General features: G+C 48.4%; 7 protein-coding genes across 22 annotated transcripts; 1 reads left to right on the top strand and 6 right to left on the bottom strand.

The window, feature by feature from the left end:
* Positions 1,649-9,028, bottom strand: MRPL9 (mitochondrial ribosomal protein L9). 2 transcript variants are annotated; one of them, XM_013962411.2, is made up of 7 exons: positions 8,651-9,028; positions 8,301-8,457; positions 7,436-7,560; positions 7,170-7,220; positions 5,413-5,514; positions 2,524-2,584; positions 1,649-2,388 (listed from the first exon to the last, which is right to left on the bottom strand). In XM_013962411.2, the coding sequence occupies exons 1-7, from the start codon at positions 9,011-9,013 to the stop codon at positions 2,375-2,377; spliced, it is 873 nt and encodes a 290-aa protein (XP_013817865.2). In that variant the 5' UTR covers positions 9,014-9,028; the 3' UTR covers positions 1,649-2,374. The 2 variants fall into 2 exon arrangements, with proteins under 2 accessions (XP_013817865.2, XP_013817864.2); XM_013962410.2 differs by having other exon boundaries at positions 2,501-2,584.
* On the top strand, positions 8,283-15,002 carry OAZ3 (ornithine decarboxylase antizyme 3). 2 transcript variants are annotated; one of them, NM_001290529.1, is given in 5 exon segments: positions 8,283-8,478; positions 12,422-12,561; positions 13,329-13,504; positions 13,994-14,079; positions 14,749-15,002. In NM_001290529.1, coding segments are annotated over 5 exon segments (576 nt in total). In that variant the 5' UTR covers positions 8,283-8,446; the 3' UTR covers positions 14,892-15,002.
* On the bottom strand, positions 16,473-39,082 carry TDRKH (tudor and KH domain containing). 3 transcript variants are annotated; one of them, XM_013962406.2, is made up of 14 exons: positions 38,999-39,082; positions 23,659-23,795; positions 22,920-23,026; positions 22,122-22,311; positions 21,091-21,230; positions 20,663-20,984; positions 19,412-19,572; positions 19,076-19,248; positions 18,775-18,839; positions 18,339-18,490; positions 18,013-18,114; positions 17,667-17,760; positions 17,374-17,461; positions 16,473-17,197 (listed from the first exon to the last, which is right to left on the bottom strand). In XM_013962406.2, the coding sequence occupies exons 2-13, from the start codon at positions 23,780-23,782 to the stop codon at positions 17,409-17,411; spliced, it is 1,683 nt and encodes a 560-aa protein (XP_013817860.1). In that variant the 5' UTR covers positions 23,783-23,795; positions 38,999-39,082; the 3' UTR covers positions 16,473-17,197; positions 17,374-17,408. The 3 variants fall into 3 exon arrangements, with proteins under 3 accessions (XP_013817860.1, XP_005677644.1, XP_013817861.1); XM_005677587.3 differs by having other exon boundaries at positions 38,961-39,062; XM_013962407.2 differs by having other exon boundaries at positions 38,936-39,060.
* On the bottom strand, positions 46,323-51,572 carry LINGO4 (leucine rich repeat and Ig domain containing 4). The gene is made up of 2 exons (XM_018046105.1): positions 51,154-51,572; positions 46,323-48,754 (listed from the first exon to the last, which is right to left on the bottom strand). Exon 2 carries the CDS (start codon positions 48,739-48,741, stop codon positions 46,957-46,959), a length of 1,785 nt encoding a protein of 594 aa, XP_017901594.1. The 5' UTR covers positions 48,742-48,754; positions 51,154-51,572; the 3' UTR covers positions 46,323-46,956.
* RORC (RAR related orphan receptor C) lies at positions 51,949-77,307 on the bottom strand. 12 transcript variants are annotated; one of them, XM_018046095.1, is made up of 12 exons: positions 77,012-77,307; positions 76,527-76,564; positions 74,319-74,348; positions 62,210-62,295; positions 61,771-61,912; positions 60,026-60,538; positions 59,564-59,685; positions 58,581-58,713; positions 58,346-58,417; positions 58,017-58,127; positions 56,442-56,551; positions 51,949-53,470 (listed from the first exon to the last, which is right to left on the bottom strand). In XM_018046095.1, exons 1-12 carry the CDS (start codon positions 77,290-77,292, stop codon positions 53,309-53,311), a joined length of 1,800 nt encoding a protein of 599 aa, XP_017901584.1. In that variant the 5' UTR covers positions 77,293-77,307; the 3' UTR covers positions 51,949-53,308. The 12 variants fall into 12 exon arrangements, with proteins under 12 accessions (XP_017901584.1, XP_017901583.1, XP_017901589.1 ...); XM_018046094.1 differs by having other exon boundaries at positions 58,310-58,417; XM_018046093.1 differs by lacking the exon at positions 51,949-53,470 and adding an exon at positions 54,701-55,206.
* Positions 85,967-88,011, bottom strand: C2CD4D (C2 calcium dependent domain containing 4D). The gene is made up of 2 exons (XM_018046581.1): positions 87,919-88,011; positions 85,967-87,181 (listed from the first exon to the last, which is right to left on the bottom strand). Exon 2 carries the CDS (start codon positions 87,102-87,104, stop codon positions 86,064-86,066), a length of 1,041 nt encoding a protein of 346 aa, XP_017902070.1. The 5' UTR covers positions 87,105-87,181; positions 87,919-88,011; the 3' UTR covers positions 85,967-86,063.
* THEM5 (thioesterase superfamily member 5) lies at positions 98,954-107,609 on the bottom strand. The gene is made up of 6 exons (XM_005677586.2): positions 107,357-107,609; positions 105,218-105,419; positions 103,996-104,134; positions 100,035-100,145; positions 99,472-99,596; positions 98,954-99,148 (listed from the first exon to the last, which is right to left on the bottom strand). The coding sequence occupies exons 1-6, from the start codon at positions 107,477-107,479 to the stop codon at positions 99,102-99,104; spliced, it is 747 nt and encodes a 248-aa protein (XP_005677643.1). The 5' UTR covers positions 107,480-107,609; the 3' UTR covers positions 98,954-99,101.

Here is a 133,004-nt window from a genome sequence, read left to right on the forward strand (position 1 = left end):
GACAAGGGAGTGTGTATTTGGCACCTAAATCATCCACTCTTGCTCCTCTCTTGCCTAATTTTTATTATAAATGGAAGAGTGTAGTCATGGCCTGAGAAGGTAACCCATTTAGGCCAACAGAAGTATAAACTGAGGGGATGTGGGGGAGAATCTAGAATGGGTAGTCCAAGAGGAAATAGCTATCAGTTGTAGACTTAAGCTACAGCAGCAGGGGCTATAGTCTGTCCCAGGTCTTCCTCTTATTTCCCCAGAACCTGAAGGATCATTTTGGGACTTGAAGCAAATGGGTCTGAAGAGCTCAATAAGTGGACTTTAGTGGACACTATGCCATGCTGCCCAGACTCCTGGCTTCAGCACTGAGGCGCTCACTTCCCAGGCTGCTGAGAATGCATACAGCTCTCATCTATGTTCCCCTGGGAACTGCCTGTGCCCGAAATCAGTCACCACACCCAAGACCCTCTCCTGGTCAGTGTTGGGTTCTATAGGTCTCTGTAGAGCCATCCCTAGCTTCAGCCTCCTGTGGGACTAAGGCCTTTGCTGAAACTGCATCAGCTCAACTTCTGTCTCTACCTAATCTTGTTTCCTTCATTTCCCAACAGGTGTTAATCTAGAGGACTCCCCTCCCAGTAAACCTCACCACATCACGGTTTTGCCAAGAACTCACCTTATGACAAGTATTTAAACACTTTTTGAGATTAGCTGTGTGGAATGTTGTCTGTTGCCCAATTTCAGAGAGCTTCAATGTGGTGATGGTGGTAGTGTGGAATGATGCGGTGTTAAATGACCTTTCCATTTCAGGGACAGCAGGGATTGATGGCAAATTTGACAGTGGAACAGCAAATTTCAAAGAATACTAGTGCTCAACCTGAGTTATGGAATTCTGGAAAGTGTGATGTTGGATACAGATAAAAGTGCTGCAACCACTGATGAAAGAACTCTCATTTTCAAGGATGGCTACATGTGGATGAAAGTAGTTAACTGGCTTGGCAAGGCAGGTGAGCTGCTGCTGCTACAAAGTCGCTTCAGTTGTGTCCGACTCTGTGCGACCCCACAGACGGCAGCCCACCAGGCTCCCCTGTCCCTGGGATTCTCCAGGCAAGAACATTGGAGTGGGTTGCCATTTCCTCTCCAGTGCATGAAAGTGAAAAGTGAAAGTGAAGTTGCTCAGTCGTGTCCAACTCTTAGCGACCTCATGGACTGCAGCCTACCAGGCTACTCCGTCCATGGGATTTGCCAGGCAAGAGTACTGGAGTGGGGTGCCATTGCTTTCTCCAGGCAGGTGAGCTCAAACAGGATAAATCAATTTTTCTGAGCTACTGGTAAGGGTAGCAAAGAGTCAATGGTCTCATCTTTATCCTTCCTAAAAATCTCCCATTTGAGTGACTCTGGCACAATCCACTTAACAAGAGTTGGTCTTTCTTCCAGGAATGAACCTTGAACTTATGCAGAACTGTCTACTTGCCTCATCTCCCAATCCACAATTACCTATGAACTAGCCCCACATCTTAACCTTTGTCTGGAAACCAGACAAATTCTTTTTCAAAATTTCAAGAGTTCCCCTTTTAAACTTCTTTCATCCCAGCTTTATTTTCTCCAACAACTGTCCTTAGACCTTATTCAGATCTCAGAAAAGTAGAATCCATTGTGCTTATTTGTACTGAGGACTTTATTAGTATACTTAATAAGTTTTAAGACCATAAGGCATATCAGCTTGTTGAGTAATTTGTCCATAGCAACTGTGGGCTGTAGCCCAAAAAATGTTTTCTCTTTTTCCCCCTTTAGCAGCAAACTCCAGGGGCTTTCCAAGAGGACATTCCACTTGGAAGTCCTGTCCCCAGTCTACTCAAGTCAGTAAACAACACCTAAAAAGAACACAACCTTTTTATTTTTTCTGAGATACAATGTTCAGTTTGGATGATGAGAATAAGCTAGCTAGCTCTACCATTTATTCCAGTGAATTCCAATTAAGGAAGAGGCTAAATAGGATCTAGACTGTTTTGGTCTATTAATATTTAGCTTATCAAATCCACAGCCTGTACTTCTGGAGCAGGCCTCCCCAATAAGGCCAAACGTGATAACTGTTAAGATGGCAAATATGGACGATTCAACACATACGTGCAGTCCGGTCTGCTGTTGCTGCCTCCACACGCTAAGATTCCGTGCTTGGTTAGAGCTAGGAGCGGTATCACAGTGCTGCTCCATCTCTGCTCCACCGTTCCTCTGATTCTGCTTCGCTGCTTTCGAGGGAGAACAGGTTCAGATCTGGAAGCTGGTGGAGGCCACTCCCTTGGCAGCTTGCTGGGCTAACCAATACTTATATCTTTTGGTTTTGGGCCTCTCAAAGTTCACCACGGACATAGGTACCCTCACAGTGTCAAGTCCATTTACCTGCCCACAGAACAATAAGAATGCTTAGGTCAGGTGGGCAAATAAGGCTAACACCACCCAGTCCCAGCTTTCTACCCAGTCAGAAAAAGGAGAGCGCATGTGAGACACTCACCGTCACCTCGCACCAGTACTCACCCCTCTGGGTGATGGGCTCTTCAGGCAACTTTAATGCATGTGGGGCAACCACAACGCCAAGCTGCAGAAAAAGCACAGCCAAAAGGAGCTCTGTTTACATGGTTGCCACTCTGGGCAATCTCAAGAGGATTCTAGACTTCCTTGTACAGGGATGAGTAAAACTGGGGAGTTTACCCTGGCTGATCCCACGGAAAGGCACAAACCTCCCTAAAGAGTGGCAGAGAAACTCAGTCCTGATTTCTCAGGGAGGTGGTTTCACAAGGGAAACAGGGTTTGAGATCAAAATCACTTCATCCACATAAGTAAAAATTCTCCAGTGTCATAATTCCCCAGCTTTTCCTATCTAGAGAAAATCAATGTTCCCATCTTCTCCTGTCAGTTTTCAATTTCTTTGTGACCATCCTTAGTCACTTCCCTTCTACACTTCTGCAAACCAATCAAGAACACTTTGGCCAAGATGGACAGCCACATGTAAATTACTGAAGCTAGAACACACCCTCACACCATACACAAAATTAAACTCAAAATGGCGTAAAGACTTAAACACAAGACGTAACACCACAAAACTAGAAGAGAACACAGCAAAACATTCTGACATACACTGTACCAATGATTTCCTAGGTTAGTCTTCCAAGGCAACAGAAATATAAGCAAAAGTAAACAATGAGACCTAACCAAGCTTACAAGCTTTTGCACAGGACATAAAATAAAAAGACAACCTGCAGACTGGGAGAAAGTATTTGCAAATGATGCCACTGACAAGGGCTTAAAATTCCAAAATATACTAACAACTCATATACAACTCAACAACAAAAAAATCAACCCAACTGGACTTCCCTGGTGGTCCAGTGGTTAACAATCCTGTCTGCCAATGCAGGGGGCATGGGGTGAGTCCCTGAAGATTTCACGTGCTGTGGGGCAACCCAGCCCAGGCACCCTGGAGCCCCTGCTCTGAGATGAGTGGCCAGCAGTGAGAAGCCTGTGCGCTGCAGCTAGAGAGCAGCTCCTGTGCATAGCGGTGAAGGCCAAGTGCAGCCAGAAAAAAAGAAGACCTGAAAGAAAAGAAGCCACCCCCATCAAAAAATGGGCAGGTGACCTAAACAGACATTTCTCCAAAGAAGATATACAGTGGCCAGCAGACACGGAAAAGATGCAGGAAATGCAAATCCAAAGTAAATGAGGTACCGGTCAGAACAGCCATCAATAAAAAGTCTACACGGACCTCCCAAGTGGTCCAGTGGTAAAGAATTCACCTGCCAACGCAGGGAACATGGGTTCAATGCCCTGGTCTGAGAAGATCTCACATGCCGAGGGGCAACTGAGCTTGCAACCTGCACCCACAGAGGCCACACACCACAACCACTGAAGCCCACGCTCCGCAGTAAGAGAAGTCACTGCAGTGAGAAGCCCACGTACTGCAAGTATAGAGTAGCCCCAACTCACCACAACTGAAAAAGCCCACATGAAGCAAGGAAGGCCAGTGCACCCAAAAGTGAAACAGAAGTCTACAGATAATGCTGAAGCGGGGTGGATAAAAGGGGATCCTCTCACACTACTGGTGAGAAGGTAAACTGGTGCAGTCAGTACGGAAAACAATATGGAGCTTCCTCAAAAAAATAAAACTAGAGTTGCCGTATGTTCCAGCAATACCATTCCTAGGTATGCATCTAGTCGTTCAGTTGTGCTGGACTCTGCAACCCCAGGAACTGCAGCCCACCAGGCTCCTCTGTCCACGGGGATTCTCCAGGCAAGAATACTGGAGTGGGTTGCCATGCCCTCCTCCAGGAGATCTTCCCAACCCAGGGGTCGAACCCAGGTCTCCTGCATTGCAGGTGAATTCTTTACCGTCTGAGACACCAGGGAAGCCCATTCCTGGGTTTATATCTGGACAAAACTATAATTCAAAAAGATACACGTGGGACCTCCCTGGTGGTCCAGTGGTTAAGAATCCGCCTGCCAATGCAGGGGCATGGGTTTGATCCCTGGTCCGGGAAGCTCCCACATGTTGCAGAGCATCTAAGCCCCTGTGCCACAGCTACTGAAGCCCCCACACCTAGAGCCCACGCTATGCAATGAGAAGCCACCCCAATGAGAAGCCTGCACACCACAACAGACAGTAGCCCATGCTCGCAGCAACTAGAGAAAGCCTGTGTGAAGCAGCAAAGACCCGTCGCAGTCAAGACATGGAAACAGCCTAAATGTCCATCAGCACATGAATGGGTGAAGAAACTGCGGTCCATATATACAACGGAACACTACTCAGCCATAAAAAAAGAATGAAACCATGCCATCTGCAACAACAGGGATGGATCCAGAGATGACCATACTAAGTGAACTAAGAAAGACAAAGGCCATATGCTGTCACTTATATGTGGAATCTAAAACATGACCCAAATGATCTATGAAACAGAAACAGATTCACAAACGTAGAGAACAGACTTCTGACTGTCGAGGAGGAGGGTGCATTGATTTACATATGGCTGTCCAACTTAGGGAAAGCATTCCTGACTGGCTTGCACAGCTGTGGGAGGGAAATGACTTGTGGTTGCCAGACTCGGGAGCGACGGATTCAGAGTCTGGGATTAGCAGACTATATAGGATGGATAAACAGCAAGGTCCTACTGTATACAACAGGGAACTATATTCAATATCATGTGACAAACCATAATAGAATATGAAAAAGGATACATAGATATAAAACAATCATTTTGCTGCATAGTAGAAATTAATATGTTTTAAATCAACTATAATTAAAAAAAAAAAAAGCTTTCCCTAACTTTAACTGGATGATCACACCCTTTCCTAACAGAGGGATCAATCCTGGAGTAGCTGCTTCTTCCCAGGGGTAGCTTCCATCTTAGGGCTGTAGTGGTGTTTGGGAGTACTCACATTTCTGAGAAAGTGGCGGGCAACTATTTCAGGGTTTAGCTTCCATTTGACATTGTTCTTCATTCCTACCTCCAGGCGGCAACTCTTCAGAAATTTCACTGTCTGAGAGGAATTATAAACAGAGGATAGGTTAGAGTTGGAATCAAGGAGAGGAAACATGTTAGCAAGAGGCCAAGAGGCATAAAGTCCGAGAGTTCAGGCAAAGCACAATTCCTGCCTCGTAGCCAAGAGAGGTGAGATGATGAATAGGAAAGATAAAAATTCCTATTGTCTCAAGACTGACATTATGGAAAGATGTTTTAGCAATGCTCGGGAGGGGAATGCTGCCTATACTTGGCTATCCCTAAGCAAGGAGACACAGGCCATGTCAAAGTTGGGCTCATCGACTGTTCATCTCAGGAAAGACTTTCATAGACTGTTTTAACCCAGTATTCTGGCCCTTCAATCCTACCACTACACCATTAATGATTCCTCCTTGCTTACAGAATGAAGTATAAATTCATTAGCTGAGGGTTAAAGATGTTTTATAAATCATGCCCACCCCACTTTCCAGTCATATATTTCCTAATATACTATTCAAGTCTTCTGCTTTAACTAGACTGGTCTACTTTCTATTTTAAAACATGCTTTAACTGAGCTATCACTTCACACTTGACATAATGGCAATCACCAAAAGAATACAAGTAACAAATGCTAGCAAGGATGTGGAGAAAAGGGAATCCTTGTACACTGTTGGTAGGAAGTTAAATTTGTGCAGCCACTGTGGAAAACAGTATAGCAGTTTCTCAAAAAACTAAAAATATTAGAACTACCATATTATCCAGAAATTCCACTCCTGGGTATACATATCCAACTCCCCCAAAACACTAATTCAAAAAGATATATGCACCCCAATGTTCATAGCCATGTTATGGACGCAACCTAAGTGTCTATTATGAATGGATAAAGATATGGTATACGCAAATGCAAACACACACACACACACACACAATGGAATACTATGCAGCCATTTAAAAGAATGAAATTTTGCCATTTGCGGCAACAAGGATGGACCTGGAGGGCATTATGCTAGGTGAAATAAGTCAGAGAAAGAAAAATACTGTATGACATCACTTATATATGTGGAATCTAAAAAATACAAATCAGTGAATATGAGACAAAAACTGATGCACAGATATAGAGTGTAAGATAGGTTACAAGGATGTACTGTACAGCCTGGGGAATATAGCCAACATTTTGTAATAACTATAAATGAAGTGTAACCTTACTTAAAATATGCCTTAATTATCTACTGAGACTTTGTCTCCCTTAATACCTTTCCTACCTTCCTGGTCTATCCAAAGCCTATTAATCCCACAAGGCCTACTTCAATCCTCCTCAATCACCCTAATCCATTCTAGTCCATGTCACTCATAATTTATGGTCTTGAGTTTATGTATCACTTTTTCTTGTGTCTGTGTTCTCTCCACCTTGTCTGTCAACACCCCTGAAGCCAGAGTCCTCATCTCATTCTTCCATGGGTCCCCTGGTGCCCAGGATGGGGCCTCCCTCAATAAGCCAGAGCACTTAACCCAACATGTCAGGATCTCCTAGGAGGTCTTAATATTAGTATCAGTTACAGTAGCCACAATACTTCCCCTTGCCCCTTCCTTGTGCTGGAAATCAAGAGACTTCAAGGAAATCAAGAAGCCTTTTAGGGAGAGGTTGGGATTTCTGTAGGTGACCAATAAATAAAGATTTTCTATGTTTCTACTTACCGCCTCACCTGCCTTGGTCTGGATCTTGTCTAGTTTTCCTTCTTGTCTCAGCTAGAAAAGAAAGTTACAGATTGAAAAAAAAAAGAGAATCCATTGTAACTAACAACAAATTCTTACTATGCTGGGCATAGTCTGGGCTTCTGAATTCCTGTTCTTCTAGTCCCTACCTCATTTTCAAATTAAATATCAAAGGGAAAGAAGTTGTTAGAAGTAATGTTCAGGTTTTAATATCTCTTGAGTCCCTCTGCTTTCTTTTTTGGGCTCACCAATTTCTCCTCTTCAAACAGCTTCTTGTTTTCAGGAGATGCATACACAGCCAGTCCTTCAGGAAGTAGTCGATTACGGCCCACAGATTTTTTCACTGAGACCAGGTCACCTCGGACTCCAAGTTCTGCCAACAGAGAACAGAGGCAGAGGATCAGAGTTATCTAGCAGTCCCTAAAGAGGAGATGACCAAAGAAAAAGAGACCTCTTATTCTCTCAGTGCTTATTCCTCCCAGAAGAAATATTAGTATTCACTAGGAACAACACGATTTGGAATTCATTTCTTTAGGGCCTGATTGAGAAACTCAATATTCCATGTACAAAGTGAGGCATTGTCCCATCACGGAAATTTCAGTATGCGGTGCCTACTGTCAGGCCTGTCTCCCCACACACTGTTAAAGATGCTGTGCTAAGTGGCTTCAGCCCTGTCCAACTCTTTGCGACCATGTGGACTGTAGCCCGCCAGCTCCTCTCTCCATGGGGAGGATACTGGAGTATTCTCAGGCAAGAATACTGGAGTGGGTTGCAAAGATCCCAGGGGATCTTCCTGATCCAGGGATCAAACCAGTGTCTCTTAAGTCTCCTGCATTGGCAGGAGGGTTCCTTACCACTAGCGCCACCTGGGAAGCCCATGCAAAGGGAAACAGTCAAAATGAGGCCTTCCAAGACTCTGGAACATAAATTAGATGATGCTGCATTCATATTCTAATTTTCTAAGTAGGAAACCAATGTCACAATCACAGTACTTTTTACCGCTGCTTCTTCTCAAACAGACAGCTGATCATTCACCCAAAGTAGTGAAAGGGCAGAAAAAAGTTGATGCCGAACAGAACCAGCCTGAGAGAATTACCTCTCCCCGGGCCTTACCGTCCACCGACTGGGTGAGGATGAGCTCCAGGTTTTCTTTGGGCCGGTGTTTCGTGTCTTCCACGAGCTTGTAGACGCGGTGTCGCCGGTGCAGGCGCGGTTTCCGGCCTTCTCCCGCTAGCGGCACCTTCCACCAGCGCTCTACAATGACCGTGCCCTGGCGGCCGGGGGAGCGAGAGTGAGCGAGTATTCAAGGAGAAGCCTCCTCCACTGGCCGCCGGCACCTCAGGGAGAGCCCACCACCCTCGATTTGGGGCCCACCCGGTCTCAGCGCGCTTCTCAAAACAAGCCTCGGCCATAACTAGCTCCACCAGAGGCAAGGAGCCCCAGCACTCAGACCCGGCCCTCACCCGACTGTGAGACAGGCTGAAGTCGCGCTCCGAGCCGGGGGTGCTCCCTGAAAGTCGCGGCCGGAGGAGCTCCCGGACCCCTCCTCGCAGCAGCCGCTCAGTGAACACTCGCAGCTGAATTGCCCGCGGGGCCGCGAAACCGGCTGCCGCCATGTTCTCGGGCGCAGAGAAGGTCCGCAAGGCGCAGGCGGCGGGAAAGGCCCCGGCGGCGGGAAAGGCCCCCACGGGCTGCCCGCGGCGCGCCTGAGCCGGCGCGGCTCTGTGCGCGCTGAGCTTCCAGGAAAGCCTGGCGCGGATTGAGCTGCGACGTGGGTGTCTGGAGACCAGAGATCTGGCTGGGATGGGTGCTCCACGATTCAGCATTTCCGCCACTCCCTTTCCCCAATTTCTTCTCGGGGGAGGGACACCCTTAGCCACTGACTGGTAGTGGAATGACTGTTAGCTGCACTGACACCGGGAGGCACCCGCTCCCTCCCTTGGCTTCACTTGTCTTTATTAGTCTTTATTACTGGGGCTTTTTACTTAGCTCCAGTCGCTGAGGTCGCTTCCAGTTCTGACGTTCTGTGATAGCTGGATGCTTTTCCTTACTTCAAATCTAAAAGTGGTGGAAGGATGGAATCCTCTGGAAAACTGCCAACCTCAGGATCGTCTCTTAATCGTTACACTACAGTGTTTAGTCCTCCTATCCTGGAATAAGATACTGTCTTCCTTCAGGATTACTGCACTGCTGCTGCTGCTGCTAAGTCGCTTCAGTCGTGTCCGACTCTGTGCGACCCCATAGACGGCAGCCCACTAAGCTCCTCTCTCTGGGGTTCTCCAGGCAAGAGTGCGTTGCCATTTCCTTCTCCAATTACTGCACTAGTCTCCTAACAAATATTTAAGTAAACGTAAATCACGAGACAGACAGTTCCCTCTCTGGAGGGTCTCAGTACTGGGGAGTAAACCGTATAAAATGGAATGAATAGGCCTGTTTGGCATGAGGTTTATGGAAAGATGCTCTGAGCATCATGTTATTCGACCTATAAACAGCCTTTGGCCAGTAGTCCCTCGTAATTACACTTTCTTTAGGTAGCTTCCAGGACACCGATTTACTTTTCTCCTTCTGGTCTCAACATGCTCCCAGAAACAAGCAGGGAGCATTTCAGTCTCCTTGGCTGATTTCTCCTTTATTCTTCATCTCTTAGAGTGCCCCCAGGCCTCAGTCTTTGGGTCTTTACTCTTCTCAATGCCAGTCTTGACTCATATGCCAGTGACTTCAAATTTCTGTCTTCACCCTAGACTTCTAAACTCCACACATGACTATCCAGCTGCTTACTTCATCTTCCCATTACACAACTGTGGACAATTCAAAGTTAACATGCTCCAAACTAAACCCATCTCTATCCTCTGCCCCATTCTGCCTCACTTGCAGCCTTTCTTCTCTGTCAATGGTAACCCCCTTCTTTCAGTTCTTGGACTCACGTCTCCTACTTCAGGAAATCCAAAAGCCAACCATATCCCATCACTCCAGTTCTCCACCATGGTATAAGATACTTTCTCCAAGATAACTGCAATAGTCTCCTAACAAATAATCCTTTAGAGCTCTACAGTTTATTTGCGATACACCAGTCAGAATCTTTTGAAAAACATGTCAGATCATGTCTCATCTGTCCAAAACTTGCAAAGACTTCCCCCTTTAGTCAAAGAAAAAGGCCATACGATGGTCTACAAGGCCCTGTATGACCCGGTCCCATTAGCTCTCTTCTTCTACTCCCCCTATAGCTTACAGGGCTTACCAGGCAGCAGTAGTGGTGAAGAGCCTGTCTGCCAGTGCAGGAGACATGAGATGCGGGTTCAATCCCTGGGTTGGGAAAATCCCCTGGAAGAGGAAATGGCAACCCCCAGTATTCTTGCCTTGGGAATCCCATGGACAGGAGGCTGTCAGGCTAAGGGTCAGACATGACCGGAGCAACTTAGCATGTAGCTTGTAGTCAACCCACAGTGGACTCCTGTTTCTTGAAAAAATTTGACCCATTCTCCTTAGGGATTTGCGCTAGCTGTTGCTTTCACACAGAAGCTGTTTCCCTCAGACGCTGGCTTGGCATAACTCCCTCAACCCCTTTGAGTAGACCTCTTTGCTGCTAAGTCACTTCAGTCGTGTCCGACTCTGTGCGACCCCATGGACTGCAGCCTACCAGGCTCCTTTGTCCATGGGATTTTCCAGGCAAGAGTACTGGAGTGGGTTGCCATTGCCTTCTCCTAGACCCCCTTAGATCACCCTATTTATCACTGCCACTGTCCCACCCCCTTCACACTCCTGATCCTTCTTTCTACTCTATCATCTTCTAACACGTGAAATAGTTCTCTTGTGTTTAGGTTTGTTCTTTCAGTGTTAGACGCTCCATGGGGCAGGGATATTTGGTTTGTTTACTGGTGTATCCCAAGCTCACAGTAGGCCCCCAATAAGTATTTGTAAATGGATGAATGAAGAACGTACAGAGGTCTCAGACTGGTGGCGCCAGCTCCAAATTTTGCACACAATGTTGATTTTTTTAATCAATAATTTTTATTTTTTGTTAGTAGTAAAATTTCTGAAGATTAAAAAATTTCTTTTTGAGAAACTTACCACAAAAATCTCTTTCCAGTTTCTGTTGAAAACTGTATGATCTGGTCTGCATTCCTGCACGGAAATTTGGAGCTGAGCTGCGTCTCCCCCCACCCCGACCCTTTTTTTAAGAGTGTGTGAGCTTTTCATTTTGCTACAGTCCCACCCAGCAGCTCCACTAATTTCCCCTAGCTGTCCAGGTCCCTGGAGGCATTGAGTTTGCAGTTCCTACCCCATAAGGCACTGAGAAAGTTCAACAACATGTAGAATCATTGGGTTATTAAAGGTAGGGATAATAAAAATATTGAACTGATAGGAACAGGGAACCAACCAATCAAGTCAGATACTGGATCAGGGCCTTAGAAGCCTCCTGCAGTATCAGACCCCAATCTGTTACTGAAGTGTGTGTTTGCCACATGCACACGCCAGAGGGGAGCCCATGTTCCGTGAGCACAAGTGGTCAGCCAGGGCTGTTTACCAACCATACAGAAACAAAAAGTATTTTAATTTCTGGTACAGCCGTGAAGTCCATCCTAGTTGAACAAGCACTTTGGGGGCTACCTAAGTGGGTAGGGTCGGGTAGGGAGCACAGAGAGAACACTGAAGTGACTGAAGGGCTGGCCCTTTGCCATGTCACAGTGCTCACTGTGTCACAATGGCACCAGAGGCCTGAACCCCTGCCACCAGCCCCTGAACCTCACTTTGCCGCAGGGAGGCACTGAACTAAGAAACTGCCTTGTTACAGGTCACGCCCCTCTTTCTACTCCCTTTCTTATATCAAGAGGGGAAAAACACGGAACTACCTCTACCCGTTCTGGTCACCATACGCCTATTACCTTTACTGCTACAAGTACCGGATCACCCTCCGGGAGAAGATGCTGCCTTGCTGTAAAAGGTACTTATTTTAATCTCTACCTGTAGTTGTTTATATAAACTGTAAAGAAAAATAAAAGAATTTGAAAGGACTCCCTAAGTGGCAAAAGAGAATGGCAAAATAGGGTGGAAGGCTGGCATGGAACTTTGTAAACCTTTCTATCTGGCTGGCCTGGGGAAATGGAAATAGATAGGCTGGTTCACATAAGATACAGAAGACAGTGCCAGAGCCTGGCCCAGTGTACCTGGAAGGTAAGTCTCTTCTCATCTCAGACTCAGAGATCAACTAATTGGGGCCTCTTTTTCCTCATCAGCATCACCACTTATAAGGAAGTGGAGGACTTGACACTCCGGCCCCGTTGCTGCCTTCAGTGCTCCTGAGTCCCTAGTAGGTCTTCAGGGGGGCAGACGCACCGAGCAGGGTGATCAAGACCAGCTTAAAGAATTATATTCGGTAAGTGGACTGGGAGCTGGTGCTGGGACATGGCAGCCCACTGCTTGCTGTAATATGATAACTTACAAAGGGACATGGACTAGTTGGAAAATAAATCATAGAAAGCTAGCTCATGTGAGCTCCTGTGTAAAACGGACTTGCTTTATGGACAAGGATTCTGGTCCAGAGAACTTAAGGCAGGGTCCTAGGGCTGGTGTTGAAAAGCAGGATGGGAAAGGAGGAATTGAAAACAAAGACAGACTATATTAAGACACAAAGCTGTATTCTGGGACATAAAGCTGTTTAGATGCTAAGTTTTGGGTCTAGAATCCCGAACTCCTGCACTTGCCTTTGTATCATCATGCCTACATATGAGCTATGCATTTTTAGATAAGAAGTGGCAAAATTTAGGGAAAACATATATGATGGGAAAAAGTACAAGAGTGTTATTAGTGAGACAGTAAACAGATGATACAGCTTTGTTTAAAGAATAAGCTGTTTGATGATGTAAATACAAGTTTCTGAACCGTTAGTGCACCCCTCAGTGGAGTCAGCAGGTAGTATTGACTCGATTCCAAATTTTTATCAAGGAAAACGCCATGATAGGGACAGAGTTAGGTCTTAGGACTAGGAGATATTGAGTACGGCCTGGCTCCACTTCACCTAGGCTCTCTATCAGCCCCCTCCTTGCTTCCACAGACACACCTAAACAGGTCTGAGATCTGATTTGAGGGTTAGGTGAGCACAGAAACAGGAGACTGTTACTCTCATTTTTACTCCTTTTCTAGGCTGGGAACCTGACGGTGCTGTCTACTGACCCCCTGCTTCACAAGGGCCCGGTGCAGTTAGACTTCCACTTCCGCCTCACCCCCCAGACCTCCGCCCACTGGCACGGCCTTCTGTGTGACCATAGGCTCTTCCTGGACATCCCGTATCGGGCCTTGGATCAAGGCAACCGGGAAAGGTGACTGAGTCTGGATGGGGGGAGAGGGAGGTGAAGGGAAGAGGTAGGGGTTTCACTCTGATGTCACACTCAAGTAACGGGCATGCTAGCCAGTGAGGGCTTATTCAGGAGCTGGATACATTCAAATCACTGAACCAGCCAGTGAGTTGAGCCAGGATCTGGATTCAAGAGATAACAGTCCATAGGAGGTTGCTAAACTGATTCAGAATCACAAGGTGGAATCCATAAATAGTTGAAAGGAAGTGATCTCCAGCGGTTTGTCTTTATAGAGTGGCCCTTTTTCCCCAAGCCCCTTCCATGGCAGGGGTATCAGGCCATAGTGTATAAACCCTTAGCTTCAGAGAAAAATCCATCAAAACCAGTTTGGAACTTTCACTTCCTTGGGTCAGGAAACACTGAGCAATAAAATACCTTCTGTTGCAAATAGGCACCTTTGTCGATTTTGAGTTTGTGAAACATGCCATTAACCATTTTCCTTCTGGTCCCTAGTTTGACTGCAGCACTGGAGTATGTGGAGGAGAAGACCAATGTGGATTCCGTGTTTGTAAACTTCCAAAACAACCGGAATGACAGAGGTGGGGAATCTGCTCTATCCTTCCTGGCCCTTTGTGCTGAAGCAGCTGACAGTGATTTCCCCTTTATAGGAGATCTTCCTCCCTTCACTCTAAAGGGCATGTTCAGGCAGTTCAGGGATTCAACACTCATCCCCTTCTCCCCACCAAGGAAATTAAGGCACCTAGTATTCTGTTCATTGAAGTCATAACTGAACTGTCAGGAAGGCCCTGCACACAAATTTCAGAAGCTAGACTGAAGAAGCACTGGTGAAATTACACAGAAGCCATTCAAGGGATGTGGCTGGTAGGACAGAGTCTCAAATGTATTAAGCACCTATAGTGTGAGAGGGTCAGGTGTAAGGCCAGATGCGAGGTGCACATTACAGAAACCCTTGCTCCCTCGGGGAGCTTACACTCTGCTGGAGATGAGAGACAAGTAAGAGTTTATTATACCATCATTGTGTTAGGCACTTTGTAAACATCTCATTTAAATTGTGTGATCCTCATTTTACAAACATGTAGAGCACTGAAGCCAGGTTAGGGTCCAGCTCTGTTTGACTCCAAAGCACATCATCCCTGTGCCTGCACCACACTGCTCCCTGCCCAGTCATTCCCCAGTGGAAGAAGCCAAATCTAGGGGAATGGCTGCATGCAGTCTCAGAGTATTCTAATTTTGTTCTCTTTTCACAGGTGCTTTGCTACGCGCCTTCAGCTACATGGGCTTTGAGGTGGTCAGACCAGACCACCCAGCCCTTCCTCCCTGGGACAATGTCATCTTTATGGTGTATCCCCTTGAAAGGGATGTTGGCCACCTGCCCAGTGAACCTCCCTGAACATGCTATTCCTACTCTGCGAGGGGCTGGGAGCCGTGTTAAGTGAGAACCAAGCTTCCAGGATGTGACAAAACACCTTCCATCTAGGAGTAAAGGGTAGTGCAATCCTCACACGTTTCCCTTTTCTTTGCAGGGGGAGTGGGGGAGAGGGTTGGCTGGAGCGAAAAATGAGCCTTACAGAGCTGAATTCACTGTAGGATAGACAGACATTTGATGACTGAAAAGCTCAAAGGGGTCTGAGCAAGATAGGGAAAGGACCCAAGGATTTTAAGCTTTTGCCTTGCCCCTGTCCCAAAACTCTTCCCTTATTTATTTTAACTATCTGAGCACCTGCTAGGAGCAGGAACCAAGCACCAGGGAATATATTTTATCCATATACTTAGGTTCAAACTGGAGACAAGTGAAGGAAATCAGAGAAGGTACATGGTTCCTGTGGCACTAGTTTAAGGGCAGGAACATTCCAGGAGGCTGCAAAAGTAGTGTTGTTAAGAATAGGGAACCCATCAGAATGGGTTAAAAGGTCTTAAAAGCCATGTTAAAGGAAAAGGCTTTCATACACAGTAACAAACTGTAGCTAAGAATGAGATACCACTCATCTTTCAGAGAAGTCCTGTGAACAATTTATATCAGGAGACTTCTTTTTAGAGTAAAGGCTGATAAACAACAAGGTCCTACTGTACGCACAGGGAATTATCCTCAATATCCTGGGATAAACCATAATGAAAAAGAACACAAAAATAAAAATGCCTGTATGTGTATGACTGAGTCCCTTTGCTGTTCTTTGCAGTGTTGGCTGTCACAACACTGTCAATCAACTATACTTCGATTAAATAAAATTTTTAAAAAAGAGTAAAGGCCGACGAAACTGAGGACTAACTGGCCCCATGAACCTGTCGTAGAGTAGCTTCAATTCCAGGGCCGAGCCTGCTCAGTGAGCAAGTGCAGCCAAGGTCTGAAATATCAAATCAACGGCACGCTTTCATTGATTCCTGTGGGACCACCCAAGCTACCTAGAGATGCTCCTTTACTGAAGTCTTTCTGCTAATTGGTACTGAGGTTTTTCTAAGACAATAAAATTTGAAAATTGTGTTTCTGGGGAAATATAGTTGCTATGTAGTATATGGGTAGATTTCATTAACTCCTAGATTAAAAAGTCCTGCATAGCAGAGTCTTATATACGAGTTTTAAGTCTTCTACTTTACCTTGCTGATCTTTAAAAAAAAAAAAAAAAGGTTAATTTACCGTTATTCTCCCACCCACTTTCAAACACCTTCACAGTTCTCACTGGATCCTCACAATACTGTCAGAAATGGAGAGATGCTACGTAAGGAAACAGGCTCCATAAGTTTACAGCAAAGATCTATTCCTAGAACCCAGGTTTCTGTAATTCTAATCTACCTCGTTTAGGTGAGGTTTTAGTGAATGATTAATTCTTAAGTCCCTTTAAGGAAAGAATACGATCTGCACATTAGAGGGATAGCTGTTTCATAGGTGGTGTGAGGTGTTAGGCAATCTTACCAGATTTCAGTACAGAAGATACCCATAGGCTTGTTTCCACCTTGTGATTCAACCAGCATTTAGTTTTAGATAACTTTCTTAAGAACTTTATTCAGCAAAGAACACCCCAAATGATCTAAACAGCTCTACAAGTTCTCTGTGGCCCTGTGTGTATACATATATTGATATAGATACTATACCAGCAATATAGCAATATTTCCTGAGTTACCTTTCTCCTTGTCTACTTGTATTTTAACCAAAGTTTACTGGGAAATAGCTGGAGCACTGTTAAAAATCTTGTCTCCAATAACACATCAGCAGTTGAGGCTGGGAGGCAGTATTCTCTTCTCACTTCCTGAGGCTTTTAATTATGCTGATTTTTGCCTTTGCTGCCTGACTTAACTGCAATCTTTGAGTTTACCACTCAAAAGATTTCCCCTTAACCAGAGTCACCTGATGCGGTGAGTCAGTCTGCAGAATCATCATTTCCAATAACCAAACCCTGGCTGTTTCCCAGCCTCAAAGAGGACACTGCCTAGCAGTACTGTGCGTTAAGACTGGCAGAGGGGAACAAGCTGGATACTAAGCAGCCTGAAAGTCGTGTGGCAGTACTCACACGGCACAGGGGGTGGTGGTGGAGTTAGGGGCATGTGTCTGCCCCCCTCCAACACACATACTCTTGGGTAGTCCAGTGGAAGAAGAAAATGCATTTGGTTCACAGCAAGCCAGGTCATGTACATAACGAAGGAAGAACTGCATAGATCTCTATTATAGGCTCTTCTCTCCAGGCACCAAGTCTTATGCCAAACCTGCCAAAGACACACACAGAGACACAAAAAGCTTGAAAGGGCTCAAACAGAAAGTAAAGTTGCAGGAAGGCAGCTGCAGAGAAGTAGTAATAAGATGGGCTACAGGGAAAAGGCAAGGCCCTGTGGTCACCCTCACTACTCTCTGGCTGCTACAGAGAGAGGACAGTTCTACTCACAGCAAAGCAGATGGCCGAGGCAACTGGAGGGGACTTCAGAGTAAGTAGTCGTCTTCAAGATTATCATCGCCAGACAGAGAGGCAGCTTCTATTCAGACACGAGGGTAAAGTTAGATGCTGCCCTACTGTAGCAGGCACTGCCACTCAGGGTCAGAGAAAAAAAATAGGCTTTTTGGTGTTCAGTGACCACTCTGGTTAGGAGATAAATCTTGACACAACTTCCCTAGTTTGGAGAGGCTGACTAAGAATTGGTAACTTCCAGAGATGCTCGAGGGAACAAATGCTGTTGGTACCTGATAAACTGAGGCAGGACAGGGTGTTTGCTATCTCTCCAGGGCTCTTCTTGGTCTCAGTGAGCATGCTCAGTGAGACATCTATTTCTGCGGCCTGAGGGCACAAACAGGAGAAAAAGGAAGAACGTGTTTGGCTGGTGGGAAAGGAGAAGCGACCCCATCATTTTGCTCACAGAGTCCGGTGTGGCTGCTGAGGGACACAGTGCTTCCTTTGATCAACTAGTGGAGCAACTCAGAGTACTTAAGGGTGTTCTACAGATTGCATGAGTGACTAGAAGCCCTCCTGTCTTGAGGCACAAGGTTTGTCCCAAAGCAGCACCCCAAATGACGATAATGGCTCACTTACTAGGTCATCCAACATTAGTGGGACAGCTCTGTTTTTTTCCGTGTCTTCTGCAAGCTCAATTGCGTATCCTTTACGAACTAATTCTAGCCCAATATCAAGTTTCTGAGAAAAGAAATGAAAAGGCTTCTTGGATTCAAAGAAGGGCAAATCAGAGGAAGGGCAGAAGAGCTGGGATTGATACTTTAAAAAATTCCTTTGGTGGTTCAGTTAAACAGGAGCTTATGAAGCAGGACTATCATCAAATAAGGATTTCTGGGAAAGGAAAAGATGATGAGCCTGTAAATATACTGAAGAGACAGTGAGCAACAAGTGAACCTCAGTCTTACCTTCCCGTCGCTAGTATCATATAAATAGATCTTGGGCCAAGTTGAGAGCCCAGACTGGACGTAGCTAGAGATCTTGGCCACCAGGGGCTTCCAGTCAGCACAGTGAGTGAGTCTGTCAAACTCATCCAAAGCTTCCTCTTCCCATTGTTCACCTGGTTAAAAAAAATTGTAGACAGAGCCTAAGAAGAAGGGGTCAGTGCTGACAGGGGTGGGATTATGCCCTGGAGGGAAGCTGGAACTACCTCTGTCTACTTCAGAAGGTACCTATGTCTGACTGCCAGGCAGGTTTCTGGCTGTTGCTGTCTGGCACTGGTGATGAAAATGCGCCTGAGCCCCCAGAACTCAAAAAGCCTGGGAATGTGAGAATCCCCACCACATGCCCTATGAAAGTTATTCTATTTGGACGCACAGTCAATAGGTAATAGGACCAATTTACCTGAGGGGGCAATCCGTGCCAGACTACACTCTATTGCTTGAAATGGAAGGCTTAGGAAGTCACTCCTAAAGTGAAAGAAACTGAAATTAGAATCCTAGCGCTAGGAGGGCCTTCTTATATTCGTTGCTTCTAGATAGCACCAGTTAACCCAGCAGCGGAAGATAATTAACTGATCTCTGTAAAGAGGTTCTCTTCCAACCCTCCCCGCCGGCCTCCTCCCCAGTGAGAAGTGCCAACAGCTCACCATCTTATGGCCAGGACTGAGTCAACAGATGGGACTCCAGCCTGACTCCACACTGACCTGAGCACCCTGAGATCCCTCAGTGGGCAATCTCCATTATCTCCAAAGTCAACAAAGTAAAGGTCCAGGTTCCCATTCTCCAAGGTGCCAAGGACCCGGGCTCGATACCAGGAACCATTTGTAGGTAAAGGTGCTGCGACAATGTCTCCTACATGTACAGTCAAGTCTTCAGGCTACACAAGAAATGAGGAGCCAGGAGAGGGCAGAGTTAGGAAGGGATGGGCTAAAAAATTGAATACCAGGAGGAAGAAAGAACAAGCCATTGCTCCACAGGAAAGGGAAGAGAATACATCACGACTTTCATCAAACCCCAGCCCTGTCCCTATAGCAACTCACCAGACTATTTTCGTAGTGCTGGGTCATCTCATTGACAAGCTTATCCAGTTGCAGGCTGCGGGAGCCAATGATTTGGATCCAGAAGTGGTTGGGATGTTCAGAGGCAGAGACATACACTTCTAGGAATTCATCAGCATGGAAACTGAAGTCCGGACTGGGAACTAACCACAGGCATAAGCAAGTTAAGCTACAGAATTATTATCTAATATGATGACCATTATCAGAATCATCTCTGGTTGAAATGGGAAGACTGCATCGGTGGGGTGAGAGGTACAAATACCAAGTGGCTAATAACACTTAAAAATGGCTGGAGGGACAAGTGGATGAATCATACAAGAACATCCTGAAGGAAAGGTACTATAAGCTATGTTCTGTTCTTTCTATGTAATTGAGTACTTAGAGTTCATTCACATTCTTTGTCATCTGCCATGTATTCAAATCAGCACCAATTATAATGAAGGGAAATCCCCATATGCTAGCTGCAGCAGGACCAGGGAGAAGATATGCGGACAGATGTGGGCCTGCTCCAGACTGTATTCCACCACCGACTCATTACAGACCTGGACACGCCTATGACCCTCTTAAGGACTCTGGTCTGCCCTGCCCATCCCAGTACCTATGCATAGAGGAAAAAGCCCACAGCCTTTTCATTCTTCTTGAATGGTGAAGATTTTTAAGAACAGTAATGAGACAGGAAAAAATATTGGACTCAAAAGTATTTTACTTATTTGTATATGTTTTTAGAAAGAATACCATGTAATTCAATTATTTGATGTATTACTCGCAGACCAGTTTCCTGTGAACGAGCATATTTCTATATTGTTCTCTAATTATTAGCTGGTTTGTATTCAGAAAAAATTTGTGTTCAGTATTAACCCAAGGAAAATATTACCAGAAAGTCCCATCTGTAATTAAAGAACTGTAAATGTAGTCAAGAAAATAGAAATTATTTTTTTATTGTTTCCTTATTCTGGGTTATCTAAGCCAGTATTTCTGGCTTTCCAGGTAGCAGTAGTAAAGAACCCACCTGCCAATGCAGGATTGGCAGAGGGCTCGATCCCTCGGTTGGGAAGATACCCTGGAGAAGGAAATGGCAACTTGCTAGAGTATTCTTCCTGGGAAATCTCATGAACAGAGGAGACTGGCAGGCAACAGTCCATGGGGTTGCAAACCGGCACACACAACTGAGCACACACACATAGCCAGTATGTCTGTCTCCATATGGCTAAGGGGGTCCCCTTTGTTACATACTTTCAAACATGGACATCTCTGGACTGGTCTGGACACCAGACCTCTGAAAGCTGTCATCAGTGGGTTTCTCCCAGGAACCCTCTTCTGGTCCTACAACAGCCACGTCACCATCTCCTTTGTGGGGAGGAACTGCCAGAGGTGCAGCCTGTTTTAAGCTAGTGCCAGTGTTTCTCCATAAAGCTGGCTCTCTGGCTCCACCTGGCTCTGTCACTTCCTCTCTTCTTACGCTGATTGGCTGCTTCCGTGGAACTCTGGTTTCTGCAGAATGAGCAATTCTCTTCCTAAGTTCTTCATCTTCTGAAACTTTCTCCAGTATCAAATGCTGTGGAAAATAAGAGCAGGGATGATATCTACATGGTCAGATACTGACCCAGGATGGAGTAAAGGGTTCTTCTTACTCTCAGATACAATTCAGGTTAGCTACTTGCCTTAGCTGCTGCCACTTCCTTCTGCGTTCCTGAGATTTTTATAAGTCTTGATAGTAGCAATGTTCCTTCTGATTCTTTATCACAGGTTATTTTGGCTCCTGAGGCCTTACAGATAGAACGAATTGTCTCGCCGCCTCTCCCTGTATTGAATAATACATAAAACCCTGTCCTTTCCTCTACTACAACACGTGATGCCACTATCTTGTATACACTATGAGGTGAGAGTCAGGGCTCATTTTCAAACTAAACAATGTAGGATAGCGAATGGAAAACAGGAGCTACTGAGATCCTTACTATAATAAGGGGGGTACTACATTATTTGCTCTATCCATTTTATTTAAATTCTACACACTGGCTAAGTTAATGTGGTCATGTCACTTTCACCTTCTGGCCACTGAGCAGACTTCACAGGCTCACTTCATTAGAAGATACCCTACATGAAACCACTGGACCAAGGACAGGACATTTCTCTGCCTCTCACAGCAGCATGAGGGATGCTCTAGGAGAAGGCATAAAAAGTGCTTTCTAGAGCACGGTCTTGAGAGATTTAGGATAAAATGAGCATCCTTAGCTGCCCTTTAAAAGTCTTAATATGAGGTAAATACATTTACCTGAACCCGTGTGGAACCTATTTGTAAGGTTCAGGTCATACTTTAAAATTTTTTTATTATTTATTTTTGTCTGTGTTGGGTCTTAGCTGTAGCATGCAGGCATCTCTCCAGTGTGGCACACAGGCTTAGCTTCCCTGAGGCTTGTGGGATCTTAGTTCCCCAACCAGGGATCGAACCCATGTTCCCTGCATTGGAAGGCAAATTCTTAACCACCGAACCACCAGGGAAGTTCTCTTACAACTTCTTGAGGTAATGAGTTTTGCTTTACCACTGGCTCTATAAAAAAGTAAAGCTCTGCTCTCAATTTCCCTCAGCAAGGTGAAGGGGAAGCAGGCCAGGAAAAGCCCTCCAGAAGGTGTGAAAGAAAGGAAGGCAAAGAGAACGAAAAAGGAAACAGCAGAGAAAGTTGTCCGGTGGTACCTATGATTCTGCCCACGGATCTCTGGGGGACTGAGAGCTGCTCAGACACTGGCGTATTCTCTGTCAGGATCTGATGAATCGCTGCTTTGGCCTTGCACACCTGAACAGGAAAACCACTGATAAGCAGCACCCGCTCATCTCCTATATCCTCCGTGTCCACATCGATCCGAGCACCTGTCTTCTTTCTCAGCTGCAGAGAAAATGATACGTGGCAGCGTGTTCTGGAAGAGCTCTCACCTGGGTCAGCTGAGGATACTCTAAACCTAACCCTGGAGGTGGATGGAACTGGACACAGTAATCAGTGAAATAGGGTTTTATAAGCAGTCCTCAATTACATGTACTTATGGAAGGAGAGACAAAGGCAACCCTAAACGGCAGTTAACCCAAAACAGTTTTTCTGTGTTTAGACTGGTCTTTCCCCAGATTTGGATTATAGAATCAATTATTTCGTTTTCTTGACATTCCAACTGAATAATGGAAGATGGTAAAAAGAATTAGAGAGCAATTAATTTATTGCTGCCAATTAATAAGAGTTCGTAATTCCATAGCAGAAAGGAATGATTCAAACTATACCAAGATGAGAACCATCCAATTAAAAATCCCCATTTCAAGCTAAGTCACCCATTCTATCAGGAGTAGAAGTACTCATCTCCGACAGGAAAATAGCAGCTAGAAACTTCCTATTTTTGTTTTGTTTGTTTAAAATATACATGGTGTAAGTGGGTTTTACAGAATAGGGGCAGAGGATGGACAGCAGAAATCAATACCGGGAAAGCTGCCGCCTGCTCACACACTTACTTGTTTAATATTGGCTCCTTGCCGGCCAATGATGAGCTTTACAGCCTCCTGGGGAACTCGCATCTCTATCTCGATGTCATCTTCCCCAACAAATGTCAGCCGTTCTTCTGCACAGATCATCAGATCAGATTTAGACAATACCCAAAGCTATTACTTCCCCTCCCCTGAATCAAAGCTGTCAAAGAGACATTGGTGTAAAAGATAAACTGAGGATTTCAATCATAAAGAGAAGGAGAAGTACCATCTGAGGGGGAACTAAAGGGTCCTGAAAGACCAGAAGATGGGCATTCTCTCTGGGATACCGTTTTCAAATGTTAAAATGGGAAAAGCCATTGGCTTCTGGGCAAACTACTTCTCCCAAGACATGACTCCTGGAGAATGAAGGCCAGAAGTTGCCTGAGGAGTCCATTAGGCTCAGAACTTCCCTTGTTTATACACAGATCATTTTTCCAAGTCCTACTCTCTAGGTCCAGCTTGTGGGGAAACTGGACCCAGCAGTTAGCAGAATCCCTTACAGTGCTGGTGTTGCTGAAGGGAACAAATCAACAGAATTATAAAATGAGCTCTTTATTTCACAGACTAGCTTCACATTAACATAGAAAAGAAAAACTCTGTTTCAAAGGTCCCTCACAGAGAGCCAATTACATCCCAACAAATGATAACTTGAAAGAAGTTTCAAGTGAACAGTGCCAGAACATAGTCTAACCATTTCAGTATGTACAGCCATGGTTTCACATACCTCTGCTTTCCCTATATCTGCGGTATAGGATATAGGCAACTGTCGCACTGGCAGGGATCCCAAGGCCCAGTGCTATTTTTTGAATAGTGGACAAGCTTGTCCAAGAAGTCCGTTCAGTGGACATTTTCGGCCGCCTCCTGAAATAAGCAAATGAAGAGAAAGGAGCTTTCATACAACTTTTACGCCAGAGAGAATGGAACACATTACAATATTACAAAGAATACTACAGCCTAATTTCCCATTTCAAGAGCTTGAGCAGTCTCAAGGTGTGTTTCATGTGAAAGGTCACAGGGTATTTTTTCTGAAAGTTAGCTGAGGGACACACACACATATGACTAAATAGAGGAGTACCACTCCCTGCTCAGCCCCTGCAAAGAGGGCTGTATATTGATCAGCTTTAAAAGACAAAGGAACAAGGAATTAACTGAATCAAATATTTTTTAAAATTTACATTTCATATCAAACTATTTAAATTCCTTACATGTGCACTTCTATGCCTTCTGGCCTTTCCAGGTGCTGTTGTCTCTGATAGGAATGGCACTCCAGGCCCAGGTTTATGTTCTGCTACTTCCACTTCTCTTTCTCGGAAGTGTGGTCTATTTATTCTCTGTACTCCTTATTTCTACTTACTCCTCGACTAACAGTGAATGGGGATTTTCTCCTGGTCCTTCATCAAAACTAAAACTTTCCAGGTAATTAACCTAGATGGCATATATAAGCCTTATCTAATCTCACCTCTCTTCCCTCTTTCCCATGGTTTCTATTTATCTGGAGGAGTCTTCTGAGTTTTGAGCTGGTCTTCCAGTGGCCTCTATCCATTGCTATTGTCACTCTGCTCTCTTTGGACAATTTTATCCATACTTGAAGCCTGAACTACTATCTATATGCTAATGACCCCAACACTACCTGAACTGATTGTTCATCAAATCTCAATTAGACCACTGTAACGGTCTTCTTGCTATTAGTCTCTCTCTCTGACACTGTATCTTCATTTTCTTACCAAGCATATCTTAATATGTCCCTCACTCTATTTCTTTATTTCATGTATCAATACTTGCTCACCTTCCCAATTATTTTATACCATCTCTTCTCAAACCTCTAGTGCTTCCTTCTTCATTCTCCCTCTCAACTGATGTCTGCTTCCTATTTCACTGAGAAAGTAAAGCATTTGGAGAAAATATTGACTGCCTTCCAAACTGATCCATCCACCTCCACTTCCTAGTATTTTATCTTCCTTCCTGCGGTCATGGATGAACTATCTTGGCTCTAGCACTGAGTCTTTCATGTAAGTGTTGCTCTCCTTCTTTATCCTGCATCATTAATGTTTTCCTCTCTACCAAATCTTTCCACGAGCAGACAAACACACCATTATTTCTTTCTTAAAGAAAATTCTTTCTCAATTCCACTTATTCCTCCAAATACTACTCATTTCTTTCCTTCCTTTTACAAGAAAACTCAGTGTCAATGCTTCTGCGCTAGATTTCCCTTCTTGAATTCACCCTTGCTGCTCTAGTGAAGGTCACCAGTGACTTGGATTTGCTACATCCAATGATCAAGTCTCAGTCCTCCCTTTACCTCGCCCACCACCAGAGTCTGGCACAGCTGGTGACTCCCTCTTCTCTGACACTTTCTACACCTGGCTTCACAGTACTGCTTCCTGGTTTTCCTTCTCCCTTTCTGGCTGCTCCATCAGTCTCCTTTGTTGGTTCTTGCTCCATTTTTTAACCTCTGAACACTGGAGTGACCCAGGGCTCTGTCCTTTGCCCTCTTTATTCAAGAATCATTCCATCTTGGCTTTAGGCCCCATCTATTTGCTGATGTTTAACTCCCAAATTCATAGATCTAGTGAGGACTGTTCTGAACTCCAGGTTTGTACATCCAACTTCTTATGAAATATCTCCATTTGATGTTTAATAGGTATCTCAAGCTTAGCAAATGCAAGTTTGCTAAGTACTCCAGACCTCACTCCTTTCTTCTCTGCCCTATCAGTTAGTGGCAACTCCATTCTTTTCAGTTCCTCAGGCTAAAAATCTTACTCTTCTTCCCCTCAAACAGCACATCTATCCTGGAAGCAAATCCTTTTTGTTTTACATTGATTATCCAGAATCTGACCACTTTTTAACATCTCTATTGCTATGACCAACATCTGCTCAAAACCACCATTATCTCTTGTATAGATTATTAAAAAGCTTAAATTACCTCCCTGCTTTTTATCATTGTCCAATTTATTCCCCATATAACAGCTGGAATAAGTGAAAAGTGTTATTCATCTGCTCAAATCCTTCCACAGTTTTCCATTTCACTGTGATTAAAAGCCACAGTCATTATAATGACCTGCAAGGTGTTCATTTTGATTGTTTCCCCATTGGAAAGTTAACTCCCCAGAGGCAGGAAATTTTTGTTCCTCAGTACTTAGTACATAGTAGCCACTTAATAGGTATTTGGTCAATAATCATCTTTGAATGAACACACTTCCTCTTATTCTTCAGCAACTCTCTTGCCTACATGTAAGCTCAGTGGTTTGAAAGGTACTTTATAACCTAATCTCTGCCCATCATCTCCACAGCCTTATATTCTAACACTTCTACTAGGGGAACAGGATGTGCTTTCTCAAGTATCCTTGCTCTGTCACGTGTCACTTCTGTCTTCACAGTCTTATTCCTTAGCCCATCAATACACTTACAACCATTCTGCTTTTTACTTTACCAAATTCAGTTCAGTTCAGTTACTCAGTCGTGTCTGACTCTTTGCGACCCCATGAATTGCAGCATGCCAGGCCTCCCTGTCCATCACCAACTCCCAGAGCTCACTCAAACTCACGTCCATTGAGTTGGTGATGCCATCCAGCCATCTCATCCTCTGTCGTCCCCTTCTCCTCCTGCCTCCAATCCCTCCCAGCACCAGAGTCTTTTCCAGTGAGTCAACTCTTGGCATGAGGTGGCCAAGTACTGGAGTTTCAGCTTCAGCATCATTCTTTCCAAAGAACACCCAGGACTGATCTTTAGAATGCACTGGTTGGATCTCCCTGAAGTCCAACGGACTCGAGTCTTCTCTAACATCACAGTTCAAAAGCATCAATTCTTCAGTGCTCAGCTTTCTTCACAGTCCAACTCTCACACCCATACATGACCAGTGGAAAAACCATAGCCTTGACTAGATGAACCTTTGTTGGCAAAGTAATGTCTCTGCTTTTGAATATGCCATCTAGGTTGGTCATAACTTTCCTTCCAAGGAGTAAGCGTCTTTTTAATTTCATGGCTGCAATCACCATCTGCAGTGATTTTGGAGCCCCCAAAAGTAACAGTTTTGAGACTGTTTCCCCATCTATTTCCCATGAAGTGATGGGACCAGATGCCATGATCTTCGTTTTCTGAATGTTGAGCTTTAAGCCAACTTTCTCACTCTGCACTTTCACTTTCATCAAGAGGCTTTTTAGTTCCTCTTCACTTTCTGCCATAATGGTGGTGTCATCTGCATATCTGAGGTGAACATGAATAACATTCTATTTTGTTTTTCCCCTGTAGGAGAGTATTTCAACCCACTCCAATATTCTTACCTGGAGAATCCTGTGGACTAAAGCGCCTGGTGGGCTACAGTCCATAGAGTCTCAAGGAGTCAGACACTACTGAAGCAACTTAGCACACACTGCATTTTGTTTTACATATAAAATGCAAATATTTTATCAGGTGAAAGAACTGACTGTTGGATATTAAGCTCTCTAATAGGTCACAGAAGGTGACAGGAAACTAAAATCTGCTAAATTTTTAGTAATGGACTTGCTGTCACATGTTAAAAAGAGTAATTTGAGGATGATTTTTCCTGTCTTTCTTTCTTTCCTCCACCCGTATCTCTCTGATCCTTTCCAGCACTTATTTCAGAGCTTTATGTTTTTGTTTATTAATACAGTTCTATCTTGGGGGCTAAGAAAGTACCATTTGTGCAACAAAAATCAGAGAGAAGACTTTAAATAATAGTGTTTAACTAGTACATTTCACCCAGACTTTTCCTGTCCTAAGGAAATTAGGTTGGGGTCATAATTTCATATTACGTGTGATGAAATAAAAATTCATATTCTAAGGCAAGTTGACGATAATTTAAAAATTAAAAAAATTTCCCCTGCCCTTTGGCCTTCTCTCTCCTGTCCACTGTGTATCTGCACCATGCATCGACCAAACTGGCCCACTGGCCAGAAGCCTGCTCGAACCATAAAGCATAACATTCTGGGGAGCTAGACTCAGAAGCAGCCACATTCGATCCACTATAGTGCCCTTATAATGTTGCTCAGACTGTATGTATCTCATATCTGAATTAGGTTGCCAAGTTAATAATGGGAAATTGTGCCTCGAAGGCCCAAACTCTTGTGCAGACAGATAGCCACCTACAGAATACCAGCTGGGTTTATATATGCTTGCAAATATTTAACTAAAAATTAGAGGAAACCCCACCCTGAAATGGCCAAGACTGGGTTCTCTTTTTGGCATTCCAAAACTGATTTTCTGAATGCAGTTAAAAGCTGGCAGTCTCCTGAAACTCTGCCTGCAGGGTCTACTAGAAATAGTGGAAAGAATTTTTCTCTTTAAAAAATTAGGTTAGCAGGGAGAAATATTTGTACAGGGCTAGCTTTTTAAAGCTTTGGATTCTGTGAATTGAAAAACTTCCAAGTTAAAATTTTAGACAGCTCTCATCTTAAACTACTGTACCTATTTTAACTGATATGCAGAAGCTTCAAAACACTTCAAAATTTCAAAATAGCCTCATTGAAAGATTTGTTGTAGAAGGCTAATGAAAGATTAATGATAGGTACCTAAAAACTGCTCCCCTCTATCTTTGAATACTCATTCTAATAATACTCTCTCTGACTTGCCTTTCCACTCTGGAGATACTATTAAATGGTTACCTTTAGAAATGGGACCACCTGAGGAATGCAAGTTGGTACAGCCACTATGGAAAACAGTATGGAGGTTCCTCAGAAAACCAGAGGTATCATATGATCCAGCAATCCCACTCCTGGGCATACACCCAGACAAAACTATAATTCAAAAAGATACATGCCCCCTTATGTTCACAGCAGCACTATTCACAAAAGCCAAGACATGGAAATAACCTAGACGTCCACCGACAGATGAATGGACAAAGAAGATGAGAGAGAGATACATATATATATACAATGGACTACTACTTAGCCACAAAGAACAACAAAATAATGTCATTTGCAGCAACATGGATGCAACTAGAGATTATCATACCAAGTGAATTCAGAAAGAGAAAGACAGATCCATACTTATATGTAGAAACAGTGCAAATGAACCTATACAAACAGAAACAGACTCACAGACATGGAGATCAGACTTGTGGCTGCCAAGTGGGAGGGAGAGGAGGGGCCAGCTGGGAATTTGCTGGTAGATGCAAACATTTAGAATGGCTAAACAAGGTCCTACTATACATAGTGCAGGAAACCATAATGGAAAAGAATATTAAAAAAATATATATGCGTAAAACTGAGTCACTCTGCTGTAAAGGAGAGACTGGAACAGTATTGTAAATCAACTACACTTCAATCAAAAAAAAAAAAAAAAAGAAATAGGACACCTGAGGCTGTAAGACCATAGCTAAATAATTTCTTAAGCCCAGGAAGAATCCTTAAAAGTGTTTGTAAATGGATTGCCAAGATGGGTTATCACTGGCCTGACTAAACTGATCATAGCTGATATTCAAAACCTGAGAGGAATTTTACTGGGGGGAGGTGGTCTCTGTTCCCCAAGCTAAATGAGGGAACATAAAATTCCAGCATTGGTGAATGCATATGTCAGTCCTTGCACTGAGGTGGCTACTCAGTTTTATGAGGAATTAAAAAACACTGTCCTTGTGTTGCAGGAAGGGGGACCCCTTCCAGGGCCCCAAAATGGGCTCCTCTCTAACACTCAGAAATGAACTGTCCGAGCAGACACATGTGCTAACCAAGCAAGAAATATTACTGGAAAGGGCTCCTGGGCAGAGAGTTGTAGGGTAAGGGAACCCAGGAAAACAGCTCTGACACATGGCTCACAGTCTCAGGTTTTGTGGTGATGGGATTAGCTTCCAGGTTGTCTTTGGCCAGTCATCCTGGCTCAGAGTCCTTCCTGGTGGCACATGCATTGCTCAGCCAAGAAGGATGCCAACGAGAAGGATTATGGAAGGTGACTGGACACATGGTGTCTCCTCTTGTTCTTTCCCAAACTCTTCCAGTTAGTGGTGGCTTATGAGTTCCGTGTTTCTTACCTGGACCTCCGGTCATAAAGTAACTCATGCAAATAGTTACTATGGTGCCTGGCCAGGGTGGGCGGTTTTCAGTCAGTGTGCTTCCCCTAACACTTGTTCTAAATCTAGTCTTTATAGGACCAGAGGTGTGGCCTCCAGAAATAGTACAAAACTCACAGGTGGCGCCAGTGGTAAAGAACCTGCCTGCCAATGCCAGAGACTCAAGAGATAAGAGTTCCCTTCCAGGGGTTGGGAAGATGCCCTGGAGAAGGAAATGGCAACCATTCCCGTATTCTTGCCTGGGAAATCCCATGGACAGAGGAGGCTGGCAGGCTACAGTCCACAGGCTCACAAGGAGTTGGACATGACTTAGTGACTAAACAACAACAAAACCTCACTTATTAAGAGGCTTGCAAGTACTGAAGAACAAAAATCTAGCCCTTAAGGAACAAAGTATCCAAGGAGGAACTTGTGTTTTTCTTCCTATGCCTTTGAGAAGCAAATATTCTATTTGGTCTTTTCCAGGAGCTCTTATCTGGACCATCTTTTTTTTTTTTTTTTTTGCTGCACTGTGTGGCTTGTGGAATCTACGGTCCCCATGGATTGAACCTGGGCCTCCTGCAGTGGGAGTGCAGACCACCAGGAAATTCCCTGGACTATTTTTTTAAAATACAAATTTCATGCAAATCAAAACTACAACGATGTACTAGCTCACAGTGTGCAAAATGGCCATCATGAAAAAGTCTACCAGATACTGAAGAGATAAGATGGTGGAGTAGAGAGACTTAAGCTTACCTCCTCTCATGAAAACACCAAAATTACAACTAACTGCTGAACGATCATTGACAAAAAAGACTTAAACCAATAAAAAAAAGGTATTTTACATCCAAAGACAAAGAAGAAACCACAACAAGACAGAGGGGCTCTTTCACGATTTAATCAAATCCTATACCCATTGGGTAGGCAATTGACAAACTGGAAAATAATTATATTGCAGAGGTTCTCCCACAGGAGTGAGAGTCCTGAGCCCCAAGTCAGGCTCCTCAACCTGGGGATCTGGCATCAGAAGCAGGAGTTCCCAAAGCATTTGGCTTTGAGGCCAGTGGGGCTCGAGTGCAGGAGCACCACAGGACTGGGGGAAACAGACTCTACTCTTAGAAAGCACATACAAGGTTTTACGTGTGTTGGGACCCAGGGCAGCGACTCCACAGAAGCCTGAGCCAGACCTGCTTGGAGGTCTTGAAGGTTCTCCTTGAAGGTTCTCTCCAGACAGGTTGGCCGTGGCTCACAGTGGGGGCAAGGACAGGTGGCAGGGGACCCAGTGAATATTCAGCGTGAGCTCTCCAGGAGGTCACCATTTTGGCATTGAGACCTGGCCCCGCTCAAAAGCTTACAGGTTCCAGTGCTGAGATGCCTCAGGTCAAACAACCAACAGGGACTCCCTGGTGGTACAGCGGATAGGAATCCACCTGCTAATGCAGGGGACGTGGGCGGATCCCTGGTCCGAGAAGATTCCGTATGCCGTGGAGCAACGAAAGCCCACGTGCCACAACTACTGAGCTGACAAGCTGCAACCACTGAAGCCTATGCTCTGCAACAAGACAAGCCACTGCAACGAGAAGCTCATGTGCTGCAACGAAGAGTAGCCTGTGTGCAGCAACAAAAGAACCAGCAATGAAGACCCAGTGCAACAGCAACGACAGCAACAACAGCAACAGCAACAACACTACCAAGGTGGGAAAGAGCCCCACCCATCAGCAGACAGACTGCTTCCAGCTGTCCCACAGCCACCTCTAAACATGCTCCTGCTTACCAGAGGGACAAGACCTAGCTCTACCCACCAGTGGGCAGGCACCAGTCTCTCCTTCCAGGAGGCCTGCAGAAGCCCCTGGACCAACCTCACCTACAAGGGGACAGAGAACAGAAGCAAGAAGCTACAATCCAGCAGGCCGAGGAACAGAGGCTACAAACATAGAAAGTTAGACAAAAGAGAGTAATGATAGTAAACAAATTATATCAAGCATCTTTTCCAACCACAACAAGCACAACACTATGAGATCAGAAGTCAACTACAAGAAAAAAAAAAAAAGGTAAGAAACAAACAACATGGAAGCTAAACGATGTGTTACTAAACCAATGGATTACTGAAGAAATCAAAGACGAAATAAAAATACCTAGAGACAAATGAAAATGAAAACAGTGATCCAAAACCCATGGGACACAGCAGCAGTTCTGAGAGTTTATAGCAATACAATCTTACTTCAAGAGACAAGAAAAATCTCAAACAACCTAACCTTACAACTAAAACAACTAGACAAAGAAAAACAAAATCCAAAGTTAGTAGAAGAAATCATAATGGTCAGAGCAGAAATAAATGAAATAGAGATGAAGAAAACAAAAAAGATCAATGAAACTAAAAGCTGGTTCTTTGAAAAGATAAAAGATTTATCAAAATCCTTAGTCAGACTCATCATGGAAAAAAGAGGGTGCAAATCAATAAAATTAGAAATGAAAAACTGATACCACAGAAATACAAAGGATCATAAGAGACTAATACAAGCAACTATACACCAATAAGACGGACAACCTAGAAGAAATGGAAAAATTCTTAGAAAGGTACAGTCTCCTTTCTCAGAAGAAAGGAAAGAAAACCAGGAAGAAAATAGAAAATATGAACAGACCAATCACAAGTACTGAAATTGAAACTGTGATTTAAAAACTTTTAACAAACAAAAGTCCAGGACCAGATGGCTTCACAAGTAAATTCTATCAAACATTTAGAGTAAACACCTATCCTTTTGAAACTGTTCCAAAACACTGCAGAGGAAGGAACACTCCAAACTCATTCTATGACACCACCATCATCCTGATGCCAAAGCCAGACAAAGATACCACTAAAAACGAAAATTACAGGTGAAATCACTAGTGAACGTAGATGCAAAAATTCTCAAATACTAACCATGTGAATAAACATACACCGTGATCAAGTGAGTTTTACTCCAGAGATGCAAGGATGTTTCAATATCTGCAAATTGATCAGTAGGATACACCACATTAACAAATAGAATAAAAATCATATGATCCCCTCTATAGATGCAGAAAATGCTTTTGATAAAAATTCAATACCAATTTATGATTTTTAAAAAACTCTCCAGAAACGGGGCATAGAGGGAACCTATGTCAACATAATAAAGGCTATATATGACAAACTCACAGGTAATATCTCACTCAATGGTGAAAAGCTTAAAATGTTTCCTAGGGGATCAGGAACAAGACAAGGGATGTCTGCTCCTGCCAATTTTATTCAACATAGTTCTGGAAGTCCTAGCCATGGCAATCAGAGAATAAATAAAAGGAATCCAAATTGGAAAAGAAAAGAACTGTCACTGTTTGCAGATGACATGATATTATACACAGAAAATCCTAAAGATACTATCAGAAAACTACTAGAGCTCAGTGAGTCTGGTAAACTTGCAAGATACAAAATTTATAACTCTTGCATTTCTATGGGGCTTCCCAGGTGGCGCTAGTGGTAAAGAACCCTCCTGCCAATGCAAGAGATTTAAGAGATCTTCCCTGGGTCAGGAAGATCCCCTGGAGGAGGGCATGGCAACCCACTTGAGTATTCTTGCCTGGAGAATTTCATGGACAGAGGAGACTGGTGGTCTACAGTCCATGGGATCGCAAAGAGTCGGACATGACTGAAGCATGAAAGATTAGAAAGAGAAATTGAAGAGACAATCCCATTTATCATCAAAAAGAATAAAATATCAACACTTAGAAATAAATCTATCCATGGAGGCAAAAGACCTGTATTCTGAAAACTATAAAATGCTGATGAAGAAAATCAAAGATGACAAACAGATGGATTGGAAAAATCAATATCGTCAAAATGAGCATACTACCCAAAGAAATCTACAGATTCAATACAACCCCTATTAACTTACCAATGACACTTAACAGCAAAAATTAACAGAATTAACAGCAAAAATTTTTAAAATTTTTATGGAAACACAAAAGACCCTGAATAGGCAAAGCAATTCTAAGAAAGAAAAGAGCTGGAGGAATCAGGCTCCCTGACTTCAGATTATACCACAAATAGCTCATGCAACTCAATTAAAGAAACAAAACAACCCTATCAAAAACTGGGGAAAAGATCTAAATAGACTTTTCTCCAAAGACGACAGATGGTCAAAAAACACATGAAAATATGCTCAACACACTGTTAATTATTAGAGAAATGCAAATCAAAACTACTATGAGTTCTCATCTCACACTGGTTAGAATGGCCATTACCAAAAAGTCTACAAACAGTAAATGCTAGAGGAGGTGTAGAGAAAATGGAACCTGCCTACACTGTTGGTGGGAATGTAAATTGATACAGGCACTATGGAGAACAGAATGGGGGTTCCTTAAAAAACGAAAAGTACAACTACCATATGATTCAGCAATCCCATTCCTGGGCATATATTTGAGAAAACCATATTCAAAAAGATACGTGCACCTCTATGTTCATGGAAGCACTATTCACATTAGCCAAGACATGGAAACAACTTACGTGTCAGAGCAGTAGTGAAAGAAGATGTGGTACAAGTATTACTCTACCACACATGTTACTCAGCCATAAAAAAGGCTATAATTTGCAGGAACACGTATGGATTTAGAGATCTTACTAAATAAGTCAGAAAGACAAATACCATATGATATCACTTACATGCAGAATCTAAAATATGACACAAATGAACTTATTTACGAAACAAACAGACTCACAGACAATGGAAAACAAATCCATGGTTACCTAAGGGGAAAGGGAATGGAGAAGGGATAAATTAGGAGTTTGGGGTTAGCAGATACAAACTACTGTATATAAAGTAGATAAACAGCATCCTACTGTATAGCACAGGGAACTATATTCAATATCCTGTAATAAACCATAATGGAAAATATGAAAAATAATATGTGTATATATGAATAGCAGAATCACTCTGCTGTACACCAGCAACTAACTTAACATTGTAAATCAATTACACTTCAATTTAAAAAAGAAAATGCAAATTTCAGGAAGCGTGTAGGTAATTTAGAATTTGTCAATGACAAAATCTTAACTATCTTCTCCATTAAGTACTAGTAGAAAGGGTTTAGCTATCTAGAAAGGTGACTGACTTGTTCCATCTGCCAGAAACCCAATTTGAATTTGCTTGTAACTGATGGGTTTAATATTACTGTCCCTGATTCATGGCTGAAATTTTGGAATGAAAACTATAGGGTGTCTGTTATGTATCTGTGTTGTAGCTGTGCTGCTGCTGCTAAGTCGCTTCAGTCGTGTCCGACTCTGTGTGACTCCATAGACGGCAGCCTACCAGGCTCCTCTGTCCATGGGATTTTCCAGGCAAGAGTACTGGAGTGGGTTGCCATTGCCTTCTCCGGTAGATGTGCTGTATTGCCAAAATTAATTTGTAAAAGAACTCTATATATTGGCTTAAAGGAAATAAAACATCTATATAAATACTCAGAAATTTCACATGATCTTGTAAGCAGATAGGATAAGAGGTCCCTGGACACTGTTTTCTTGACAGTAGAGAAGCCATTTTTAGCCTAAGTCATTTTGTGACCTAAGCCTGGCCACAGTGCTTGTCCTTGAACAGGTCTCATGACAGTAAGTAATGATTTTAAGGGAACAAAGAATCCAGAAAACAATGGCTTATCAGGCAACAGAAGTAACAACAGCAAAGATATTATTATTAGTTGTTAACAGAACTCCAGGTTCTATTTCAGTCTTAAAGATTAGCTTGAAGCACTGAACCACTAGATCAACTGACACCTAAGGGATGATACTGTCTTTTCCTGACTCTCCTGACTTCAATTAACTAAACAGAGGACTCTCAATCACCCAAGACCCTTCATGAATATGCATGTGCCCTTACACAGACCCACCAGTTTTGCTATTTGAGGAGACACTGTTTTGGGAAAGATCCTCAGTGTTCTCCTTACTTGCTGCAAGTAATGAATCCTTTTTTCTCCCAGTCTTTGACTTGGTTTTATGGCTTGACACCCACCAAGAGGTGAAGCCAATTTTCTGGTAACACCTGGGAAATACTCAATACTGAATCAATATCTGGTATTAAAGTTAGCTTAAGTTTGCTGAATTAATAACATGTATCTCTTTAGAATCATCAACACAATGGATGATATTTTTATTGTACCTAGATTTACTAGAAATCAAACAAGACCTTAAATCTGTTGCAAAATTTGCTGGCAAGAAAATAACTTGATATGATGAAACTTTTAAGTAAATAGAGGTAAATGAAATAAGGGCCTTTAGGTAAACTCTTTCAGACTAATTATGTTTTGGGAATGTCTATCCAAAATGCTCTCCATATTTTGGTAATTTGAAATTTTAGCATTTTGCTAAATTAAGTTAAATGCTGAAAGTCTACTGAATAGATAATTACCAAATAAAGTGAGATACTATAGCATTAGTGAATACAGGTTTCCTTTTACAAAGAAACTAAAGATATTTGGAACTATTTAATAGGTTTGGTGCCATGCTAAGACATTTTCTATTAAAAAGCACATGTTTTCTAGAAACCATAAATAGCATTGATGTATTATTTATAAGCATAAATAGTATATAAATATTACATACTATATATAAGCTTGCCAATCTACAGAATGCTAATGTAAAACAGTTAATAATTGCTTACTTGTTAGTTTTCATTAAAAATTAGAGTTTTAAGAACTGAGAATTCTAAATATATGCAATTTAAGCTACTAGAATAAGGGAAACATTGAAGCATACAAGGAAAGAAAAATGTTTTCAGAAAAAAGATATGAGGAACAGAAATACATTTCTGTATTTGCCTTTGAGATCTTTTATCGTCACTTTGGTTTGGTGACTAAGAACTGTTCCACATATAATCCTATTTGACCAAGCGTTTTAAAGCTTTTTGATATGTTTAAATTTTTATTTTTAAAAATTTTTGGCCACACAGTGGCATATGGGATCCTAGTTCCCAGACCAGGGATGGAACTGGCACTCCCTGCGTTGGAAGCTCAGTCTTAATCACTGACAGGGAAGTCTCAAAACTTTTTGATATTTTTGACAAACTTCCCAAAGTTCAAATTTTAAATAAAGTTCATCTTACCTCTAATTAACTTTGAGGTTTTCCAAAGGGTCTCTAGAACACCTCAAAATGTTTTTCTCTGTCTCAGAGAGGACAGAATGACCCTAGTATGACTCTGTACTAAGCTGGGTTTTATTGCTATGGGTTTCCATAGTACTCCAAACATCCCTTCATAGCCCTTGCATTGCTTATAATCATTGATTAATGGCTATGTCTGTAGTGAGAATGAATTGAAGGCAGCAACAGCCGGTGTAGGGAGACCAATTCAGAGGCTAGTCCAGGTGTCACTGATGGAGATGGAGAGAAGCAGACAGACGGTTCAGAGGGCTTTCAAAGGAAGAATACACAAGACCCAGCAATTGATTTATGGAAAAGTCAGAGGGTGAGCCAAGGAGCTGGCTATCACATTTCTCATTTGAGCACCTGGTAGATGGTAGTGTCTGCTAGAATACTGATGATCTGTTGTGGGGGTGGGGGGGAATGAATGTCTGTGACATGGATGAATTTACTGGGTGACTTCCATTTGAAACAAAACCTAAATTTTACTAACATCTCTTCAGATACTACGAATGAGGTTTGTGCTAAAATATCTACTTGATTAATATTAATCAAGTATAGTTTACAACATACATATCCTTTCACATTGCTAAGTTTCTCTTAAAAATTAAAAGTGGAAAATATGATGGAAATGAGAATAATTCTACAGTGAAAAAAAGAAAGTGAAAGTGAAGTTGCGTCAGGCTCCTCAGTCCATGAGATTTTCCAGGCAAGAATACTGCAGTGGGTTGCCATTTCCTTTACTAGGGGATCTTCCTGACCCAGGGATCAAACACCGGGTCTCCTGCATTGTAGGCAGACGCTTTACCATCTGAGCTACCAGGGATTGCGCCAATTCTACAGTACTAAATGCTAACTTGTGTTTGATTTTATTACTTCAAGTTGAATGTAAGGAGGAGACTAGACCTTAAGATCATAGAAAGTGAAAGACAGTGAAGTCGCTCAGTCGTGTCCGACTCTTTTCGACTCCATGGACTGTAGCCTACCAGGCTTCTCAGTCCACGGGATTTTCCAGGCAAGAATACTGGAGTGGGTTGCCATTTCCTTCTCCAGGGGATCTTCCTGACCCAGGGATCGAACACCGAGTCTCCAGCATTGTAGGCAGACGCTTTACCATCTGAGCTACACGTAAGACATATGGGTCATCTCAAGGTTGAGAAATATAGGTAGGCAACGCTTTTCAGTAAAAGCTAACTTTGACATTCCTGATATTTGTATTAAAACAGTTGCTAACAACTATCTGATATGCATTTCAAAACACAAAGTGAACTCCATGGGAGCCAGGATCTGATATATCACCCCAGTATCTCCTAACAACCAGAACCTACAAGGTACCTAAAACATGGTGATCGGTTTGTCGAACTGAAGCAACTCATTCAATGTTCTCATTCTTGCTACATTTATTTTTAAACCAGTGAGTGAAAAAAGCCTCCACCCATTTCTCTCAGCTGAGGAAAGAGTAGCTGTGACACAGGAGTCTTAAGCCAAAACCCACGATTCTATGTGCATTAAAAACTAAAGAGGGAAATTGGAAAAACAAATACTGAAGACCATTAAAGAGAAAGCTTTGGGAAATAGGCAAACTGATAATCATTGGCTTGGGGCAAACCCTCTCGCACGGTGCAAGGGTCCGCTGATGACTACCTTGGGACGAGCGCACTTGCTCTGGAAACAGTTACTAGCCCCGGGGTGGGAGAAAGCTGCCCCCGCATAGCGCCTCATAACCCCAGGCTCAGAAGCTAGCTCCCGGGCCCCACACCCTCGCCTCGCCCGGGGGCACCTTTCTTCTCTCAGCCCCACATTCCCCGCCTTCTTGTTGCTAGTGGTGTCCCTGGCTCAGCCTCCCCCACTCCGCAAACCTCCGCTCCTGGTCCCTGCCTTTACCGCTCCTGGATTAAGCCGTCGCGCGCTTTGCCTCGCACCTCGCCCCTGGGGCCGTAGCCGCCTCTCAGCAGCAGCACCACTCCGAGGCCCGCCAGCCTCGCTTCAGCCGCCACTTCCCCGCCCCCTCAGCGCCCGCACCAATCAATGCCCGGCTTGCAAGCCCGACCAATCAACCTCCTCCTCAAAACCAATCCTCGCGGGAGCTGCCCCTGAGCGACGGCGCTGTGCTGCGTGCTGGTACCCAATTACCCGGATGGAAATCGGAGCCCGGCCCACCAGGTCAGCCAATAGACTCCAGGGAAAGCCGACGAGGTTGGGATTGCACCTGCTGAGTATTAAACAGCCAATTAGAGGCTCAAGGAGTACGCCCAGCCCATCTCCAGGCCAATTACCTAGGAGGCTTCCACTGAGGTGGGGGTGGGGGTGGGGTTGTAAATCAGCGCTCCAGAGGTGCAGGGGGGTGGAATCACTCAACCGCATCACTGTTCGCACAAAATTAGTGCCTTTGTACAAAGCCAGTGCCAGAGGTGCAGGGGGGTGGAATCACTCAACCGCATCACTGTTCGCACAAAATTAGTGCCTTTGTACAAAGCCAGTGCCACTCTACAACCCAGTGACCATTGGGGAAGCCGCCTCCTGACGGGCGATCCTTTGCCTCGATCGTTTCGCATACTATGACAGAGACTCAGGAGACATGAAAAACGTCCCCCCGCCTCATCCAGCGGGAAAACATTAAAAAGGCTTTGTAGAGATGAAGAAAAAGCCAAGCGGAAGGAATTGCGCCGCAGAGCGTGAGCAGCTGTTTCTCTATTTCTCCGTCGAGGAGTGAACAGACGAGGAGGACTGACACCACACAGCAGGAGAGATGGAGGACCCAAGTTCGGAGCAACCCGTGGTAAGGGAGCTGTGGGTAGTTCGGGCATCAGGGGCCCACCCTTCCCTGGGGATTAAAGGGAGACCGGTCAAGGCTACTGGCTCGAAGGCACAAGCTGCGGGTAGGGGGGCCGTTTCTGTGCGGGCGAGGAAGGGGATGCAGACGGCGGTTTGCTTTGGAAGCGTGTATTCCAGTCGCCGTCTGGGTACTTGGACCGTTATGGACGGTTGGGCCCTGCTACCCACTCAGAGCGGCGGAGAGCCTCGCGAGGTGGCCCCGATCCTTCCCCGCCTCCAGTCCCCGCCCCGCACTAGGGGCTCACCCTGCGGGCAGGGGTTGAACGCTCCATGTAATGTGGGAATCGTGTGCACCAGCTTCTGTCACAATGCCTGGCACATGATAAGCATGCAGTAAATGTTTGTAAAATAAATGCAAGATTATATGTTTAGTCAACTAAGGAGATGCCATTGAGCCTCAGTTTTCCGTTTTGTATTAATTTAAAAAATATATGTATTTTGGATAACTAATACATGTACATTCTACCAAGGAATGAACAGATTTCTCATCCTTAAGCAATCGGTTTTACTAGATTCTTGTGGATTTTCCACAAGATTTCTATAATATGCATACATTAAATTTATATATATTATCTAGTTGGTAACATGTTATATATGACTATTTTGCAATTTCTTTTTGCATGGTCCCGATATCTTTCTGTAGCAGTACACATGTATCTGCCTAATAGTTAAGTTTCACAGTAAGCTTGAGGCATGTATTAAGGTTTATTCAATCAGTCCTTTAACATTATATTGACACCCAAGTATATTTTGTTTGTCTCTTGTATATCTGTACAGTAAACATTTAGGGCTGCAAACATTTAAGTCTGACCAATGTGTGTATTGTTTTTTTTTTTTAATTTGGCTATATGCAATTTCACAAATTCTCTTTCTTCCATAAAGATTTTTCTCATTTGCATTCCACCAACAACATTTGAAAAGGATTTTGGTAAGTATAGTATTGCCAAATTGCCTTCCACAGAAGTTTTACCAGTTTTCTCTGCCATCAGCAAGCTTATACAGACTGTTATAAAACTTTTGGATTTTTGACAATCTGATAGTGTAAATGGCATCTCACTGCAATTTTAATTTTCATTTCTCTTATAAGGTTGAGCATCTCTTAGTATGTTTCAGTGGCAATTATATTTTTCTGTAAATTGTCTGTTCATATACTTTGGATATCTGATAAGGGTAGGATAAAAGCTTCCCAGGTGGCACTAGTGGTAAAGAACCCCTCTGCCAGTGTAGGACAGGTAAGAGGTGTGAGTTGATCCCTGGGTTCAGGAAGATCCCCCGATCCCCCAGAGAACAGAATGGCTACCCACTCCAGTATTGTTGCCTGGAGAATTCCATGGACAGAGGAACTTGGGTGGGCTACAGTCCATAGGGCCATAACGAGTTGGACACAACTGAGGTGACTTAGCACACAAAACAAAATTGGATCTCTATTTCACACCTTAACACCAAAATAAATTCCAGGTGAACTAAATACTCACATATAAAAAAAGGACATTTTAAAAGTATTTAAAGAAAACATAGGGTGATTTTTAAATAAGCTTACATAGTAGGAGGCTTGTCTAAATATGATGTGAAACCTAGAAGTTATCAGAGAAAATGCTGACAAATTCAGATCCATAAAAATAAAAAATACTTGCATAACAAAAAAAGTCACAGTAAAAAGAAGACGACATAGGACAAATTGGGATTGGGTGAATTGCGATTTCTTTATTCTTATCTCCAGTTCTAGAGAGTGCATTTTATTTCCTTGAAGAGTATTCTGAACAAGGTGTAGGTGGCAGCAGGTGAAACTAGTTAAAGTGTGGGTGGCCCAGAATTCAGTGGGCAGCTGTTTCTACTCCACAAGGCAAAGCAGGGAAGTAGACTGTAGTTAGAGGGCTGGACAGGGAGGGATTCTCAACACAGTAATTCCAGAGCCTGCTGCTTACAGATTACAGAGTTCCCTTCTTGGACAACATGCAAACCATTCAAATGATGCTCCATCTGAGGTTTTGGAAACCAACACAGTGGCTCTGCCCATTGTAGGATTCGCCCCATCACTCAAGGGTCTTCACCAGAAAGCAGCAACTGGGAGCGTGGGTCTTAGTATCAGAAATTATGCTGGTGCTACTCTTCTGTCTTTAGGTCAGATTAGTGAGTTGTGGCAGGCGTCCTAGGAGAGAGACACTCTCCTCAGCCTCTTTGGCCACCGCCATCCAGCTCGAAGTCTTCCTCCTTAATCCCCCTTTACAAAGCAGTTTGGAGGAAGAGGATTCAGGAGTTCCTTATTTCACACATTCTCCAGCCTGCATCACCACCACACTGACTTCTTAGAGCAAAAGTCCTACCCAGAGCCTCCTGCATCTCGCTGAGAGATGGATGCTGCAGGGAGAATGGTGGCAGGGAGGGCAGCAGAGTGGCTGGAGGCAACAGTATGTTTTCTTATAGGATCTGTCCTATCACTTGCTCCTACTTATGCAATTAGCTACTTCACACCATAGCCCTTCCTAGCCTTTTCTCTTTGCCTCTAATGGACCTGGAGAGCACAGGCAGCCTAAGCCTTCACCTTTCTCCCTGCCACCTGAGGCTTCTCCCAGCAGAGGTTCTATAAGCATTTTTGTCCATTGCGTGCACCGGGTATTCTCACAGGGGTCTGTAACTCTCAAAGTTAAGGATCATTGCCTTGCAGCATGCTCTTCTTTTGAATCAGGGAAACAGCCCAGCAAAGGACGTAGGGAAATTAGAGTATCTCAGGAACCAAAATAGGGAGTGTGGAAGTGCTGCCAGAATGTCTGTGGGTCCAAATTTCTCTCACCTTAGATGAGATCGTGTCTGAAATGAAAGAGAGGAGGGGTAGAGAGAGGATTGGGCAGGATGATCTCAGGAAGGTTCTCTAAAGCAGGAGTAAGCAGGTGAATAGAGCTGAATTCTTCTCGAGAGTAAAGCAGTTCACCAATCATCCCACCACACTGGAAATTCCTGAGCCGCCGCTCTATAACCTAAGAGGTTGTTAAGGTTAGAACTCTGAAAAGCACCTATGAAATCTGAAGCCTCCATTTTTAATCACAAGAGGCTATGTTGCTGGCATCCAGGCATTTCATCTGATTTCTGGAATTTCTGCTGCTTTCTGCTGGTCCCTGGGGCAGAGGCAAGGGCATTGGGAGAGGAGACTGAGAAAAAAAGATTAAAAACCAACAACTGATCCTCTGCTTCCTGAATCAGGTGCATTAGAGTTACTGAGAGAAGGTGAGGATCAACAACTGACCTCAGTTTTCCTTAAGAGTTGGTCAGAGTAGGTGGGGCGGAGGATGTCCCCTGGATTTTACCTTTCTCACAGGTCAGTTCCTGCAGCTGAGAGACCCTGGGGAAGCGGGTAATGAGAGCAGACAGTGACTGGAGCAGTACGACAATGTCGTGGAAAGCATTTGGCTTTTGAGTCAGACAGCCCTAAGTTCAGAAGCTGCTCCCTTACTAATTAGCTCTGTGTACTCGAGCATGTTACTTAATCTACTTGACCTTTAGTTCCATCAGCCAAGATTCCCTATCTTATAGGGTTGATGTGAGGATTAAATTAGAAATCCTACATATAACCGCTGACATAAAATAAGTATTATTTCTTTTCTATCTCCACGGCTGTCGCCCCAGGGGAGAGCTGGCATTGGATTGCCTGTGATGCGGACCATAACATTCCTGCACATACACACATACCACTTGCCCAGGTCTTTGGTTGTCGTCACACAGTTGTCCACACAGACACATACCACCCCCACCCCCCAGCAAAAGCAGCCTTTCCAGACAGGTGAGGTAAGCAGTTGGCTTACTGATGATGGTACAAGCTGTGGTACAAGTGCTCATCCCAGTAACCTTGTTACAGTAATTAGTGTCGCTCATTGAAGGTGTTCTGGAAAGGCTGTATCAGGAGAGCAAGGGGTGGTAGTGAGGGTGAGGGAGCCCCACAGGCATTTCCTCTAGGTTGAATGTGTTTTTTTTTGGGGGATACTTTTCTCACCTGTGCTGGGGAGGCCCTAGTCTACACCTAGAGTTATAACATCTGGAGCTGTGTTGGCTAATACAGTAGCCACTGGCTACATGTAGCTGTTGAACACTCGAAAGATAGCTGGTGTGACTGAGGAGTGGAACTGAAAATTTGTTTCATTTCAGTTAATTTAAGTGTTAAAACCAATATTTAGTTATGGAAAACATTTTTTGGCTACACCTACATGTGGGATCTTAGTTCCCTAACCAGGGATTGGAACCATGCACCCCTACAGGGAAAGCACAGAGTCTTAACCGCTGGCCTACCAGGGAAGTCCCTAGAAGACTTTTAATATAGTTGGAACAACTTGGATGTATGAGTTGATTTTTTCAACAGTGAATTTTATGAAACCTAAATACAGATCAGGTATTTCTGGTGAAAATTTAGTTACCAAACTGGAATGTGCCGTAAGTGTAAAGGATATACCAAGTTTCAAAGGCCTAGTATGAAAAAGTAATGTGAAATATTTCATCACTCATTTTTATATTGATAACATGTTGAAATGATCAAAGTTTGGGTACACTGGGTTAAATAAACTATAGTCTTAAAATTAATTGTATCTGTTGCTTTTTTTTTTTTTTTTTCAATATGATACCAGAAAATTTGAAATCACCTAAGTGACTCACGGGATTTCCCTGGTAGCTCAACTGGTAAAGAATCCACCTGCAATGCGGGAGACCTGGGTTCAATCCCTGGGTTGGGAAGATCCCCTGGAGGAGGACATGGCAACCCACTCCAGTATTCTTGTCTGGAGAATCCCCATGGACATAGCAGCCTGTGGGGCTACAGTCCCTGGGGTTGAAAAGAGTTGGACATGACTGAGCGACGAAGCACAGCACTGCACAAGTGACTCGCAGTCTGTCTCTCCTGGGCTGCTCTGGAGGCCGTGGGGCGCAGGCAGCAGCAGCTCCTGATCTAGACACACGTCGTCTGTTCCGCACTGCCTCAGGGAGGGGGTGCTTCCCAGAGCAGATTTCCCAGAACCGCAGTGCTGCTTCTGCCCTTCTCTGCATTGCAATGTGCACAATTGAAACGAGAACTTCTGGCACCTGTCCCCCAAGTCCCAGTCTAACAAGCAGCTGGTGGAAGATTTTGGAGATGGGGGAAGAGGGGCGTGCCCCAGGGGAACCTTTCTGGTGTCTTACAACCTGGAGAGGAGCGGTTGCTGCAAGGCTAAAAGAGCTGTCTGTGCATGGTGGAGGGCAGGGTTGGAGGCTCCAGGGTACTCAAGATTGCCTGATTCCCCAGCCTCACTCTCCAAACTGCTGGGTTTCATAGTCACCTCTACGTCCGCTCCACCCCACCCCCACATTCCCACCTCAGCCCGCTGAAGAGTTTGCCTTCTGGTGAAGTCTGGCTGCCTCCATATGGCACCAGCTTCTCTCATCTGTCAGGGATAGTTTGGGCTGGGGGTCTTCTAATGAGTAGAGTCTCCCCAGAGCAAGGACTATGACTTTAGGAATGGCTTGGAACCTGATGATGCTTGCGGATTGTTGGGTGAGGGATGGGTGGGCACCCAGAAGATGGAGGGGAACTGAGGATGCTGTGCAGATGCTGCTGCAGAGAGAGGGAGGGAGGGAGAAAGAGAGGCTCCCCGGGACCTCGTGACTCTCCACTTCTCCGTCCCTCCTCCCAGCTCCTTTTCTCTCCTTTCACTCCTCCCCTTCCTATGATACTGAGGCTGCTTCTACTTCTCTTGAGCTCTCAGCATCTCCACTTTTTCTGACACTGCTTTGCCCTCTCTTTGAAGCACACTCAGAGGCAGTCAGCATCTTCTCCTCCCACTCCACCTCAGCATCTGGGGTCTCCATAAGGACAGCGGAAAGACATGTAGTTCCTGCTGCTCCTCCTTCCCTCCACTTTTTTCACTAGAGCTCACAGTGCCCCTCCCACCTTGCTCCTCCAAACCTAGTCCTGTTGTGTTCTGGGTCTCTCTCCTTTGACAGCTGCAGATTCTCGTTTTGTGGAGGTTCTCTTGCTTTCCACCAAGGGCACTAGGGATCTGCACAACAGGAACAGTCGGGAGATTGAACGAGAATGAGAAAGAAAGGGGAGGAGCTGAGTGTCCTGGGTTGGAATTTTTGCAGAGGGATCCTTTGGAAGGCAGAGACTCTCTCCTCCAACTCTGGAAATGGAGCACACAGAGGAAAGGGCTGACATGGAAATGGCCTGGGGGTGCTGATCTTTTCAGGCATGGCGGGCAATATTTTGCATAAACCTTTGGCTGTCAGGCCAAAGGTTAGATTCAGGCAAGGTCATTGTTACAGGCTTAATAGGCAGGCAGAAGGGTAGGAAGCGGGATTCTGACAGAAAGAAGGGGTGGAAAAGACTGAAGTAAAGAAAACTCGAGCGATCACATTTAGTTGTGGCTGCCACTGTCTTGGACTTTAGATAGCAGGTTTAATGATGTGACAGCAGCTTTAATGATATGACGGGGGTGGGGGGCTCATGCAGACCTAGTGCCAGTGTGTAGTCTGTGCCCCACCCCCTCCCCGTCCCCAGTACCCCGTCACATCCTCTTCTCTCTAGCTTGAGGTCATTGGCCCTAGTTCCTTGTGCCTAGAGAGGGGATAGAGCAGTGGGAGGGAGAGAGGGACACCACCTGGGTAAGGAGCAGACTCCAAGAAGCTGTTGCACTTTCCAGCTCCACCCCTGAAGTAGCCTTATCACTGTGGTTTGCAATTGGCGTTGGTTATTCAGGGTATGTTTAAGTGTGTGTGGAGTTTAGGCTGGCAGACTGGAGGGTTATAGTTCCTGCTTTGTATGTGGTGTGCGGGGAGGGCTGGGCTGACTGCAGGATCTACACCTTCCGTTTCCTGGGACTCTCAGGGAAGAGATGACAATGCTATCCTTAAACTGCAAAAGCCTGAGGAGACAGGCTATGAGGAGGCAGCATCTGCTGCTGGCGTGGTGTGGGCAGAAAGGGGAAAATCTGGGCCGTTTGGGATGAATGTCCAGTCTAAGCAGCCTTGGTTCTCTCCCACTGTGGTATCTGAAGCTGGCCTAGATGAGGCCCCACTGTGGAAGGAAAGATCAGAAGAGCTTGGCAGTGACCCGGTTACCCCCAGAGTTCTTATCCCCAGAGGTCCGAGGTGCCACAAAGTCGAATGTCACGTGATGTTTGACCCGGCCTTTGCCTTTGCTCCAAAGGGCGATGAGGCCAAAACAGAGGGTCACCGAGGTGAGGAAGGGGAGAAAGCCAACCGCCAGCACCATAGCTATACCTTTGCTGTCCAAGAAGAAAGGCCCTGGGATCCCTGGCGAGGTGATGTTGGGGTCAGAGAGAGTGCCATTTGGTGATTCAACTTGGATCACTTCCAGCCAGGTCCTCAGGGAGTCATTCCCCGCCACGTTGCTGACCACACAGACATAGGCCCCTCTATCCCGGAGTTGCACAGAGCGGATCTCCAGCGTCCCATCCTGTAGGACCCTCACTCTCCCAGCCTTCCCCAGCCGAACCCCCTGAGGCCTCATCCAGGAGACAGTGGGGGCTGGGTCCCCATCTCCAGAGCAGGAGAAAACGGCATGCCCCCCCTCCTCGGCCATGACCCAGCGCGGCCCGGATTTTCGGATCAGGGCTGGTCGGCAGGTGAAGTGCCCTGGAGGTAGGATGTCTGAAAACTCCCTCAAGCTCTTCCCCTGGACGTGCTGCGGGCCAGCACAGGCAGGTGGGGTCGAGCCAAAGTCCAGGCGGCGGCGGAGCCGGAGCAGCCAGAGGAGGCGGCAGTCGCAGGTCAGGGGGTTACCTGACAGCCTCAGGGTGACCAGTTTGTCTGGAGAAGGGAAGGCTGTTTCCTCCAGTGTCTGAAGGGCGTTGTCTGCCACATCCAGGAGGTGGAAGGCCGTCAAGCCATGGAAGGCGTGGGCTGCGATGGAGGTGAGGCAGGCACCCGACAGTCGGAGCTCCTGGAGCCGCACCAGGGAACTGAGCCTGCGGGCTGGGATGGCCGAGATGGGGTTCCAAGAAAGATCCAAGGCCCTGAGGAAGCTCAGGTGGTGCAGTGCTTGGAAGGGCACCGAGCTCAGGTTGCAGTGGGTGATGGCCAGGGTGCTGAGATTGAGCCCGCCCAGGCTCCCTGGCTCCAGAGCCTCCAGAGCTGGCCAGTGGCGGATCTCCAGCTCCCTTAGCTGCCCCAGCCCCCGCAGCGCCCCCGCTGGCAGCCACCCGATGTCCAGTTCTCGGAGCCTTAGGGCCCCCAGTGCTGGGAGGCGGGCCAGGGCCGGGCCAGGCACAGTGCTGAGGTTGCAGCGCTCCAGGGTGAGGGTGCTCAGTTTGGCCAGCCCAGCAAAGGCTCCCGGAGCCACAAACACCAGGTGGTTGTCCCCAACCTCCAGCTGCTGGAGGCTGCCTAGCTCCCTGAAAGCGCCGTCAAGGAAGAGGACGATCTGGTTGAGGCGAAGGTCCAGCAGTGTGAGGGAAGACAGGCCCGCGAAGACCCCGGGCCCCATGATTCTCAGCCGGTTGCCCTGCAGCCTCAGGGTGAGTAGGCTGTGCAGGCCGTGGAAGGCCCCTGGCTCCAGGGTGGACAGCTGGTTGTAGCTCAGGTCCAGTTCCCGGAGCTGGCCCAGGCGGGAGAGCATTCCCTGCTGAAGCCCCCACAGGCGGTTCCCACTCAGGTCCAGGAGCTCAGTGTCTAGCGGGAGTCCCCCCGGGACAGCCTCCAGTCGCCGGTGGGCGCAAAGCACTGCCTGGGGTTGGGAGGTGCAGTCACACACAGCAGGGCAGTTGCCACTGCTTCCCATTGCCGGCAGGAGGAGCAGGAGAAAGACGGGGGGCCATGGGGGCCAGGCTTGCTTTGGAGCTGTGGCCACAGCCATGCCCTCTTTGCTCCTGGAACAGAGGATGACATGGCCCTTTTTGGAAAGTGGCTCAGATGATGGGTACTATGGATTTCCCTGAGCCTCCACAGAGGAGAGGGATTGAGCCACCTGTCCTAGTGTGGCCGGGTAGTGTGCAGTACACTCCCTGGAGCCTCCTCTCTGGGGACTCTCTGCTCCCCTCCACCACCCCTGGGTAACAGGCCGAGTGCTTACTAGCTCTTGGAACCCTAGCCCAGTGGGGAAGATTTTATGGGAACAGGACAGAAAGAAGCAGGGAAGTAACTTTTGAGTTTCCCTCTGTCTCAGAGACCCAGAAATACCCAGGTCCCTTCTCTCGACAGCTGCTCTCCTAGTCTCTGCCCTGTCCCTCTCTGCCCACCCTTCTCTCATTCATCTGCCCACAGCTTTGTCTAAGGCTTACGGGGGTCATACCCCTGGATCCTGATCAGAGAGAGGCCTCACCTTGACTAAGTCATCCAAGCCTGGGAAGCATGTGGGCCTCAATTCGGCCCCCCAAGGCTCCACTCACTGCCTCTCTGCCTTCCTCCAGCCTGGCCCAGGGCCCGAGGCCCCAGACTAACACGAGGCAATCTCCCCAGAACGCCTTATGGATGACAGCCAAGCTACACATTAAATGTGGCAGAGGATGCAGGGCACACGTGAATCCCTCACCAGAGCCCCAAGGGCAGCCCGCCTCCTCTGCAGGTGACATTGGGTATAAGGGACCCAAGAGAGGCCGAGCACTGTTCGCTTGGTCCTCAGACTCAGGCTTCTCTCATGCCCCTCTGTGGTGTTTTGATTCAAACCCCGTGTGGGAGTCTGAGAGAGATCTCTTGTTGCCTTTGGCCTCTGCTGCCTGAGAAAGGCACAAGAGACACATTGGGAGCCAAGGAGGCCCAGACGAGTGAGGAGGGACAGTGTCTGACCAGATACTGTGGTGGGAGTAAGCAGGCCCTTGGCTGGCACAGGAGATCTCGGCACAGGCTGTGTGCCCAGTCTGTCAACTTAGAGTAAGTTTCTGGGTGCCAGGTGCCTGGGAAAAATTAGGAAGATGGTGACTGTGATGACCACTGGGGGCTGAATGAGGTGACAGAGGAGAAAAGATGCCATGGACCCACCCTGTTCAATGACCACTGGGACCCCAAGAGAGGGGAAGTACTGGAATTGGTAAGGGATGGCTGCAGAGACAGGACGAGAGTGAATTAATGCTCCCTGGGAGGCAGGATGCCTGGGTTTCTTTCTAGAGGCAGATCCCAGTCACCTTTGACCTTTCAGACTTCTGACTTTCTGGGCCCTATGAGGTCAGCTTTCTACCATATGGGCCATTTTCTCCCAGCTGGAACTTAGGAAAGACAGTTTAGGAGGTAGTGTGATTTTTCTCCCTTTATTTCCCACACTATCCCCCCTCCCACAAGGATCATTCAGGTGGCTACCCTACAGCTATTTCAGAGGACCACAGTAGTTCAGGAAAGGAAAGAGGCCGAAAGAGCAAGGGACGTGGGACACTGTTCTGAGGCTTGGGCATGAGAAAGAATGGCCCAGCTGGGGCTACTGAGCAGGCTCCTCTGTTCCCTATCCCAAACTACCAGGTATGGATGGCATGCTAAGAATTCTCCAGGGAGCAATGTCCCAGCTTCCCTCATCCCTGGCCTCCCTCCCCCAGTGCCTGTCCTGGGTAGTCCACCTGACAGCTAGCTCTTTATCACTACTGCTGCAGTTCCTGCTCTTCCTTCTTTCCTGCATTCAGCAAAAGTGCAGTGAAGCATGTAACCCAGCTTTCCCCCTTCCCACTCTTGTGAGCATCTTCTTAGTCTCCAGAGCCTGCCAGACCAGGGGCTGGCAGGTCCGGCCCCATTCTCTTTAAAGGTGGCTAATGTAATCACAAGCTTCCTTTGCTAAGCTCCGTGGGTATGGGACTGGCTCCCAGCCACTTTGCAGGAAGAGATAGGTATCAGAACCACTTCTTTCTCTCCTCATGTGGGCTGGGGTCCAGGGGCATCACCCTCAAGAAGTAGGGGTCTTTCTTCTTGTCTCTGTGTGCCAGTCCAGGGACACATTTGATACTGGACAGCCTCTTTAAAGCAGACCTGAGTGAAACATGGGGAACTACACCGGGGGCAGGGGGGCTCCTGGAGGAAAGATCTCTGGAATATCCACACTGACTGCAAAATAATCCTTCCCAGAAGTAGAGCGCCTGGGAAATGGAGGGAGAGCTCCTTGGAGTCCTTTTGCCCAGGGGCACCTGGGACATCTTACTTTTCCCATTAAAGTCCTAAAGGGCCAAGATCAATGGTGGGCTGGGGGCAGAGTGGGCACAAACCCTCTAGCCCTCATGGGTCTGGCCTTGTCTCGGAGTATGTTATAGAGAAGGGCAGCTGCAGCTCCAGGACAGGAAGTGGGGGCACTTACCAGAGAAGCCGGAGGGTGGCATCAAGTTGGGCACCGCATCTGTCCAGGGCTGGGGGCCCGTCCCATTCAAGCTGCCCCTCGGCCCGCACCTCCCCGTGTGCCTCACTCCCCGCCTGCCCGCCTGCCCGCCTGCCCGCCTGCCGGGCGCTGCTGCTATTGCTGCTGCGGCCGCTTGCTGCCAAGACCGAGGTAGAGAGAAGAGCCAGAGAGCATTTCTCCTTTTTTTTTTTTTCCTCTCTCTCTTTTAAACCGGGCGAGAATGAGTCTGCAGCAACCCTGTTGGTGCAAAATAAATAAATAAAGCAACCAGGGAGGGCTGCAGCAGTCACCACTACAGGCTGGCAGTGGAGGGGAGGCAGCGCAGGGAGAGGCTTGGAGCCCAGGGGTGGGAGGGTTGGCAGCTCCACAGAGTCTCTCGGACATCATGACTCCCCCTGGGGAGCTCTGGGGCCGCCCAGGCATTCTCCATAGGGTTGTCTTTCAGTCTCCCAAATGCTGGGAGATTCTGTGCCACCTCTCATTCTAAATGTCCCCTGTGGGTATCATTTGTGGGGAAAGTTCTCAGTCCAGAACACCCGCTGTGGTGCTTGGTCTGAGATTGCTTCAGTGGGGAGAGGGGGCGTTCCTGATAGCTCCCTCACCTCTATGGGGGATGGCTCAGGGTAGGGGGCTAGCATCCTTACAGTGTTGATGGCTGCCTGGGCTAGGAACCTGGGTCCTCATGCAGAAATGTGATTTCAGAGCAGCGCTAGGATAACCTTCATTAAGGCTCCTCCCACCCGACACACACACCTCTTGCCTTTGAAATCATTTTATAAAGAATGGCACAGGTTGGAGTTTATGTTTACACTCCCCTGAGAGGAAAAAAAAAAGAAAGAAAAACCAAACCTCCTGACCACCTGCTGTTTCCCTCCAAGCAGGGCACACAGCTATTTATAAAACCAAGAGAAGTTCTCGGGCAAGATCACGGTCTTCTCCACCTTGCCGGACCCAGCGGTATCCACGAAGAGAGTGCTGGAATTGCATCTGCTTCCTTTCTCATCACAAGAGCAGGGCTGCAGGGTGGGGACCAGACAACTAGTACTCCAAGGGTCTGTTCTTGGCCCTGTGACTGATCAGTGTCCAGCTACCTCTTCTTTTAGCGATTTCTTGCAACCAAAGACAGCTGCGGCTGGTGTAGAGTTTGGGCCACCCCTGGCCTAAGACTGGTGAACTAGGGCACCAGGTGAAATGTTCTGGGCTCCCTCAGGATTGGGACTCTGCCCTGGGGCCGCTAAATTCCTCTGAGCTGTGACCTCAAGGAAGACAGATTGTGTCAGATTAAATGTGTCTATAGAGCCACATGACTGCAGGTTGAGTGTGTGAGTATGTTTCACCTGTCTGTGGATGTGTGTCTCTGATAGATTTGGGTAACCCCTAAAGTCTATTTTTAAAGTGCACATAAGTCTGAGTTCTACCTGTCTGTCTGTGATGTTCTTGGTCTTCATCATACCCTATCCCTATATGCAAATCCCATAAAATTATCATCCCCAGCCCCTCCCTTACTCCCATCCCATCCTTACCCTTCACATATCCAGTTTTTTTTTTTTTTTTTTTTTTAAGACCCCAGAGTGCCTAACCATCTCCTTGCTGAGCTGGAAGGAAGGGGGCAGGCAGCAAACCTAGTGATGCAGATTCATGTTATACGCAGGTCCTTCTGGGCTCTGGCCGCCAGTCTCCAAGCTTGTTGCACCACCCCAGCCAAAGCCCCAGGGAAATGCAATGAGGTATTTCAAAGTCCTATTCTTAGCTTCTGAGTCCAGAGTTGAGTTCCATTCATCCAGGGTGTCCTGGAACCCCCTATTGTCCTGAGGATACCTAGGTCCTCCAAGAGGTCCTTGTATCCCACCCCAGGCCTCCCAGAAGCTGGGGGTGACAGGGCATGGGAAAGGAGCCCAGACAAAGCTGAGGCTGGGGACAGAGTCCCTCCATCCCGACCCTCTGGCTCTTGGCCTGCTGCCAGGCAGGCCGGTGGGCTGAAACCCAGTCTCAGCGTTTGTTCACCCATTCCCCCAAACAGTCAGAGACCACCCTCCAGGGGCCACAGGAAAGGAAAAGACCAAGGGAAAGGTGAGCCAGCAGGCTATAGGAAAGGCAACGGAGTCCCTCCTCCAGGTCACTTGGACAGTCCCTCGGGTGACTCGATTTCAGTGCTGAAGAGTTCCTTGTAGAGTGGAGGGAAAGCAGCTTGGACCACGATAGGGTGGAGATGCTGGAAGGTTTGCAGCTTTTCCACGTGCTGGCTACACAGGCTCCGCAGCTTCCCCTTGGGTGGCAGCTGGAGGTGGGTTCATGGGGAAGGAGGGTGAGTACTGCAGCTCTGTCCCCAGGTCAGAGAAGTCCTCCCATCCTTCCTGGGCTGCGACAACCCTCTGTACTCTCTCCCTGCACACTCAGCACTTGTGGGTCATCCAGATCCCATTGGTAGGGGTAGGTCTGTATTCAAGGAACTGGAGGCACATGAGAACCGCAGTGGGACAGGAACATGATTTCTGGCTGAGCCCCCAAATGGTGTTCCTGATACTCCTTAAATCAGCCCTGTTCAAGACTCTCTCACTCTCTTATGCTTTTTTAAAACATCTTTTTGCCATGCCACATGGCATGTGGGCTCTTAATTCCCTGACCAGGGATCGAACCCATGTCCTCTGCACTGGAAGCCTGAAGTCTTAATTGCTGGACCACCAGCGATTATAAAACCCATGCTTTTATAATAGTGAAAGTCTGTGCCTCTTTTACACACTGTTAGGCGGCTGCTTGCCTTCGTTGATGCTGTTCCCCTTACCTGGAATGCCTTTTCAATTCTTCGGTGCTTGGCTAATTCTTACTCACCTTCAGTGTTACCTCCTCTAGGACTATTTCCCTGGATTAAAGGTCCCTTCCTTTGGGCTTCCCTCTGTGGAGCACTTAAATCCCATTTTAGGAAAATGATCCAATTTATCTATCTCTCCAGCCTGGATTTAAGCTCCTTGAGTCTCTCTCCCTCCGTCTCCTCCCCCACTCTCTCTGTATCCTCGGTACCTATCATACTGCTTGCACACGGCAAATGCTCAATAACTGTTTCTTTGGACTAAGCAATTTCCAAACAGAAACCCAACACTGCAAATAGTAAACCACCATTGCCAGCACTCAGCCAGTGGAGGGGAATGAAAAAGGCCCAGAGGTCCATGAGGAGACAGAGGCAGAGAGACCTCACCGGAGAAAGACTGAGAAAACCATTCATCTTCTGCAGTTTCCTGTATCACCAAGTGAGGCTTAAAAGCACCTCTCACCAGCCACCATCCCCCTCTCCCCAGGTTAGTTATCTAGGAAAGGGACAGTCAGGGAAGAACAGGCAGCACGGGATCCCTTGATACCTCTCGAATTCCTCCTCTTTTCATGCCTCCTGCTTTACCTCGCGTTTGTCTGGGCTATTGCAACAGGGTTGTTCATTCATCCTTTCATTCATTCTCATTATATGTGTTGAGAACCTTCTGGCTGGGCACTGTGATGGGCTGTGGTGATGCGTCGGTGAATGAAATAAAATCTCTACCTTTATTAAATGTATATTCTAGTGAGGGAGCCAGACAAGAAATATTAGAAAACTTCTTCTTCAAAAAAAAAAAAAAAAACAACAAAGCAGGCTGATGGGTAGAAAGCTTTTTGGATGGGGTGGTCTGGGAAAACCTCTCCAGAATAAAGGGATGGAGCAGGTTGTTTGGAAAACTAGGGGAAGAAGCATCGAGGCACTTGGAACAGCAGGTGCAAAGCCCTGAGAAGCAACTTGATGTGTTCAAGGGATAGCAAGGAGGCCAGCGCTGCTGGAATGGGTGACTGAGAGGGCAGCGGAAGGAGACGAGGTGAGCAAAGAAGTCGGGGGTCATGCCGTGAGGCCAGTTGGCCACGACAGAGACTGTGGGTTTGATTCTCAGCGTGACGGCAGCTACAGGAGCTCTGAGGACTGCCGTGTGGCTGCAGTAGGACAGACGTGTGGAGCAGGGGTCCAGCTGGAGGCCTCTCTAATGGTCCAAGTGAGCGCTGACAGCAAGAGGGTGACGGTGGGGAGGTGATGTATTCCGAAGGTGGATTCCACCAGATTTGCTTTCCAACTGCCCTCCCAGGTGCTGCTCCTCCTGAACTGTTCTACCAGACTTGAGGTTTATGTAGGGCAGAGACTGTCATTTAAGTCATTTCTGTATTCTCAGCACCCAGCACAGTGCCTGGCACACAGCAAGCGTCCATTGCTTGAACCATTCCATAAATGGTCCCCTTACATTGGTTCCAAATTAAATTGCCTAAAAAATAGCTCTGATGATATCATTCCTCTAGCCTTTGGTACTCTCCATTGCCTGGAAATAAAGTAGGTCCTCTCTGATTTGCTCCCTGACCTAATTTTTAAGGTTGTCTTCTGCTACTTTCCTGCCCCCATCAATCTATCCCAGCTTCCGATCTTAACACGTAGTCAAAATGTTCCACCAACTATTCTCCACATACACATTATCTTTCCTCCTTATTTTTGCTCATATGGTTCCTTAAGCCTGGAATGCCTATCCCACCCCTCAATGCCTGTTAAAATAAGTATTTCATGGCCTAGTTTAAATGCCACCTTCACTAGGAAGCATTTATGAGCCTCTCCTTTTGCCCTCAAGTTATTTTTAACCCCTACTCCATGCTGTCACATTTCCCCAATATTAGTAATATGTCAGGGGCACAGAGATGTGGTAGAAGGAGCCCCGGGACTTGCATTTATCACCCACGATTGTGTAAACTTGAACAAGTCATTCAGGTCTCCTTATCACTACAGGGAGATTTTAACATCTCTCTTACTGACTGGGTTGTCACAAAGATGAGTATATCTGGGAAAGCACGTTGTTAGTCACATTATTATTTTATCCCGTATCACATCCTATTCTGCTTTAGAGTCATTGGTATACAAATCTCTTCTTCACAGCAGGTTAAAAACTCTTGGTGGGGGTAAGGATGGCATCTCTGTATCTTTCCACTCACAGTACAAGCAGGTGCTGGTAAGCGGTGGCTCTATTAAACTGAATTGTTCCCTGGAGGTCCCTCCCAATTTCAGGCTCCCTAACTTTTCATCTGTACCCACACAGAAGTGACTGCTCAGTCACCGTGTCCTGTGCTGTTGCAAGCTCTCTTGTACAACTTAGCTCTCAGGCACTTCCTCCTCTGGACCCTCAGACCCTGGTCCTCGCAAACCCTGAGGTCACAGATCTGGCGCCGGGCCTGACCTCTGTCCCAGGGACTGCTCCTACCTTTGCCAGGATGCCTTGGCGATGAGTCTTGCAGAGATGATGATGAAAGGCCAGCTCCAGATTGCACTGCAGCTGTTCTACTTTCCTTTTCTCTTGGAGCCCTGGCCGGTCTGAAGGAGGGGATGGGACCACAGCAAAAACAAGAAAGAACATGGACGTTAACTTCTCCCAAAAGGTGTGTCATTCTGGACATCTGTGCTGAACGGAGATCTTCTTAGCTGAGTGAAAGACAGTGTAGGGGGTGTGGGTGTGTGTTGTTTTGGAGTTAGTAAGCTGTGGGGCCTTGGGTAGCTCTCTATAAGGAAAACTGGGGAGAGATGAAAGAGATGAGGCATTCTGATCTCCCAGTTCCAGGCTGCCTTCTCCCTGGTACCTAGATATTTCACATAGCTAATTCAGTGCTCTCCACTAAAACTCTGCTGTGGGGAAGAAAAGATCTCCCCCTTCACCCCGACTTAGCAAAGATGGCCCAAGAGAGGAGATGGGCCTTGTGTAGCCACCTAGGTCAGCACTGGGCCTTCTGTAGCACTCTGTGGCTAACTTCAACAGACAAACCACCTTTTGTCCTGACTCCATAAAATAACCAGAAGTCATCTTTTCAGTCTTTATTTCCAGGTCAAGGGGCATGTTTTGGTCTCTACTCATTGGCAGAGCCAGTGGACTGGTAACTTGGTCTACAAACTCAGGTTAGTAGCACAATCCACTTCCCCAGGTTCTGGGAATCCTTGGCATTCTGCTGGGCTCACCCAGCCCACTCCATTCTGTGGAGTGGACGTCCAGAGTCCTGCCCTGATGGCAGGTAGCCTTTTGTTTCTACTTTTGGCTCTGTCCTAGGACTCGTGGGATCTTAGTTTGTCCACCAGGGGCTGAACCTGCACCCTCAGCAGTGAAAGCGTGGAGTCCTAACCACTGGGCCGCCAGGGAATTCCTGATGGCGTGTTGCCTTAAAACGAGTTCACACAGAGCAGCGATTCTCAAGCTTGGTGGCATGTCACAATAACCTACAAGAGGCTGTGCAAAGTTCTGGTGTCCGGCTGCACCTGAGATCCACGTCAGGGTCGCAGCACTCGTTTTCTAAAGCTCCACAGGCGGCTCCAGAGTGGGGCCACGGTGGGGTCCCCGGCAGGGACTCGCATGCAGCCCAGCTGCTCTCACCTCCTCTCTTCCTCATGCCTCCCCACTTCTCCAGCCCCACCTGCGCTTCTCTCTTCCCTCTCTCAGGCTCCTCTGGATCTTTATTTTTTTGACTCATCTTATTTTACAGCAACATTGGGTGGGCTTCTTCTGCTTTATAAAGCACCTTCCCAGATTTAACCACAGCGAAGGTCCACACCCTTCAGTATCTGTCACGCCCCCACCACCTGCTTGTGGGTTGCAATTTCTTCGTCCAGGGGATCTTCCCGACCCAGGGATGGAAACCCACATGTCTTAGGTCGCCAGCACTGGCGGGTGGGTTCTTTTCCACCAGCGCCACCTGCGAAGGCTGCTTGAGCACAGCACACAGGTCCAGACTCTTCAATACCTTTCGTGCCCCCACCGCCTGACTGTCCTTTGCCCAAGCCCAGTGACACTCACTGGCATTGATGAGGACGAGGGCTGTGTAGAGGGCGATCTCATCCTCTGAAAAGCGCAAGGCACTCAGGGAGCGGGAGAAGTCAAAGATGGAGCTGATGAGTTCACTGCAGCCTGGGAGGGTGGAAACGAAATAGTGAGCAAGGCGGCCGAGGCCACAGTGCCCGAGGACACCCGCCCCCTTGGTGTCTGGAGCAGAGAGGGCAGTCTGTCATGAAAAGAGGGCGCCCTGGGTCTGGAAGCCTCGGATGGGGTTGGCATCGGACTCCTCTTGCTCATCTCCCCCTGCCCCTCACCCAAGGCTCGGAACAGCTCCACGCCACCGTATTTGCCTTCAAAAAAGACTGTGTCATTGTCAGCGTTGTAGGCCCGGCACATCCTGACCAGCACCACTTCCATGGCTCCTGGGGAGTGGGGAGACAGGCAGGCGCGTTGTCATACAGAGCCAGGAATCTGTCTCTGTCCCCCTTCAGTGTCCTGGGCCCCTTGAGGCACCTCCCTCCACGCAGCCCCGCCCATTCCACACGGGTCCCCCCACCCCGCAGCCTGCCCGCTCTCCCTGGGCACCTGCTTTGAGCAGCACGATCTGGTCATTCTGGCAGAGCTCCATAAAGCCCGGGAGCCTCTTAGCGAACTCCACCACATACTGAATGGCCTCGGTGAGTCGGTGGGCACAGCGTCCCCACATCTCCCACATCGACTGCAGGGAGAAGGGAGGTCCCACTGGAGCTGTCTTTTAGGACCCCCGGGACCCCACTGAGGCCCTGGGAGCCCAGACAGAACTGCAAGTACCCCCCACATCCTCAGCACTTGTGTGTTTAGCCTATTCTTAGCACAATGCGCTTTGGGGCCCAATGGATCTAAATTTGCCTTTGACTCCACTACCTTGTGGCGTGGAGTATGTCTACGAACTCCTCTGTGCTCAGTTTCTCAGTCCATGAAAAACAGGAATGGCAACCTCATGGGGTGGTTGTTGTAAAGGTCAAGGATAATTTATGTAAAGTGTTCAGCACAGTGCCTGGCAGAGAAAGAATGTTGAAACAGATGCTAATGAGGAGTCTGACTATTGTTGATAGAGGAGGAGGAAGGAGAGTATGCTAAGGTCTGTACTTCTAGGTCTGGGTGGTGAAGGACATAGGGGGTGTGTGTGTGTGTGTGTGTGTGTGTGTTAGTCACTCAGTGGTGGTCGACTGTTTGTGACCCTATGGGCTACAGCCCTCCAGGCTCTTCTGTCCATGAGATCGAAAATACTGGAGTAGGTTGCCATTGCCTTCTCCAGGGGATCTTTCTGACCCAGGGATCGAACCCAGGTCTCCTACATTGCAGGCAAATTCTTTACCAATGAAGACCAGGTAAAACAACCATAGGCAGAAGCTAAGGAGAAGCTCTCACCCATCTGCTAGGGTGCATACTTAAAAGCAGGTGCACACTGTGTCTCTCTGGGATAACCTGCCTCGCCCCAAGCCCACTCATGTGTGCAGGTTGCCGTCTCTGGACTCCCTGGGTAGTGGCAGGAGTCTTTCCTCCCCGGTACGGTGTCCTGGCCTCACCTTCCTCTGGTAGCCAGCCACCTCCTCTCTCGAGAAGATGTTGGAGCGCTGACGGAGCAGGTCCTCCAGCCGCAGCTGACACGTCTCCCGGTAGGACTTGCAAACATTCTGCACCAGGTGCTCTGGGGCCAGGGGAGGAAGGCAGAGGTTCCATCTCAGTCAGCTCCTACCTTTCGTATACCAAGGGCACTCCTCTGCCTGGCCTAGCCCTGCTCTGCCTCCCCCAAGACCCTTGTGTATGCTTGATTTACATGGGATGCTGACTAGGGCCCCCCACCCCATGTTTTTTTGCTGCACTGCACAGTATGTGGGATCTTAGTTCCCTGACCAGGGATAGAACCCATATCCCTGCAGTGGAAACGTGGACTCTTAACCACTGGATCACCAGGGAAGTCCCACAGGGCCCTTTCTTGGAAGCTCCTCCCTCATCTTTCTACGCTCTCCGCCTCCCCAGCTGCTTACCAGTCTCCGTCAGGGAAGCATAAGGCACCTCTGGGGTGCTGCGGAAACTGGGGGTGAAGTAGCTGTCCAGGCCCCGTCCTGGCTCCCCAAGCCCAGGACGCCTGGAGTCCTCAGAGTGAAGTCCACCCCTGTCCGGGGCCAGCTGGCTGCCTGTGCCATAGAAGTTCTCCCTGCCCTCAGCCTTTCCCCGCTCAGGGCTGTATTCCAGGTGGTACGAGGCCCCGTTGAGCCCGGCCTTGGCCAGGCTGTTGGAGTAGGAGGGCCCGCAGCCTGGAGCTCTCAGGAGACTGGGGGGACAGGCTGAGGCCTCTGGCAGGTCAGGCGAGGAGCCCAGGGGTAGCTGCCCATCCGGGAGCCCCAAGGTGCAGGCGAGGGGCTCTGCTCCTTGGGCTCCCACGGGAGGGGTTTTGGCCGCTTGTTCCCGTTGCTGCTGTTGCCGCTGCTGCAGCTGTTTCTGCACCTCTGCATGCAGGCTGTCTCTTTGCTTCTTGGACATGCGGCCAAACTTGACAGCTGAAAGAGGTCGGGGGCTCAGGAGTTTTGGAGGCGGGAAGACACGGCACAGGGCAGAGTCATAGGCACTGTGACCATTACAGGATTAACTTGCTGCTCCTTGAAGAGCTCACTCCGAGCAGACCTTCTCCAGTCTGGCCTGAGAGCCTGCCTTCCAGGCATTTCTGTTCAAGACCCACTCCCCCCGACTCCTGTCTGCTTCTGGGCTCTGTCCAGCCCAGATGTATCAGCAGACATATCAGTCTTCTGAGCAAACTCTCCCTGCTTGAAACCAGCTTCGACTAAGTGGCAGAATTTGAGCAATGAGTCTGGGCTGGGGATGGCTGAGGGGGGAGCCTCAAGCTGTATCGGGGTCACCTCGCCCATCTAGGAGGGTCAGAGGAAGAGGAGAGCTGAGAACACAGGTCTCCCTGTGGTCAGGCCTACAGGCTCCCTGGTGACCTAGATACTCACCACAGCCCAACCCAGGCTCCGCGGCTTGTTTCTGAACATCCTCTTCTGCTCTCTCTTTCCTGCCTTTTCACTCACCCCACCGCCCCTCCCAGGTGTGGGGGCACAGCCCCTCACCCCGCCTGCCCCTTTGCAACCCTTCGTGTTTCCTTTCACTTTGTTATTTTGGGTGCTGAAAAGTGCTGACAGGTTCCTTCTGGCTCCCCATCACCTCATGCCTCCCCCAGCCCCACCCTGGGCTCCTTCTGTGGTGTTGGAGGGGGGAACAGTTTGGGGGCTGTAAGGGGGCAGTGGCTGAGAAAGATGGAGAAAGGCACCAGGAATAGCCGCCCTCGCCAACCTCAGCCTTCTGGGCTGTTCTCAGGGTAACTGTGTCCCATTCACAGTCGCAGCCCTTTGTCCCAAGCTGTGGATGGGGGTGCGGGGAGCCAGGTGGAGCTGGAGCCAGGGGCAGCTGGGGAAAGATGTGGACTGTGGATGGGGATGGGATCTGGGCTGGAGGTGAGTTGGGTGAGGAGAGTCCTTCCCGAGGAAGGGGAAAAGGGTCTAGGAGTTTGAGGAAACAAGGGTTTTTGTTGCAGAGCCTGAAGCTGGGGACTGTGAAGACCTCTGATGAGGGCAGCCCGCCCACCCCAACGTTGGACAGTGCAAGAGACCAGGGCCTGCCAGAGGGAAGGATGGAGGGCGGAGACCCGGAAGGCTGTCGAACCCCTGTCTGGTGCCGCTGGTCAGGCCGCCGCTCTGGCGACTGAAGCCCTGGGGGGCTGCCCACTTGGCCTCACCATCTCGGGACATGCCCAGGGCCAGGCACTTCTGCAGGCGGCAGTGCTGGCATCGGTTGCGGCTCGTTCGGTCAATGGGGCAGTTCTGCTGACGGGTGCAGGAGTAGGCCACATTGCACTGCTGGCTCCGGCGGAAGAAGCCCTGGGGAAGGCAGGCGAAGACCATGGCTGCTGACCCTGGCCAGGCCTACGTCAGTCTGAAGGCCTCTGGATCATAGGACCCCTCAGTTTTCTCTCCTCCATTATAATCTGTCCTGCAGTCACTTCCCTAGTGGAAGACAAGGCCCTCCATGCACAGGGCTCTCAGGCAGGGCTCTCAGGCAAGGCGCCAGCGGGCAGCTCCCTAGCTGTCTCAGGAGACCAGTCCTGCCGGCGGTACAAAGCCCGCCGAGCCCCGTCTCCTATCCTCTGAAGAGACTGTGTGTGAGCGAGCACTCACCTTGCACCCCTCACAGGTGATAACCCCGTAGTGGATCCCAGATGACTTGTCCCCACAGATTTTGCACGGAATCACTTCAATTTGTGCTGGAAGAAGGCAAGAGCAGAGGTCAGCCTGGGAGCCTTCAGTGCATCCTACCCCAGCACCTGGGAGGCAGATACAGGGACGTGATGTATCCTCTGCTGCCCTACCCCAGTCCATCTTGTTTATCTCTCTTGTAAGATGGAAGACCGGGCTTCCCTGGTGGCTCAGTGGTAAAGAACCCACCTGCCAAGCAGGAGACGTGCGTTCAATCCCTGGGTTGGGAAGATCCCCTGGAGATGAAAATGGCAACCCACTCCGGTATTCTTACCTGGAGAATCCCATGGACAGAGGAGCCTGGCGGGCTACATACAGTCCATGAGGTCGCAAAGAGTGGGACAGGACTTAGCGACTGAACAACAACAATAAGATGGAAGAAGGAGTGAAGCCAAATGCCACTCAGCAGAGGGTCTGTGGAGGCTGTTTTAGTTTTGCAGAGCGGCTGGGGTTGTATCAGTTCTATGGGGGCAGAGAAAGCAGCTGCAGAGAGGCCACCTGCTCAGCCCAAGATGAAAAGCTCTAGTTGCCTCCCTCCCGCCTGGGGACCTAGGAGTCCTCACTACTTCACAACACCTGCTTCCCGCCCAGGGGGCTTCCTCTGAGCTACCCTCCCCCCGCTGGGGCTTGGCCCCCAGGGCAGAGTGTGGGCCTGGTGGGAAGATGTGGTGCACCAGGCGGGAGGCACCTGGGGGCCAGGTAGAGCTGCCTGCCATCCTCAGCTGGGCTGTGAAGGCTCAGGGAGGGGCTGTGCAGAGGCTGGGGGGCCAAGAGGGCAGGGTCACAGGGTGGGGCCCAGAGAGGGTAGAGAGAAGCCAGATGGAGCCCAGGAAAGTGGGGGCAGCAAGCCAGCTCTTCTGGATGTCTGAGAGCCAGGGAGCGGATCAAACAGAGCTCTGAGGTTCCTGGCCCAGAGCAGAGGGTGGCTGTGTATGGATGCTTACGTGTGTGTACGCGGGCCTCTGCCTCCACCTGTATGAGCCCAAATCGTGAATGCTAACATTGGCTGGGACTAGAGACCATCGGATCATTCAGATCTCTTGTTTTCCCCTTTACCGAGGAAGGAATAGGCCAGATGAGATCAGATGGTTGGCCCAGGTTTACACAGCTAGCTTACTCAGGAGCTGGGTCTCTATCCCAGCTCCCCATAGCTTTCCATTCTGCTGGTCCATGTCTGTGATTTCAGGGGCACACACATCAGTGGGCATGTTGCCTGCTTGAAGGGGTGCTCGTGTGTGCGTGTGTGCATGTGTGCGTGTGTGTACATGAAAGGTATATGTGATTCATGAGGCAACAGGCATGGCTGCTTGGGCCAGCGTGTACACGGTGCATATGTGTGTGCTAGTGTTTGTTCACTGGCTGCCAGGACCCTCCCCTTCTCCCACTAAGCTCACTGTAACCTACCTCCCTGGTGCCTTCGCTGTGGTTGGTTACTGGCCCCAGGTTCATTTCTACTTTGCCCATCCTTGTCAATGCCCACAGCTCCCTGCTAAGTTTCAGGGATGAGCCGCTGGCCTCCCCACCAGCCAGTCTTTGGAGGGACTGGGCAGGGATGGGTTCTCTTTCAGGTCTTTTCATCACTCCTAAGGGCATGCGCGTCTCTCCTCTGCCATTGCTGACCTGCTGCCTCCCCTCTGAGGGAGAACGCCTGGGGTGGCTGCTGCTGCTGCTGCTAAGTCACTTCAATCGTGTCCGACTCTGTGCGACCCCATAGACGGCCCCCCACCCGGCTCCCCTGTCCCTGGGATTCTCCAGGCAAGAACACTGGAGTGGGTTGCCATTTCCTTCTCCAATGCATGAAAGTGAAAATTGAAAGTGAAGTCGCTCAGTCGTGTCCGACTCTTTGTGACCCCATGGACTGCAGCCCACCAGGCTCCTCCACCAGTGGGATTTTCCAGGCAAGAGTACTGGCGTGGGGTGCCATTGCCTTCTCCTGCCTGGGATGGAGCAGGATGTGAAAGTGGTCTAGGACCGCAGCCCCTCCTCATCTCTGAGTCCAGGGGTCAGAAGAAGCAGCAGCCGCCTGGGGGGCAGAGCCGCAGTGCTATGGACTCTCTTCTGGCCTCAGCCTGGACTCTGGTTGTGGTGTAGGGCCTGCTGATGTGAGGTGGGGAGGGGGACCATGGCTTGCCCACTACTCCCCCAAATATTGTTTTCATCACCCTTAAACCATCATCTCCTCAGGCTAGCCTAGACCTGAGTCAGAGTAAGCAGCTGCCTCTCATGGGGGACAGGGTGTCTGAAATCCCTCCATTAGAACTCGAGTCTCTCCTAACTCGAGTTCTCAGGCAGTCCACTATCCTGCCCAGCACCCACCCAATAGGCTGTCCTGATCATCTAGGACAGATGGCAAGAGAGCTTTCAGATTCTTTCCAGTAAATTAAGAGCAGATGGGAATGAATGAAGGGAAGAGAGAACAAGGGAGGACTGGATACCTGGAAAAGGGGCAGAGAATGCGGGGACACCTGCACATCTTAGCCACTGGATTCTCTAGGTCTCAGTGCCCTTGTCAGTAAAATCAGGGTAAGCACAGCCTGCGTTGCCAGTGCAGGGGGTGACGGGTGTTAGCATAGGGGGTACATGGAATCACCTGAGCAAAGTGCCTTGCAGCTGGAAACACTGGGTGCTGGCTGCCATTGAGCACAGCGGTGGGAACAGAACCCTGAAGGCGTTTGAGGCCTAAGACAAGTACTTGTCTTCTGTGGAGTCAGCTCCTGCCTCTCCCCGACCAGTTCCCCTCCAGCATTGTGGGATCTCCCTCCTCAGTGGCCTGAAGCCCAGAGAGGGCAGAAACCATCGTGGGTCACCCAAAAAGTAAGCGGGAGGGAGACTAGGCCAAGCCACAGTAGGAACTTGGGCTCCAGCCCAGCGCTCAACCACAGGCCTCCCTGCCTCTTCCCTTCTCCAAGAGCCACATCCGTGTGCGTGTGTGCGCTGACCACACGGCTGACCCAGACACGTCTCTCGGCCCCACCGCCTGACCCACTGCTGGTCCCAGCCCCAGGAACCTCACAACAGTGTCACCGAGACCTTGCCCTTTTCATAGGACGATGTGGCCAGCCACAGACCAGATTCACAAATACCCGTGTTTGGGGGAGACCGGAGTTTGGACCCCAGCCACTGGGCCAGCCAACCATAGTCCCACACTCCCCAGCCACAGTCCAAGACAGAGGTACAGAGTGAGACAGGCACACAGGATCAGGGGTTTGGGGCTAGACTGTCCAGCCTCTCAGCTAGAGAGACCAAGAGGTTCGGGACCAGGAGACGACAGAGACAGACGCAGAGATGGAGAGAGAGCCCCAGAAACACAGAAAAAACCCACACTCATGTCCTGGCCCCATGCCCAAGGCCTGGCCCTGTCAGCACGGTCAGGCCCTCTTATCCTGCTCCTCCCTCCTGGCCCTGCCACCTGTACCCCGGCCATGCCATCTACCCAAAACCTCAAAGAGAAAGTACCGGTGCACACGACTGTGACTTGTGGAGGAGGGGCGGGGAGAGGACGGGAAGAGGACCGGCAGAGGTGGCGGTGGGGTGAGCTGGAGCTGAAAAACACCTTGAATACCTCACCTTTGCAACCTCCCCCCATGAGCCCTGTCCCTGAAGCAGCAGCTGGTGGGAACCCAGGTTGGGGAGGGGAGCTGAGTAATCACAGGATTACTCAAGCTGTTTCCCAGGAGCCTGGCCTGCCAGGAACTTACCACCTAAGGGCCTAACAGTGCCAGGAACTAGAACTAAGCAGAGGTCAGGAGCCTCGAGGTCAACCCTTGCAGCATGGCTCCCACAACAGCCCTCACTCTATCTGCCCTCGCCTGCTGCTTCAGGAAGATCGGTGTAGCACACTGCGGTTCTCTCCCAGGGCCCGTCAATTCCAAGGAAAGGAGCAACGTGCCCATGTACACATGATACCTCCTGAAAGCACCTAGTGATTGCACGACCCTAGACCTCTGAGTCGCCAACAAGATCCCCTGGGGAGCTAGTTAAGATGCAGGTCCTACTCAGGAAGTTGGAGGGCCCCAGGTTCTGCATTTGAACAAGCTCTTGGTTGGTGCCCAAGCTTGCTGGTCCTCACCCTACATTTCTGAGTAGCAAGAATGTAGTCCCTCTTCCTGCTTCTGCCTCTTCCTGGGGCATAAGGGTGGGGCTGGTGGTCTCCTCCCCAGCTCATTCTTTTATCTTCTTTTATTTGCCAACTGGTGTGACTTCTAAAACTTCATTCCGACACGGTACTAGGAAAAGAAAATTAATCTCTTCTGGACTGCTTTGGGGATTGAAGGATCCCCAGGGAGCCTCCTCTGAGCACCTCCTATGTGGGGAAATACGGTAGAGACAAAGTAGGCTGTCCCCCTCCCTCCAGCCTCCTCTAATCTCACCCTTCTCACAGCTGCAAGATTCATTGATAGCGCTCTTTGAATGCATCCCGAGCTTGGCCCTGTGCCACCTTAGAAAGCCAGCCCTGGGCCCTGTCCAGGTGCCCTATGCCACAGAGAGGAAGTGGTAGGAGCAAAGGAGGGGCTGCAACCCAGGGGGATCTTTCTCCTCAAACCCCAGAACCACCCCAGCTCTGGCAGAGAAAGATGCAGGCAGAGGCACCCTGAGGTCCTCATCTTCCCCTGGTGCTCTGTCTGCCCAAGGCTAGGCTTTTCCTCTCTCCTCTTTCTCTCTCTTTTTCTCCAAAGGACATTGATTAAGGATGATGATGACAGGTGGCACCTTCCCAGGTGGCAGAGTGGTCAAGAATCCTCCTGCCAATGCAGGAGACACAAGAGACATGGGCTCGATCCCTGGGTCAGGAAGAGCCGCTGGAGAAGGAAATGGCAACCTACTCTACTATTTTTGATCCCATGGACAGAAAAGCCTGGAGGCTACCCAGCCCAGTATTCTTGCCTGGGAAATTCCACGGACAGTGGAGCCCAGCAGGCAACAGTTCATGGGGTCGCAAAGAGTCAGGCATGACTGAGCGGCTGAGCACACACAAGCATGATAGACATAAGCGTTGGCTGAATTCTTACTCTGTGCCAGGCTTTACATACATTTTTCGTTTAATGACCACAATAATCCCATGAAGTAGGTACTCTTTGTATCGTCCGCATTTTAAGAATGAGAAAACTGAGTCCAGGGGAGAGTAAGTGGCTTGACTAAGGTTGCACAAGCTTGCTGGTCCTCACCGGAAGTGGGAGATCTGGTATGTAAGCCCAGGTCTCTGTGACCTGAGAGCCAGGGTCCCCAGCCATTGAGCCTTTCACTCTAGAAGGATGAGACACCCAAATGCACTAGGCAGCTTGTGGGTGGGGGCATGTTTACTGGCTGCAGCGGAAGTGCAAAGTGAGAGGGGTGGGCTAGGACCAGAATTCAGGGAGGACACCCACGGCACTGAAGCCGGGCCTCACGTCTAGGCTAAAGATCCAGACAGTCGTTATTCCCTCTGCCCCATACCTTCTCCTGTGGTGTCAGCCCTCTCCTGCCTTTAACCATGGTTCGCCCACCCCAGCCTAGCTCCTGACTTAGGACTCCTCGCAGGCCCACAGCTCCGCTGGCGTATGGTCTGGCTTTCAGGTCAGGCATGCTGGTAGGCCTCTTTGCAGAAACCAGTGAGTGAGTGAGTGAGAAAGGACTGTATCTCTTTTCTTAGCTCAGGGGCCCCCATCCCCCAGCTCCAACTCAGTCCCTCTCCCCACAGAGACCACACCTCTGGCCAGGGGATCCCTGTGTACCCCAGCCGGTCACCAGCCTCCCTCCTTTCTCAGCTCTCAGTTCCCGCAGCTTCTGCAAAGCTGGAAACCACGGCTGGTGGTGGGCTCCCCGCGCCACAAACAGCAGAAAGGGGAGGGCAGGGTGGGGGTCAGAACAGAAGCCGCTGTACCTGGCGAACGCTCCTGCCTGCCCTTGGTGAAAATTTTCTGCTGATACACCCAGGTCCCAGGGCTGAGAAAGTAGTGAAGCTAAAACTCAGGTGGGCGAGGGAGAGTCTGGGGTTTTGAAAAGCTACGAAAGACAGCCAGCCACCTGAAACCCCCCTCCTGGTGCCCCCGCCGCCCCCGCAGTCTGGGACAGGAGAAAGAAGGGGAAACAAAAGAATTGAGTGAAAACAACCAGGGGATGGGGGGAGGGGATGAATCACCAGGAGGAAGCAGTAAGGAGCAGGAGCCCAGACGCACTGCCAGCGGCCTTCCCGAGGCTCGAGTCTCCTTTCCAGAGGGCCTCTGCTGCTGTGGGAAGGCCAGGGCCCCCAGAAAGACCCAGGCTCTGGCCCCGCGCCCCTGCCATGTTGCTGTCCCTCCTCCTAGATGGATATCTCCATCCTTTCTGAGCCTGGAGTCCCATGGAGGGGTCAGCTGGAGGAGTGGAGATGAGATCTCAGAAAGGACTAGTCATTGGAGGAGACCCCAGGGCTGCCTCTCTAGGAGAGCTCTCAGCATGGGAAAGTCCCTGTTCCCCATGTGAATCAGGGGACAGAGGCAGGGGAGGGGGAGGGAGCCCCTGGGAGGGGCAGCCACACCAATACCCATGTTTCATGGTGATGGGACAGGCTGGGGTGCTCCCACCTTCTAGAGCCCTGAGCTGGAGGTGTTTGGGAGTCCTGTTAGGAATGGGCAGAGAGAGAAAGCCAAAGGTACAAGAGTGACTCGAGGAAGGAGGGGGCCCTTTGTATGGCCCTGAGCTCTCTGGGTGAGGTCTGTGGCTCCCTGGGAGTTGGACTTCTTTCTGGTTCACAGGTCCTCCTCATCATAACCAGACTTGAGGAAGATCAGGGCACAACAAAGATGAGAATGCAACCTCATAGCCCGTGCCCTCCCACCTCCCCATCCAGGCCTAACGCCAGGGCCTTATGCCCGTCTCCACTCCAGCCATGCCCTGGAGTGAGGTGACGGGGCCACCCTCCCTCTGGCTGGCTGGGAAGTTCTTCTGGCTAATGGATGTTTCCTCTCTACTCGGCAGCAGGTCATGATGGCAGAGTCCCTGTCGTTCTTTCGGAACTTCTATAAACTCCCTCCCTCCCACTTCTGCCTTCCTGCACCTGACCTATCCTCAGTGTCTCCCCTCTCCTGCCCACCTTCTCTTCTCTCTGTCACCCCCTGGGTCTGTGTGCCTTCCCATCCTCGGCACTTCAGTCCTGTCTCAGGCTACACGTTGTCATGCTTTGGCTCCCCTGGCATTTCTCCAGTTGTAGCTCTATCTAGACATCACTCTCTCCCCATGTATTTATAGATCTTCTGTCATTCGAGTTTGGCCTCTGCATCTCTCTTTATTTCTTGGTCTGGTTTCTTTCTTCTTCTTTTTAAAAAAAATTTATTTGGCTGCACTGGGTCTTAGTTGCAGCATGCAGAATCTTCTATTTTCAACACGTGGGATCTAGTTCCCCTACCAGGGATCGAACCTGGGCCCCCTGCATTGGGAGCACGGAGTCCTAGCCCCTGGACCACCAGGGAAGTGCCACTGGTCCGTTTTCTGCTCCTGGTGTGTCTGGACCTTGGTCTTTGTGTGGGTCACAGTTCCAAGCCCCCAGTGCTCTGCCTGCCCCAGAGAAGGTCAGAGGACAGGGAGGTAGTGGGAACTCACAAGGGGCTATGCGGTGCCCAGAGATGTCCAAGTGAGAAGGACCGGCGGCACCAACCCCGGATGGGAGGAGACCCTCTCCAGCCTACCAGCTTGGTGGGGGGTGGGTTTGTCACATAGAGCTGCTCTATTCAGTGTCTCCCCGGTCAGTCCCGGGCTCTCCTGCCCTCCTGCCAGGCTCTAAAGCACATCCGACTGTTGCTTCTTCCCAAAGTGGACTGGCTGATTTGAGACCATTTCTGGGAAGACTAATCTTTGCTAACCTTTCCTGCTAACCTTTGCTGTTACTGGGAAGAAGCTAGAAGGGAAACTGAAGTTTGGGTCTCCTCACCCCTCCTGGCTGCCACAGCTCAGACGCCTGCACGGGAGTCTCCACTCCAAGTGTGGAGGTGAGGCTCTTTCCTTCCCTTGGCCGCCTCTCCGTGTCTCCTCTGAGTTTCTTCCACTACCCTGGGGGATGCTTTACTTGGAGATTATTGCTCTCTGCTTGCTCAGAATGGGAGCTTCTCCAAAGTTAGTTTTGTTTTTAAATTCAGCTTTTTTTTTTTTTTTTAAACAAGAGACAGGGGCGCAATGACTTGCCTAAGGACAAGGCTAGTCAGGGACAAATGTGGCTCAGAACCTGGTATTTAGACTCAGCCAGTGGGTTTTTCCAGTACACAATATGGACTCTCTTTTGTGGGTTGTGGGAAGACCCCCAGTTGAGGCTGGGGGTGCTTCCTGCCTCAGGCCACAGGGGTCCAGGGCTTCCCTTTTCGTCCTTCACCCTATGCTCTGGGAGGTTCTCTGGCTCCCTACATGAGGGCGATTTGCCCACTGCTGCTCTGCTGGAAGGCACAGGGACCCCAGACATCTGCCCACCAGCTGTTGGCCCATGGCTTTTGGCCAGGAAGCCGGTAAAGTTGAAGGCTTTTTGCTCTCATCTCTACTGCCTGATCCTACTCATCAAACGGGCATCTGAACCTGGGATGAGGGGTCTCTTTCTCACACGCGCACGCGCACACACACACACACACACACACACACACACACACACACCCGCTGGCTGGATTCCGCTTGGTTCTCATGATCCTGCAGTGGGCAGGGAGTATGATGGCTCAGAGGCCTGGATGCTGGGGTTCTGACCCCCTCCACCAGCTGCCCTCTCTTTACCCTCGCCAACCCGCTGCCTCAGGGCACAGTGGCTCCTCCGGCCTCCTTTCTCACCCTCCCACAGTTAGTTTGGAGGCGTGGAGGGAAACACTGCAGTGGGTGCCGGGACAGCGAGTCTGGGCTGCCTGCTAATTGCCAGCCTCCACCTCCTACAGCTGTGTGATCTAGGGGTGAAGCACTGGGCCCCTCTGGGTCTCAGTTTCTTTTTGTAAAAAAGGCGCGGGGCACCTCACCTGCTCTGGGAGATCCTTGCCAGAGCCCATGACAGAGGAGTTCCTCAACAGTCCCTTTACTGCGACTGCTGTAAGGGAACCGCTTGAGGAACGAGACTCCACGGCTACTCCGCCCAACAGACCCTGGCCTTGACCAGGACACACCCTGCCAGGGAAGAGCACTCGGCTTTTGCCCACACTGTCCCCTCCTTTTCAGAAGGCCCGGGAGTGATGATGGGCCTCAGGCTTCCCCGCTCCCAGGAGGCCCATTCACTTACTTCTCATGACTGAGTCCTGGGCTTTGCCGCCTGGGCTCCCTGTCCTTCTCAGCCGGGGTGGTCCAGGGATGGGGTGCAGCTGACAGCAGGGGTGGGGGCCAGGCCCTCTTGGCAGAGCCTCAGTCCGCAGCTCTGCACCTAGCTCTCCCCCAATGCTTCTGGGCCGGGGGGTTTAAGATCTGCACCACACAGGTGGCCGAGTGACAACCCCCCCCCCAACTCCACCCCCCCACCCCCCCTGGGGTGCAGCGGGTAGGATGACAGGCGCCCCATGTGGCCAATCTGGGCCTGGGGCAGAGTGTGAGGGGCGGGGCAGCCAATCGCAGGGGGCGTTGGAAAATTCCAAAACCACAGGCGACAGCCACACGCGTAAAAGCTGTTTCCACCCGCCAGGGTAGTTCTGGCTGGGGAGCCGGAATGGAGCTCACACGAGCCTGGGGCCAGGTCCTTACTCCCCCTCCCCCCGAGGATCCCCGAGAGCCTGACCCTCTTTGCCAGGTGACTCCAGGGACGGGGCTATTTCTAGAGGTAAGTCACAGAATGTCTGCCTGGGGCCACCTGCGACGCTATGGACTGCCAACAGCCATGCTCCACCACCCACCACGCTCATGCCCTCCCTGCACACGGTGCATGCCCTGGGCTAGGGCATAAGTGATTCTAGTAGCAGTAATAACCATCAGACAAATGCCACTATCTGTAGGAGGGATTAGTCTGTCAGAAATTTCCTCAGGAGCAAAACTGCTGAACTCGGAATGAAGATGATGTTAATAATAATGCTTAACCATGTGCCGGAAATGGTTCTTAAGGCTTTATGTGGATGATCTAATCCTCCCAGAAAGTTCATGTTGTAGGTACCATTATCCCTACTTCAAAGATGAGGACAGTGAGACGCAGAGAGGTTAAGTAACTTGTCTGAGGTCACACAGCTAGCAAAGTGGTGGAGTCAGGACTCAAAATCAGGGTGTTTGACCCCAGATTACACTTGAGAAATGGGAAGCTTTCTCTGCTTCAGGTCTGCCTAGGAGGGTCTCCTGCTGTGTGCGTCTGTAGAGTTTCTTGCTCTTGGAGTCCTTCTCTGGGGTCCATCAACCTCAGAGGCCCTCTCAGCCTCATATCTGCTCTGTGGGCACCTCAGCCTCGGGGTTCCCTCTTCAGGACCCCTTAGTAATCAGGTGCCCCTCTCAGTCTGGGAGTCCCTGTCGGGCTTCTCCCTTCCTGGAGTTGTCTTGGAGCCCCCTTTTACGACTGTCTACACTCCAGAGCCCACTTTTCAGAGTCTCTGGGCCTGGGAGAGGCATTAATCTGTCCTGGATTCTCTGGGCCAAACCTCCCAAGAGGCCTCTGATCTTGCCGGGACTCCAATGGCGCCTGGCACAGGCCTTTCCCCGCTGGCCTTCCTTGGGCACTCAGGAGCTGGCAGTGGGTTTGGGGAGGGGCTGTCAGCCCATGTTCTCCTGAGGACCCTCACGGGTGGGGGTGGGGTGGAGGTGGTTGCACAGGGCCAGTGGGTTGGAAGGGGATGAGGGGGTGTGGTCCTGGCCGAGGTTTCTGTGGTAAGGGGTTGAGGGTAGGAATGGCGTTTAGCCTCTTCCAGTTCCAGATGCTCCGAAAGTCCCCCTTCTCCCCCCCACCCACATATGGTCCCTGGCCCCCACCTCCCCCAGCTCACCCGCGTCACTCCTTGACCCGCTTTCCTCCCAGGGCCCTGCTCAGCATTTCCGTGGGGCCCTGTGGCTAGGGGCAGGCGAGGCACTGATCAGGATTGTGCTGAGCAAAGCAACCCCCCACTCAGAAGGATGTAGCCTCCTGGTGGCCCCCCAGCCCCTATCTGACCAGCTCAGGGAGGAGGGTGATGCTTGGGCCCTCTGAGAGTCTCTGCTTGGAACAGGGAGCTCTAGGCAATGATGGCAGCAGAAAGAATTGCAGTGAGCTCTCAGGAGGAACTGGTCGGCAGTCCAAGGGAGGGCCATGGAGAAAGGCAGGTGACCTCTCATGCCCTGGAGTGGTCCTCCTCATTTCAAGGATTCTGAGAAGGCATCCTGGGGCTGGAAGGGCATGTTGATGGGACATGAGCTTTGAGACCAAGGTGCAATGGGTGCATTTTCTGGGGGTGTAGCCTGTCTTATGAACTAGGAAGATAGATCTGATGAATTGAGAGTTCCCAAGAGAAGGTATTCCTTGCTAGTATCCATTGGTAAGTCATTCCTGAGCTCTAATCCCTTCCTCACAGGTTGCAGCCTCAGTCTTTCAATGTCCCCAGGACCCAGAGTGTTTTTCTCCATGTGTTTCCTACCAAGATGAAGGCTTTCCTGTTCTCCTGCTCTGCACAGGCTGGCCCCAGGCTTGTTTATGCCTTGGGATGTGTTAACCACAGAGATGCATAGCAAACCTGACTCTGCCGCCACAAAGCCTGGTGCAGGCTCCCTGAGTCCCTGAGGCCACCCTGCCTCAGCAGCTCCCTGCCTGACCTAGCGATCTCCGCCACTGCCCACACCCCGCCCCCACCGCCCCACCCGGCATCTCCTGCGCCTCTGTCCAGCCGCTCCTCCTTCCTGTGGCTCCCTTTCACTGTCATCTCCTTACTTCTCTGCGACATTCCCTCGCACTTTTCAGGCTTCTCCCTTATCTCCTCCCTTTGCCCCCCAATCTTGAGGTTTCATCACTCCTCCTCCTTATCTCCCCATCTCCCTGGTTTTTCAGCTCCACCTCCTTTCAGACCTGGCCACCTCTGCCCGGTTGCTCCAGCTCCGTACATGGACCTCCTGGCGCCCTTGCTGAATTCTTTGCCATCTCTCCACACCCCAGCACCAGTTCCTGCCCCAGTCCTCTACTCACAGGTGTGGGTCTTCTTTGCAGCCAGCAGCTCTGTAAGGAGAAGAGAGGGGGTCAGGGCCAAAAGTTGAGGACCATGGAGGATCAAGAGATCCTCTCCAAAGCTCAGGCCCTCACCCCCACCCCAGTCCTTCCTGGAAGAACCTGGCGTCTGGGGAGAAGGTGGGACCACCTCCACTGCACTGCTCTCTTCACTCTGCCCTACAGTCACGCGAAGCCTCTTCAAATCCTGAAATGTGCCAGGCTCCTCACCACTCTGGGACTTCCCCACATTATTCTTTCTGCCTGGAAGGCCCTTCCCTGGCCCCTCCTCAATCTAGACAACTTTTCAGCCCCCAAGTTCCCAAGCAGGTCTTTTCCTGAGAGAAGCCCTCCTGCCCCTGTGCTGACACACAGCACCCGTTGATTTCCTGGCACTCATCACATCATCTCACTGCTATAATTGTTCATGATCTAAGAACAGGGAGCTTTCCTGCCGGACAGTAAGCCCTATGGAGGCAGGGACTGTGTCTGCCTTGCTCACATCGTTATTTTGTAGTGCCTCCCCCTTAGAGACACACAGTAAATATTCTGCTGGCTGCACAAGCATGCTCAGCCGTGTTCAACTCTGCAACCCTACTACTGTAGCCTGCCAGGCTCCTCTGTCCATGGGATTTTCCTGGCAAGGATACTGGAGTGCGTTGTCATTTCTTCCTCCAGGGAAATCTTCCTGACTCAGGGATCAAACCTGTGTCTCCTGCATCGTCAGGAGAATTCGTTACTACTGAGCCAAGCGGCCAGAGTTAAAACTCTTGGTTGCTTGTTTGTGCCCGCAAGCATCTGGAAATTTCGAGGTGTAGGAGTTGAGGGTAGGGTAGTGAAGATGTTAGAAGGAAGAAGGGAGAGCTGCAAGCACAGACACCCCCACCACACACTGCCTCCTGCAGGCTCTGGCTCCATTGGCCCCCCAGCCTGCAGAAGAAGGAATGCCTCGTGCTGTGTGTGGCTGGTCCAGGTGAAGAGAAGGCTGTAGGGAGCACAGATGGGTTGATGTGGGAGGAAGGCAGGGAGGCACAGACCTCCAGAGGGGTGGCTGCTGAGGGGGAAGCCTTTAGCTAGAGCCTGGTTGGAGCAGGGAAGAGCATGTCATTCATTCATATGGTTAACTTTTATTAAACACCTATCAAAGGAGTCCCTGCGAAGAAGCTTTCCCTGCCAGACCTTACTGCATTTTGTACATCCACACAGCAGCTCCTCACAGAGTACAAGGACAGTCTTTCATTTCAGTAAATGCTGCAGGCCTGCCTTAAGCCCCCTGTATTTCCCCTGACCTCTGACTTGGCTCTCCTGTTACTTTTTCCTTCTACTTGCCCAGTGGGCTTCCCTGGTGACTCAGATGGGAAAGAATCCAGGAGACCCGCAATGCCAGAGACCTGGGTTGGATCCCTGGGTTGGGAAGATCCCCTGGAGGAGGGAACGGCTACCCCCTCTAGTGTTCTTGCCTGGAGAATCCCCATGGAAGAGGAGCCTGGCGGGCTACAGTTTATGGGGTCGCAAAGAGTCGGACACCACCAAGCGACTAAGCACAGCACTTGTCCAATGCTCAGCATCTTTCCCTTCTGCCCACCCTCCCGGCTCACACACTGTCGCTCTGCCCAGGAGGTGCCCCCTACGCGCCAGTTCCTCCACTGGACTGGGTGGGAGTGATGGACTTGAAGGTCTGGGCTCAGCTGGGGTGGGGTGGGGTGGGGTGAGGTGGGGTGGGGGGAGGACTGCGCAGAGAGGGAGTGGCTCCATCCGGCCCCTCCCTCTGGCCGCCAATCCTGCCTGGCCCCACCCAGCTTCCTCCCTGACGTGGCACCCTCTTCCCTAGCCTCTAGCCTCGAACCTCACAGCAGGCCTGGGGTGGGGGAGCTCCCCTTGCTTGCCCCGGCAGTGGAGTTCTTCCTCCACCAGGTGGCCCCACCACTTTTTGCCTCAGGGCTCACACCTGACTGAGCATGTGGCCATGGGATCCCGCTGAGCGGTTTGAGTTAGACCCTCCGTGGGGCCAAGGATTGCCTGACTCTCCACACCCCCCGGACCCCCCGCCCCGCTACCCCTGGCCGAGCGTCCCACATTTTCTGCAGAAATGAAACCGCATCCTCCACCCCCAACCCTGAGCCAGTGGGGAGCAAAGTGCTGGGGGTGGACGTGGGCAGCGGACAGGGTTCTATTGCTTGCTCCCCTGACCTTTGTCATCTTTAGAGGCAGGACGGCTTCCTCCGTCGCTGAATGAACAGAAGGTGGAGTGGTCGGCCTCTTACTGCTGCCTGGGGTCCCAGCCAGATGAGCAGTGTCCGCCCCTCCTCCCAGGGGGCGCTCTCACTTGAAACCAGACCCTGCCCACATGCTGGCCCTTCCTCCCTCCAGCTTCCCTGACTCTCTTCTCTTCTCCTCTCCTCCCCCAGCCCACCTGTCTCTTCCTTCGTCACGGCTGCCTTTCTTTCCCCTTTCTCTCCTCTGTCTGGCCCCTAGCCCTTCCTCCCATGTCTCCTTCAGTCTCTATCAAGACCTGTTCTGTCTCACCGGCCTACCCTCCCCTGCCAACTCATCTTTCTCTCCTTCTCTCTTCTCTTGCCCCAACCCTCTCACGTCCCGACCAGCCCCTTCCCATCTCTCCTCTGCACCTCCTGGGAGCCCCTTCCACCTGCCTGTAAGGCTGCAGGGCCTCTTACCCTGCGAGGCTCGGTGGTGTCTCTGTGGGGCCCTGTCCATGGGGCAACTCCCTTGGTGCCGTCCTTGCTGCCCTGGCTGCCCAGGAGGGCAGGGAGCAGGGCCCAGGGGAGGGAAGAGGGAGGAGGAGGGAGCACCTGGCCCGACAGCAGGCAGGGGAAAGGAGTGGCTGGCAGAGCGTCCCGGCATCTGGAGGGGACACAGGGAGAGATGGGAGGAACAGAGTCTGGGGCCTTGAGGAGAGATAGGATAGGTGACGGGAAGGGCACTGGCCTTTCTGCATCACCTACTGTGTGCTGGGTCCTTTGCCAGTCACTTTCTGTAAATCCATGGTTTTCTCCAATCCTCCCAATGTCCACCATGGAGCAAGCATAGTTGCTTCAGATACCTATGTGATGCTCAAAGATAGATGATGCTCGAAGATAGTCACAACTTGCCCAGGGATTGTACAAGGACAGTAAGTGGTTGAGCTGTGATTTGAACCCAGGTCTTTGTGATTCTAGAATCATGCGCTTTCTATTTGACCAAGACATGCGTGCTCAGTCACTCAGTCGTGTCTGACTTTTTGCAGCCCCACGGACTGCAGCCTGCCAGGCTCCACTGTCACTGGGATTTTCTTGGGAAGAATACTGGAGTGGATTGCCATTTCCTCCTCCAGGGGATCTTCCTAACCCAGGGATCCAACCTGTGTCTCCTGCATTAGCAGGCGGATTCTTTACCACCGAGCCACCAAGACAGGTGACTGGTGAAGGGGAGGTGGGGAGGGGAGAGATGAAGATGGGGTGGCATATTTGGTGGATGGTGCCTCTTCTACAGGGTGAGGTCGGGTTCATCCCAGCAGTTCTTGGTTTCCTTGAGGCCTCTGCCTACTTAGCGTCTGCACTTTGCTGACCTTCCCTAGAACTCCCCAGCTCCCTGATGCCTTCACAGCCTCCTGGTCTGCTGGGTGCTGGGGGCAGGCCTGGAGGTGTGTACCGAGGCAGAGGAGCAATGGGAGAGGAGTGTAGAGGAGACATGCTTCATGCAGCAGTTGCAGGAAGGAGATTCTCGCGCCCCCCGCCCCCCGCCCCAGTCTGGCAGCCCCCACGGAGGAAGGGCTCTGGGGAGGCCACAGGATACAGCTTCTGAGGATCCTGGGTGCCACTGATCTCCTGCACAGCCTCGGCCCAGAGTTTGATTAGCTGGGCCTGGCTCTCCTGGTTACCCAACAGGCTGGCTGGCCAGGGGCCAGGCTGCAGTGGGGAGGCTCCCTGGCACCTCCTCCTGCTCTCACTCCCAGCTGGTAAACAGCAGAGCAGGAGCCAGACACGCCTCAGCCTCGTGACTGCAGCCCACTCCCCCCGACATGGTGCACGTGGCACCTGGCGTGGAGAGGCGGGTAGCTGTCCCCTCCCCGGCCTGCCCTCCCATCTTGCCATCCTCCACTCGTGCCCCACCCTGGAGCTTCACGCTCAGCTCCCAGCGGCACCTCCATTCCCAGGTAGCTCCCAGAGTCTCCCAGGGCTGCAGCTCACAGGACAGAGTTTAGAAGTAGAGAAGGACTTTCCAGCTCCCAGGATGGTTGACAAGGGGGTAGGGAGTGAGGAAGAGTGAAGTGGAAACTTTTGGGGACCTTCTCGTACCGAGAGTCTGAGGGCGTGTGTCTGTGTCTCTGAGACTCTGATTATCCCCGTGTCCTTTTGGTAAATGCGTGGCCCACGCATCTATGTACACTTCTCTGCACAGAACAGGATGTTGGTCTGTTTTGGGGTGCAGCCCCTTGGGCAGGCTTCAGTAAGCAAAGCTCTCTGAAGAACCCCCAGGCAGATCAATAGAGCCAGTGAGAGGCAGGGGGGCAGGGCCACCGGGAGCGCTGCCCTGCTAGCCCCTCCCCACCCACAGTTGGCTTTGCTTCCACTCAGGACCCTGTCTCTGTGTTTCCCCCTGCCAACCCCCCATGCCTATGGCTCTTCTGTTTTTTGTGCCTCATCTCTCTCTTTTCTTCTCTTTAACCCTCCCTTCCTCTGTGACTCTGGGTCTCTCAGGATCCTTCCTGACCTCCCAAGCATGGGCACAGAGCAGAGGCCATGCAGAGCACCTGGCAATGGACACTTGGCCCCAGCATGGTGCCAGGCAGCCCTGCCTGCCCCAGATACCACAGGTCTGGTTGCCTCTCTCAGCCCTCCCACTTCGGGTCACTGTGTAAGGTGGGGGAGGAAGTGACTGGTGGTTGGGAAGACAGGGTCCTCCTAGACCTAAGCTAGTTACACACTTCCTGGACATTTCTACCCCTTCCTTGCCCTAAGCATGGATGGCTGGTGTTCTCCCTGGGGCAAGAAGGTAACTCATCCTTTTGGGAAGTCCCCTCCTGCCTACCCTTCCTCTCTTCTGCTCCAATCGCAGCCCCCTTTCTGGAGGAATCAGTCCTTTCAGAGCAGGGCATTGGTTATTTCCTCCTCACATTTTTATGCAAGGAAGAGGCTGATAGGGATCAGAGAATCATTTCACCCCCCACGTGCCCAAGTTCCCTTATCAGGGGAATCTGAAAGTGAGGGGCAAGCAGCCTAGAGGGGGTGGAGGGTGGTGGTGGCGGCTTGGAACTGGGGAACAGTCACCAACTTCTCTTTCCCTTCTTCCCCACCCCTAAACCACAGAAACCACTTAAAGCTCAGGGCAGGCCTGCCCTCCTGGGGGGGCCTGGGGTGGAAAGGTGGAAAGTACGGGGACCTGGGCAGCCTGCATGCCACATACTACCTCAGCTCCATCCTTCGAGGCCCACCCGCTCTGGGAAGCCTGACCCAGAGATTAGGAACACTTTCCTTTAGGTCCTCCCTAAGAGGTCCATGCCTGGGGAGACCTCAACCCACTGGAGTGACTCAGGAAGGGGGCCCAGGCCCCTCAACCATGAAAGAAAAGACATCCTGCTTCTATAAACACCTCAGTCACCAGCTCTCCCCTTTCCTGTCACAAAGGCCACTGTGGGTGGAGGGACAGTAGAAATTTGACCCTAGTTCCTGGCCTGAACATTCCATGTCCCTCTGTCTGTCAGTTAACATTTGTGGTCATTTAAGCTTGGATGCGGAGAAGGTAATGGCACCCCACTCCAGCACTCTTGCCTGGAAAATCCCATGGACGGAGGAGCCTGGTAGGCTGCAATCCATGCGGTCGCTAAGAGTCAGACACAACTGAGCGACTTCACTTTCACTTTTCACTTTCCTGCATTGGAGAAGGAAATGGCAACCCACTCCAGTGTTCTTGCCTGGAGAATCCCAGGGACAGGGGAGCCTGGTGGGCTGCTGTCTATGGGGTTGCACAGAGTCGGACACGACTGAAGCGACTTAGCAGCAGCAGCAGCAGCAGCAGGCTTGGATGCAGCAAGGAGCGTTGAAAATCAGGAGCTCTGATTTTTGGAGCCAAAAGACAGATAAAAATGCAGCCTACTATTATCAGGCCTCAATTACCACATCATTAAAAGGGGGACAATAGGTTCAGGATGGGGGACACATGGTCACCCATGGCTGATTCATGTCAATGTATGGCAAAAACCACTACAATATTATAAAGTAATTAGCCTCCAATTAAATAAATTAATTAAAAAAAAATAAAAGAGGGACATTAATAACAGTCCAGCCCTGTGTCTGAACATACTTTGAGGCCAGAGCAGTCTGCACACTGGAGGGATTAGTCTGACCTTATTAGCCCCAGGGCATGCTTTTGTGGCTTTAGCTCGCCAGGAAGTTCCTCCTGAGACATTGTGGTCCCCATGGTGTGGGGAGGGGAAGGTCGCAGCTGTGGATGCTGAGTGAACTGCTCCTGACTGGAATGGACTTGAATTCTCACCTCTCAGCCACCTCTGAGCAGCAGTAGGAGGTGTGGAGGAAGCCACAGTCCTGAAATTTCTCTGCAGCCAGGGCTGCTCCTCAGGCAGGTTTACTTAACCTCTCCGATCTATCGGCTCGGTCAAATGGGAACAGAACCCACCTTGCTGAGTGGTTGCAATGATTAACTGGCATAATGAGTAAAATACAGGACCTACGGGTACAAAGTACTGCGGTTAAAAAGAAATGTTTCAGTCTCTCTCTCTCTCTTTCCATTCCTCCCTTCTTCTCTCTGTCTGACTTCCTTCCTTTGCCCCTTTCCTGCTTCAATTTTCTCTAAAACAGATTACCGAGTAACATTTTTACATTTTGCTTATTCATTTTGTAACTTATCTGATTCCCATTTCTGTTTTTTTTTTCAGTGTTTATTTATTAATTGGAGTATAATTGCTTTCAATATTGGGTTGGTTTCTGCCATACATCAACATGAATCGGCCATAGGTATACATATGTCCCCTCCCTCTTGAACCTCCCTCCCACCCCTCTAGGTTGTTACAGAGCGCAGGTTCAGCCCTCTGTGTCATATAGCAACTACCCATTAGCTAGCTATTTTACATGTGGTAATGTGTGTGTTTCAATGCTACCCTCTCAATTCACCGCACCCTCTCCTTTCCTTCCCTGCGTCCACAAGCTTGTCCTTTATGCTGTGTTTCTATTGTGCCTGCATGCTGCTGCGGCTGCTAAGTCGCTTCAGTTGTGTCCGACTGTGTATGACCCCACCTGCATGCTGCTACTGCTACTGCTAAGTCACTTCAGTCGTGTCCGACTCTGTGTGGCCCCATAGATGGCAGCCCACCAGGCTCCCCTGTCCCTGGGATTCTCCAGGCAAGAACGCTGGAGTGGGTTGCCAGTTCCTTCTCCAATGCATGAAAGTGAAAAGTGAAAGTGAAGTCGCTCAGTCGTGCCCGACCCTCAGTGACGCTATGGACTGCAGCCTTCCAGGCTCCTCCATCCATGGGATTTTCCAGGCAAGAGTACTGGAGTGGGGTGCCATTGCCTTCTCCGCATCTGCATGCTAAGTCACTTTAATTGCATTACACTCTTCGCGACGCTATGGACTGTAGCCCCTAAGGCTCCTCTGTCCAAGGGATTCTTTAGGGTTCTTTACCACTAGCTCCACCTGGGAAGCCCCGAGTCTCTATTGCTGCCCTGCAAATAAGTCCATCGCCACCATTTTTCCAGATTCCATACATGTGTTGATATCAATATTTATCTTTCTCTTTTGGACTGACTCCATTCTGTGTAACAGGCTCCCGTTTCTGTTCTGATCACTGCTGTATCTAAAGCTCAGCACCTGCCGTGTGTGTATGTGCTAATTTGCTCAGTCGTGTCTGACTCTGTGCGACCCCATGGACTGCAGCCCGCCAGGCTCCTCTGTCCATGGGATTCTCCAGGCAAGAATACTGGAGTGGGTTGCCATGCCCTTCTCCAGGGGATCTTCCCGACCCAGGAATCAAACCCAGGTCTCCTGTGCTGCAGGCGGATTCTGTACTGACTGAGCCACCAGGGCAGCCCCTGCTGGCCCTCCCTAAGCATCTGTTGAAGGACTGCAGGAATGAAAGGTGACTGGCTTCTTCTTTTCTTTCTCCTTTGAAAGAGGCATCAAATACAGCTGTTCACCGAACTTTGTCAGGGGAGGATTTCGGGTTGAAGAAGGACAGTACTAGGGATAGAACTGGACCTATGGGTGGACTTCACAGGCTGAAAAGATTGGAGAGCTATCATCTTAGGGAAGGAAGTGACCTGATTGGCAGGTGGCAGCTGGTTGTTGTTGTTCAGTTACCAAGTGGTGTCTGACTCTTTGCGACCCCATGGACGGCAGCACTCCAGGCTTCCCTGTCCATGACCAACTCCCGGAGCTTGCTCAAACTCATGTCCATCGAGCTGGTGATGCTATCCAACTATCTCATCCTCTGTCATCCCCTTCTCCTACCTTCAATCTTTCCCAGCATCAGGGTGTTTTCTAATGAGTCAGCCCTTCCTATCAGGTGGCCAAAGTGTTGGAACTTCAGCATCAGTCTTTCCAATGAATATTCAGGACTGATTTCCTTTAGGATGGACTGGTTGAATCTCCTTGCAGTCCAAGGGACTCTCAAGAGTCTTCTCCAACACTACAGTTCAAAAGCATCAGTTCTTTGGCACTCACCCTTCTTTATGGTCCAACTCTCATGTCCAGAGGTGACTACTGGAAAACCCATAGTTTAGTTTGGACTAGACCTTTGTTGGCAAAGTAATGTCTCTGCTTTTTAATATGCTGTCTAGGTTTGTCATGAAAGGAGCAAGCCTCTTTTAATTTCATGGCTGCAGTCATCATCTACAGTGGTTTTGGAGCCCAAGAAAATAAAGTCTATCATGGCATCCGGTCCCATCAGTCAGTCAGTTCACTTAGTCGTGTCTGACTCTTTGCGACCCCATGGACTGCAGCACGCCAGGCTTCCCTGTCCATCACCAACTCCCAGAGCCTACTCAAACTCATGTCCATCGCATCGGTGATGCCATCCAACCATCTCATCCTCTGTTGTCCCCTTTTCCTCCCATCACTTCATGGCAAATAGATGGGGAAACAATGGAAACAGTGACAGACTTTATTTTCTTGGGCTCCAAAATCACTGCAGATGGTGACTGCAACCATAAAATTAAAAGACACTTGCTCCTTGGAAGAAAAGCTATGACCAACCTAGACAGCATATTAAAAAGCGGAGACATTACTTTGCCAACAAAGGTCTAGTCAAAACTAAACTCTGGACTTGCCAGTAGTCACGTATGGATGTGAGAGTTGGACCATAATGAAGGCTGAGCACTGAAGAACTGATGCTTTTGAACTGTGGTGTTGGAGAAGACTCTTGAGAGTCCCTTGGACTGCAAGGAGATTAAATCAGTCAATCCTAAAGGAAATCCTGAATAGTCCTGAATACGCATTGGAAGGACTGATGCTGAGGCTGAAACTCCAATACTTTGGCCACATGATGGGAAGAAATGACTCATTGGAAAAGACCCTGATGCTGGGAAAGATTGAAGGCGGGAGGAGAAGGGGACAACAGAGGATGAGATGGTCAGATGGCATCACCAGCTCGATGGACATGAGTTTGAGCAGGCTCTGGAGTTTTTGATAGACAGGGAAACCTGGCGTGCTGCAGTCCTTGGGGTCAAAAAGAGTTGGACACAACTGAGTAAACTCAATGGACCAGATGTCATGATCTTCTTTTTTTGAATGTTGAGTTTTAAGCCAGCTTTATCACTCTCCTCTTTAACTTGCACCAAGAGGCTATTTCCTCTTCGCTTTCTGCCATAAGATGGTGTCATTTGCAATGAATATTAAGGGTTGATTTCCTGTAGGATTGACTGGTTTGATCTTGCTGTCCAAGGGACTCTCAAGAGTCTTCTCCAGCACCACTATAGTGAGGTGACTGAGAGCTCAGACTCTAAGACCAGACTGTGGTTTAAATCCTAGTTCTATCCCTCACTGGATTAGTAAAATTTGAGGTCACACTGGATAACAATATTAACAGTAGTACTTAACTCTCATGGGAGTTGCTGACAAGTTGTTGGGTAAGATTCCTTGCATGCTGCTGCTGCTGCTGCTGTCGCTTCAGTCGTGTCCGACTCTGTGCGACCCCATAGACAGCAGCCCACCAGGCTCCTCTGTCCACAGGATTCTCCAGGCAAGAATACTGGAGTGGGCTGCCATTTCATGGTGATCATTTTTTTTGTAGCTGTTAGTGCTTAATATTAGTTAATCAATGCTACCACCTGGTGGACATCTGGAGCAAGATTTTCCCTGGCCTGGGGGATTGGAGAGGGACCTAATCAGGGGAGGGAGAAGGAATGGAGGAGCATGGGTGTGTGTGTGTGTAATGCTAGCATTATATATGCTGAGGTTTATAGGTAACAAAGGCTTGGCCCTGGTTACGGGCACTTGGCAAAATGAGAAATGGCCCAAGGGGGTGGGAAAAAGAAGCTGTGTTGGCACAGTGTCTCCCTCCCTCCCTCCCTCCCTCCTCCTCCCTCCCTCTCCTCCTCCCTGTTTTCCTCTTCCAAGCCTGCCCTGAGCCAAGAGGAACCAGCTTCAGAGAAGGAGGGGTGAGAGAGAAGAAGGTCACTGCTGACGTCAGGGACATTCAGGTAGGAGGTAAATACACTGTGACCTACATGTATCCATCTTCCACATTCTGCCCCTACTCACCTGGGTAGCCTTTTCTGAGCAAAACCATGAGAATAGCTCTCACAGTCCAGTGGGACCCCCTTTGCCCCTAGGACCTCAATCCCTGTGACCTTATATCTTGGTCTTTCAGCACTCAAGTACTGCTTTACTCCCCAGGGAGGCCTAGGTATGGCAGGAACAGGCAGGAGCGACGATCCCTAAAGGCATAGTGTGCTAGTCTGACATCCTCTGACTCACTCCCAAGACCCAGAAATTTCATCTCTCTCTTCAGATCAGAAGGTTGGACTTCCCTGGTGGCTCAGATGGTAAAGATCTGCCTACAATGCGGGAGACCCAGGTTCGATCCCTGGGTCAGGAAGATCCCCTGGAGAAGGAAATGGCAACCCACTCCAGTACTCTTGCCTGGAAAATCCCATGGATGGAGGAGACTGGTAGGCTACAGTCCATGGGGTCGCAAAGAGTCGGACACGACTGAGCGACTTCACTTCACTTCTTCAGATCAGATGTGGGTGTGAGTGGGGTGCTAGATGGGTGGGGGGTGTTGATTTCCCCTGTGCAGCCCCCAGGAACCCCCAGGGGAAGGTGAGTTATGCTGCAGCTTCAGTCACAGAGCTTTACAGTGATTGGAGGGCCCCCTGAAGGGATAGGTGCTGTGTTGAGCAGGGAACTTCGGACCCACTCAGCTCAGACCTAGTAAACTAGTGTCTGAGTCTCTCAGAACAGAGCTCAGGATTCTTTCCCTATGTTTAACGAGCTCATCCAGCATTTCTGATGTCTGGTAATTGTGATACTCAATTCAAGTTTGAGAACCACTTCTTAAAGTCTGCTCCAAATCAGAAAACCTGAATGAACTTCCTCCATCCCTTGTAGGGCCAGGGCAGAGGGACGAGGGCAGGCTGCAGATCTGAGAATGCAATGTGCAAACAAGGGGAGACAGATATTTTATTTGCAAAAATAAATACATGTTGGGCAGATGGAAAGAATGGAGACTGTAGACCCGGTGGAGCCCTCCTGAGGAAGAGACCTTCTCTCAGGCTACAGGCTGAGATGGGCAGGCACCAGGGAGGCCCCGGGACATAGCCCACCACCCAAGGGCGGCAGCAGGGCAATCAGGGGCGTCTCACACTCCCCCAGCAACACGTCCCTGCGGAATCCTGCGCCCCTGTCCAGCACCTTGGCCCTCAGACTGTGGGCGGCCAGGTCCGGCGGGCCGAGCCCATCGAAGAAAAAGTCCTCATTGAAGATGGGGTTGGTGCTGCATTTGACCACTCGGCTCCGCTGGCCCCGCGGCCGGGAGCGCGGCCGCAGCCTCAGCACCACGCAGCAGCCACCGCCGCCGCTCCCGGGGCCAGCCCGCGACCGCGGCAGGCCCTCGGCGCTCACCAGGCGCAGCCGCAGCCGCCCGGGCCCGGCCGGGTACTCGGCGGAGAGCCGCAGCTGCCCTCCCCGGGGCTCGAGGTGCAGCACGCTCTCCTGGGTCGGCCGCAGTTGGCAGCACAAGAAGTCGAGGTGGAAGAGGGGCGGCGTGGGCGGTCCCGCGCGGCGCGAGGCGTGCGGGCTGGTGGCCGCCGAGCTCGCCTGCAGCCGGGACAGCGAGCTCGGCCGGGGCGGCCGGGGCCGGTCGGGGCCTGGCCGCGGCGAGCCGAAGGGCGACGAATCCGGCGACGAGGCCGTGTCGCTGTCGGGGGCCCGGCAGAGGCGCAGGTCCGGGGCGGAGACGTGCAGGCGGGACGGCGCGGGGGGCAGCCCGCCGGCGGGGGTGGCCGGTGGCCAGTGGAACAGGGACTCGCGCCGGCGCGTGTGCGGGCTCTCGGGCAGGAAGGCCCAGCCTTCTCGGCCCGCCAGGTGTGGCAGCGAACAGGTCGCGGGGAGGCCGCGCCCGCCGCTGTGGGGCAGCGCGCCACCTGGGTCCTGGAGCCGAGGCGGGATGAAGAACTGCGGGATGCGATCCGGGGTGAGGACGTTGGGGCACGGGCGAGACGGGGTGCGGCGCTTAGGAAACAAACTGGAGGGCGCCCACCGGGCCCTGGGCTCCGCGGCCCCTACCCGGTAGCCAGCTTTCTCCAAGAGCCACATGAGGCGGCGGCGGCGGTGGTGGGGTGCTGAAAGCCCGAATTCCACGAGGCCGAGAGGATCCGAGTCCAGCGTGGAGCCTGGGCAAGGAAAGAAGGGGAGCCCAAGGTGAATGACGCTGCAATCGTACACCGGGCGATCTGCCGCCGCTCCCTTCTTTGGGGGCCCAACCCGCGCAGTAGGCCCTTTTTGAGCGGCAAAAACAAAGGGCGGCAAAGTCTGAGGGTCCGGAGAGAAATGGAGTCCAGGGCTAGACAGGCCTCGGACATACGAGTACACAGACTCTCCCACTGCTTTCACACCCACTTCAGAGTGAGAAGGCCTAACACACCCACTGGAACCCTAGACTCCTATTAGAAGAACCGAGTAACACCACATTATCAAAAGGTCTGTAGTCAAAAACACTGACCCAGAGCTGAAACTCCCTCATATTCACTCTCCTCCTCAAGAGACACCGCGGCCCTAGGGGAGGGGGGGTCACCCCCTTCTCCCATGCCCATTCCGGAACACCGGGGCGCTCCTCCAGGGTCAGATCTGGCGCCGCTTGGGACTCCCGCCACTCCCCTCCCCACCCCCACCCCTTGGCTCCCGTCCCCTGCGGCTGCGCAAGTCTCTGCAGGCTGAGCCATCCTTCGTCCCTCGCCCCACTTGTATCCTCTTGCTCCTCCCTCGCCTTCCGGGGCCGTTCCAGGCCAGAAACGAACTGCCTGCACATTTGACTGCTGCCCCGAGAGCACCCACGGCCTGCTCAAGAAGAGCACCTCTCGGGGACACAGAATGCCGCCCCCACTCAAGCCCTGGCTGTCCGGCTCCCTACCTCCCAGTCCTAGCGCATCCCGAGTCTGCAGCGGAGCGAGTAGTTGGGCCGCCCCTCCCACTCTCCACTCCTTTCCCCCTAGGAAACCGCCGAGCACAAAGACAGCATTGATTCTCCGTCACCTTCTGACCTGATTCCGGGAGGCCCTCCGCGGCGCGCTTACCGCACCCGCTCGCCGCACTCCCAGGGAGCGCGATGTTCCGACTTTCTGTCTGGGAGTCTGAGCTCCAAGGCAGTGGGCTCGGCCTGGCGCCCAGAGTTCAGGCCTCACCTGTGGGCCGCCTCTGGGTCCTGGCCTCGGGCCAGGAGCTGTTCGAAGTCGGGAGGGGAACAACTTCCTCTCCAGCTTGCTCCCCCAGCCCAGTCCTGGGAGGAGCTGGCAGGGGCCTCCGTTGCCTACGTACGACCTCTTTTCCTGGATAAACACAGCTCTGTCTTTAAGTCCATCAGCCCGGCCTTCTTAACTCCTTCCTTCAGGTTTCTAGCAGCAAGCCAGCCCTGTGCCCTGGGGCCTTCTCTGCTGGGAGTTGGGGAGGGCTGCTGTGAAAAGGGAGATAGCCATTCCTTTGCGGTGGCCTCCATCCCTTAATGCTACCCGGGCCCCTCCCAACCCTCCTAGGTGAAACCCACAACCCTGACCACACAAACGGTAACTTCTGCAAAGCCCTCCCTGCTGGAATCCTGCCTTGGCCCCGATTGTTTAGTTCTGGAGACATCCCAGTTGCTCCCAAACACAGTGACTGCAGTGACTGGTTCTTTGAATTACACTAGACCAGAGAAAAGTGACCAAGCTGGAAATATCTGGACACAGAGACACTGAGGACAGAGCTGTTTCCATCAGTGAGTAGAGGTCAGGCTTGCCAGATGTGTGTTAAACTAAATATAGTGTCTCCCCCTTCCTTCCTGTCCTTGAAGGCAGATTCTAGGAAACACAGGCCACCACTGGCAAGATGAGCCCATCAGCTGTGCTTCAGGAACACTCACCGTCCTTCATTCCCTCCTTAGGACATTCGTCTTCGAGGACCACTTCCCCTTCACCCTTCAGATCTGGAGGTCCTCACTGACATTTTCCCATTGAAATTAAGATGTTCTGTTGTCTGATTTCATACTACCCCATACTTCTCCCTTATGGCCCTGTTCACAGTTTCTTTTTGTGTGTGTGTGATTGATTTCTGTGACTGTTTAATATCCTCTTCTCTTAGTAGGCTGTAAGCATCACAAAGACAGTGCTTAGAACAAGTCAGATGCTTAATCAGGACTGTGAATGAATGAATGATATTTAGCAGGTGGCTCAGCCAGTAAAGATTCTGCCTGTAATACAGGAGACCGGGGTTCCACCCCTGGGTTGGGAAGAGTCTCTGGAGAAGGGAAAGGCTACCCATCCCAGTATTCTTGCCTGGAGAATTCCATGGACAAGGAGCCTGGCGGGCTACAGTCCATGGGATCTCAAAGATTCAGTCACGACTGAGTGACTAACATTTTCACTTCAAGCAGAATTGTATCTGAATTAGTTCCTTTATCCTTCATTGTGTTAAACGCTGGGGATACATAGAAGGGGGAAGCAGACAGACAATAATGACAGCAACAAGGCAAACTGTGAAGTTCAGGAAATGAACAAGATTATTATTTTGACATCTGATACTTAAGAGTCTTCAGGGAGCAAATGTTTCCTTTATGGAGATGACTGGCAGCACCCAGACCCTCCAATCCAAAGGCTTCTGACTTAGCTCAGCCTTGGTGTCGTTTCTGGGGACAGTGGTCTGTGTGGAGTGCTGCAGCTAAGAACTCACAGCTGCGGCATCAGTCAGGTTGGGTATTTGAGCCCTGGGATTTACTAACTGTATGACCTCTGGCATGTAACTTAATCTCTCAGAAGTTCTCCTTTCCCATCTGAAAAATGGAGAGAAACTATCTAAACTTCAGAGTTAGCATGAAGATTAAGGTCATACATAGAGGTTTTCCTGGTGGTCCAGTGGTTAAGAACCCATTGGCCAATGCAGGGGACAGGGGTTCCATCCCGGGTCCGGGAAGAGCCCGCATGCATGGGGCAGCTAAGCCCATGTGCCACAACTCCCGAACGCTTGTGTTGCAGCTACTGAAGCCCACGCGCTCAGAGCCTGTGCTCTGCAACTAGAGAAGCCCGCGCCATGCGACGAATGGCCCCCATTTGCTGCAGCTAGAGAAAGTTCACGCATAGCAACGAAGACCCAGGAAACTGCACAGAAATGAAAAAAAAAAAAACAACCAAAAGAGTGAAAAAGATCACACTTGCATATCAGTTAGACTGACTTCTGCTACAAGTACGCAAAAACAGAGACCCCAATTCAATCTTACTTGACAATAAGGACATTTTTGTCTTCTGTGATTAGAAGTCCAGAGGAAGGGTAGGCTTCAGGGAAGTTTGATTCTTTAGTTTCATTCATTCAACCATCCATAGTTATCGACTACCCACCACATGCCAGGCACTGTGTACTAGACTCTCAGGATATAGAAGTGAGAAAACAGAGAAATCTTCTGGCCAAATGGAATCTCTACTTTCGTGGGAGAAGAAAGACCATAGACAAAAATAAATGAGTAAAAAGTACAGCTTGTCAGATGAAAATCAGTGTTGGGGAGAGAATTAAAGAAGGGGAGGATCATAGAGGGTATGAGGAGAGCGTACAATTGTAAATAGTGGGGTCAAGGATGGCCATCTTGAGAATGTAACATTTCAGTAATGATATGAAGGAAGGAGAAAGGAAAGCATTCTAAGCAGAAGGAATTGAAATGCAAAGTCCTGAAGCAGCAGCATGCCCGGAATGTTAAGGAGGCAGAGTCCACTGCAGCTGGAACGGAACGAATGATGGGAAGATGACCTTAGAGAGACAGTAAGGCCAGAATCTTATGGGGCTTGAAGCCGCTGTAACAGTTTTAGCTTTTCCTTGTGGTGAGCTAAGGAGTGATACCACTGGACATGCATTAAAAGGGTTGTTCTGGCGGCTGTGCTGAGAGTAGAAATAGAGGGATAAGGGCATAAGTAGGGAAAACAAATAAAAGGATATTGAGATAATCTTTGCACAAGTTGATTGGGGCATGGATCAGCATTGTAGTAGTCAGTTTCTGGCCCTATTCTGAAGACAGAATCAACAGGATTTCATGATGGATCCATCCTTATCTAAAGAGAAAGAATTATCCAAGGTTTTTGGCTCTAACAGTTGGAAGAATGGAGTTGCCATTTGCTGAGGGGGAAAATATGAGGAGCTCAATTTTAGATCTGAAGCTGAAGCGCCAATACTGTGGCCACCTGATGCGAAGAGCTGACTCATTAGAAAAGACCCTGGTGCTGGGAAAGATTGAAGGTGGGAAGAGAAGGGGACAACAGAGGATGAGATGGTTGCATGGCATCACTGACATGAGTTTGAGCAAACTCTGGGCAATGGTGAAGGATAGGGAAGCCTGGCATGCTGCAATCCATGGAGTCAGGAGAGTGACTGCAGGGTGATTGCTGGACAGTATTACGGGCCCAGTTTATATCCCTGTGGCTCAGATGGTAAAGAATCTGCCTGCAATGCAGGAGACCTGAGTTTGATCTCTAGGTCGGGAAGATCCCCTGGAGAAGGAAATGGCTACACACTCCAGTACTCTTGCCTGGAGAATTCCATGGTCAGAGGAGCCCAGCAGGCTACAGTCCATGGGGTTGCAAGCAGTTGTCAGATGGTTCAACAGAGGGCATTTATCACAGGGAACCTGTCACCAAGGTGGTGGAAGAACAAAAATGGCGAAATAGGAAGGTGAGGGCTGTCTAGTAGGATCTGTAATCATGGGTCTACAAAACTACTTGTAGGATCTACGCCACTACTTGAGTTGCCTCTCAAAACAGAAAAGGGCGAGAAATACCCTTACATCTCCCGACTTCCCGCTTTCCAGTCTGCCACCAGAGCCTTTCAAAGCTGATGACAGAGGAGACTGGGAAATGCAGACTGCAGGCACTGGGCCTCTGCAGTCCGAGGCAGAGTAGGACAAGGGTGGGGATCTGAGAGCAATCACTCAAATGACCGGCACACCAGGGAGCTGAAAGCCGACTTAATTAGAACAATAAGACATCAGACCTGGAACTTGGAGGTCACCTCATCTACTCTTTCATTTTTATAGAGCAGGAAACAGACCTCAAAAGAAATGATGTGCCAAAGAGTAGCAGAGTTGAGACTAGAACCCAGATCTTCTATCTGAAAGAACCTCTGTTCTTTCCTGTACTCCAGGGGTCTTCATTATTAAGCAGAGCTTCTTCGTTGAGTGAGGACCCACAGTGTGGCTTCCCCCCACTTCCAGCACCATTGTTGCCACTCAAGAACTTTATAGGTGACCTGGGGCCTTGACCTCCTTTTTCCTCCAGTGCCACTGTAGAAGGACACTTAGAGGACTGGACAGGACAGAGTGCTTTCCTGGGTTCAAGCCAGAAGAAGAGACACAGAGGGGAGAGACTTTTCCTCTGGGTCAGCAGACAACTACTAGACTCCCTGGGCTTTTGGGCTAAATTGTCCCTTGTCCTTGAGCAGTGGCCTCAGGCAGCATAACTTGGCCAGCGCGCTCACTGCAGGTACTGGCAGGTGATAGGATTGGTGATATACTATGTCTTGCATCTCTGGCTCCTCACCCAGGACCCCTGATGAATGACCTAACTCTCCGATCTTAGTTTCAGGAAGACCTTAGGGGAAGCTGATATGAGCTATTGATAGCCCTTGCTTTCTGAACTGGTTGGTCTTATAATTGCTTTATTTACTCTTTGGCTTCTCTTGGCCCTTGATTCAGATATTTGGAGAACACATATCCTTTGCTTCAAGCAAAATAAGCTAGCACATTTGCCTGGATGGCCTATTGGATTCCACCCAATCTACCTGAGTAGTAGTTGCATTCCAGATGAACGCACTACACATGGAATTGGCTTTTAAAGTGTGGAGGTCGCACCTCCCATTGTTTCTGCCTAGAAAGCTGCAATACTTGGCCCTCTGTGAGAAGAGAGGCATCTGTTGACGCTGTTAATGCTAGAGAAGCATTCTAGCAGCTGGCAATCTTATTTCCATTCTGGAGATCCCTGCCTGCCCCCCAGGCCTTTTCCAATCAAGGCTGTCACTCCCAGCCTGGCTGTGGGTCTTGCCTGAGACCCTCCTACTTCTGTATGTTTTTCACCTTATGCTTGTTTTCTGCTAGAAACTGGTCCCAGTGGAGAAGTGACAGGGTATATCAAACCTCTGCCATCCTCAGCACTTGGCTTCCAAAGTCATCCTGAGTGTTGACATCCAGTTGCCAAGTGAGAAAAGAAAGAAGCAAGTTGTATTTGAGTTTCCAAATACAACTGTTTTGGTTTTCTTCTTTTTCTTGACTGTATGGGAAAGATGGAATATATTTCCCTTCTTCTCTTGGAAATGTTTAAATGACACAAGGACAGAACTATAGATCAATGGAACAAAATAGAAAGCCCCGAGATAAATCCACACACCTATGGACACCTTATCTTTGACAAAGGAGGCAAGAATATACAATGAAGAAAAGACAATCTCTTTAACAAGTTGTGCTGGGAAAACTGGTCAACCACTTGTAAAAGAATGAAACTAGAACACTTTCTAACACCATACACAAAAATAAACTCAAAATGGATTAAAGATCTAAATGTTAAGACCAGAAACTATAAAACTCCTAGAGGAGAACACAGGCAAAACACTCTCTGACATAAATCACAGCAGGATCCTCTATGACCCACCTCCCAAAATATTGGAAATAAAAGCAAAAATAAACAAATGGGATCTAATTAAAATTAAAAGCTTCTGCGCAACAAAGGAAACTATAAGCAAGGTGAAAAGATAGCCTTCAGAATGGGAGAAAATAATAGCAAATGAAGCAACCGACAAAGGATTAATCTCAAAAATATACAAGTAACTCCTGCAGCTCAATTCCAGAAAAATAAACAACCCAATCAAAAAATGGGCCAAAGAACTAAACAGACATTTCTCTAGAGAAGACATAGAAATGGCTAGCAAACACATGAAAAGATGCTCAACATCACTCATTATCAGAGAAATGCAAATCAAAACCACAATGAGGTACCATTTCACGCCAGTCAGAATGGCTGCTATCCAAAAATCTGCAAGCAATAAATGCTGCAGAGGATGTGGAGAAAAGGGAACCCTCTTACACTGTTGGTGGGAATGCAAACTAGTACAGCCACTATGGAGAACAATGTGGAGAGTCCTTAAAAAATTGGAAATAGTATTGCCATATGACCCAGCAATCCCACTGCTGGGCATACACACCAAGGAAACCAGAATTAAAAGAGACATGTGTGCCCCAATGTTCATCGCAGCACTGTTTATAATAGCCAGGACATGGAAGCAACCTAGATGTCCATCAGCAGATGAATGGACAAGAAAGCTGTGGTACATATACCCAATGAAGTATTACTCAGCCATTAAAAAGAATACATTTGAATCAGTTCTAATGAGGTGGACGAAACTGGAGCCTATTATACAGAGTGAAGTAAGCCAGAAAGAAAAACACCAATACAGTATACTAACGCATATATATGGAATTTAGAAAGATGGTAACAATAATCCTGTATGCGAGACAGCAAAAGAAACACAGATGTATAGAACAGTCTTTGGACTCTGTGGGAGAGGGAGAGGGTAGGATGATTTGGGAGAATGGCATTGAAACACGTATATTATCATATGTGAAACGAATTGCCATTCCAGGTTTGATGCATGATACAGGATGCTCGGGACTGGTGCACTGGGATGACCCAGAGGGATGGTATGGGGAGGGAGGTGGGAAGGGGGTTCAGGATGGGGAACACATGTACACCCGTGGCAGATTTATGTTGATGTATGGCAAAACCAATACAATATTGTAATTAGCCTCTAATTAAAATAAATAAATTTATATTAAAATAAACAAATAAATGAAGATTAGCCCTAGATGGTTGGATGGCATCACTGACTCAATAGACATGAGTTTGGGTAAACTCCAGGAGTTGGTGGATGGACAGGAAGGCCTGGCATGTTACAGTCCATGGGGTCTCAAAGAGTCAGACACGACTGAGCGATTGAACTGAACTGAACTGACCATGATAAAGGACAATAGGTTTTTGGTGTACACTGATTTAGACTCTGGGTTTAATTGGTTTTCAAAGGCAACTGTGAAAGCACAAGAGAAAGGTGTTTTTCGTTTTGTTTGTTGCTGTGCCACGCAGCATGTGGGATCTTAGTTCTCCGACTGGGGGTCAAATCCGTGCCCCCTGCATTGGAAGTGCAGAGTTTTAACCCTGGACCACTAAGCAAGTCCTTGAGAAAGGATTTTTATGTGAGTATGTGGGGGAGGGAATAGCTGCCACAAGGTTTCTGGCTGCGGCTTCTAGTAAATCTCCAGTTTTTGGAAGGCACTGGATCAAGTCCCTTCAAATCCATGTCAACTGATCTTTTGCTTGTCATTCAAGACTGATGGCTTAGGAAGTATGTGGTCTAGTTACTAGAAAGAGAGCCTGATCCACCCACCACTGCTGAATTTGTGTCCAACTCTCTGACTCTGTTCCATGCCACAAAAACCTCATTTTCTCTGAACCCCCTGAATTTGAATTCTTTACTTGGCAGGATGAGAGTTTGGACACAGACTCACCCTCCTCTGCTGATTCTCCTTTCAACTGAGGCAGTGGTGGCTAGCTACTTACCAACCCCATTTCCCTTTCTTCCACAACATGGAGTTAGACCATATTTTCCAGCCAACCTTCCTTTCAGTTTGGCGGAGTCTTGTGACTGAGAAAACACATTGAGGCTTGGTTCTGAAAACCTCCCTGTGATTCTCTCTTCTTTCATTAGGCAACTAGGCGTCAACCCAGGATGACTTTGGAAATTGCATGTTGAAGATGACAGAGCTTTTGTCAGTCAGGTTACTGAATGACTGCTAAAAACCAAACACTAGACCTAACCTGAATGAAAACTGGTCTATTTATGAAAAGGGTTAGACTACGGAGATGCAAAGCTTTATCTGTTTCAGCATTTGGCATCACCATACCTAATAAAGGGTGTCCCAGGTGGCTCAGGGGTAAGGATCTGCCTGCCACTGTAGGAGACTGGGTTTCGATCCCTGGGTAGGAAAGATCCCCTGGAGAAGGAAATGGCAACCCACTCTAGTATTCTTGCCTGGGAAATCCCATGCACAGAGAAGCCTGGCGGGGTATAGTCCATGGGGTTGCAAAGAGTTGGACATGACTTATCGGAGAAATATCAATAACCTCAGATAGGCAAATGACACCGCTCTTATGGCAGAAAGCAAAGAGGAATTAAGGAGCCTCTTGATGAAGGTGAAAGAGGAGAGTGAAAAAGCTGGCTTAAAACTCAGCATTCAAAAAAGTAAGATCATGGCATCCAGTCCCATCACTTCATGGCAAATAGATGGGGAAACAATGGAAACAATGACCAACTTTATTTTCCTGGGCCCCAAGTCACTGTGGACAGTGACTACAGCCACAAAATTAAAAGACACTTGCTCCTTGAAATTAGACAGCATATTAAAAAGCAGAGACATTACTCTGTCGACAAAGGTCCATATAGTCAAAGCTATGGTTTTTCCAGTAGTCATGTATGGATGTGAGAGTTGGACTATAAAGAAAGTTGAGTGCCAAGGAATTGATGCTTTTGAACTGTGGTGCTGGAGAAGACTCTTGAGATTCCTTTGGACTGCAAGGAGATCCAACCAGTCCATCCTAAAGGAAATCAACCCTGATATTCGTTGGAAGAACTGACGCTGAAACTCCAATATTTTGGCCACCTCATGTGAAGAGCTGACTCATTGGAAAAGACCCTGATGCTGGGAAAGATTGGAGGCAGGAGGAGAAGGGGACGACAGAAAGTGAGATAGTTGGATGGCATCACCGACTCAATGGACATGAGTTTGAGCAAACTCTGGGAGTTGGTGATGGACAGGGAGGCCTGGCGTGCTGCGGTCCATGGGGTCACAAAGAGTTGGACACCAATGAGAGACTGAACAATGACATAGCTGTTCTCACATCAAACCTTTCCTCCCTGGAAATGTGCACCAGCCATATCAGTCTTTTTCCTCCTTTACCATTGTTCTCACCTGATGTGTCTGCCATGGCCCTTGGTTTTGCTGGCTGCTTCACATCTTCCTTTCACTCCAGGTTGGTGCCACTCCAGAGGCCTGCCTTTCACCAGTAGCTGGGCCTTCAGCACGCATTAGCCCCCATGTATTGGTCAATTTGTTTTCCTGATCCTCACTGTGGCTTATGCAAATCATTGCCCTTCCTCCAGACCTCTTTCTCCACTGGTGGCCTTGCCTCCTATCTCACTGAGGAAGTCAAGGTGCTCCTGTCAACTTCTAGCCCCTCTCTGTACCACCCTCCAACTCCTTCCTTTTGGTCTCAGGGTCACGGTGATGTTCTTCTGCCTCCACTTGTGTCCACTTGTGGCCTTCAGAGTTTTAGTAGTTGTGGCCCACAGGCTCAGTTGCCCCTCAGCACGTGGGATCTTCCAGGACCAGGGATCAAATCCATGTCCCCTGCCCTGGCAGGTGGATTCTTGGTTAAGAATCCCTTGGACCTCCAGGGAAGCCCACCATTTGTGCTCTTGATCTAGCTCTAAGACCAGATGGCTGTTCTGCGAGATGACACCTCTCTCCTCAATACACTTAAATCTCTTTCTTTAAATGACATAATAACAACAACAACATTCCTAGAAAGACTCATCTCGATTCACTTTGTCATTCCCATTCATTTTTTCATCTACCACCATCTAGAATTTGCTCCTACCTCCTGGCAAAAAAAGACCACCACCTTCCTTACTGCCAAGTCCAAAGGCCTCTTTTTAATTCTTATCTGCTTTCTCTATAGCATTTGATACTGCTGATCTAACGACGGTCCCACCTGTCCTATTCCTGGCCTCCTTAGTGGGTGTTTGGTTCTCTGTCCCAGCGTTAAGCCCCAGTGTGGCCGCGTGTTCTGTCACTGACCCTTTTCCCTGCCCTTCCTTCCTCTCTCATCTTGTCCCTTTCATGCTCTCTGGCTCCTCCTCACTTTCATTCTGCATAATCCACTCCGTGGGATTCCATGTCAGCTTTTATATTGATGACTTACTGATTGAGTCAGTACGTAATCAATTCTGAGTTCCAAATGATAATATCCAGGGCCCCTGCTGCTGCTCGCCCTATGGTTGAGGTTCCATGGATACTTCAAGCTCAATTCGTGTGAAGTTAACCTCAGTATCTCCCTCCACCTCAAGCCTGCTCCCCTGTATGCCCAGTGATGCCACCTGGAACCATCAAGCCAGAAACTACTCTTTGCAACATTTTCATATTTCTCATCTTCATTGCTTTGAACCCTGTTAGGTCCTTACTATCTCTTATTTGGAGCCCCACGGGGATCTCCTAACCAGTGCTCCCAACTTCAGTCTTGCTGACCTCTTATTGTCACCAGAGTCATCTTTCCAAAAAACAAAACTTTATGCCATGCCCCAGCCAAAACCCTTTAAAGCATCCCTGTTGCCTACAAGACACAGTTCAAGCTGCACTGCACGGTTTAAGGCACCTTCCATGGCCTGCACCTGCCCTGCCCCCTTCTCTTTCCCTAAACTCCTGCCCACTCAACACCTTGCTGTTCTCCAAAGTCACCGTGCCTTTGCCCGGACTAGCCCCCTGTTCAGAATATCCTCTTATTCCCTGCCTGCCTGCCTGGTGGACACCACTTAACTTTTGAGACTCAGTTCAAGCACAGCTTCCTCTAGAAAATCTCTGATTGCTTTCCTAGAGCAATCCCCCCTCCCTTTGTGTCATACCTGGGGCCTCCGGGTGGGAGGAGTGGATAGGGTGCTCTGCTCCCCGCCCGGCGGCGTGCATGCTGAGACCAAAGGCCTTGTCTTTCATCACTGTGCGCCTGGCGCCTCACCCAGTGCCTGGCAGGCCTCAGTACGCCACTTCTCTTGGTGCTGAATGGGAAAGTGGGTATGTGGGAGGCCCTGGGAGAATCTTGATTTTCAACAATAGGAGCGTCTTGGACTGAGAATAGGGCTGTGAGACTTTATTTATGCAAGGAAAGCACCCTCTCCCTCACTTCACCCGCTACTTTTTGGGCACCCCTCCCTGCCCCATGGTGGGTCCCCGGTAGGCAAGGTGGTGATTGGTAGGCTCTCCTGAAGGCACTGTGTCTATTGTTGAGATGACTCCTCTTCCAGCTGCATCTGGAGGAAAGTGCCTGCAAGAGAAGGGTGAGCCAAATGGCAGGGGCCAAAGCATGGATCGCAGGAGCTGATGGGGTGCTCAGAGCTTTGGTACCCAGTTACTCAGTACCTGGGTCCTGTCTTTGTGAGACATGCTGGGCCACTCATATACAGAAAAAAAAAAAAAAGTCCTAATTCAGTTTTTCCTCACTTTGCCTGTGTGTACAGCAGGTCCCAATCCCACTCTAAAAAGCTGGAGCCCACCTTGTAATTGGATCCTTAGCATTCCCCCTTCTGTTTGTTCTGGGCATAGCGCCAGCAGGACAGGGCCAGGGGTTGGGGCTGAGGTCCTCTTTACCTGAGGCTTTAGCATAAACTGTCTGCTGATCTCTGCTCTGGGTGACACAGGACAGGTACATCTTCTGGTCCTCGATCTTTTCCACATTGACGTTCAGCACAGCCAGGGAGCCCAGGGGAATCAAGCTGGGAGAGGAGGTGGCTTAGCCCCGCTCATGTAAGCCCCTGGGCCCTGCCCCTCAACTCTCTGTCCTCCCCCATAGTTCTCTTCATCTTACCTTGTCCAAGGACTTAAGTGGTTCCCGGCTCAGGGCCCATCTGCCAGCAACCAGAGCTGCATGGCAGAGATTCTGATCTGGCCAGGGGACCAAGGGACTGTGTGGCTGGGGAAGGAGCATGACAGGGCTTCTGCACCCCAACTGTCCCCTCAATGGCCAACACCCCAAAGATCTGTACTTACTTAAAAATAATAATCTGATTTTTTTTTTTGTTTGTTTAATTTTTTGGCCACACCATGTAGCACGTGGGGTCTTAGTTCTCTGACCAGGGATTGAACTCACATCCTCTGCATTGGAAGTGAGGTGTATTAACCAATGGATTGCCAGGGAAGTACCCCATACTTACTTTTTGAACCTGATGTTGAAATTTAGTGTTAATAGCCCCTCTCCAGACAGGTAAGCAGTTTTAGAAAAGGTCTCATCTATCAAGGCTGCCAGGGACCCTCCGTGGGCAAACCTGAGGGAGGAAGCAGGGAGTAAGGCCAGGGACAGAAACCCCGCACCCCCCATTCCATCTCCCCCCCCGCAAAAAAAAAGGAAACAGATCTGGATCCTGTCTGATCAAACCAGTCAAAATCAGCTGGTTTTTCTTCCACGTTACTACAGCCTGTGTTAGCAACCACTGATACCATTATTGTATTTCACCAGGAAAAAATTTTTTTTCTGATAGAATGAATGGAAGAAGCTTTTTTTTTGATTAATCACCTAATTGCTGGTAGCCATTACCGTAGTTTGGAAAGGTGCACTCCTTCAGGGGATGGAAAAAATCCCTGAACTTTTGGGCTTTAGTCTCTAAACTGTGACCTTGGGCAGCTCCCACCTCACCAGTCACTATGGCCAGTGTTGAGCCCAGTTTCAAGACCAGTAACCATGAGACTTGACCTAGGACCTATTCAGTGATGACAAGATGGACTCCCGAGCAGCGCTGCCTGTGGAAAGCTGAGAGCCAGCTTCAGCAGATGCTGCAAACACTTGCTTTATTTAAAGGGTGCAAATTCTCGTTCTCACTTGTGTAACCTGACTTTCTTCATGCCAAAACTCCTTTGCTGGTTAAGTTGGGGAAAATAGAGAGGCACCGAGTTTTAGAAAGCGGATAACTTGAAAAGAGATTCCAGTTTCTGACTTTCAACAGTGTGACCCCGATTCTCCACAGACCAGGTCAGCTTCCCTGCTGTGCTATCACGGGTCACCCTGCTGTGCCTGCCACCAGCGGGTTTCCCACACCCCTGCTTCTGCTGCCTTTGGTGGAAAGTACTAGGGGCCGTGCAACCACACCCGCCTGGTTTGACTCCTTGCTCCACCCTCACTGCCTGTTTGATCTTGTGCAAGTTGCTAAACCTTTCTGAGCCTTAGTTTTCTCACTGTGAGTTGTGAATAAAAATAATTTGTGTCCCATCAAATCCAATGAGGTAATGTTTATAAAAGTTTACATACACCTCTAGCCACTTCCCTTCCCACATGGCTTGAAATAGGGGAAGAGTTGTAGCCAAAGAACAGTAAGCCTGCTCTTCGCTCTTTGTTCAGGGCCCAGGACCCAGTGGCAAGTGTGAAGATGCTTCAGGGTAGCTCTGGCTCAGTTATTCTACCCTGCCTCGTTGCCTTGGGGCTGGACGGGTATATGTACGTATGCTGTGCTGTGCTTAGTTGCTTAGCCATGCCAGACTCTTTGCGACCCCATGCACTGTAGCCCACCAGGCTCCTCTGTTCATGGGGATTCTCCAGGCAAGAATACTGGAGTGAGTTGCCGTGCCCTCCTCCAGAGGATCTTTCTAACCCAGGGATTGAACCCAGGTCTACTGCTTTGCAGGCAGATTCTTTTAAGGGAAACCCAGGGATACTGGAGTGGGTAGCCTATGCCTACTCCAGGGGACCTTGGTCTCTGCCCCTGGGTCCTGGCACAGAGCTCCTGAAACCCTCATAATTTCCTGTGTGATAGGAACGTCTCTTGTTCTAACAAGGTGACTCTGGGTGGGCTCCTGGTTGAGGGCTGTTTACCAGAAAAACCAAGCCATGATTAGAAGCTTGGAATCTTCAGTCCTGCCCCCACAACCTCTAGTTCTGTTGAGAAAGGAGAAGGGCTGAAAATGAAGTTAATGACGGATCATACCTATATGTTGAAGCCTCCATAATAATTCCAGTTAGTATGGGTAGGTGAACGCATCCACACTAGGAGGGTGTCCACAAGGACAGAAGCTCTTGCACTCAGGATGTGTTCCCAGACCTTCTCTTATAGACTTCTTCCATCTGGATAGTTATCCTTTGGTGGTGGTTTAGTTGCTCAGTTGTGTCTGACTCTTTGTGACCCCATGGACTGTAGCCCGCCAGGCTCCTCTGTCCACAGGATTTTCCAGGCAAGTATACTGGAGTGGATTGCCATTTCCTTCTCCAGGGGATCTTCCCTATGCAGGGATTGAAGCTGGGTCTCCTGTACTGCAGGCAGATTCTTTACTGACCGAGCTACTAGGGAAGCCTGTTCATCCTTTACCATATCTTTAATAAACTGGTAAACATAAGTAAGTGTTTCTTTGAGTTCTGTGAATGGTTCTAGTAAATTCATCCAACCAGAGGAAAGGGTACTGGGAAGCACCAGTTACTGCCAGGTCAGAAATTGTGGGTGACCTGTGCACCTACGCTTGCAGTTGGCATCTAAAGAAGGGTGGAAGCAGTCTCGTGGGGCTGAGCCTTTAACCTGTGGGGCCTGACACTATCTCCGGGTAGACAGTGTCAGAATGGAGTTCTGACGTAGGACCCCTCCCCGCCCCAGGTGGTGTCACAGAGAATTGCCTGGTGTTGGGGGAGCTTCCAGCCATTCGGTGACTGAAGTGTCAGAAGTGAAGTGTTTTGTTTGAGAGTGAAGGAGGCTCACAGGAAAGAAAGACAGCAGGAAGTACAACATTTTTCCTTACGCGGGAGATAGACTGACCTGGGTGTTTCTAATTCAGTGTTGAGTGATCCTCTTCTGCCTTTCCAGCCCCACCTCCATGAGCCCCTAAATAAAAGGCCCACTTTCCACCCTATCCCTGCCTCTTTGGGGGTTTTCATCTTCATAAGGGAGGGGACCTGTGGTCTGGGTAGAGTTCTGACCTGGTCCCCCAGTGTCTGGACGCACTCGTGTGGAAGTCCCCTGAAGATACCTTCAGGATGGCCAAGGTGACGAAAGGGCTGCAGTCGGAATCCGTGGCCTGCAGAGGTGCTGACATCTAATAATCTCTTTGAATTCTGTTTAACTGCAACTCAGTCTCTCTCAGGTCTGGGGACCCTTACGTTTCTCCTTCCCTCCCCTCTCTCCTCTCCCTTGCAAGAATTCTGACTCCACAGTTAGCCTTCAGTGACTGTCTAAAGCAGAAACAGGGGTCAAGAAGGCAGACAAACGTGGACCTGGTGATCCAGTGTCCTTAAGCAAGAGGCTCAGGGCCCGCCTGAATGTGTTGTTATGTCCAGCATGAACGTATTTACGTCCAGTGTGAGTTCTTTCCTGGGTCTTTTCCCAGTTTGGAGGCAGCGGAGTACAGAAGAAGCAATGGATTTGGAGTCCCGCCTCCTGGGTTAGAATCCTGCATCTGACTTTAACTGCCTGTGCTACCTTGGGCAAGATCAAGATTACCTCTGTGCACCTCAGTTTGCCCACTGGGCAAAGGTGAAGTTTGAAGAGATAGCCTGATAGCTGTATTGTCCTTTGTGGTCTATGAGCTCGTACACACAGGCCCTTGCTGTCTCTTAGCTGCTCTGGGAGGTAGGTACTACTGCCCCAAGATTTAGGTAAGGAGACTGAAGTGCATGCGTGCTAAGTCATTTCAGTCGTGTCCAATTCTTTGTGACCCCATGGACTGTAGCCCACCAGCCTCCTCTGTCCATGGGATTTTCCAGGCAAGAGTACTGGAGTGGGCCGCCATTGCCTTTTCCAGGAGACTGAAGGCCAGGAGACAGAGGTTAAATGGCTTGCTTGGGGTCTTCATACAAGCAGTGGCGGAGCAGGACTGGAAACCCAGCCCTTAACTCCAGATCTTATCATCTTCTGAGTCTACTACACCCTTCTCAGAGTGGCTTCTAAGGCCCCTTCTTACTGAAAACTTCCCAGGCCTGGAATAAGGAAACTGTCTCTCATCTGCCCAGTGGGGACTGAACCAGATGACAGGATATCCTTCCACATCTGACACTGCGAGACTGAAGCCCAGTGCCTCCCACTGTCCACCCAGCTCCTTAGAGAGAGGTACAGAGCCCAGAGGCTGGCCAAGCCCTATGCACCCCTTGGCCAAGCCCAGAAAGCAGCCAAAGATGTCCCTCCCTGGGTTAGCCCGTTATCTTACCCTGGGACCCCCTCCAAGCAGGGGCCTGGCTGGAAAAGACAGACGGACTTCTTCTCGGATGGTTGGAAAAAGATGACATACTCGTAGCCTTGTCCTTCCCTTTCAATACACCTGGTGAAGAGGCGCCAGTCACTCTTGTCTGGGGAGAGATGGGCAGTGATACAGCTGAAGGAGGGAGTGTGTAAGGGCAGGGGGGCCGGTCAGCAGCGGAGATGGAGCTGGTCTCTGGCACACCATTGAGGAGAGAACCAGAGGACATGTGGGCTCTGCTCTTGGGGACTCTTCAGCTGGAGAGTGAGGCACCGACCTGTCCTCAAGGTCTTCGGTCTGAGGGGACACAGCTCTGTCCTCTGGGAGCCCTGAATCTTGAGGAAGAAACATGCATGAAGTTCCCTGGCTGAGAGTAGATGTAGGGTCAGAGACCTTAAACATTGAAAATTAAAATGTAAGGCATTTAATTCACATGTAGTTCAAAATAAAAATACAGAACAGAAAAATAAGTGGATATGAATCCCCCAAAGTTCTGACTTTTTTTTTCCTCAGGGCAACTATAAGAACTATATCCTTCTTGGATGATAACCAAAGTCTTCAAAGATTTTTGATGCAACTTTGTTTTTTCCATAAACTGAATGGACCATCCAGTTAGCACTTGGTTGGAAGAACAGTTATGTTAGTGAGAGAGACATGGTAACCCATCCAAGTCTGTGCACACGCAGAGAGATCAAAGGGGAAAGCTCTATTGCTCTGACCTGTGGGTGTTTCAGGAGTCTCTGAGCCTAGCAGAACAGGGATGGTGTCAAGGTCTGCAGTGGGCAAGGGGGAATCCTCAGACCTTTGTGGGGTGGGGAGGAGGACTTGGGATAAGGCTTGACAGTAAGGCAAGCATCCCTGGTGAGAAGGCAGATGGGTAGAGGGCTGAGTCAGCGGTCCTCCAGTGGGTGCACTCTGGGCTGGGAGCAGAGGTGGTTGCTAGGGTGTGCTCTTATCCCCAGGAGGAGGGGAGGAGGGGGCGGGGGCTGAGAGGACGTTTTCCTCATCCATGTGCCTGGGGCTGCATCGTGAGGGGTGGACTTGTCAGAAAGAACTTCTGGCTGAGAACTGGCAGAGAGCTTGTTAATTTCCTCCCAAAGAGTCTCTGGCCGCAGGAAAAGGGGCTGGCTGAACTGATTCTTATGGGCTGGGGCGTGTGCGTGCCAAGGGCCGCTCTCAGGCCAGGCTTTACCTGAGTTAGCTGATAACTCTAGTGGGAGCTTGAACCCCTGGATGTGGTCTCTGTTGGATCTGAAGGAAGGAACTCTGACCCAGCCATCGGTCTTGGTCTTCTCCAGAAATTCATGATACAGGCTCAGCATGTCTGGACCCCAGCTGGCATTGGGGAGGGCATAATTCTTAGTCTTTGTCATCTCCTGACAGAATCTTGAGACCTGGGCAGGAAAGATTGGGGAGACTAGATGGCCTTCTAGAAGGTGGGCTGTGGTTTGGGCTATGGGACCTGTACCTGATGTAACCCAGCTCCTGGATTCTTGGGCTTCTCAATCTCTTCTGTCAGTGTTGAGGAAAATGGCCCTTGGGGACTCCTCAGAGTGACCAGTCAAGGGGAAAAGTGAAAATCACTCAGTCATGTCCGACTCTTTGCGACCCCATGTCCATGGAATTCTCCAGGCCAGAATACTGGAGTGGGTAACCTTTCCTTTCTCCAGGGGATCTTCCCAACTCAGGGATCAAACTCAGGTCTCCCACATAGCAGGCGGATTCTTTACCAGCTGAGTCACAAGGGAAGCCCACGAATACTGGAGTGGGTAGCCTATCCCTTCTCCAGTGGGTCTTCCCGACCTAGGAATCGAACCTGGGTCTCCTGCATTGCAGGTGGATTCTTTACCAACTGAGCTATCAGGCTAGGGGACACTAATGTGCAAAGGAAGGGAAGGAAAGGCATTGGGGCTGACAATTAGAGGCAGCAGCTCTGTGATGGTGCAGTATAATTGCTCTGTTTTGAAACCTGAGAAGGGACTTCCCTGCTGGTCCAGTGATTAAGAATCCACCTTGCAATGGAGGGATTGAAGGTTCAATCCCTGGTCAGGGAACTAAAATCCCACATGCTGAGGGGCAACTAAGCCTGTGTGCTGAGCCTGCGCCACAACTAGAGAGTCGGAGTGCCAGAATGAAAGATCCTGCATGTCGCAAAGAAGATCCCATGTGCTGCAACTGACACCCAGTGCAGCCAAACAAGAACAAAAACGAGACCACCTGGAGCTGTTCTATGAGGCTGAGAATGGCTAGGATTAGTCCCACTGGGAAAACTGAGGAAATACGGCTGAGGCTGCCAAACTTATGAGCATGTGAGCTGATGGCTGGACCAGAGCCCTTTCTGCGTGTGCTAAGTTGCTGCAGTTGTGTCCGATTCTTGCGACCCCATGGCCCGCAGCCCGCCAGTCTCCTCTGTCCATGGAATTCTCCAGGCAAGAACACTGGGGTGGGTGGCTGTGCTGTCCTCCAGGGGATCTTCCCAACCCAGGGATCGAACCTGTGTCTTTTTTGCCTCCTGCATGGCGGGTGGATTCTTCTCCACTAATGCCACCCGGGAAGCTCAGAGCTCATTCTGAACAACTGTCTACCTCAGGGGTGGGGGCGGGAGTGGGACCACAGGTGAGGACCATTGTTACTCACCTCAGGGACTACTTGGGCTCTGTCCACAGCTGTCCTCACCCTGAAGTGAGTAACAGTGGGGAAGTGGGGAGTGGGGGCTCTTTTGAAACGTGTTTTGGGCACCGCAGTGGTGCAGTACCTTCTATGGGATGAAGAGGAGACCTCTGCAGCACCAGATGCTCAGGCACCAACTGCAATCATGAGCAACACACCAACTGTTTGCTAAGGCCACACAAAGCATCCTTTGTCTGGGGATGTCCCAACAGTCTGAGTCCCGTAGGAGGAAAGTGATTGGTGGCCACACAAGGTTCAGATCAGAAGGAAAGTAACCTGCTGGTCTTAGTTTGGGATCTGGGCTACTTGGTTTCCTTTGCCAAATCAAAGAGCTCCCAGCAAGCTGCTCACCTGCCCTGGCCATGATCTACGAAGAGGAGATTTGTGTTGGGCCCCATGGTGGCTCAGATGGTAAAGAGTCCACCTGCAATTAAGAAGACTTGGGTTCGATCCTTGGGTCGGGAAGATCCCTGGAGAAGGAAATGGCAGCTTGCTCCAGTTTTCTTGCCTGAAGAGTCCCATAGACAGAGGAGCCTGGTGGGCTACAGTCCATGGGGTTACAAAGAATCACAACTTAGCGACGGAACAACAACAACAACAACAAATATATCCTTGGGCTCTAGAAGGGCTGAGCATTTGGTTGAACTGAGAACTCACTCACCAGGGACTCCGTGGAGGATCCGAAGGCTGAGGCAGGGTTGAATCTGGGCAGGAGGTGGGTGGCACCAGGAAGAGTTCCATGGTGGCCATGTATCACTGCCATCTGGAAGCCTCTCCGTAGCATGGCTGAATGCTGAGCTGCAGGGCTGTAGCAGCGAGGCCAGTGAAAGCCTTCCAGCTGCTTCTTGGAGCTGTTGGTGCAAACTGCCTCTCAGACGAGCCTCTCTCCTGTCTCAGGCTTTTATTAGCAAGCTCCCACCACAGACGATGAGGCAAGGCTGGGCTCGTTTGATGCAACACCCATAGATGCTTGGGGCTTCTAGCTGGTGCAGAGCCCCATCCACCCTTGGGGAGAGGCAGGTGCTGCCTGGGCATGAATGCAGAGCAGGACTAGCCTCAGTTCAGAAATATTTGTTAAAGGAGCAAAAGAATACTTAATGAAAATAGTATAGTGTATATGAAACTTCAGAGAGTTGCCCTGGAGCTTTTCTGGGAAGAACCCAATAATACTCCCAGAAAGGAGAGGGAGGTCTGATCCTTGATGGGAGGTTGTTGATGGAAAATCTGTGTATGTTGGTGGAGTTTTGGCAGCAGACAGTTTTGGGAGTGAGAAGCGGAGCAGGGCAGCAGAGGTTTTGTCAAAGACAAGTCTAGGAAAGAGCCAGCTTTGGGTGGAGGTGGGGGTGGGGAAGAAGCGCTCAGTCTGCTAGGGTGCGAACCCTTTTTGGAGGTGGTATTTCCTCTACTGAATTAAAACTGCCAATTTTCAACTGAAAGTCCCAGAATTTACTTCACCAGAATACACATGGAAATTTAAAGATTTTATCCCACCTTTTGTAGTTAGCTGCCCTAGAAGACTAGAATATAAGTATTTTCCTCACTCTTGTCAATGTTTGAAATGAAACTTCTTCAAGAACTGGGGGAACTCAGTTTTTTGATTGATTCAGTTGCTGGGTCTAACCGTAAATATTTGAACTAGTTGCCAATATTTAAAAACAAGGCGTTTCCTAGAGAGCAGAAGGCCTCAGACCTCCAGATAAGTGGAAAGATCTAGCAACAGGGCACTTCATTCCTGTGTGCCCTTTGGCTTGCCCCAGGCCTCAGCGATCCTGAACATTCTTTCACTCCATCTGCCAGCCTCTATGTTCAGTTCAGTTCAGTTCAGTTCAGTCGCTCAGTTGTGTCTGACTGTTTGAGACCCCCATGGACTGCAGCACGCCAAGCTTCCCTGTCCATCACCAGTTCCCAAAGCTCACTCAAACTCATGTTCATTGAGTCAGTGATTCCATCCAACCATTTTATCCTCTGTCATCCCCTTCTCCTCCCGCCTTCAATCTTTCCCAGCATCTGGGTCTTTTCCAATGAGTCAGTTCTTTGCATCAGGTGGTCAAAATATTGGAATTTCAGCTTCATCATCAGTCCTTCCAAGGAATATTCAGGTTGATTTCCTTCAAGATTGCCTGGTTTTATCTCCCTGCAGTTCAAGGGACTCTCAAGAGTCTTCTCCAAAACCACAGTTCAAAAACATCAATTCTTCTGCACTCGGCTTTCTTTATGGTCCAACTCTCACATCCATACATGGCTACTGGAAAAACGACCAACCTAGACAGCATATTGAAAAACAGAGACGTCACTTTGCCAACAAAGGTCCATCAAAGCAGCCAGCAGCTTTGCAAGTATGTGCAATACTTGATTTGGAAGATGAGACTTGAGCAGGAGACAGGAAAGATAAGAGGAATCTTAGAAAGGTTAGACGGGGGGCTTCCCTGGTGTCCCATGGCTAGGACTCTGCTCTTGATGCAGGGGGACTGGGTTCAATCCCTGGTCAGGGAACCAGATCCCACGTGCTGCAACTAAGACCTGGAGGAACCAAATAAATCCTTAAAAAAAAAAAAAAAAAAGACTGAAGAGGAGGCAGAGGAAAAGGGAGCAAGGAGGAGAAGGATTCATGGGGGGGACAGTGTTGGAGGCTGGCAGCTGAGCCCAGGAAGGTTGCCCTGAGAGAAGGCAGGGGCTGTCGTCCCAAGAAGAATCAGTAGCTGAATCTGGGAAAGGAAATCCTTGTTTCATTGCTTGGGTTCACTGTCTGGTTCCTGACACAGAGCTCAGAAATCCCTTGAAATTTCCTGGGTGATAGGAGAATCTTTTGTTTTGATGAGGTGACTCTGAGTGGGCTCCAGAGAGCCTCAAGATGGGGGCTGGTTACCGGAAAGACCAAGCCTTGGTTAGAAGCTTGGGATTTTCAGTCTCACCTCCCATCTTTCAGGAAGGGGAGGAGGTTGGAGAGTGAATTAATGATTCATCATCCTTACGTGATGAAAGTGAAAGTTGCTCAGTCACATCTGACTCTTTGTGGCCCCATAGACTATACAGCCCATGGAATTCTCCAGGCCACAATACTGGAGTGGGTAGCTATTCCCTTCTCCATGGGATCTTCCCAACCCAGGGATCGAACCCAGGTCTCCCTCATTGCAGGTGGATTCTTTACCAGTTGAGAGGCCTCCATAAAAACCCCAGAAGTGTAGGGTTTGGAGAGCTTCCAGGTTGGCACATGCCAACTTCTTTGATCAATTCAGTTGAGTTGCTCAGCCGTGTCCGACTCTTTGCAGGATATTTCCAAATCTTGCTCTACATAGCTCTTCATCTGACTGTTCATGTATATCTTTCATAATACCCTTTAATAAATCATAAGCCAATAAATGTAAAGCTGTTTCTGAATTTGATCAACTGTTCTAGCCAATGATCAAATCTAAGGAGAGGAGCGGTCATGGGAAGATCTGATTTGTAGCCAAGTCTGACAGAAGTTGTGAGTAATGTGGTGACCGGCATTTGAGGTGGGGCACAGTCTGTGGGACTGAGCGTTTAACCCATGGGGTCTGTGCTAACTTTGGTTAGTGTCAGAATTAAATTATGGAGCATCCATCTGGTGTCATAGAGAATTGCTTGGTGGGGAGGAAAACCCCACACATTGGACATTAGAGTGTGTGTGTGAGAGCAAGGGGAGTGTGTGTGTGTGTGAGCAAAGGGAAAACACAGGAAAATTTTCCTATAAGCACCCTCCTACTTTAGTTGTTTTGCAGCTTTTGATTAAATTAACTTTCAAAACCTGACATCACTATGATTATGTAAATTTTGTTCTCAGCCTTGCCATATGCTATAGTTTCATTTTATTTCTTGTATAAGTTTTATTTTCTGTGAATTGATAATTTCCAAGGTTCAACTAGACAATGTGGTCCAGGGGAATACAGGGAATTTGGAGGACAGTGGTTGAGATGCTTAGCTTTCATTTCCCAGCTGAGAGGGAGGAGAGAGAAAATTTTTTTAAAAAATGAAGATCTGGCAATGGCTGTGATATTTAAGAGAAGATATAATGAGATCAAGGGTATGACAGATGGAGAGTAACTAGAAAGAAAGATATCTGAGGAGAATATCTATGGTGATGGCAAAATTGTACATGGGGTGTTGAATTCTGACGGCTCATGTAGGATGGAGGATGTTGTTGTCCAAGGCCATCTAGGAAGAGAAAAATTAAGATTGTGGAGAAAGCACTCTTCTCCTTCCTTTGAACTCCTTTCCCACTATTTCATACATCTTGAGGATTCTTTCTGCTACACAGAGCACTTCCCACACGTGGGCTGGGAATTCAGCTATCCAGCGAGGTGAAAAGGTGCTGGACTAGTGCCTTGAACGTGGGGTCTGGCCACAGCCCTTCTCCTTTTGTGTGAACTCAGCTCAGAGAACAAAGAACACTCAGTGCAGAGAAAAAGCTTTTCTCCAGACCTGGAGTCTCAGGATACGCAATTAGAAAAGAGAGGGAAGTCAGTGAAGGTTCAGCATAATTCAGAACTCCTGTTGGATTCATATTTGGCTTGCTGTCTGCCTCCTGCATTTCCTGTTTGGGATCTTGTAGGGGAATGTTGAGTTTGGAGGCTTCTCTGACTGAGATATGACATGTCCCCAGAAGCACAGAGGAGGCCTGACCTGTGCACAGAAGAACCAGCTGTGGTGTGCTAGTAAGTGGCAAGGGATTAACACCTCTTAGAAGAACTTTGAAACCCAGGGATCGAACTGGGGTCTCCTGTATTGCAGGCAGATTCTTTATCAGCTGAGCTACCCAGCAAGCCCCTCTCCTCCTTGCTGCTGCTGCTGGAATCTGCCTGCAATACAGGAGACCCCAGTTTGATCCCTGGGTTTCAAAGTTCCTCTGGAGAAGGGAATGGCTACCCACTCCAGTATTCTTGGGCTTCCCTGGTGGCTCAGCCAGTAAAGAATCTGCCTGCAATGTGGGAGACCTGGGTTCGATCCCTGGGTTGTGAAGATCCCCTGGAGAAGGGAATGGCTACCCACTCCAGTATTCTTGCCTGGAGAATCCCATGGACAGAGGAGCCTAGCAGGCTACAGTCAATGGGGTTGCAAAGAGTCGGACACGACTGAGTGACTAAGAACAGCATAGCAGAGAGGAGAACTATAATTAGCATTTGCTAGCTTCTGTTGTGGAGAAGGCAATGGCACCCCACTCCAGTACTCTTGCCTGGAAAATCCCATGGACGGAGGAGCCTGGTGGGCTGCAGTCCATGGGGTCGCTAAGAGTCGGACATGACTGAGCGACTTCACTTTCACTTTTCACTTTCATGCATTGGAGAAGGAAATGGTAACCCACTCCAGTGTTCTTGCCTGGAGAATCCCAGGGACGGGAGAGCCTGGTGGGCTGCCATCTCTGGGGTCGCACTGAGCCGGACATGACTGAAGCAACTTAGCAACAGCTTCTGTTGTATAAATGAAACTGGCAAATACTACCAATTAGAGTCCTCCTCCCATTTGGAAAACTCAGCAATGGCCACAGGCCTGGAAAAGGTCAGTTTTCACTCCAATCCCAAAGAAAGGCAATGCCCCAAAATGTTCAAACTACCACACAATTGCATTCATCTCACAATATCAGTAACCTCAGATATGCAGATGACACCACCCTTATGGCAGTAAGCAAAGAGGAACTGAAGAGCCTCTTGATGAAAGTGAAAGAGGAGAGTGAAAAAGCTGGCTTAAACCTTAACATTCAAAAAACTGAGATCATGGCATCTGGTCCCATCACTTCATGGGAAATAGATGGGGGAGACAATGGAAACAGTGAGAGACTTTATTTTGGGCTCCAAAATCACTGCAGATGGTGATTGCAGCCATGAAATTAAAAGACGCTTGCTCCTTGGAACAAAAGCTGTGACGAAACTAGATAGCATATTAAAAAGCAGAGATATTACTTTGCCAGCAAAGATCCATCTAGTCAAGGCTATGGTCTTTCCAGTAATCATGTGTAGATATGAGAGTTGAACCATAACAAAGCTGAGGGCCAAAGAATTGATGCTTCTGAACTATGGTGTTGGAGAAGACTCTTGGGAGTCCCTTGGACTGCAAGGAGATCTAACCAGTCCATCCTAAAAGAAATCAGTCCTGAATATTCATTGGAACGACTGATGCTGAAGCTGAAGGTCCAATACTTTGGCCACCTGATGTGAAGAGCTGACTCACTGGAAAAGACCCTGATGCTGGGAAAGATTGAAGGCAGGAGGAGAAGGGGACAACAGAGGATGAGATGATTGGATGGCGTCACTGACTCGATGGACATGAATTTGAGCAGGCTCCGGGAGTTGGTGATGGACAGGGAAGCCTGGCGTGCTGCAGTCCATGGGTCTCAAAGAGTCAGACACGACTGAGTGACTGAACTGAACTCCCTGCTAGGGGGCTTCCCTGGTGGCTCAGATGGTAAAGAATCTGCCTGCAGTGCAGGAGACCCAGGTTCAGTCCCTGCATTGGAAAGATCCCATGGAGAAGGGAATGGCTACCTACTCCAGTGTTCTTCCCTGGAGAATCCCATGGACAGAGGAGCCTGGTGGGCTACAGTCCATGGGGTTGCTAAGAGTCAGACATGACTGAGCAACTAACACTTTCACACACTCTCTGCTGGGAGTTGTAGATACCTTTCCGCTTACTGGCACACCACAGTTGGTTCTCCTGTGCACCCCGTGTCAGGTCAGGCCCAGGCTATGCTTCTGGGGCCATGTCATGTGTAAATATTCCTGTGGTGGCTGATCTCAAGCTACCAATATGAGGCCACTGACCCTGACTATGAAGTTGGGAAAAGGTGTGCTCAGTCGGTTCTCGGAAGCTGGTAAGCCCTGGCTCCAGCACACCACTGAACCAGAAATTTCTTTGGCTTGAGGTAAAGCAACACAGGTAACCAAATCTGAGGTAGGTTGATTAGATCCTTTCTTGGCCCTGGGTCCTCCCAAATGTAAATCTGCAACCACTTGCTTCTTTTCCAGTTCCCTTCCCTCAAAAGACCAATAGTACTTCATTTCCCCAGCCTGCCTTCCTTCCTTGCTGCCTGGCAAGCAAGTTCCTAGGACATGTTTTTTCATTTGTTTCTTTGTTAAAGATTTTTGCGTTGTTTCAAGATATTTAAGAGGAAAATTGTAACATTTCTAGAAATCTTACAAAGTCTTCCTCATCTTGAGGGTCACTGGAAGCCTTCTCAGATCATTTGGGACAGGCTGTGGACCTCTCCTGATAGCCCGCAGGGCTCCCTGCCAGGATGGGGGGTTCCCAGCACTTTGGAAGGGTTCTGTCTGAGATAACCCCCTGTTGGCCCTTCTAGATGAGGAAATAACTTCCCTAACAGCCTTTCTAGATGCCACTGCTATTTCGTCCACTGTGGACTCAAATCCCTCCTGAAGACTTGGCCCTGTAGGCTCACACAGGGCACCTCTTGGAGGGCTGCACATCTCCCTATCAGTTCATGGTTAATCTCCAGACTCCTTCCCAGGCTGGCCCTGCCCTCAGAGATGTTGGTTTCTTGACCTTCTCATGAGTTAAGCCTCACGGGGCAGGCTGGGCAGGAACCATTGTGCACAGCAAAAAGTGGTGGGCAAACTCAAGAGACCCTAGAGGGGGCTGCCCTGGCCATGTTCCATTCGAGGGTTGCCATAATAGAACCCTTCACTTTCCTGAACTGGAGAAGGAAATGGCAACCCACTCCAGTGTTCTTGCCTGGAGAATCCCAGGGACGGGGGAGCCTGGTGGGCTGCCATCTATGGGGTCGTGCAGAGTTGGACACGACTGTAGCAACTTAGCATCAGTAGCAGCATAATAGAACCCAGGCCTGGTTGCCAGCTTTTCACATTTTCCCAAAAAGCCAGCACAAATCCAGACCTGTTAAGTAGCTTTTAGAAAACTAATTTAGTTTTGGCTGCCCTGGGTCTTCGTTGCTTTGCTCAGGCTTTCTCTAGTTGTGGCCAGTGGGGGCTACTCTTGGCTGTGGTGCACAGACTTCTCCTGGCGGTGGCTTCTCTTGCTGCTGAGCACAGGCTGCAAGTGCGTGGGCTTCAGGAGTTGCAGCACACCGGTGCAGGGGTTCTGGGGCGCAGTCTCAGCTGTTGTGGCTCTTGGGCTCTAGGACATTGGCTCAGTAGCTGTGGCACATGGGCTTAGCTGCTCTGCAGCACGAAGAGTCTTCCCAGACCAGGGATCGAACCCGTATTCCCTGCATTGGCAGGCGAATTCTTGCCTGTTGTGCCACCAGGGAATTCTGCAAATCCAGACTTTTATTATATTAAACCTTATACTATTGCAACTAATGTATAAAAGGCTGAGCACAGAAGAATTGATGCTTTCGAACTGTGGTGTTGGAGAAGACTCTTGAGAGCCCCTTGGACTGCAAGGAGATCCAACCAGTCCATTCTGAAGGAGATCAACCCTGGGATTTCTTTGGAGGGAATGATACTACAGCTGAAACTCCAGTACTTTGGCCACCTCATGAGAAGAGTTGACTCATTAGAAAAGACTCTGATGCTGGGAGGGATTAGGGGCAGGAGGAGAAGGGGAAGACAGAGAATGAGATGGCTGGATGGCATCTCTGACTCAATGGACGTGAGTCTGAGTGAACTCCGGGAGTTGGTGATGGACAGGGAGGCCTGGCGTGCTGCGATTCATGGGGTCGCAAAGAGTCGGACACGACTGAGCGACTGAACTGAACTGAATGTATAAAAATTTTCAGGAGCCACTGTGACAATCTATAGGGGTGGGATGGGGTGCGGGGTGGGAGGGAGGTTCAAGAGGGAGGGGACATATGTTCACCTATGGCTGATTCATATTGATGTATGGCAGAAAACAACACAATATTGTAAAGCAAATTATCTTTCGATTAAAAATAAATAAATCTTAAAAAAATTTGCACGAGCCAAACTTGACATCTCTGAACGGATCTTGGCCTGCAGGCTGCTGATCATGCCATCTGATTCTAAGCTCACTCCTGAGCCTTTCTTACCTCGCTCTCCCAGAAGCTTCTTGTTTGTCTGCTCCAGCTTTCTTCTCTCTGAGTATTCCTAGGTCAGCCATCTTTTCCTGGCTTCCTCTCAGAGGGGCCTTCCTGAGACTCATTTTATACTCTGGGTGCCCCCAGTGGGCCCTTTGGAGAGGAAAATAACTGTCACATATTGAAACTGATGAGTCCTTTGGCTCTATGCTCCTTCAGGATTTTGCTTTATCCAGTTTCCAAGGTTCTTGGTTTTTGTTCTGGGTGCAAAGTGTTACAGAGAAGGTCAGCTTCAGACTGGCCAAGACAGGAGAAAAGCCTGTTTTCCCCAAGCCTGGGGCCCTGGGTGGAGGTAAAAGCAGTGATTGCTAAGTCTTCTGTCCAGAGTGAACTTGGGTGGTGGGCTGGTGGGATGTCCTCCTGGTAGAAGAATAACACAGGTAAGGCAGGGCCTGTGGCAGGGGACCTGGTGTCCAGGTGAGCTGATCGGCAGGCCCTGGCTCCAAATGCTGCTGCCTGGTATGGTCACTGGGCTGAAGGAGGGGGTCCTGGAAGAGTATAGGGTCAGGGAACTAGGCCAGTGGAGGGGAACCTAAACTCCTCCCAGAAATGTGAGTGCTCCCCCTTGCTGCTCGGCTGGGGCTGCGAAATGCAAAGAGGCAGAGAGAGGCAGGACCGCTAAGCTCAGAAAGTGACAAATCCTGCAGGTGTGTGTGTGTGCACACGTGTGCTCGTGTGCACGCGTGTGCTCATGCTCAGGGTGGGCTCAGAGGCATGGCCAGGCCAGCACCTGGAATCCCCTCTTTCCCAAACCCAGACAGTTTCTTGAGTGGTGGTTCTTTCAAAACCAATGGACAGTCACATCTGCTTTCCCAGCTTCAGGCACAAAGTAAGATCACATTCCTTTTAAAAAGTATGTTAAATGTCTAACACCCATTCCTGGGATACCTGAGCCCTTTCTCCCCTGAAAACTCTGAAACAGGGTTTCACTAACTGTTGAACTGACTCAGGGGCCAATTTCATGGGCCCTCAGAGTATAGGCGATGGTGGCATCACCAACAGCTGCTAGGTGCCAGGACTCCTGTCCTCAGGGCCATGGGCATCTTTAGGTTGGAGTGTGTCCATACAGAATAATCAGATGGTTATGGAATCATGTCCTTTGGCCCTGGTGGGTATCGCTCCAGCTGCTCGGTCATGAAGGAGTGAGGGTGGGGTGAGCGCCATGAGGGCAAGTCCTTTTTAGTCCCCAGGACGAACTACTGACAGGCCTTGGGGGCGGGGGGTGCTTTGGTCCTGGGGTCCAGCCCCGGTGGATCCAGGGGAATTCGAAGTGGGGACGGAGTGGGTGAGGAAAAACTTATTTATTTATTTAATAAGAAATATAAGATTAGATTAGGAAGAAATAGTGTAGTAGGAAAATTAAGTGGAGAAAACAGGCTGAATAACTTGGTTTAAGTGGAAAGCCAATAAAGTTCCAGTCAAGGAGCTTGCACCATCTACGTTAGGCCACCAGTGTCCTCTTGAATAGCGGGGGGTGCCCCACCTTGGGCTCCCTCTCGCGTGGATCTTAGAAGCCGGGGCAAGTAAGCAGACATGGCGAGCCTCCACGCCCCAGATGGGAATTCAGCCAGAAATTAGAGAGGAGACATGGGGGAAACCAGTCCAGCGACTGGCCCAGCCTCTATTGTCTAGAAAGGCCTTTTATACCTTTTTGATTGTACATAGAGATCAATGGGTAATACAAAATTATGCAGCATCAGCAGCCCTGACTCTTATCAAAACCAGGCTTTCTCTCTGCATACCTAATTGTATACACAAGTCTTAGGTGATTTACATCATCTTCTGGCCAGAGGGCCAATTAACATTTTATGGCCTTTTTCTGATAAGGGTTTGTCAACCAAAAGACTTATTTGTGTTGATCTTCCCGAAGTCTGGTGCCCCTCTCAGAAAGCACTAAATAAAGTTACATTCTTACATAGCAAAGATACAACAATTTGTAACAAGTAAAAGGAGTACAGTGATTTATAACAAAGAAAAGTAATTAACTCAAAAGCCTAGTGTTGCTAACATCAAAACTACTATATTCCTATTTCTATATCCCAATTACATTGATTAATATCCTTCAGGTGCCTAAAAGATAAAGAATATGGAGGCCTGGCAGCAGTCATTGAGTCAACAGTGAAAACCTGTCACCAATATAATTTTTAGCTCTTTCGAAAAGGCTCTGTATCTTTAAGATGCTTTAAGCTTTGTGCCTCTCGAGGTTGGGGGGCTGTAACAATTCACAAATTGTAAAAAGTCCGGGGAACCTGTCAGGCAAGTTAGAGAGCCATCAAAGGGGTTTGAGCTGATGCAGGAGACTGAAGCCCTGATTAATTTTTTTCCAGAGAATAGTGGTGGTGTGCAGGCACACTCTGGTTTTTTTGGGGTAGATGTTCAGGAAAACTCAGAGGGAACCCCTAACGCTAGATCATGCCTTTGCGCTTTGGCTGGCTTCCTTCCTCATGACCATTGCCATGGGCGGGATTCCTCAGGCTGGCTCCCGGCACTTCGGCTCCTGAGTGGCTCCCAGAGAAGGTCTTGAACACTGTCCCTCACAGGGAAGCCTCTGCTAAGACTCTCCCACCTCTGCCCCCAACCTTGGTGCTTCCCAAAAGTTTCCCTTGCCACCCACTATCCTTTATCCACCCTCTCCACCATAGCCACCTTCTCTACCTCCCCTCTTCCTAGTTAGTCCTCAGACCTAGTTGGCAGGTCTTCTGAATTCTTTGTCTTCTTTGTCTGAATTCTTCCCTCTTTTCTCAGAGTTCTCTGTCAGAATGGTTAGCATCTAAAAAAATTGGTTCTTCCTTTCCTGGGGGCTGATCTGGCTCTATCATCATACTTCTAGAGGGCTGAGGGGGGACACTGGTATTCCATTCTTTGGGTGCTGTAAAAAGAGTAAGTTTCATATTAAACTGGCCTGACCATGGATTCCATCTTTGAAGTCAGGTGGTCCAGGCAGTTCTGCCATAGGGTCTGTCTATTAAGACAAAGAGCCCATTGGGAGGTCCCTTCCTTCCTGCTGCTGTAGTTCCTGGCCCTTCCTTGGGAGCTTGAGGTGTGGTCTCCTCTCTTATCCACAGCTGGGTACTGGGCAGTGGACACCCAGCATGACCACTGTGCTTTGGTGGCCCTGTTAAAAAAGAACAGCGTTGTAACGGTTTTGGTGTAGAGTTCCTCGGTGCAGAGAAAGACTTGCTTCCTTCACAGCGCCCTCTGCTAGGCTAGGTTGGCCTGGCTCCTGCTGCTGCTGCTGCTGCTGCTAAGTCGCTTCAGTCATGTCCGATTCCTTGTGACCCCGTAGATGGCAGCCCACCAGGCCTCCCCGTCCCTGGGATTCTCCAGGTAAGAACACCGGAGTGGGTTGCCATTTCCTTCTCCAATGCATGAAAGTGAAAAGTGAAAGTGAAGTCACTGAGTCACGTTCAACTCTCAGCGACCCCATGGACTGCAGCCTACCAGGCTCCTCCGTCCACGGGATTCTCCAGGCAAGAGTACTGGAGTGGGGTGCCATTGCCTTCTCCAGGCCTGGCTCCCAGACACCATGAATCCCTGTGCTTTACTCCCCACCCCCATTCCTGGGAACTATAGTACCAGGGTTACCTGGCTCTTTAGTGCCTGCAGAGGCATGCAAACACATACACACAGAGGAACATGCATATACTCAGACATACTATGCATGTCCCCCCCCCTCACATTCACATGTACACTCACACTCATACATGCACGCACACCCATAAACATGTCTATACAATGTACACGCAGGTGACTGAGGCTGGTCAAGTGCCTGCCCCAGTGCCAGAGGTGTGATTGGTCCCCTCCCCCATAGAATCACATGTAACCCAGAAGGGCTGTCTGCCAAGTCAGCAGAGTTCCTTTACCAGAAGACAAGGGAGGAAGGAAAGATGGGCAGACAAAAAAGCAACTGACGTTTATGGCTGTATCTTAACAATAGTCCAGAAGCCTGAATCCCAGTCTAGACCTGGCACTTGGAGGAGACTTGTAGCTAGTTGTTTGGTTTCATCCAAGTAGGTTTTAACCTTTGATGTGGTATTAACCCATAAACCAAAGCAGTTGTCACTGTTAATAATTTTAGTATTTCTCTGGGTATGAGAAGATGCAAGAATTTGGGCTCCTAAAAATCCTTGCCTAAAAATATCTAACTATCTGAAGGCTCGCTCTGTCAGTTTTTCTCAGAGTACAGAGGGTCTCATTCCTGATCTGTGCTCTGAATTCCGTTTGGGGGGTGTTGAAGGTTAGCAGCTGCAGCCGTTCCCGATTTGATCTTCGCAGAAGCAGACGGCAAGTGTTAGTTTTCGGTCAGCAGGGTTCTGTCATGGCCGTAAATTTGACCGTGGTTTGGGTGATGCATTTTATGTTCATTTTGTCCCATGGTGCTAGGAATGTTCATTCCCAGGTGTGACGAAGATTTTGCCAAGGGGCCACTCAATATGCTATTATTGGACTAGGGCTTGTTAGCAGTACCCAGAAATCTCTGGACCACCTGTCTTATTAGTCTCTTAAGGTCGAGGAGAATATTCCCTCTTGTTGCTTCTTCCGATATCTATAGTTATACTATTACAATAATTGATTTTGTACAGAACTATAGACCATCATTTTATTAGAGGCTCAGTCACATATTTGGTAATGTAAGAAATAATAATTGTGTAAAACAGGCCAAAAAAAAGAAACAATATAGTTAGCAGTGTTAGTAAGGTCATAAGTATGACTTTAAGATCTCTCATTAGGTGCAGCCTAGTATATCCCCTCATGTGAAGAGTCGACTCATTGGAAAAGACTCTGATGCTGGGAGGGATGGGGGGCAGGAGGAGAAGGGGATGAAAGAGGACGAGATGACTGGATGGCATCACGGACTCGATGGACGTGAGTCTGAGTGAACTCTGGGAGTTGGTGATGGACAGGGAGGCCTGGCATGCTGCGATTCATGGGGTTGCAGAGAGTCGGACACGACTGAGCCACTGAACTGAACTGAGTATATCCCCAGTTTGTCTGGCTTAGTCTGTTTCATACTAGTCCTTATCTTTAAGGGAAAGTGTGTACATTGGCATCGTTCATAAGGCATTTATCCCAATTTTCTAGTGTTACTAGATTAGTTATCCTTGGTATAGTCTTGAATGTTCCTTTACATTTGAATGGTCATACCCCAGTGTTAATCTCCTGGTTGTAGCTCATGGAGTATCTGAAATTACCCCAAAAGTTAGGCTTTAGAAACAAACTTAGAATGTTCCTTTAATAATTTAATTACACCTTGTAACAGTATAACATAACAGCAAGGAACTACCGAGAAGTGAGTCTTACTAACACAGACTTTAATTAATAAAACTAGAATTTAATATTCAGTGAAACACATTTTTTTTCCCTAAAATTATCCCACTTTTTTTTTTTTTTTTTTAACCAAACCCAGCCAAGGCTAATTTGTTTTTACAATAAGTTTGGTCTATTGATTGCATAGGCTCTTCTATGCTAATTCTGGTGTAATTCCTCAGGAGTCTCAGACTAAATTCCTAAGGGCAAGAAAGCCATGTCAAAGGCCTGCCATCAGATTTTGTCTAGGTGGATTTCTCTCTTTTAGAGAGGACCTGTTTTAGAGGTTTTCAAAATATTTTGAGATTCCTGTACATACCAGGAGACAGTCTTTTTTTATTTACCTGATAACCAAAACAACAAAAAATTTTAAAGCAAACATAAATTACTTAAAGGCAAAGAAATTCATGCAGCCTGCTATCAAAAGCAGCATCCCAAGAAAACTTTGTTCTCTTAACAGAGAGAAAGCCAAATTTAAGTCTGGTACCAGCTTACTATTAATTACAAGCAATGGCAGCCCACTCCAATACTCTTGCCTGGAAAATCCCATGGATGGAGGAGCCTGGAAGGCTGCAGTCCATGGGGTCACTGAGGGTCGGGAACGACTGAGCGACTTCACTTTCACTTTTCACTTTCATGCTTTGGAGAAGGAAATGGCGACCCACTCCAGTGTTCTTGCCTGGAGAATCCCAGGGACGGGGGAGCCTGGTGAGCTGCCGTCTATGGGGTCGCACAGAGTCGGACATGACTGAAGTGACTTAGCAGTAGCAGTAGCAGTAGCAATTAAATTCAGTCTAGTCCCAATTAATGTTAGAAAGTCCTGAGCACATACAAAATTCTTTTCCCAATGCTCCTTTTGTACAAACCCTTTATCACTTTCTGGATCTATATTAACTTGTCCTATTTTTTTCCCCATCCATATACAGTTGGCTCTAGAACAAAATTATTCTCATTTCCTTCAACAAGATATCTCCAGATATACCAAAAACATATATCTTACCTGCTTTGCACTCTGAAATGCTTCCCTTGTCACTTCAGTGGCTTTAATTACATATTATAATTTTTAACCCTTAAAAAACCTTAATTTCTAGTTAAAACCAATATAAAAGCAATTATGAACTATTTGTCATATTGGCAATTTTTGATTAGCACACTCTAGAACATATTCTATAACCTCAAAAAACATGCATTTTCCCAAGGCACAATTTCTTTTCTCAATGTAATACAAAGCATGTATCTAACAAGTCCAAGCATTTTCAGTTTCTCTATTGTATTTAGAATTGCTTGATTTGTGAGTGCTTTCTTTTCTTTTAAGCCAATTGAACAGAGCTTATTTACAAATTAACCTCAGCAATATTATTCAAAGGCAAAGACACATACTAAGACACACATAAATACAGAGAGAGATATCATAGTTTTCTAGTTGAAATTTAAAATATCTCTTTTCCTCTCTCCCCTACCCCCTACTGCCTCCTTGAATTGAGGTTTCACTAAACAACCAAAGGCTGAAGTCTCAGGCAAAGTGGGCTATGTTTGTATCTCAAGGACATGTAGGAGTTAACTCTTCCAGGGGATCTTCTCGACCCAGAAATTGAACTTATGTCTCCTGCGTCTCAACCTGCAACTGAGAGCAAAGAGTGCTTCTAGAAATGTAATCCAGTGTCCTAAACACGTTTAGGAGTCACATGAAATGGACTCAGAGTGTCACGTGAATTCCCTTCGACCTTATAGCTTAACAGGACTTGGAGTACCTGCTATAACACCCGGTGATTTCTAACCCGATTATCTCAGGTTGTTCTTGGTGCCTTGCGCAAGGTATCCTCCTCTCACATCTGGAGAGGACATTCAGAGCAGTGCAGAGCGGTTGCAAAGTTTTCCTTTAAGTTTTTTTATAGACAACATGTAATGCCTGAGAGACAGGCTGCTTGGCAGTGGCCAGCCCAGTAAGTAGTCTGTTACAGTGTACAGGCTGCCAAGTCCTGGAGTGAAGGGGGGAACTCTGGAGTAATTGGAGTTGGCGGCAATGGAAAATACCACGGGAGTCAAGGCCAATTATTTGATATTGACAGCAATGGGTTTGGCAGTAGCAACAGTACAGAGACTCTTTCCCCCAGAGGGTATTAAAGCATTGGGTAAAGCTATTAGAATCCCAGCTGTGCAAGTAAAGTGGGAAAGAAAATCACAGAAGCACAGGAGAGAGAAAGTTAAGAGTATCCAGCCAACAGTTTGGGAAGACCTGCAGTTTAACTTGAACTCCTAGGTTTCAGCACCAAATGATCTTGGAGAGATGCAGTGAGTGGTCCTGAAAAGAGGTCTTATTTCCCTGCCCAGGAATTGGACATGGGTAGCCTGGATCTGTATAGTCAAGGCTATGGTTTTTCCAGTAGTTATGCATGGATGTGAGGGTTGGGCCATAAAGAGAACTGAGTGCCACAAAATTGATGCTTTCTAGCTGTGGAGCTGGAGAAGACCCTTGAGAGTCCCTTGGACTGCAAGGAGATCAAAGCAGTCCATCCTAAAGGAAATCAACCCTGAATATTCATTGAAAGGACTGATGCTGAAGCTCCAATACTTTGGCCACCTGATGCGAAGAGCCGACTCACAGGAAAAGACCCTGATGCTGGGAAAGATTGAAGGTGGGAGAAGAAGGGGATGACAGAAGATGAGACAGTTGGATGGCATCACTGACTCAATGGACATGAGTTTGAGCAAACTCTGGGCAATGGTGAAGAACGGGGAAGCCTGGCATGCTGCAATCCATGCAGTCACAAACAGTTGAGCATAACTGAGCGACTAAATAACAACTACCAGGATGAAAACCAGGAATCCTAGCCACTAGGCCACCAGGGGCTAGAGGCCAGAAGCAAAGTGGCCCTGGCTCTTTCTCCCACTTGAAAGCAAGAGTGTTTCAAGGAGGCCAACACTGTAAGAGCAGGTACAAAGTTTATTTTTTGGAGATACAGCCGAACATGCAGGAGAGCAGAGAAACAGTTTATTTAAGACAGAAGCAAAGCAGAGAGAAAGTTGTGGGCATTCTAATGAGGAGGAGGAGTGCAGTAAAGAGGTGATTTTAATCACTTATATAGGACAGTCCTTCTGGAGCCTCTGTTTACATTTGGCCAGTTATCTTGTTTCTTTTTTCACACCCGACTGGTCCTAAGACCCACCCCAAGCTGCACATGCAACTGTTTACTAAGATGAATCCCATACAGAGGTCTGTGGGTGCATGTCCACACTTACAACAGGGTGGTGTCCTCTTGACCCCCAAGGAGCCTTCTTGGGACTGTGCAGATAGAAACGTTTTCTTGACCTCCAGAGTGGCCATCTCATCTCTTTACTCAGCTTCTGCCATTAGCTTCCTCTTTGGAGTGGAGAATAAAGCTTCACTTTTACTCCACTTGACAAACAGCAGCTGTCCAGCCCAGATGCCCATCTATCTCCTACCTCATCCCTATCGAGCCACTGCCATGGTATCATAGTTCTTGTGTTCCAGTAACTCTTATTTTATTTAAGAATATCCCTGAAGCACACCATGGAGGAGGAAATGGCAACCCACTGCAGTATTCTTGCCTGAAAAAATCTCATGGACAGAGGAGGCTGGTGGGCTGTATATAGTCCATGTGGTCGCAAAGAGTTGGACATGACTGAGCCCAGAGCACAGGAGTGGTGATACCGGCAATTCAAATATGTCCAAGAGAATTCCCAAAGAGACAGCGCCTCCTTTAAGTGAAAAGGTGAGAGTTCTCAACTTATAAAGGAGAGAAAAAAAAATCGTATGCTGAGGTTGCTAAGAAGGATGGTAAGGATGAATCTTCTATGCATGAAGAACTTCATCTTCTGTCATGAAGTTGTGAAGAAGGAAAGAGAACTTTGTGCTAGTTGGCTGTTGCACCTCAGACTGTGAAAGTTATGGCCAGAGCGCAAGGGATGTGCTTTTTAAGATGGGAAAGGCATTAAGTTTGTACAATGAGCTATTGTGAGAGAGGGCTATCACATTCACAAAACTCTTGCAGTATATTGTTACAGTTGTTCTGTTTTATTGTTAGTTATTATTATTCTCTTACTGTGCCTAATTTATAAGGTAAACTTTATCATAGTGCAGTGAGTGAAGGCCGCTCAGTCATGTTCAGCTCTGTGGCGCAGTGGATGTAGCCTGCCAGGCTCCTCTGTCCATGAAATTCTCCAGGCAAGAATACTGGAATGGATAGCCTATGCAGGCAATCTTCCCGACCCAGGAATCGAACTGGGGCTTCCTGTGTTGCAGGTGGACTCTTTACCAGCTAATCTGCCGGGGAAGCCCCAACTTTATCACAAGTATATATGCAGAGGAGGAAACGTAGTATATATAGGGTTCAGCGCTATCCGAGGTTTCAGGCATCTATCGGGGGTCTTTGAAAGTATCCCCTATGGATAAGGGAGGCTACTTTTATTATCTGTAACTGCTTTGGAGCTACAATGTCACAGCTAAGTAGCTGTGACAGATTGTATGACCAAGGAGCCTAAAATATTTACCCTCTGGTTCTTTTGGATAAAATTTGCTGACCTCTGTCCTGTTTACATAACAGAATTGACTAAATAGTGTTGCGTAAAGGTGTTACAGGAGAAAAAAAAAAAAAAGACCAGTTTGTATCTATTTCATAATACTTTTCCTTCAGGGAAAAAGGTTAGGTAGTTTTATTAAGATTTTGAGATTAAGACATGAGTGGGAAAACTTTCTGGTTTCTAATCACTTTGTCAGATTATTAGGCAATTGGGTAAGATTCAGATCATTGTACTGAAAGGTTTTTGAGGGTCAAAGATAAGTTGAATGAGTTTGAAAATGTTCTGCTCTTGAGAATGACTGTAGCCTAGGAAGAGCCTGGCTGAGAAGGAGTAGAAGAAAATGAAAACTTCAAAGGCTCTTGCTTGGGCAATTTTGATTTCCTCAGCGTAATAAGTTAAAGAAGATTTGCAAAATAAACACAGCGCAAACACAAAATTGATACATTTTCCAGCCCCCTTAATTTTTAAACAATTAAAATAATTTATTTGATATCAATACAAATCATATTTTTGCTTTTACTAGAAACATCTTATTGTAATAGTATTTTAAGTGAGTTCAACAAAACCGAATACATCGTTTCACTCTCGCAATGTGACTGACAAAGGACTCCTGGTAATATGAGTGATGGCTCTGTTGTTTTCTTTTGTTTGCTTTTGAAAAATTTGCTTTACTCAACTTTGATTTTACAAAAGACCTATATTAGTACTTGTTTTCACTAACTGAAAGAAATCTGAAGAGGAGTTTTGCTTTTATGAAAAAAGTTGAAAAGCAAAAATAGCATTCCGCATTTGTTTTGCAGTGAGCCTTTCAGAGGCAGCAGGTACCCCGAGACACCCCGAGTGGCACCATCAACCCCTTCCCAGGGAATTTCAGCATCTTCAGCATCTTAGTTAGCATCAAGCCGCCGCACCTTTGAATTGTGTCTGTGAGCATTTGTGCTTTGTCTCAACTTACCAGCAAGATGTGTCCTTAGGAAACTGTTTCTTCCCTTTACCTTATTTCAGCTTATGAAAGGTTTCATAGGAATGCTATACTTTGGGATAGTGGGGGGGAACATGTGCTTGCATTGTTAGCATTACCTCTTTTTTTTTTTAACAGGTTTATTGATATAACATTTATTTAACATACAATTCACATAGTAAAGTGTATAATTCAATGCTTTCTATATGTTATATTAAATTTTAAAAGTTGTAATATATATATATATTATATATCACATAAACTAACCATTTAAATCACTTTCAAGTGTACAACTCATGGCATTAATTACATCCACAATATTGTGTAACTATCACCACTATTTCCAAAATGTTTTGATTGTCCCAAACAGAAAGTCTGTACCTATTAAACAATAACTCCCTATTCCTTACTCCCTCCAGCCCTCTTTTAACCTCTCATCTGTTTTCGGTCTCTATGAATTTGCCTACTCTAGATAACTCATGCAAGTGGAATCATATAATATTTGTCTTCTTGTGTCTGGCCTATTTTCTTAGCATGTTTTCAAGATTCATTCACGTGGTAGCAAGTGTCAGAATTTCCTTCTTTTTATGCCTGAATAATATTATGCTTTATGGATTTTATTTTCCCAATTATCTGCTGATGGGCACTTGGTTTTCTTCCTTTTGGCGATTTGAAAAATACTGCAGTGGAGGACTTCCCTGGAGGTCCAGTGGTTAAGAATCTGCCTTCCAGTGTGGGGGATTCGGGTTGGATCCCTGGTCAGGGAACTAAGATCCCACACGCTGTGGGGCAACTCTGCCCGTGTGCCACAAGTAGTGAGCCCACGGGCCACAGCTGGAGAGAAGCCTGCACACTGAAGCTCAGACCTGACGCAGCTGAAAATAATGATAATATTAATAAAATTTAAAAATATCGCAGTGAACAATAAGTCCTGTTAGAGTCTCTCTTTTTTAAAATTAAATTTTTTTTTGCAGTCTTTTGTATTAAACTGGAGGATAATTACTTTATCATATTGTAATGGTTTCTGCCATACATCAACATGAATCAGGCATAGGTATATGTATGTCCCCTCCCTCTTGAACCTCCATCCCACCTCCCTCCCCATCCCACTCCGCTAGGTTGTCACAGGCTTTGGATTCCCTGTGTTATTCTGTATTTTCCCACTGGCTATCTACTTGACATATGGTAAAGAATATGTTTCAATGATACTCTCTCAAATATCCCACCTTCTCTTTCTCCCACTGTGTCCAAAAGTCTCTTCTCTATGTCTGCATCTCCATTGCTGCCCTGTAGATGGATTTATCAGTACAGACTTTCTAGATTCCATACATCAGTTCAGTTCAGTTCAGTCGATCAGTCATGTCTGACTCTTTGTGACACCATGAATCCCAGCATGCCAGGCCTCCCTGTCCATCACCGACTCCTGGAGTTCACCCAAACTATGTGCATCGAGTTGATGATGCCATCCAGCCATCTCATCCTCTGTTGTCCCCTTCTCCTCCTGCCCCCAATCCCTCCCAGCATCAGAGTCTTTTCCAATGAGTCAGCTCTTCTCATGAGGTGGCCAAAGTATTGGAGTTTCAGCCTCAGCATCAGTCCTTCCAATGAACACCCAGGACTGATCTCCTTTAGGATGGACTGGTTGGATCTCCTTGCAGTCCAAGGGACTCTCAAGACTCTTTTCCAACACCACAGTTCAAAAGCATCAATTCTTCAGTGCTCAGCTTTTTCACAGTCCAACTCTCACATCCATACATGACGACAGGAAAAACCATAGCCTTGACTAGATGGACCTTTGTTGGCAAAGTAATGTCTCTGCTTTTGAATATGCTATCTAGGTTGGTCATAACTTTCCTTCCAAGGAGTAAGCGTCTTTTAATTTCATGGCTGCAATCACCATCTTCAGTGATTTTGGAGCCCCCCAAAATAAAGTCTGACACTGTTTCCCCATCTATTTCCCATGAAGTGATGGGACCAGATGTCATGATCTTAAGTTTTCTGAATGTTGAGCTTTAAGCCAAAATTTTCACTCTCCTCCTTCACTTTCATCAAGGGATTTTAGTTCCTCTTCACTTTCTGCCATAAGGGTGGTGTCATCTGCATATCTAAGGTTATTGATATTTCTCCCAGAAATCTTGATTCCAGCTTGTGCTTCTTCCAGTCCAGCGTTTCTCATGATGTACTCTGCATAGAAGTTAAATAAGCAGGGTGACAATATACAGCCTTGATGTACTCCTTTTCCTATTTGGAACCAGTCTGTTGTTCCATGTCCAGTTCTAACTGTTGCTTCCTGACCTGCATACAGGTTTCTCAAGAGGCAGGTCAGGTGGTCTGGTATTCCCATCTCTTTCAGTATTTTCCACAGCTTATTGTGATCCACACAGTCAAAGTCTTTGGCATAGTCAATAAAGCAGAAATAGATGTTTTTCTGGAACTCTGGATTTAAGGGACTAGGTCTGATAGACAGAGTGCCTGATGAACTATGGACAGAGGTTCGTGACATTGTACAGAAGACAGGGATCAAGACCATCCCCATGGAAAAGAAATATAAAAAAGCAAAATGGCTGTCTGAGGAGGCCTTACAAATGGCTGTGAAAAGAAGAGAAGTGAAAGGCAAAGGAGAAAAGGAAAGATATAAGCATCTGAATGCAGAGTTCCAAAGAAGAGCAAGAAGAGATAAGAAAGCCTTCCTCAGAGATCAATGCAAAGAAATAGAGGAGAACAACAGAATGGGAACGACTAGAGATCTCTTCAAGAAAATTGGAGATACCAAGGGAACATTTCATGCAAAGATGAGCTCGATAAAGGACAGAAATGGTATGGACCTAACAGAAGCAGATATATTAAGAAGAGGTGGCAAGAATACACAGAACTGTCCAAAAATATCTTCAAGACCCAGATAATCATGATGATGTGATCACTCACCTAGAGCCAGACATTCTGGAATGTGAAGTCAAGTGGGTTTAGGAAGCATCACTATGAACAAAGCTAGTGGAGGTGATAGAATTCCAGTTCAGCTATTTCAAATCCTGAAAGATGATGTTGTGAAAGTGCTGCATTCAATATGCCAGCTAATTTGAAAAACTCAGCAGTGGCGACAGGACTGGAAAAGGTCAGTTTACATTCCAATCCCAAAGAAAAGCAATGCCAAAGAATGCTCAAACTACCATACAATTGCACTCATCTCACATGCTAGGAAAGCAATGCTCAAAATTCTCCAAACCAGGCTTCAGCAATACATGAACCATGAACTTCCAGATGTTCAAGCTGGTTTTAGAAAATGTAGAGGAACCAGAGATCAAATTGCCAACATCCACTGGATCATTGAAAAAGCAAGAGATTCCATATATATATATATATATATATATATATATATATATATATATATGATACTTGTTTTTCTCTTTCTGACTTATGTCACTTTGTATAATAGGCTTTAGGTTCATCCACCTCACTAGAACCAATTCAAATGCATTCATTTTTTATAGCTGAGTAATATTCCATTGTGTATATGTATCACAACTTCTTTTTTTTTTTACTGCTACATTTTGCACAAAATGAAGATAACCAACTGACTAAGCAGTTCCAGACCCATTAGTGTTCACTAATTAAGAAGTAAATGAGGAGAGGGAAAAAGCTTGCTTAAAACTCAACATTCAAAAAACTAAGATCCTGCCATCCAATCTCATCACTTCATGGCAAATAGACAGGGAAACAATGGAAACTGTGACAGACTTTATTTTCTTGGGCTCCAAAATCACTGCAGATGGTGACTGCAGCCATGAAATTAAGACACTTGCTCCTTGGAAGAAAAGTTATGATAAACCTAGAGAGCATATTAAAAAGCAGAGACGTTACTTTGCCAACAAAGGTCCGTCTAGTCAAGGCTATGGTTTTTCCAGTGGTCATGTATGGATGCGAGAGTTGGACTGTGAAAAAGCTGAGCACCTAAGAATTGATGCTTTCGAACTGTGGTGTTGGAGAAGAGTCTTGAGAGTCTCTTGGACTGCAAGGAGGTACAACCAGTCCATCCTAAAGGAGATCAGTCCTGGGTGTTCATTGGAAGGACTGATGTTGAAGCTGAAACAGCAATACTTTGGCCACTTGATTTGAAGAACTGACTCATTTGAAAAGACCCTGATGCTGGGAAAGATTGAGGGCAAGAGGAGAAGGGGACGACAGAGGATGAGATGGTTGGATGGCATCACCGACTCAATGGACACGAGTTTGGGTAAACTCTGGGAGTTGGTGATGGACAGGAAGACCTGGTGTGCTGCAGTTCATGGGGTCACAAAGAGTTGGGCACGACTGAACGACTGAACTGAACTGAACTTTTGTCTCTTCAGGTAAGTTTATTCTAAATATTTTATTCTTTTTGTTGCTATGGCAAATGAGATTGTTTCCTTAATTTTGCTTTCCAATTTTTCATTGTTTAGTTCAGTTCAATTCAGTTCAGTTGCTCAGTCTTGTCCGAGTCTTTGCGACCCCATGAATCACACTCATCTAGAGCCAGACATTCTGGAATGTGAAGTCAAGTGGGCCTTAGAAAGCATCACTACGAACAAAGCTAGAGGAGGTGATGGAATTCCAGTTCAGCTATTTCAAATCCTGAAAGATGATGCTGTGAAAGTGCTGCGCTCAATATGCCAGCAAATTTGGAAAACTCAGCAGTGGCCACAGGACTGGAAAAGGTCAGTTTTCATTCCAATCCCAAAGAAAGGCAATGCCAAAGAATGCTCAAACTACCACACAATTGCACTCATCTCACATGCTAGTAAAATAACGCTCAAAATTTTCCAAGCCAGGCTTCAGCAATACGAGAACCGTGAACTTCCAGATGTTCAAGCTGATTTTAGAAAAGGCAGAGGAACCAGAGATCAAATTGCCAACATCTGCTGGATCATGGAAAAAGCAAGAGAGTTCCAGAAAAACATCTATTTCTGCTTTCTTGACTATGCCAAAGCCTTGGACTGTGTGGATCACAATAAACTGTGGAAAATTCTGAAAGAGTTGGGAATTTTCATTGTTAGTGTATACAAATACAAGGAATTTCTGTGTATTAATTTTATGTCCGGAGACTTTAATTCATTGATTAAAACTAATGATTTTTTGGTGGCACCTTTAGAGGTTTCTGTGTAAGGAATCACGTCTTCGCAAAAAGTGAGAGCTTTACTTCTTTTCCAGTCATGATTTTATTTCTGTTTCTTCTCTGATGGCTGTAGAGTGTCTCTTTTCAATTCCTTTGGAAATGCTGTGTCATATGGTAATTTTTATGTTTAGCTTTTTGATGAACTGCCAAACTGTTTTCCAAAGTGGCTGCATTATTTTATTTTCCCACTAGCATCATATGAGGGTTAGAATTTCTCCATGTCCTTGCCAACATTTGTTATTTTCCATTTGGGTTTTTTTTTTTTTTCCACCTTTTGGCTATTATGAATAATGTGGCTATAAACTTTTGTGTATAAGTTTGTGTGGACATGTTTCTGTTTTTCTTGAACATACACCTAAGATAGAATTGCTGGGTCATTCTGTGCTTAACATTTTTTAAAAATATAAATTTATTTATTTTAATTGGAGGCTAATTACAACATTGTATTTTGCCATACATCGAGATGAATCTGCCATGGGTGTAAACGTGTTCCCCATCCTGAAATCCCCTCCCACCTCCCTCCCCATACCATCCCTCTGGGTCATTCCAGTGCACCAGCCCCGAGCATCCTGTATCATGCATCAAACCTGGACTGGCGATTCGTTTCACATATGATAATATATGTGTTTCAATGCCATTCTCCCAAATCATCCCACCCTCTCCCTCTCCCACAGAGTCCAAAGACTGTTCTATACATCTGTGTCTCTTTCGCTGTCTCGCATACAGGGTTATCATTACCATCTTTCTAAATTCCACATATATGCGTTAGTATACTGTATTGGTGTTTTTCTTTCTGATTTACTTCGCTCTGTATAATAGGCTCCAATTTCATCCACCTCATTAGAACTGATTCAAATGTATTCTTTTTAATGGCTGAGTAATACTCCATTGTGTATATGTACCACAGCTTTCTTATCCATTCATCTGCTGATGGACATCTAGGTTGTTTCCATGTCCTGGCTATTATAAACAGTGCTGCGATGAACACTGGGGTACATGTGTCTCTTTCAATTCTGGTTTCCTTGGTGTGTATGCCCAGCAGTGGGATTGCTGGGTCATAAGGCAGTTCTATTTCCAATTTTTAAAGGAATCTCCACACTGTTCTCCATAGTGGCTGTACTAGTTTGCATTCCCACCAACAGCGTAAGCGGGTTCCCTTTTCTCCACACCCTCTCCAGCACTTACTGCTTACAGACTTTTGGATCTCAGCCATTCTGACTGGTGTGAAATGGTACCTCATTGTGGTTTTGATTTGCATTTCTCTGATAATGAGTGACATTGAACATCTTTTCATGTGTTTGTTAGCCATCTGTATGTCTTCTTTG

This window comes from Capra hircus, chromosome 3 (assembly GCF_001704415.2).
Source record: "Capra hircus breed San Clemente chromosome 3, ASM170441v1, whole genome shotgun sequence".
NCBI lineage: Eukaryota > Metazoa > Chordata > Mammalia > Artiodactyla > Bovidae > Capra > Capra hircus.

What these genes read in the sequence shown, in the direction of transcription:
- MRPL9 (XM_013962410.2), bottom strand. Translation starts at nt 9,013, where the DNA reads ATGCTGAATCGTGGAGCACCCATCCCAGCCAGATCTCTGGTCTCCAGA. An exon ending in TCAGCCTGTCTCACAGTCGG is followed by an intron (nt 8,458 to 8,650) that starts GTGAGGGCCGGG and finishes CCCGGCCGCCAG; the next exon opens with GGCACGGTCATTGTAGAGCG. An exon ending in CCTCACCCAGTCGGTGGACG is followed by an intron (nt 7,561 to 8,300) that starts GTAAGGCCCGGG and finishes CTCTGTTGGCAG; the next exon opens with AACTTGGAGTCCGAGGTGAC.
- TDRKH (XM_013962406.2), bottom strand. Translation starts at nt 23,782, where the DNA reads ATGTCCACTGAACGGACTTCTTGGACAAGCTTGTCCACTATTCAAAAA. An exon ending in CAGATATAGGGAAAGCAGAG is followed by an intron (nt 23,027 to 23,658) that starts GTATGTGAAACC and finishes TGATCTGTGCAG; the next exon opens with AAGAACGGCTGACATTTGTT. An exon ending in AAGGAGCCAATATTAAACAA is followed by an intron (nt 22,312 to 22,919) that starts GTAAGTGTGTGA and finishes TTTTCTCTGCAG; the next exon opens with CTGAGAAAGAAGACAGGTGC.
- LINGO4 (XM_018046105.1), bottom strand. Translation starts at nt 48,741, where the DNA reads ATGGCTGTGGCCACAGCTCCAAAGCAAGCCTGGCCCCCATGGCCCCCC.
- RORC (XM_018046091.1), bottom strand. Translation starts at nt 77,292, where the DNA reads ATGCAGAAAGGCCAGTGCCCTTCCCGTCACCTATCCTATCTCTCCTCA. An exon ending in TGCTTCCCTGACGGAGACTG is followed by an intron (nt 59,686 to 60,025) that starts GTAAGCAGCTGG and finishes CCCTGGCCCCAG; the next exon opens with AGCACCTGGTGCAGAATGTT. An exon ending in TGGCTGGCTACCAGAGGAAG is followed by an intron (nt 58,714 to 59,563) that starts GTGAGGCCAGGA and finishes TTCTCCCTGCAG; the next exon opens with TCGATGTGGGAGATGTGGGG.
- C2CD4D (XM_018046581.1), bottom strand. Translation starts at nt 87,104, where the DNA reads ATGTGGCTCTTGGAGAAAGCTGGCTACCGGGTAGGGGCCGCGGAGCCC.
- THEM5 (XM_005677586.2), bottom strand. Translation starts at nt 107,479, where the DNA reads ATGCTACGGAGAGGCTTCCAGATGGCAGTGATACATGGCCACCATGGA. An exon ending in GATCCTCCACGGAGTCCCTG is followed by an intron (nt 105,420 to 107,356) that starts GTGAGTGAGTTC and finishes TTTCCTGCCCAG; the next exon opens with GTCTCAAGATTCTGTCAGGA. An exon ending in AGAGTTATCAGCTAACTCAG is followed by an intron (nt 104,135 to 105,217) that starts GTAAAGCCTGGC and finishes ATCTCTCCCCAG; the next exon opens with ACAAGAGTGACTGGCGCCTC.